This window comes from Dysidea avara, chromosome 10 (assembly GCF_963678975.1).
Source record: "Dysidea avara chromosome 10, odDysAvar1.4, whole genome shotgun sequence".
NCBI classification, from domain to species: Eukaryota; Metazoa; Porifera; class Demospongiae; order Dictyoceratida; family Dysideidae; genus Dysidea; species Dysidea avara.
The window spans coordinates 21,984,443-22,113,945 of NC_089281.1; the positions used below are offsets into that span (position 1 = coordinate 21,984,443).

Here is a 129,503-nt window from a genome sequence, read left to right on the forward strand (position 1 = left end):
TTAATTGTAGTGTGCAATCAAAATAACGTTTCAACTGTTTCCAAGTCATTCCATTTTTATCAGTATTCCCAGGGGTTGTACAAATATAACTGATTCACTATCACATTAATCATCCGTGAAATATAGCAATCTATTGAGTTTTTTAAAATTACAATATTGAAGGTCTCTCAGCGGATGGACGCTATGCCACCAGACCCCACTGCTTGCAGCTTAGTGTTGCTGTTAGAAACCCCCCTTGAAAAATCATGGCTATATACACCCCTATTAGTTTTGCAAATGATACATTTCATATGCCAGCAAACAAAATGTTACAGTTAACCATACTTGTACTGTATAAATTTCTCTATTAATATACAGTACAAGTATGGTCAACTGTTGCAACATTTTGCTTGCTGGCATATGTATGTTGGGATAAACATTACAAACACATCACCGCTCGTGCATACAAAACACTCAGACTAATTCGCCGTACTTCTGTCCCCACTCATTCACCTTCTACATTGGATAGACTGTATGTATCATTGGTAAGATCACAGTTACTCTACTGTACGTAAGTTTGGCATCCTCGCCTAATGAAAGACATCTTAAACCTTGAAAGAATTCAATGTGGTGCAACCAAACACATCTTGAACAATTACACTAGTTGTTACAAAAACCATTTGATAAATCCAAGGTTCCTTGTACAGATTTGAATTACAGAACATACTGTTTGCTATCAAATCCATCAAGTTACAAACTAATCAGTTCAACATCAATAAGTACATCACTTTTAACGCTACTAATACTAGATCAGGTGCTAGCAACAAACTCTTGTTTGTTACCTCAACATCTTAACAACATATTGTCACAACATTCTTACTTTCATCATTTACCATCCCTGTGGAATGCCATGCCAATTTTAGACTTAAACATGTCAGTTTGTTTGTTGAAATCTAAACTTAAATCATGTCTGTGGGATCATTTTCTGAGAAACTTTGATGAGAATAATAACTGCACTTTATGTCCATGTTCCAGATGTCATCAAACAAAACCTCCAATTACCAACTTCAAACACTTATAATTAACTATGTAATTTATAATTAACTTTGTAATTTAAGTAGTTAGTAATAACTGTAAGTTGTTATGGCCGTCAGTTGCTACCAACAGACCTTTGGTATTTTTCACACCATAAAGCCTAAATAAATAATATAAATAGCCAAAAGCTTCACCTTCATGCACGGAAAATTTCAAACAATTAAATGCAATGACAAAATGTTATGAAATTTCAAAAGTTTAAAAAATGGGTCAAACCCATTTTGCAACTCTGATTACATACATTGCTGTTCGCTGCTAGCTAGCTGTATGGCAATATTGTCCCTAAGAGTTGTGTCAATGAAATCAGGCAAATATTATACCCAGCCAGTATGATAACTTACTGCTATATGCAAGACAGCTGCATAATATCTTCCTAGCTTCATTACCATGTGTAACTCTTGCTCTGTTCTTTATACAGTAGATCCTCGATTATCCGACCCTCGTTTATCTGAAATTGGAAATGACTTCTATTAGAGTATTCTGAGTGTAGGTGCATGTTCTATTAGAGTATTTCAACAGAGCTCTGTATATAAATGTATGGGTTTCGGTTATCCGAACAATTCACTTATCTGAACACTTTTATCATTGCCTGAGAACAAAGGGGTTCAGATAACTGAGGGTTCACTGTATATATATGCGTGTGTGTGTGCTGTTAGCCCAGCTTTGCACTAATAACGTACTTCTACATACCTCCCACAGCTTCAACTGCATGTATATACAAAACAAGTACACAAAAAAATTTGGAATTTTCAACTAGAGTAGGGACCATAGCATATCAATAAAAAGTACTGAAACAAGTTGGAGTAGTCCATGATATTAAATCACCGTAAAACAATAAGAAGTGTTATATCCCTACTGTGCTCAAGATACCATAACGGAAATGCACAGTAGGGACATAACACTTCTTATTGTTTTACTGTGATTTAATATCATGGACTACTCCAACTTGTTTCAGTATTTTTTATCGATGTGCTATGGTCCCTACTCTAGTTGAAAATTCCAAATTTTTTGTGTGCTTGTTTGTTAACTTCTTCTGTAAATAATTATATTATGACTGTTGAACCCACGAATACTGCCCTGAAATGGTGCCGCGCGCCCCAGCCCCTTATCGTCTGAAACGTAAAGTATCTATTATGCTCCGTTGTCAGCTATGTTTAATCCATTGCAGGGCCGGAGCCCAGAGATTTTGAGTGGTCCGGCCATCCATGGACTGCAATGAAGGTCATAGTCATGCACACTACTCAGCTTTTATATGAACTGTAAACCAGAGATTATCTGCTTTGGTGTGTTACTTAACTGCATGTGCTATAAGCACACACAGCATGCTAAGCTAGAGGGTCAGGGAGCATGCTCCCCCAGGGAAATTTTTGAAAATAGATGCTCTGAAATGGAATCTGGAGGCTATTGTACATGCAAAGCCTCTTCTTTTTGTTAACATCAATGGTAATTTTGTGCTACATTACCAATTAATTGAGTTTTATGTCTAACTATTATAACTAGTAGTTAATTTTATTTTCATGATGTATACTAAAAATTCCAGCGTTAAAGTTTAGTTTTAAATTGTAACTGCATGCTAGTCCATGACATGCATGATCCAGTGGCGGATCCAGATGGGTTTCTGGGATTTCGACAGAAACCCCCTTTTAAATATAGCTTAGTGGCATTCTCATTACATAAACATTGTTGTATTGACAATTTGTCATAGCAAACAACTATATACCAGTAGCATGCATGCAGTTGCACTTAACTAACACTATTTGTAGCTATTAACTATCAGCAACACTTCACTTTTCATCTCCCACTGCATTAAAAACGATCGAGATACTCTAATAGAGCAGTCATGTAACTACTCTAATAGAGCAATCAAAGCTACAGCTTGTAGTCACCATATTTGCCCTATGGTTAGCTATAGTATTTAGTAACTATTTACAGTTTAAAGTATTGAATTTATTGCAATTGCTAACTAAAAATAGCCTAAAATCCGATCTCTGAGCTTCTAAAATCTCAAAATTTTCCGGAGAATTGTCATCAGATGCCTTATTTAGTTATGCCAATTTTCAGAAACCCCCTTTTAAAAATCCTCGAAAATCCTAGATCCGCTGTCACAGTGATATATGTTTCCCCGGGTAATGTGTTTCCCGCACACATATCCCTAGGGATCCGTGTTTCCCCGCACACATATCACTAGGGATCCGTGTTTCCCACCAAAAGCTGTCAGTGATATGTGTTTCCCGTAGCGATTTTATAAATATTTCACCGCACACACATATCCCTAGGGATTCGTGTTTCCCCGCACATATATCACCAGGGATCCGTGTTTCCAACTCAGATATAGCCGTTGTGCAGTAACTCCAAGGTCTATATGGCTAGTTGCAAACAGTACGCGATCCAACCATTCAGTAGATATATTGCTATCTAGCTAATAGACACCCATGCATATTGCATGTATTTAGCTATAGTTAGCTAACTAGCTAACTAGCTACTATATAAGCTAATACAATAATTATACTAGCTAGCTATACTAATAATCAGAACTATAGTCATTTAAAATAAACTTTGTTGCTCTTCTCTGGACCTGCTCAATAAGTGTGATGTCCTTGACAGGGGCGGATATAGGATTTATAAAAGGGGGGACTAACTCAAGGTACTAATCTCTTGGGTAGAGGTGTACAAAGCACACTTCCCAGCATGCAAAGCATGCTGGAACTAGGGAGTCTGGGGGCATGCTGGAACTAGGGAGTCTGGGGGCATGCCCCCCAGGAAATTTTGAAAAATAGATGCTAAAATACTGCAATTTGGAGACATTCCCACATAAAATTCATAATATTTTCTGCCTGTAGATTATATATACTGCCTTTAGATTATAGGTATGGCTCTCTGAAGTATTTTGCTAATGGAAAAGTTTGGGTAGGTACAGACAACCAAGTACATGATGCACCCCTCCCACAATTGCACAACACTGAATAGGTGCATGTTAGAATAATGTTGAAAGTGGAAAATTTTGAAATTTGAACAATACAAGATTGAATCTGCAGCATTTTCAATGGAAATTGTGTACCTGAATTAAGTATTGCCTCACATATTAACTACACAAGTGGATGAATGAAGCCCTTTAAACAGACCAATGCACTTCATTGTATGTATAGGTGCAGGCAGATTCAGAAAAATTTCATAACAGAACCAACTACATCTTTCCAGTGAATGTTCTATTAGAATAGTTAGCTGATTGCTCTATTAGAGTATCTCGATCTTGTACACCTCCAATGCTGATCCAGGTTCTTGTCGCATAAACTTTAGCATAAATCCACTGATAATACCTTGGAAAGATGTTTATAAGGTGGTTTTATGAGTATTTGTATTATTATAGTGATCATATAATTATGCTAAGACAAAATTTCATTATGATTTTCAGCATATTGATCAAGTAAAGCCTAAATATGAAGGGGAGCTTCAGCCCCCAAAGCCCTCCCCCCCCCCCCCCCCCCCCCGGATCCGCCCCTGCTTGATATGGTTAGGTTTCCAAATCACTGAACAGCATATAACTTGCGATCTCACTAAGGAAATATACAAAGTTCTCTTGGCTGTCACTGTTTGATGCTTGCTAAAGCTGCGATGGAGCAGTCCTAGCATTCTGTAGGTCTTAGGGATTATGTTTTTGTAGTGTTGATCCCAAGATAGGTCTGATGACATTATAATACCGAGATCTTTATGTGAACTATTTGTTAAAACCTGTGTGTCAGCTATTTTGTAATTATAGTGATGACTTTTGCATTAATATAGGTGGACACTCTTTTATGGATTAAAGAACATATTATTTCTCGTACTCCACAAAGTTGCTGAGTCTAAATCATTTTGAAACAGTGAAATATCTAACAGTATTATAAATCTTGGTGTCGTCAATGAATAGTAAAGTTTTACTGATGGTAACACAAGATGTAGAAAATTACCATATACTAATCATAAAGTAATTGATCTTAAACATAAGAAGGAAACATTATGGAAAAGGTTCCGTAGAACTGGCAATCATTTGGATCATCTTAGGTTTACTGAAGTAAGAAATTCGTTTAGACGCCTTACACGTGACTTGAGATCTAAGTTCGAGATGAGAATTGCTAAGGAAGTGAAGACCAACCCTAAAGCTTTTTGGCGATATGTAAATTCTAAGGTCAGAGTTAAACCCTCCATTCCTACCCTGGTTGATGAGTCACTTAATGATACTGAAGCAGCAACTGATGAAGGTAAAGCGGAAATGTTGAACAAGTTTTTTACCAGCACATTTACCAGAGAATCCATGGATAACATCCCAGAGTTTCAAGACCGTGACTTTGTAACTAGTCTCGATGGCATATCAATTGATGTAGGAATTGTAAAAGAAAAGTTGTGTGATTTAAATTCTAGCAAAGCTACTGGACCTGATGAGCTCCCCCCCAGAGTGTTGAAGGAAGCTGCTGCTGAAATAAGCATACCTCTGTCTATAATTTTTAAGAAGTCATTAAGCGAGGGTAGACTACCCCCAGACTGGAAAGTAGCAACTATTATCCCAATTTTTAAGAAAGGAAACAAATCTTCACCCTGTAATTACCGTCCTGTAAGTTTAACATCTGTTGTTTCCAAAGTTTTCGAATCTATTATTCGTGAGGGAATGTTAGAGCATTTGTTTAACAACAATTTGATGTCACCATGTCAACACGGATTCCTCCCTCGCAAGTCTTGTATGACACAGTTACTGTGTGCACTTGATGATTGGACAGAGACTTTGGACAGTGGTAATTCAGTAGATGTTTTGTACCTTGACTTTAAGAAGGCTTTTGACTCTGTTCCTCATGAAAGGTTGCTCAAGAAGATTTATGCATATGGTTTTAGAGGTGATCTGTTTAATTGGATACAAGACTTTTTGAAAGGACACAGACAAAGAGTTTCTGTGAATGGTTCAATGTCTGGTTGGAGTGATGTAATAAGTGGAATACCTCAAGGATCAGTCTTGGGTCCTCTCTTCTTTGCAATTTTCATCAATGATCTGCCATCATTATTAAGGAATAAAGTTCTTTTATTTGCAGATGACACAAAAATATATTCCAGCATTAGTCGTGCTAACCCAATATCCTCCCTGCAAGATGATATTAAAGCTTGCATTGAATGGTCAGTAATGTGGCAGTTGCCTTTCAACATTTCTAAATGTAAAATACTACATATAGGTCAGTTTAATCCAAGATATTGTTATAAGATGGATGGGATGGACATTGTTAAGGTAAATGAGGAAAAGGATTTGGGGGTGTTGATTGATGGCAATCTCAAGTTTCATAGTCAGTGTTCGGCAGTGGTTAATAAGGCTAATAGACTTCTTGGCCTTATTAAACAGACCTTTTCGGATATTTCTGTAGATTCATTTACATGTTTATACAAATCAATAGTACGTCCTATTTTAGAATATGGTAACTTGGTTTGGGGACCTTACTATAAAACAGACATCCAAAAATTAGAAAAAATCCAACGGAAAGCAACTAGAATGATCAAATCTATAAGAAATCTTGACTACGAGGAACGATTGAAAGTACTTAACTTGCCATCATTACATTATAGACGTTATAGAGGTGACATGATTGCTGTCTACAATATGCTACATGATAAGTATGATATAGACCATTCTGATTTTTTTACTTTTTCACCCATTACCCATACCAGAGGTCATACATTTAAGCTATTTAAATATTTTTCAAGAACAGATGCCAGGAAATATTTTTTTACAAGAAGAGTTGTTGAACCATGGAATAATTTACCCCAAGAAGTAGCATGTGCAGCATCAGTTGATGATTTTAAGAAATTGATTGACCAATATTCATCTAACACTATGTATAAATGTATGTAATTAGTCTACTTGTACTTTTTTTACCTGTTGATCAGGTGTAACAGGCTGTTTAGCCTTATAAATTACCTGTAATAAATAATAATAATAAAGATGGTAAATCATTCATGTAAATAATGAAGTGTATAGGGGTCCCAAAATACTCCCTTGGGGAACCCCAGATAGAACCGGCAAAGGGGTAGATAATGACTGACTGCATGCCAAAGCTGTAGCTACATTGATTAGTTATACATAGCTGCAACCACATGATTTACTCTATATAGCTAGAGATAGTATTTTATTGTATACATGTATTTGTAGCTACTGTTTTATTAAACTGATGCTATAGCTACATAGCCAAATCACAGCACAGTTTAGCAGTTATAGTTGAATACCAGTGAATGGCTTGATTTCCTCCATCAACATGTATACTTATAATATCTATCTAGTTGTATAGGTATGGCTAGCTATGATTATTAAAAGTGCATGCGCGCCTATGCTAACACTACGTACGTTGCACATGACTTTATAAAGGGGAAACATATTACCCGGGGAAACACATATCACTGTGACTTGTAGGTCGCTAGCGAGTTAGTGATATGTGTGCGGGGAAACACGGATCCCTAGGGATATGTGTGCGGGAAACACGTTACCCGGGGAAACATATATCACTGTGACACCGCCACTGTGATCAATTAGCTCAATGCAGTGTGCCATGCAGATGACTCACTGAGACAGTTAACAGAGATGTAATTAATGGCTTAGACTATAAGTCATATTCTATACTGAATGCTTTATTAGAGTATCACGATGACTGTTCTATAGAGTATATTTTGATGACTGCTCAATTAGAGTATCTCGATCTTTTCACTACAATCAAGTAGCTGAAAATGATCCGGCGAATGCCGGACCGTGGGCTCTGGCCCTGACCCATTGCACAGTATTTTGAAGTAAGCACTGTTCGTAAAGCACCTCTGCAATCCATAGTCTCGCGTAGCCAGACCCTATTTCTCCGCACGGCGCTTATCGATTGGAAATTATAAGCGCCTTACGGACAGTGCTTAATTCAAAATACTGTGCAATGGATATAGACCGCGTGAAGTGGAAAACGACTAGCTGTTTGGCTACTTAATTTCAGCAGGTAGCGGTCTAATTCTGAATAATCAGCGCCCGGATTTATTGTGATACAACTACGACGAAGAAATGTCAAGAGAATAACGTGAGACTCGGAACTGCAGACGATACCTTGTAGGACCACCGGGGGGTCCTTCACATACAAAATCCATCTAAGAAATATGGAAATTTGCCAACCCAAATTTCTAATTTCTGGATAAATTTCTACCAACTTTCCGAATTTCTGTCTTGGGTGCTACGAAGTTGTAGCTTGAGTTGTCAAGGGGTAGTCACTTCATTAGGGGTCCCCTTCATTACTGTCTGTTGAAACTGTTTTTCATAAAATCAATTCAAAATCCATCTGATCATTTCAACATCCAGACCTTCATCAAATTCTGTCATCATTCTACTAGGTCTTCTTCCAGTAACAAACTTGAACATGTTTTTACATCATCTAATCAACAAAAAAACTTCTACTTCAACAGACTTCCTCGAACCTTCAACAGCTTGCCAGTAATTGACCTAACTCAACCCTTTGTTACCATTAAATTTCAACTAACTAAAATCCTATGGCAGCATTTTACAAGAAACTTCGATCCAGACAACCAGCATAGTTTCCATTTTACATGTCCTTGTAGCATCTGCTCCAAACATCCCAAGCCACCTAACTTTAATGCATTCAGCAGCTAATTGTAATTATATAAGTAATGATAAGTACTTAATTTAAGTTATGGGATCTGGTACTTACCAGATTACCTTTAGTGCAATTGTATATAAACTCACTTTTATTGTTGTACAACCATGTACAGCTGTAACATTGCACTATAAAGCTAATAATTGAATTGAATTGAAACACTTACGACCGGGATCAAGAGTCAATCAAGCAATCAAGAGGCTTTGCACAGTGAATCAAGCGATCAAGACGTCCGCAAAAGTGACAATCAAGCACCTTTGAAAGCTAACCTTTAGCGCGACGCGAAGATTTACTAGGCTTTTATGATAGACGATCAAGAATCAAGGCTATTTTATAGATGAAATCAAGCGATCAAGGCAAAATTTCAACGATCAAAATTCTTGATCCCGGTCGCAAGTGTATCAACTGGCGGTACGGAAGTGACTACCCTTTGGTTGTAGTATATTCTGTGCCTTAGGCTACTGTATTTGGTTTCAGTATGGGTTCGAACCGAACGGTTCACTAGCGGTCTGGTAAGCCATTGTGACTCTATCATGGTTGGGGTGAGGTAGGAATCTGAATAAAACACTCACCAGTAATCCACGGACACACCAAAACGACTTACACTGTGGCCTTTACACTGTGGGAATCGAATCAGCTCGAAAGTATACAACAAATTTACGAAGCAGATTACGGACAAATGTTAGTGCGTATAATCTAGATGGCGCTATACGTCTTCTATTGATAGTGACCCCTCTTCCTTGCATCTGGCCTCGTGTATATACACATATAAATCCATGCAATATAACTTACACTAATGAAATAATCAAAATTCAATGCCAAACATTCTGTGGAATCACTTACCTTAAGCACATTTAAACAATGTATTAATTATAGCTAAGTACAATCACTACAATTTATTCTTAATTTAATCTGTTGTACTATATACTCCATATGGAGGTTTCTGTACAGTAAACAAATAATAATAATAATTATAAAAAATTTAATCATACGGATTTATGTATTTAAATTTTAATATTTCTGAATTCCCAACAAAATTTTCTACATTTCTAATAAAAATTGCCAAATTTCCATGGTCATCGACGACATTCTGGAAGTGAAGGACCACTCGAGGACCACTCAGCAGGGCGTGGTAGAATTGGCGGGTGGTTGCAGGGAATGGATTCCCCTAGTGAGTACGTAGATGAACTGGTGTCATGACGGTTTTGTGATCCGCACAGGTACGAGTCAGTGCAAGAAATCTATCGGTTCGGTAGTATTGTTCATTATGAGTTGGAAGTATCCTTTTGTGTGGCACGTGATGCTGCAGTCCCACAATCGATTACATGCATAGTATATATGCATACAGATAAGAATTAATAACTGTAGCTAGCCATGCCATGAACTTGAAAACAACAATTTGATGAATGCACATATGAACCCACACAGATTGTTCACTGGACTAGGTGTACAGGTAAATGGGCTTGCTCGGGCATCATGTTTCACCCCTGATTATACCTCCTGAGGAAAAAAGGCTATTTATATAATACCAGTTGGTAAAAGCTATAATCTGCTTACACTGTAGCTATATCCTATATAGGGTAGCTCAAGGCTAGTTTTATAAGTCACTACCACACAATGGGTTGCATGGGAAGGGTACAGAAAGTGGCATCAGAGTGCACCTTTCTCCACTTTTTCAATTAACAGACTTTCTGTAACAAGGCTGTAGGACCAAGAGTCCTACAGACCTTCAGCACTTGAGCTGTAAAGTCTTAATAAATAAATAAAATAAACAAATAAAGTTGTCCAAGTATCAATGTTTTTGGACAATGGCTTTCAAAAGTCACTTCAGCCACACAATATAACCAAATCCTTTCATATTGGAGGTTATAGTCATAGGTCCTCATAATAGTGTAATAGCTAGTTGTTGCTCTGCTAGGAAACTATATTGCATCCAAAATTTCATATATACATGATCCAGTGGCCAAAAATCAAGCCAAAATATACATGAGCTGCTCTACTGATATGTGAGACCACAAAAAAATACAATGATCAATATATGCCCTGTATATAGTAGTTTAGGCATTAGATTTGTTACTGAGCCAGTGTCATAGTGATAATCCAGTCAGGATCACAGCAGTGCATGTTAGCTAGCTAGTTTCTATTCAGAGAAACAAGGTATGCTAAACTCTCATATGCGGAATTAGTATTATTATTATTATTGTTTACTGTGCAAAACCTCTTACAAAGAGTATATACAAGCACAGATAATGAATCAACAAAATTAATTATGTGATTAATTGATGTTCAGCTAGCCTTGCTTTAAATTGGTCTAAACCTGAACAGGTGATGAGGTCGTTGGGTAAATTATTCCAGATCTTTATACTTAAAGGGAAGAATGAGTTAAGGTATGAGTTTACTCTTGTGTTTGGCTGTAACAGCCTCATTGAATGCCCTCGTAGAGAGTAGTTAGATGGAGCTGGTATGAGTATGGTATCAGTTGGTATATCTATTAATTGGTGCATGATCTTAAACATTGTGATCGCTTTCAGCTGGTTTCTGCAGTGAGCCAGAGGTGGCCAATTCAAATTTTGCAACATATTTGTGACACTTGCATATGAATAATAATTATTGTACACAAACCTCGCACACCGTCTTTGAACTGATTCAATAGCTAAGATGTCCTTTTGTATATAAGGGTCCCAGACAACACAGGCATACTCTAGGATTGGTTTAATAAGTGACTTGTAACAACTCACTTTGACCGAGATTGGGCAGCTATGAAGGTTACGTTGTAAAAATCCTTTGATACTGTTAGCTTTTTTAGTTGTTTGTCTAATGTGTTCAGACCAGGATAGCTTCGAGTCAATAGTAAGACCTAGGTACTTGGTGTGTGTCACCTCCTGCACAACAGTGTCATACAAAGTGTAATGGTAAAATATAGGCTTTTTCTTGTGTTATTCTGATGAATTCACATTTCTGAACATTAAATGTCATTTTCCATTTATTTGCCCATCTTTCCAAAATAGTTAGATCTTTCTGAAGTTGGTAACAGTCTTCTTTTGAGTTAATAGGGGAGTACAGAATGACGTCATCTGCATATAATCTTACTGTCGATAGTATGTTTTTTGGTAAATCATTTATGAAGCATAAGAACAATAACGGAGCAAGAACGGTTCCTTGTGGAACTCCTGATGTCACTTGAGTTACGTCACTTTGCTCACCATTAACTAATACCTGTTGTCGTCTTTCAGTAAGAAAATCTTTCAACCATTCCAAAGTGTTGCCCCAGATACCATAATGATGTAGAGTATGGTAGAGATGTTGGTATGATACCTTATCGAAGGCCTTAGAGAAATCTAAAAGAATTGCATCAGTTTGTCCATTGTTGTTTAAGGATTCGGCAAAGTCATTGATAGTAAGTAGAAGTTGTGTCTCACAAGATCGACCATGGCGAAAGCCATGTTGCTCATCACACAAGATGTTGTGTTGGGAAAGGTGGGAGAAAATGTGTGAATATATTATATGTTCTAAAATCTTGGAACATATGCATGTTAATGATACGGGTCTATAGTTGCTGCAGAGGGTATGGTCTCCCTTTTTGAATATTGGGACAATATTTGCTTGTTTCCAATCAGGTGGGACTCTGGATTGATGGATGGATGCTTGAAATATAAGTGTCAAAATGGGAGCTATTTCAGTGCTGCACAACTTCAGGAAATGGGCAGGAATTTTGTCAGGTCCAGGTGCTTTAGAGATATCTAACTCATTTAGTAAGTTGAGAACTCCGTTGGCATCTACAGAAATGGTGGCATGCAATATCAGGAAAGGGTGAGTCAGAGATAGTTGGAGGAGTTTCCGATGAAGTAGAGCGGCTAAGTTAAAAAATCATTCACTTTTTGGATAAAAGTACCAAACTTGGTACAATATTTACTCCAGTGATTCATACTTGGATATGGTGCCATTAAAATTACCAACTATATCATGCTCAAAGAACCTGAAAAGTAAAAGCAATAGAAAATGTATTGGGAAGCCATAAAGTGTTCAATTATAAATATACTGAAACTTGGCATCTGCACAGACAAGCAAGGAATGGTCATACCCAAAAGTTTATCTAGGGAAGTGTCCATCCAGGTCATTAGCATGCAATTTTAAGAAGCACGGATGGTCAAGGTATATGAAGCCATAGATGTGCAATATATTATTCCCAGGAGTTGGCAAGTTGTAGGTGGTTGGGGAGAGCAGATCCTCTTGTAATTTTAAGATCACTCCTTGGTAGGTTGATTTTTGTCGTTATGGCCTTTGCAGATGGTTGTGAAGTCTTAAAATCTGTTTTAAAGGTTATGAAAGTCTAATTAACACCAGCAATATGACTATTATTTTTAGAGGTGCTTAATACGTACGAAGGTACAGTACGCAAGGAAATTTTGACGTAAGAAAAATTTGACGTCAGCAGATTTGACGAATAAAATGTTGACGAAAATCAAGAAAACTTGTACTTTTAAGGGCGCTTATAAACATTTGACGACTGAATTAAACCGATTCGTCTAATTTTTTTGACGTTAAAATTTCCTTGCGTACGGTACTGGGTGACAGCTATTTTAACTATGGTTTTAGGTGAGTTTGCAATAAATGGAGGTATGATGCAGTTTTGATGAATTATAGCTATAAATTGATTTTGGTCTGACGAAGTGTATGATGTTTCTATCAAAAGAAGTAGTGCTCTTCCACAGAGGTGCGGGAAGGGGGGGACCATTGGCCCCAAATGCCCCATCCTGGATCCACCATTGATTTCTATTGGATTGAGCTTGTACTTTTTACACTGAAAATATTAATTTGCTCCATTAGAAGTGCTTAAAAACAGTTTATTGGTTCTTGCTATTTAAACAAAAACAAAGATTTAAATGCACTTGTATGGTTTCCTGACCAGCTAGAAATGGGCATTAAAAGCTTCCAAACATGCCCTAAAGCAATGATTTTGACGTGGCACCATATTTCAAATGCGAACACCTAGTTATAACCAACCACGAACAAGATCAGGAACTACCCCATTTGAGAAGTTACCTCAGCAAAATATTCAGTTAGGAGTTACAATCAACTAAAATCTTTTTTGGTCCAAACATATTGACATTATCACTTGTAGAGCAAATTCTATTCGAGCTTTCTCACAAAGAAACCTTAGCCATGCATGCAGTGTTCACTTCATGTCAAATCTTTAGCTTATTTTACATATATGTTAGACCGATCTTGGAGTATGATCTGTTGGTTGGTCACCATTCACACTGCAATCTAATATAGACAAGATTAAAATGGTACAATTTAAGGCTGATATTTTAACAATTATTACAGGTATTCTAACATGCTCAACCACTTAAAATGGGAATCCCAACACAGAAGAACAACTGAGTCCACTGTTATCATGTTCTACAAAACAACAATATTGTTTCAGCTGACTTTTCCAATCATCTTCATAGAAGCTTTACCACAACATGAGGTCATCAAATGAGATTTATGACTTTTCCTGCTAAAAGAAACATCTACTATCACTCCTTCTTATCCACAGCTATTCGACTATGGAACTCTCTGCCAGTGTACATTAGCATTATATATTTGAGTCTTGCATAACAAAAAATTAAAATTAATTAAAATTATCACAAATGATTAATATTTATGAATACTGTGAAAACTTCAAAACTAAAGATCATACACAGGTATAGCTAACTATGAAGTCCATATATAGTAATAGTTTCGTAGCGATAATTTGAAAGATTCTCAGCATGACTAGCAAGCTACGTCATTTGTCCATGCCATCATAATTATAGACATAGCCACCCATGATCCATGGTAAAATGGTAAAAACTACAGTATATGCTCTATAATAATGTCTAAAACATTGTTAGTCTCTGATAAAAGGCGCACGAAGCACAATAAGCCCGTGCGCCAAAAACTCGATCGCTAAGTACCACCAGATCGAGCAAAAGATCAGAAAAGATGCTTTCAATGGCGATTGGATGGTTGGTATACGTTATTTCGTGTCTACTCACCATTTGGATATGTTACAAGTTGTATCCTTCAGTCATCCTCTTCTGTAGACAGTGGTACTACCTTCGCTGTTTGATCTACATACCCACACACTGGCTGTGGGGTCACCTTCACGTCGTAAGTCACAATCGTTTGTTGATTGTACGATTGATATGCAGGAGTTGTCACACACACACCCAGCATGGCGCCATTAGAACCTGAAACTGAATGGTCAGGGGCCTCCATCTCCCATTCCAGCATTCGCAAGAGTGCACAACAATGGACCGCTATAAGTCACTAAGTCTAAGTCCTTGCAATTAGGTTAGGTAATCCTAAGGCTGCAGCACATGTTGCTGTCAGACCTTCAGTGCTGGTCACTGTAAAGCGCTATTAATAACAATAACAATCACGTATGCATAAAGAAGAAACAGGCCCCCTACTTAGATGGCCTCAAAAAAATTTTTCCTGTGCTTAGCTGGCCTCCCTGGTTTAACAACCGAGTGTGCATTGGTGCTTGTTCGGTATCTGTATGGCCTGCAGATCAAATCAAGTTGGATTTTTTCAAGCCTTCTACATAGGTATTTGTCCCTAGTAAAACAGTTAATTAATTAATGCTGTGCCTAGAGTCACGGCAATCATGTGAATAAAAAAAACTTGGACAAAAAACCTAAGAAGCGGAAATAAAGGGAGGTTCGAACCCACGACCTCCCAAACTCTAGCCCAGTGCTCTAGCCACTGTATCACTGCACTGCCAGCTACTGTATGCCCTTAGTTTATACATTATATATATATATATATATATATATATATATGTCATTTACAAAGAAGCCTATATATAACTAATACCAGTAAAGAAGAAACCAAACCTGAACCCTAACCATAACTCTAAAGTACAAGACGTGTCCCCTAAAGTCGAATGCTTGGGGCATATTATTAGATGCGTCCCCTAAAGTTGAATGCGGGGCTTATTACTAGGCGCATGCCCTAAAGTCGAATCCTTGTGGCATACTAGACACGTGCCAACCCTAGTTCGCCTCAAACTCAACAAAAACTTGCCTTCATATAACTAGTGTGTGAATTCTGCATGTTCTGGGTGACTGCACCGTGACTTTAGCAGCAGTCACGGTGCCATGACTCTAGACACAGCAATTAAATGTAATGTACAGAACTTGACAAACGAGTTTTGCTTAGGCTCCTTAGCTCGCGGTAAACTCTCTTCCTCCAGTGTTCACCTAACTAGTAAAGCAGATAAAATGTAATGGCTATCCGAGGGGGTGTCACTCCAATAGCCACTGTACTATGATTTGCAACTGCAGTTGAAGCAAAAGGTTAATGAACAAAGCCGATTTTACAACGGTCAAGCTGTTTTTCCAGTACTGCACGAGTATATAGTGCACAAAAAATATAGTGAAAATAAATGGAGAATGGACAAGATATATTTTCAGTGAAAGCACTAAGCAGTCAGATATATTTCAATAGGCTTCAATGGACAAGATATATTTTCAAAGCAGTCAGTAGGCTTCAATGGACAAGATATATTTTCAGTGAAAGCAGTCAAAATCGAAAATTGATTTTCACTGACTTTGACCACAGGCAGTGTTGGGAGTAACGTGTTACTTATATTATTACTTTTGTGGTAGCTAAGTAATATAACGAAATACGCTATAAAAACAGGTAATATAACTCCAGTTACTTTACTTACAAATGTAACGCGTTACCTAAGTAATATAGCTACTGTAACGAGTCTAATATTACATAATATTATTACTACAAATAACGAAGTTACTAATCTCATTAGTTATCCTCTGAGTAACGCCTAGCCACAACGAAGTAACAAAGCCTACTGAATGAAGCTTATTCACCAGCTTCTTACTTGTAACCAAGATTTGCACATTGTCCAACAACGCAATCATGTCACGTGATAAGATGGTAGTTTCACACGTGACAACACAAAAAGGCTGTGGACACAAAGTAATATAATATGTAATATTATTATAGTTACTTTATTTTATGAGTAATATGTAACCGTAACTAAATAGTTCGTAATATGTAACTAGTTACTTTTACAAAGTAACTTGCCCAACACTGTCCACAGGTATTGGAATGACACCCACACAGAGCCGGTACATACATAGTTATCTTGTATTAGGCCATAAATGTTTGAAAATTTGTTGCTTGGATTTTTTCTGAAAAAATTAAGAGGTTGTAGGTCAGAAAAAAAGGGGCAGTAGATTGTTAACATTTTTGCTGTACGTTTGGCTGTTATGAAAACAGAGCATGATGACTGTGTCTTTAAAAGACCAGAACATGGCAACCACGCCCTTGAACAATCAAAGCACAGTGACCATGCCCTTTAATTATCTAGTTGTAATCAGCTGCTATAGACATGGTAGCCACGCCCCTTCATCTATTGCTTAGTTGACACAGTGAAGTCGAGATATTCTAATAAAGCAGCCACTCTAATACTATACAACAGCCACATACGATATGTACTTTCTCCTACAAGTGCTTCAAATAGTTTTGTGGTATCTAAGTATGCTCCTCTAAGAAATGTCTCAATATCAAACAGTACAGTAGTACTGTTTTAAGTAGTGACCCCCAAAAATGACACATGCCGCCTAAAATGCTGCCTTCAGACATCTTACGCTATGAAAATCACTTTTATGGAATAATAGTAGTCCATCTAACATCAGAAAACACTAATAGGTGGCTGGATATAATTTTTTTTAATCATTAAAATTTGGATTTTAGTCTGACTGCTTGCCTGCCTGCCTGCCTGCCTGCCTGCCTGCCTGCCTGCCTGCCTGCCTGCCTGCCTGCCTGCCTGCCTGCCTGCCTGCCTGCCTGCCTGCCTGCCTGCCTGCCTGCCTGCCTGCCTGCCTGCCTGCCTGCCTGCCTGCCTGCCTGCCTGACCACAGTTGCAAGCCTAGAAGCCAAACAAAGTAGCGCATAGCCACCATTTTACGCTACAATTAGAAACTCACCAGTGGTATGTGCCTTTTGGGGTTCCGACGAGTTGGTGCCCTCTGCGCTGTCTTTCCTTTTATCTTCAATCAGGCTGATTGCTGATCATCATCTTTTTGTTGCAATGAATGCATTCATTTTCCGTATCAACACTTTCCTTGAGAAGCATATTTAGATGCTGCGCTTATGCTTAGTAAGACACCTGTAACTTCACGATAGGTTCAATGCCATTCCTCCTAAACGTGATCTCGGTTGATTAATAACGATCGAGCACCAAGACCACCATGCCTACCACAATGACACACCCCATTATTAGTTTGCTTAGCTGTATTCAAAAATAGTGACATACTCCCTGGTAGGTGAAAGGCTGACTCAAAATACTCTAATACAGCAGTCACCCTAATAGAACAGTTGCACACACGTATAGCTGTATGCATGCAGCTACAGGTACTGTGTCTAAAAGTTGAATATTGAACTTAAAACTGATTTTTGGTCTGCCTGCCTACCAGCAGGTTGATCAAGGTTAGAGGCTAAATGAAGCAGTGTACAGCCACCATTTCATTCTACAATAACACACTTATGTGTGGCATTTTCCTTTTCTAGTTCTGACAAGTATCTGTCCTTTGCCTTTCCTTAGTTATCTTCAATTACATGGTTGTCTTCTTCTTCATGCAAGGAGACAACCATTCCACTAGTATATTAAAAACATTAATTTAAAAACGAAGTAGGGACCCAAGTGATAAAAAGTAGTGAAACAAGAGATGAATGATGGCATTACAGCATAGCTCAGTGGGGCATGTTATAACAATCATTTTGTTCAAGGTCAAAGTAGGGATTTTTCCACCAAGCTATTCTGTAATACCATCAATCATCTCCTGTTTCACTACTTTTTTTATTGCCTGGATCCCTACTTCATTTTAAAATTAATATACTAGTTTTTTGTTGTTGTTTTTTGTTATAGCTTTACCACATTGGATTTTTGCACGTTTGTGAATTAAAAGTGAGATTTAAATTTTAGCGTTGCCATTCAATTACTAGCAGCACCAATAATGATTGAGCACCAGACAAACCCCATGATAATCTAGCCATACTTATTGTGATCATATTGACAGTCTGGCAGCACCTGCCCTTTGCATGCTACATGCAAAATAGCGGGCACTGCCAGGCTAAACTCATACTGGTAGCATGGTGAAAAGGAGGCATGGAAAGACCATGCCCCTTAAATATCGTGCATAGGCTAGTTGTCTGAGACCCACTTGAGATACTCTAATAAAGCGTCACCCTAATTAAACAGCCATGTTCAATTTTCTAATGGAACTGTCTCACATGTATGTCATAGCTATGTGCTCTAGTGTATTTACTGAAGTAGGGATCCAAGCGATAAATATCAGTGAAACAAATTTGAGTGATGGTATTACAACATAGCCTTGTGGGAAAATCCCTACTGTGACATTGAACAAAACAATTGTTATGACGTGCTAATTAGGGATTTTTCCCAAACTTTTTGGTAAGGAAACATACAAAGTCAAACCCTTCACATGTGTTTATAAAATGATCCATAATTCAATGGTGGTTGCTCCTATTATCAGGCTATATATGAATCATGTGATTAAATTCACAATTGCAATTAAACACGTGGTAAGAATTTTGTAACATAGAAATGTGAGTTGCTACTGTTCATTGCTTCGTAGTAAATAAGCCACTGTAGTTACAATGTTCATTAAACTTCTCCAAGTAACCTAGCAAACAGACTTTCAATCAGTATGTAGTTTTAGGCTATAGGAGTTGAGATACCCCACCTATTATGTCACCCTGCATTGTGTAAACATGCATTCCCGTTGCATATGATATGCTCATGATGGTTTTATTTTGGCCCTTTATTATGGAGTGGGGGACCTCTACTATGTAGTATTACCATACTGTATGATTAAGCTGAGTAGACCTTGAGTACTGTAACTGAACATCCTACCCAACAACGATGACTAGTACTGATAGTTTTTAATGTATTATTAATAATTTGGTATACAGCCTCTCTGCTATTTATTCATTTGCTATGTAGCTACTAGTGCTTAGTTTTGAATTCATGTAACTTCTGTTTCCATTTCTACAATAGTACAGTGCTTGCAGTTAGGGTTGAGCAATAGAACTGATAGTGCAAGATATCATGATAGTCAATCATGAAGACAACAGCAATAGCAGTACATTGCTATCATGATAAGCTCAGATTTGCACTTATAACATGATTATCAACTTTTTTACTGGTATATTATCAGTAATGTCATGCCAGTGCTTTCTTGGTCACTGTCCTAGACTACCATAGGTGGTGGAGATGGGCATCCCCCCCCCCACTTTTATGGGACGATGTTTGCAAGAAAAGATCGAGAAACTCTAACAGAACAGTCAATTGTAGACACTCTAATAGAGCAGTCACAATATTCGTAGAAGCAGTGTAGCAAACTACTTAGCTATGTATGTACAGTTATAAATAAAAAAGGAGATACAGTTGGTGGAGGGCACCTATTGTCAGCAGGTAGTTACCTTCTTTTTTTTTTTCTTTCTTTTTTTTTTTTTTGGTCTTTAGCTTACAGCCAGCCTGGCCCCTCACTCTTTGGCCTGCTTCACCTCCCCTGTAGACTACTGTAAGTATATGTGCAGAATTACTGCTGTATTAGTTACCCACAAAGTCTCTTGAAAAGCTGTTATAAAAGTGATAACTGGAATGGAATGTAGTTGCTATGACTGCCATCTTCACAACCATTGAAAAGCAGATTAGTCATGGCATTAACATTTTCATGGGTGCTTTATTGTGTGAGTTGTGTAATAGAGGTCGCACCATCAAGGTAGACAGGCATAGAAGTGCTTGTATGGGTGCAAACCATAGCTACACAATCAATATCCACTTGGTAAAATAACTCACAAAAGTACATGAGCAACTATCATAGTAAACTTTTTACTGTCGTTCATCAAGTAATAGCTTTGTACTAGTGCTTGCCTGCCGCACATACCAATTTTTACCATGTGTGACATAATTTACTTCTGCTATCTACCCATGCTTAAACCTAGACAAGTAATCCACAAATTTACAACTAGTTACAAGTGCAGTCAGGCATTTCAATTATATTAAATGCTCTAAAATTGATTGTTCTATTAGAGTAATTTTAAATAGTGTCAATAGATCAATGACTTGTAATTTTGTAAGCTATAAGTCTGAAATTATTTCAAATATGATCTGAAATTTTGAAAGGTAATAGTTGACGATTAAAATGTGTACTAGCAGAATTACCAATTTTTAAAAGATGAAATGAAATGTTTTTAAAGTTGAAATATAGGAAAATTTTAGGCCATCTTTAAAAGTTTGTAGACAATTATGACTCAATACGTACCCCTTGAAAGAGATTTTCTGATGATCACTGCAAATTTATTTTGATCCATGTCACCATGTGGATCTCGTACATAGATCGATGGATCAGAAAAAATGATGTTGCATTTTTTAAAATTATACACTACAACTGGGGTCAAGCTCATTGCAATTTGGTATGGACCTTTTATGGCAGCAGTTGGATGTTATCAACCAGAAACTATAAAGATTGTCCTGAAAGGTTAGAATCATCATGTAGTTTCTTTGTCACATCAAATTTGAAAAGCAAAAGCTATAACTATGGTGATATACGTAAGACCTGGTATTCCTGCTTACTGCATGCATAATAGTTTTGTTATAGCACACACTTCTATTGTACCGTTATTATATGTCTGTTTGTACTTTTTGCTTATGACTTTGGTTATTAGTTTTAATGTTGTACTTAGATTGATGGCTCTCAGGAATCTGTTTTATATTGTATCAACTATGGCATTAAGAATAATGTTAAACTAAGTGCTGCCTGGTTTGGATCGAGGCTACCTAGGTCCAGTCATGGATTTTTTCTCCTTTCTCCAACTTTTCAAACACACCTTATGTAGCTAAAGTCTTTGAGCAGGCTGTAGGACCAGGTGTCCTACAGACCTTCAGCACTTGTACTGTAAAGCATTAATAAAAATAAATAAATAAATAAATAGATCGTTTGTTGCTGCAGTTTGGTGATTCTATCCTGAAACTATTAAATCTGTGTTGAAAGGTAAATTAAAATTTCTTTTTGTCGACCTAATTATACCTTTGGTAAATTTATTTTAAGGTTTCATATTAAGTGCTGGACAAAGTGCACCTTACAGCATTTGCAGTCAAGAAAGTGTTGTAGTTATTTTGAGCTCTTGAGGTTTAAAACATCATGGATGTACACATGTAGTTGTTTATGTTTAATAGTGGATGTGCTGGTATCATCTACACACACTTGACCATGCCCATGCATTCAACTTGACATTTATAGATCATTAGTTACATGCATTAAACAACTGTCCATTAAATCGCAAACCAGCAGATGGTGCTTATAAGTCCAAGACCTTGAAAAACTGAAGCTTGAACAACGATAACAAGTGCTTTTGTGCAACCATTAAAAATTGAAAAGGCTAATTGGCAACTATGTATTATATATATATATTATCATTTCATATTTGTATTTTCAGATTTGAGGTTGATAGTGTGCATGCAGGCATTTGTATATAATTGCTTTACACTGTGTTTAATTTATTTACAGAAAGGAAAGCTCATCAACTTTATCGAATGATGATTCCCTGGATTGGAACTGGACTATTAGTAGCTAATGATGAGAAGTGGTTTCGTAGTAGGAGACTTCTAACACCAGCCTTCCATTTTGAAGTACTCAAACCATATGTTCAAGTGTACAATGAATGTGTACAGACCTTGATAGTAAGTGTATTTTGTATACATATATGTATAAATGGATGTATCAAGAGCAGGGGCGACTCCAGGGGGATTTATGAGGTTTCCGGAAACCGGTCACACCAGATCAAGATACTCTAATAGAGCAGTCAATCACTCTAATAAAGCAGTCACAGTATTCACAAGCTATGTAGCTATAAATAAGGATTTTATGTACTTTATCAGTGGTATTAATATATAGTTAGTAGAGGGCAGTTGTTCTCAGTAGGCAGTTAACTTTTTTTTTTGGTCTTCAAAAATCTAGCTATGTTCTTGATCAGAAACCAGTCACCAAAAATCCTGGAGCCACCTATGAAGAGACATGGTACTGTGCTGAGTGGCATAGGTACATGGCATTCATACAAACATGTTAGTAGCAGAAACAACCCTGTCGTGCATACTGTGCTCTCATCACTGAATAGGTTTCCTCCACCATCATTTTGGTTATGCATATAGAAAAGAAACTTAAGCCATTCAGAGTCCAGGAGAAGTATTTTATTGGTACACATTACAGTATGTATGTAATTGATTATCATGATAATGAGATGCCATTTCAATTAGTTTTTGGTTAGGTTCTGCCTGTTAGCTACACAGCCCTAGACACAAAAGAACAATGCAGTTTGAATGCATGAAGCTCACCTAGAATCAATCCACTTACTACTCGGACTACTTTGATTGATGAGTAATTTTGGACCATTCCCATATTATTCTTATGTGTGACATGTTACAACGAATTGACACCAAAAGAACAAAGGAAAGTCCGTGATGCTTGTAGTGTACCAACTGTGGTACTCCAAACGGCATGTGTCAGTTAGCCAAAATTGAGTTACGTTTGTCTGAAGGCATCAGTTAATTAACCCTTTAATCCAACCGTTTCAAAGTTATGAATACTAAAACAAAAGTTGTCAAAATCGTGAAGAGGAAAAGGACCACAGCTGTTTGGAGTGTTGAGGTCTCCTGGTGGAAGTGGTAGCCTTTGAAGAGAGCATGGAAATCAATTCTATAATGGGTCCTTGTGACCGAGGTAAGCCATTAAAGTGATACAGTAACAATGCATCAAAATGAATGTTTTGTAAAAATATTTCAGGGGCCAAATAATTAGTCAGTCAGTCAGTAGAAAGAATATACATATTATTTGATGCAACTTATCAGAGACATTTTGTGTTACACTGAAGAAAAGTTTGGATACCTGGTCAGTACTGTCAAGGTGGTATTGTCTGTTTGAAATTGATATTTTTACTGGGAAAGTACAAATCTTAATGATCCTTACTATATAGTACTACCATGCTGTATGATGTGCTAAAGCTTTTTTTTTAATAGGACAAATGGACTAAACTAGCTTCATCCAACAAATCAGTAGAGATTTGTGAGCCAGTTAGTCTACTAACCCTGGATGTAATTTTAAAATGTGCCTTCAGCTACAAAAGTGATTGTCAAGACTTGGGGTATTTAATCATAGATTATGTATTGGCTCCAGTCTCTGTACTCTGCAGGAAACAATCACCTTATGTGACATCTGTATACGCTTTGTCAAGAATACTGACACAAAGATTATTGTAAGATATTAGTTTGGCTTGGTAAAAGAGCATCACTGTTTATAGGTATATACCCCACCAATCTGATTTTCTGTTTTACCTGTCACCATCTGGGAGAGAGTTTAGAAGAGCATGCAAAGTTGTTCACGATCACTCAGACAAGGTGATGAGAGAATTGTGTTACTGCGTTCATACCGCCATGTGTCCACAGGTGATAAGAGATAGGAAAGCTGTTCTTGAGAAACAGATTAAGAAGGGTGAACCATTAAAACCAACTGGTAGTAGGAAGTATCTAGATTTTTTAGACATCTTGTTAACTAGCAAGGTTAGTAAGTGTAAATGCTGTCATACATATAGTAATTAAACTTTGGTGATTTAGTGGTGGCCATACATGAAGTCAAGCCCCACACAAATATGTTTATGCTGTAGACCAGCTCAGACCTACAGCTGTATGTGTGTTGAAGTATTCATCAGTGTTTTTTACTTTGAAAGTAGTGTTCCACCGATGATCGGATCAGTATCGAATCAGAATCGATATTGGGTGTTTTGGTATTGACCGGTATCGGTTATGTAGGTATCCTGATACCAAATAAAGCCAGGCAAAGTTGCTTGCTAGTTTCCCGTTTCAAATTTTTTGAAATATGATGCGAGCGGGAGTTCAATATTCATTATAAAACTGCACAAATGCAAACATAGTGACACATGCACGCACGCACACACACACACAGCCACACACACACACACGCACACACACACAAACACACACACACAAACACACGCATGCATGCATACATATACATACACGCACACACAACACACACATGTATACACACACACATACACATGCACACACGCGCACACACTCAAGCAGAAATATGCACACTCTTAAAGGTAACTGATGTTGTTATACAGGATGAAAATGGTGTTGGTTTAACTGATGAAGAGATCAGAGCTGAAGTAGATACATTTATGTTTGAGGGGCATGACACTACTGCTGCTGGTAATTTATAATCTAATCAAAAACAGCCAAGCTGTAAAAAAAGGAGTGCGGCCCTTGAAAAGGCTATGGTGAAAAAAGATGTGAAATCCAAGGTGGCGGCCAAGAAATGGCTGTGATGGTAGGTTAATGGTAAAAATTTTAATAACGACAATTCAGGTGAATTTGGTGCCGCTTGGTCAATTGGCACAAAATTCACCTGAATTGTCGTTATTAAAATTTTTTACCATTAACCTACCATCACAGCCATTTCTTGGCCGCCACCTTGGATTTCACATCTTTTTTCACCATAGCCTTTTCAAGGGCCGCACTCCTTTTTTTTACAGCTTGGCTGTTTTTGATTAGATTTCACTTCTTTTTGTATTTGTATACCCCAAAGCCGGCCTATGGCCAGCTTTGGGGCTTTTTAACCTATATATTTTTCTTTACCACAGGAAAAAGAAAAAGATGAAGCAGATTTTATAAATACTTTAACTCATTCTGATTTTATCAGTAAATGTACAAATTACATATATAATGCATATATCAAGAGTTCATAATATAAAAAGAGAGCATATATTTATTACATGTCAATTAATCCCCACAGGATAATTTGCAGCTGATCTCTCTACTGGGTGACTTGAAATGTAGCTGAACTCTCTACAGGGTGATCTGCTTGTATGTAGATGAACTCTTTACAGGATTCTCTCTACAGGGTGACTTGACTCTAGCTGAACTCTCTGCAGGGTTATCTGTTTGTAGTTGAATTCTCTACAGGGTGATTTGTTTGCAGCTGATGAACTCTCTACAAGGTAACTTCTTCTAGCTGATCTGTCTACAGGGTGACTTGTTTCTAGTTGGTCTCTCTATAGGGCGATTTGTTTGTAGCTGAATTCTCTACAGGGTGATGTGTTTGCAGCTGAACTCTCTACATGGTGGTTGCTTTGTAGCTGAACTCTCTAAAAAGTGACTTCTTCTAGCTGAACTCTCTACAGGGTGATCTTTTCATAGCTGAACTCTCTACAGGATGATTTGTTTGCAGCTGAACTCTCTACATGATGATTTCTTTGTAGCTGAACTCTCTACAGGGTGATTTGTTTGTAGCTGAAATCCCTACAAGGTAACTTCTTCTAGCTGATCTTTCTACAGGGTGATTTGTTTGTAGCTGAGTTCTCTACAGGGTGTTTGTTTGCAGCTGAATTCTCTACGTGGTGGTTTCTTTATAGCTGAACTCTCTACAAGGTGACTTCTTCTAGCTGATCTCTCTACAGGGTGATTTGTTTGTAGCTGAACTCTCTACAGGTGATTTGTTTGTAGCTGAACTCTCTACAAGGTGATACTTCTAGGTGATCTCTCTACAGGATGACTTGTTTCTAACTGAACTCTCAACAGGGTGATCTGTTCATAGCTGAACTTTCTACTGGGTGATTTGTTTGCAGCTGAACTCTCTACATGGTGGTTTCTTTGTAGCTGAACTCTCTACAAGGTAATTTCTTCTAGCTGAACTCTCTACAGGGTGACTTGTTTCTAGCTGATCTCTCTGCAGGGTGATCTGTTCATAGCTGAACTTTCTACAGGGTGATTTGTTTGCAGCTGAACTCTCTACATGGTAGTTTCTTTGTAGCTGAATTCTCTACAATGTGACTTCTTCTAGCTGAACTCTCTACAAGGTGACTTGTTTTCTAGCTGATCTCTCTACAGGGTGACTTGTTTCTAGCTGAACTCTCTACAGGTGATTTGTTTGTAGCTGAATTCTCTACATGATGGTTTTGTTGTAGCTGAACTCTCTACAAGGTAACTTCTTCTAGCTGATCTTTTTACAGGGCATATTTGTTTGTAGCTGAGTTCTCTACAGGGTGATTTGTTTGCAGCTGAACTCTCTACAATGTGACTTCTTCTAGCTGAACTCTGTACAGGGTGACTTGTTTCTAGCTGATCTCTCTACAGGGTGACTTGTTTCTAGCTGAACTCTCTACAGGTGATTTGTTTGCAGCTGAACTCTGGTTTCTTTGTAGCTGAACTCTCTACAAGGTAACTTCTTCTAGCTGATCTTTCTACAGGGTGATTTGTTTGTAGCTGAATTCTCTACAGGGTGATTTATTTGCAGCTGAACTCTCTACAAGGTGACTTTTTCTAGCTGAACTCTCTACAGAGTGTTTGATTTTTTTGTAGCTGAACTCTCTACATTGTGGTTTCTTTGTAACTGAACTCTCTACAGTGTGATTTGTTTGTAGCTGAACTCTCTACAGGGTGATCTGTTCGTAGCTGAACTGCCTACAAGGTAACTTCTTCTAGCTGATCTTTCTACAGAGCGATTTGTTTGCAGCTGAGTTCTCTACAGGGTGATTTGTTTGCAGCTGAACTCTCTACATGGTAGTTTCTTTGTAGCTGAACTCTCTACAATGTGACTTCTTCTAGCTGAACTCTCTACAGGGTGACTTGTTTCCAGCTGATCTCTCTACAGGGTGACTTGTTTCTAGCTGAACTCTCTACAGGGGATTTGTTTGCAGCTGAACTCTCTACAAGGTAACTTCTCCTACCTGATCTTTCTACAGGGTGATTTGTTTGTAGCTGAATTCTCTACAGGGTGACTTGTTTCTAGCTGATCTCTGTACAGGGTGACTTGTTCCTGCTGAACTCTCTACAAGTGATTTTTTTGCAGCTGAACTCTCTTACATGGTGGTTTCTTTGTAGCTGAACTCTCTACAAGGTTACTTAAGGTAACTTCTAGCTGATCTCTCTACAGGGCAATTTGTTTGAGCTGAATTCTCTACATGATGGTTTCTTTGTAGCTGAACTCTCTATTAGGTACCTTCTTCTGACTGATCTGACTACAGGGTGACTTGTTTGTAACTGAATTCCCTACAGAATAATTTGCAGTGTAATATAATTGAGTAAATTATAAATGCAGCTGAATGCTTTATTAGGGTGACTGTTCTATTAGAGTATCTCGATCTCGTATTTGCTACACGTAGTTGCCTTTCGAATCATAACTCAGTGGTTTGTAATCCGATTCTTCTGTACTACTGCAAGGACTTTCTATGATGATTATTCCAGCTACATACTGATTTTCAGCTCATTGCTCTAAGCGGTTTGCCTGATAGACACGAAAACTAATAGTTTTTTATTCATAAAAATCGATCGCGTAATTTTGACACAGGTCGGGTTTTGTGTCATATCTCCGTGGTCTTTATCCCGATTCCTTTCAAACCACAAAAAGGCACTCCTACGATGGTTGCTCCATCTACATAGCAATTTTCAACTGATTCCTCAAAGGAGTTTACCCTGTAAGCGTGACAGACCTTCGACCTTATTTTACGCAAATAATCGGTCATAACTCCGTGAATGTTCATCGGATTCCTACCAAAGTTGGTACACAGATCCGCCTTAATGAGCCCTTTAAGTGTGCCAAATTTCCGCCCGATCCGAACACGCATTCGTGTTTTATGGCGGATTTTGCGAAGTGTGCGAAATGAAGTAGAAGAAAAAAACAAAGAAATTAAAACGAAATTTTGTTCGCTCGTATCTCGGAAATGGCTGGAGCGATTTTCTTCAAATTTGGTGTGTAGACTCCCCTTACTGGCCGGCACCTCTCTAGCAAATTTGGTTCCAATCGGATAAGGGATCACAGAGCTACATAAGTGTGAAAATTGCGTTTTCTTTCTTCCTGTTAATATACTCACGGGTGGCACGCCGGCTTCTTGGGCCGCACGACACACTACCGTGTGTCTTGATGTTTTGCTCCACTATACATGTATTTTATCTTTACACTGTACTTACTCAAATTGTGACACACCCTCTATTGCTCTATGATTCTATAAACTTTTACATTTGTCTACACTTAACTTAGTAGTAGTGCACCCAAAAAGTTACATCTTTAATTTGGTCATAGAATAATAGTATCTATATTTATAAAGCTGAAAAGCCGTCTGTCCATCCACAATTCCGATGGCGTCCAACGATTTTCTCGCCAGCCGATGCACATATCGAAGCGTGTTTTGTGCCAAACGAAGCGCTCATCATCTAAGAATTACCTCGCTTTTAAATAAAGGTTCTAACCGCCATCGTTCGTCATTTACAGCACGATTAGTGCAAGGGTGCAGACAAAAATTTGCTCGAATTCTTTCTGTAAACCGCATGCAAACCACAAGTAAACACCTATTTCATTCAACTTAAGCATGCCTTTATAAACAACTTTTAAAGACTCCATAACCACAAGTGACATTTAGTCCATGTGGTAGAGTATTAGGCTGGAAACTGGTAGGATGGGAGTTCAAATCCCAGTTGTAGCACTTTTTTTTTTCTTTTTCCAAACCTTTTGGTTACAACTTTTCTTCAACAACCTTTTTTGCTACAACTTTTTTTTTCATTTTGGCAGCCTTTTTGGTAACAGGTTTTTCTCACTCTACAGTGAAGGCTGTGTATTAGGGACTGAGCAAAAGTGTCCTGATTATCAAGGTTTCCTGAATTTTCAGTTCAGTTACATGCTAAGGGATACTTTAGGAGCATTATCAAGTGTCCAGATTATGTAGGTGTCCTTATTTTCAAGTGTCCTGATTAACAGGTTCCACTGTATTGGTTGATAATAGTTTGTGGTAGCTAATTTTACTGCACAAAGGTGATGACAATAGGTGATAATAGTCAGTAGTAGCTTACTCATACAGTACTGTAAATGTAGGGATCATGGAGGTTAGAGATGATGACAATAGGTTGTAGTGTATAGTAAAGGGAGCAGGAGGGAATGTTGTAGTATTGTTAACATACAAAGCTCAGCCTGCACTGTAGGCATGTACTGCACCCTACATTATGTAGTTTCTTTTTGTTGTCAGTAAGTTAAATGTCATATGTATGGTATACATGACAGGTACTATACTAATATCACATAATATGTAGTTTGTGCCTGTGTGGTAGACATAATATTATAGGTATGGACAGGTAGTACAATGTATTTGCTTATGTAGCTACATACAGCTTTCCTGTTTAAAATTATCTGTATGCTCACATCATTCCAGTGTACTTGCAGGATGGCCTAATGGTATTTAATGGTCTTTAAAAGTGACATTCATTATACATGCAACATAGTTACATGAATTTTAATGCATGGCACAGGCGGATCTGAGGGGGGGCCAAGGGGTGCTGTGTCCCCCCTGGCCCTTCTCTTGCCCCCCTTGGACCTACAGTACTATTTTGATACCAAAAACTAGAATCATGCATTCACACAGATCACACTGTATTCAGAAGTATAGAAAGCCAATGGGCAAATAGAAGACAACAGTTATAAATGTACTTTACAGTTAGCTATAGCTAAACTGTATGTACACTAAAGAAAGTGAGGCAAATAAATTAGAATTTTTGTGCAAAGATCGAGATACTCTAATAGAGCAGTCACTACTCTAATAGAACAGTCGAATTTCTAATACATCAATTTACAATTTTTACAAATCATAACAAAACTAGCTACTCCTTAATTTGATTTAGTATACACTTTACCATCAAACAGGTTTATCTCAGATAGGCAACCTTTGTACGCATTGCAAAGCATACACTTTTTTAGCTACGTAAGTGCTATCAAAAATTCTCTCAAATTCAACCCTAGGAAGTCTAATTTTTAAACATTTCTCCAACTACAGTCTAAAAACTGAATGTCCATCATTCATCCCGCTATATGCTGAATAAAGTTATGCAAATGAATATAACTTGTGTACTAGAATTCCATTCTTATCTTCTTATTGGAATAAACACTGTTATGCACTAAAACTTCTTGCCCCCCTTGGCCCCCCCTGACAGTGTCTCCTAGATCCGCCTATGATGCATGGTTTCCATTACATGATGTGCATGCCCACAATATAATGCGCAATATGGCAACTTCTACATTATAGGATAGGTACCAATAAATAATGTCTTTTGTGGTCAATCTTTTATCAAATGATGCTACATGTAACTATAGCCGGCATAATAGGACAGGTACTACAAACCGTCCACATTGTTCACACCTATGTGTTATAAGCATACACATTACCACAGTAGTTTAGCTACTGCAATTCTGCAGGTTCAGGGGTACCTGCGTGCTTCCCATGATTTTGGCAAGATGTTGGTATTAAAAATGTTACCACCATGCATGCTGCAGGGCATGAATGGCACTGATGTTTAATGTTTGGTTGTTATTATAAAGTAATCCCTGCATGTAGGGCAGGTACCAAACGAAGTGCTCATCATCTAATAATTACCTCGCTTTTAAATGAAGCTTCTAACTGCCGTCGTTCATCATTTACAGCGTGATTAGTGCAAAGGTGCAGACAAAAATTCGCTCGAATTCTTTCTGTAAACCGCATGCAAACTGCAAGTAAACACCTATTCCATTCAACTTAAGCATGCCTTTATAAACAATTTATAGGCTCAAGCAAGCCACAGATCACATTTGGTCAAATCGGTAGAGCGTTCAACTTGCGAGTTCATTCCCTAGATCGAATCCCAGTAGTAGCACGGCCTCTTTTTTTTTTCTTTTTACCTGACCTTTTTGGTTACAACTTTTTTTTTGCTTCAACAACCTTTTTTAGTTACAAGTTGTTTTTTTTGTTTCAACAACCTTTTTGGTTACACCTTTTTTCTGATACATGTACTGCACATATATGCCATACCATACCATTATTCTCTCACTGGACACCTGCTTACCATCACGTTTTTTTTTCAAGTGTTTTTGTCCTTGCAATGAACGTAGTTTTTTACTTTACTGAGGAAGGTGTTAAGGTGATGACAAGATATTTATTACATTATATAGGCTAGCATTAATTGCTCTGTGCTTTGGGCCATTTTTGTTTTACTTTATTGTTAGCTAAGTTAAGTAATTGTAGTCTCAATATCCAGTTTGTTAGGCTAGGTAATGCAAAGGCTGCAGCGCATGTTGCTGTCATACCTTCAGTGCTGGCCACTAAAAGCTTTAATAAGACTTTAAGTATACAGGAATTAATAATGTAACTAATGGCATGTAAGGAATGCACAGGTATCAGTCACAACGATCTATCGCCTTACTTGAATGCATGGCATGTGAAACTGCTGCACCATACCAGTGTTGTAGGGCTACATGCTACATTATGTACAAATTCATTTCTTTTTTAGTCAGTAAGTCAAATGTCATGTAGAATCTGAAATGGTATCATTACCTGTATGGCCTGTATGACTGTTACTACTAACATTCTATTATTGTTTACACCTTTGCGATAAACATGATGGGATAATATAAGGCTTAGCTTAAAGCTACACCCAGCTCATGTTCTTTAAAAGTGACATTGATATCACCATACATGCTACATAGTTACATGAATGGCACTGGCGATGCTTTTTCTTTTTGGATATTTAGAGAAAATATTCAAAGTAAAGCAAAGTTATCAAACGGTACGATAGTACTGTATAGTAGGGACAGCAAAGGTGTGAGCATGGCCCGTGATATAATATAACCCAAAAACCTACCTCGATTTCTCCTCACAACACCATGACAGTATTGGTAGACTACAGTAGGGCTTCCATCTATGGGTGTACATTGCATCAAACTATTCGAATACATGTGGCATTGCACCAAACTATTTGAACACACGTGGCTCAGTTGTTTTTGCAGTTGGCAGTTGATACCGTATAGTAAAAAACTTTAACGGAAAAAAAAATTTGGCGAAAACCCACTATTGCAAAATTGGTAAAAAAACTTTGTTGAATGGCATTTCACCTGATCTATGATAGAACGTAGCTGTATATTGCTTAGTTAATGTGGAGATGGCTCTGCACATTTAGCACATAACACACAGAGTATGGAAAGTGCTGCACTGTAAAGCAGGTACTGTATGTACAAATTTATGTCTTTTGTTGTCAGCATCAGCATGCATAATAGGACAGGTACTACTACTAGCACCATTTGTACCTGTATGGTGAACACTACAGGTAAACACATACAGTTTGATTCCGAACATTATTGGTGCAACATTTTCTGAATGTGTGCCTTGAAGCATAAACTAAGTTAAAGTATATAAACTAAGTTAAAGTATATAAACTAAGTTAAAGTAGATGTTTTATACTTTGCTTTCCAATGCTGTGTTGGAATTTTTGTTACTAGATATAGCTACATGATTAAACTTAGTGTAAAGTGCATGACATTGTAAGCAGTCCTGCACCGTAGGGCAGGTACCAGTGCTAGTACTTTATATAGCACAATTAGACTAAATACAGTTTACATGTATATCAGTAGTATACCAATGTACCATCTAATAGACTTTATCACAATGTACACAGGCATTTTCTGGACCCTGTACTGTTTGGCCAAGTATCCTGACCATCAGGAGAAGTGCAGGGAAGAGATTAGAACAGTACTTGATGGTAGAGAGTCCTTTGAATGGTAGGTATATAGTGGACTGTGATAAATTCTTGCCTACTGGCTTACTAACCATATAATTTGCATGTGTATAATGCAATTACTAATATCCAATCAATCTGTAGTACACTACATATTTATAGCAACTATTTCTCATCTGTCTATGATGGTATTCCACTTTCTGTACTCTCCAGGGAAGACCTAAAGTCACTCTCCTACACTACAATGTGCATAAAGGAGGCAATGAGGTTGTACCCACCTGTACCTCACTACTTCAGAGATCTATCAGAGGACACTATCATTTGTGGTCATCTAGTACCAAAAGGTAATGATAAAAGTACATCAAAGTCCCATAAAAGGAGCTGTAAAGCTTGCCACTAATTCTACTACTTGTACCAAATGTGTGTAGGTACATTTGTGGTTATTGGTGCATTAGAGCTACATCGTCAACCTGATGTATGGGAGAATCCTGAAGTATGACAATACATGTTGTGTATAGTAACATAGTAACAAACTGTACGTTTACAGGTATATGATCCTTTGAGGTTTCTCCCTGAGAGAAGTGAGGGAAGGGATAATTTTGCATACATGCCATTTTCAGCTGGCCCAAGGTACATGAATATTAGTTTACTGTGATATGTGTCTGTGTCAAAACAACCAAGCTGTGACAAAGGGGTATGCCTTGAACAAAGTCAGTGCATTAAAAAGTTGTGAGAGTAAAGGTGGCAGCCAAAAGCTGATCAATTTTAATAATGACATAGCTACACTGTCATCATTAAAATTGATTGACATTAACATCACTACAGCCAGCTACACATTTAATCTAGGTATATACCATCATGTTTCTTGCTTTAAGTTGTTTTTTTTCTTTCTATGTACACACATAAATAAAATCATACATAATAACTGAACCTATTTGCAAAATAAATTCACACACATATTAAGGTTCTTAATAATTGTACAGCTGCAAATAACCTTATACCCTTCCATATTACTGATATCAAAATTTATTTAGGGTCTGGTTTTGTAATTTATTGCCTCAAGCAGATTTTGGTCATGCATGCTTTAGCAATTTGTCTGGTCATATCTGCTTCTTAAGTTCTTATCTATATTGCACAATTTGGTACAATTTTATTGTGTAAAACACAAATGGCCTTTATAGTTATACACTATTAAATGCGACAGTTACTATGTGTCTTACAGAAACTGTATTGGTCAAAACTTTGCTCTGAATGAGGAGAGGGTAGTGATTGGTAAAATACTGCACAAGTATGTTAGACTGCAATAACATGTTCCTAGAATTCGTATGGATGTTTTGTAGGTTCTCCTTACAACTTGATGAAGATCATGTAGTTGAAATGGTGCCTCAAGTTATTCTTCGGGCAAAATATGGAATTAAACTAAAATTTAATTCGTTAGCTGACAACTGTATACAGAGTGAATTCTTTCAACATTATATATAATTGTGTGATAATTAATGCAAATGATTTATCTAACAGCATTTTAAACGTCATATGTGACACAGTCTGGGAAACTGCTCTTATCGCCCATGTCAGCAGATTGGATTTTTCACCCACAACACAAATCTACATGAATAAACTACCTAATTTCACAATCAAAATGAGCTAGACTTGAGTGGTCTGGTTTTGCTGGCTGCTTTTCCCAAGCCCAGTAGCGATCTGTACATACGGTGTGGAGCCTTAATGGAGCCCTGGTCAGCCTGGGGGTGGCTGTACAGCTCTGTGGTGTTAAAAAATACCTCTGCTGTGAATTTCCTTTTATTTTAGCCAGTTTTGAGACCTGAATGGCCCATAACTTGGCCTAATTTATCCCTACGCCTTCCTTTTCAATTTTTTAAACAGTTTCTTTCCCTCCCGCCTCCCCTTTTGGAACTTGTCTGATACAGTCAGCCACAGTTTAAAAACTATCTAAAATGGTGGGAAACTTAATTGTTGGGTACTTACACAGTGGATGCTCTGAAAGTACGAAATTGGTGTAAAACATGTGAAAATTTAGTGCACATAGCTTCAGCCATTAACAAGCTACAACACACTAAATACTTAAAATCAGCGTTTCTCGATACTTTTAAGTAGGCAATAAGACTGGTTTTCCCATACTGGGTCACATATAAGTATATATTTTTCTTAATATGCAGTTTACCACTAGTCTTATGAAAATTAACCATGTATATGCATGAATTTATGCTTTTCAAGGGTAAAAGCATTCTGAAGTCACTAAACTTGCAAAAGTGCAGGAATAGCAGAGAACTGTTGATAGGTGATGATTGGTGGTGATAAGCTTTCTTCTATATAAGAGAAGCCTGAAGAGTTACTTACAGCAGTGCCTTTGTTGAATGTACTCCAGTTAGATACTCTCCCCATACAAATATTATGAACTCTTAGTTTAATGGTTGAACTCATTCTACTTGCATACATTATAATGAAAACCTAGTTAGTTATATCATCATAGCTACTAGCTAGTGTCCAAAAGGATACGTGGGGATGATAAGAACTTTTGTGCTGAACTGTATTATACGGTTATACCATAAGTCTGTAAAAGTTCATGTGAGCAAACTTCTGTGACTATAGACAGAATAAATTAAATCTACAGTAAAACCTCTATAATTCATTGTTTTTTGGTGCAGCTCAAACACTTTCAGGTTAGTGAAGATATTGACTATCAAGGTAGATAGAAAATGTCTTGTGGATCCAGCCACCGGTGTCAAATCATAGGACTATTCTGGACTATAGAGGCGTCAGATTAGAGAGAATTTCTATCTAGGAAACACAATGACACTTTCATGATTTTGTTGAACTCACTAAACGTGAAAGTTAATTTCATGCAAGCTAGTGTTTTAAATGCTAGTCATATGCAAACATTTGTAGCTGTCATGTGGTATATACATGCCTTCTTACTCTCTGGCTATTTTATTTCGGTATCTTCACAATCTTTGATATCTTTCCCATACATACACTAATCCAAGGAACAGAAACTACAGGTTTTGATCTGAGGTTTGATTTGATTGACATGATTTATGATTCCTCATGCCAATCTCTGTTATCAAATAAGCCAACAAACAAGGAAATACATAAGATGTATAGGAAAGATCTTACAGAATGATGGTTGATGTAATTCTAGATCCTATACAGTTGCAGATCCCCCTGCAGCAAAAAAAAAAATGCACCTAAGCTTTTTCTTGGAGTTTAATACAATCAGGCCAAATCTTGACCTTGTGTGGCTTTTCAGTTATGATGGCATTTGGAACACGTCAAACCAGAACTGTCTCATCACCATGAACTGCTAGCAACTACAGTATTTCAGGGCAGGTTTATTGTTGTACTAGCACTGGTACATACCTGCCCACTGTGTACCCAGGACTTATTTATTGCCCTAGTTACAGTATTTCAGAGAAATAATGTAGGTATAGACACAGACAGTATGGTATCCCACAGCAACATACCTTGGCAAGTACTTACGTAATCCTGTAGGCGGTAAACCTATGTGTAAGACCCCATTGCCCTAGTTACCACCTTAGCTCCATTATCAGGAGCCAAAGTTTTCTCAAAACTAGATGCAAACAGTGGCTTTTGGCAAATTCCACTTGACCCAGACTCCCGACTCCTGACCACATTCCTTACATCATTCAGGAGATTTTGCTTTAATAAATTACCTTTCAGGATCTCCAGTACACCTGAGCATTTCTAGAGTCGTTGTTGTTGTTATTATCTACTTTACCAGTTAGGCACTGGAGGGTGTACACAGAAGGCAGAGCCTGTTCGAGGTGTTTACCCATAGCCGTGTATGTAAAATCCTTGCTGGTCTACCTGGAATTTTTTGTCATATTGATGATGTCTTAGTTTTTAGCTGCAATCAGAAAGAACATGACAGCAGGCTCAAAGCAACTCTCCAAGCAATTCAACAAGCTGGACTAACTTTGAACAGTGAAAATGTGTGTTTAACCAAACATGTATATTTTTTTTAAAGTCATGATCATGTCATCAGCAGCAATGGAATTTCTCAGGATCCTCAGAAGACAAGAACTACTATTACCAACATGAGTCTGCCAACTAATGTTACACAGCTTCGACAATTCTTAGGAATGATAAACTAAATGAGCAATTTTCATCAAATTTAGCTGAACTATCTCAACCACTTCGAGAGCTACTTAGCCCAAGAGATGTGACAGCAGATACTAGCTAAGATCGGTGCTGATATCTCATCTTATGGACTAGGAGTGGTGTTACTACAGACACACGATGGGGAATGGAAGCCCATAGCTTTTGCTTCTCGCTCATTGACTGACACCGAGTGTAGATATGCACAGATTGAAAAGGAGGAACTTGCCGTAACCTGGGTTTGTGAGAAATTCGCCGAGTACATCCTTAGGAAACAGGTTCAACTGGAAACAGATCACAAACCTTTGGTGCCTTCACTGGGAAAGAAAAGTCTAGACTCTTTATTACCCCGAGTGTTACGTTTTTGTCTCTGTCTGATGAGATTTGAGTACACCATGAATCATGTTCCAGGGAATGAATTGTACACTCCTGATACACTTTCCAGAGCTCCTGTGAATGATCAACCAGATTCACTTGCTAAACTATCAGCTAAAGACGTTGAACTGTTTATTCACACTCTTACTGATCTATTACCAGATAGCAAAGATAGACTACAAGTTTACCAACAAGCTCAAGCTAGTGAGACTGTTTGTTCCAAGTTGATTGAGTACTGTAAATCAGATTGGCCAACCCACAAACCAAAAGGACCTTTGGGGAAATATTGACAGTTCTGTGGTGAGCTATCATTGTGTGATAATCTGTTGTTGTATGGCACTAGGATTGTTGTACCAGAGAAGATGAAACATGAGACACTACAGAAGATACACCAAGGACATCAATTAAGGTATCCAGAGATGTCGACTTCAAATTAACACTTCAGTTTGGTGGCCTGGCATATCTTACAACATGGAAGAATTTGCAAGATCCTGTCCAAAATGCCAACAGTCAGCAATATCACCTAGAGAACCATTGCTTCAATCTCCCCTCCCCAACCATCCATGGCTTCAGATTTGTTCAAACACAAGAAATCAACTTATTTGCTGGTGGTTGACTACTTTTCACAATTTGTTGAGATACAGAAATTATCCTCTACCACCTCATCAAGTGTGATTACTCACCTGAAAGCCATATTTTCAAGACATGGTATTCTGAATGCCATATTTTCACAACATGGTATTCCTGCTATTCTCATTACAGACAATGGACCTCAATATTCCTCAGAGGGAATAAACCAATTTTCATCAACCTATGGATTTCAACACATTACCAGTTCTCCTCATTATCACCAGACAAATGGACAAGCTGAAAGAGCAGTTAGGACTGTTAAGTCTCTATTGTCGAATTCCCCTGATCCTTATTTGGCTTTACTCAACTATAGAGCAGCTCCATTGCCATGGTGTGGAGTCAGCCCAGCAAAGCTTTTAATGGGACTTGATAGTTCCTTAGATGTCCCTGGTTTGAGTCCACACAAACAGTGTTGGGGGTAACGCATTACATAACACGTTACATAATAATTACTTTTGTGGTAACGAAGTAATATAATGAAATATGCTGTAAAAACAGGTAATATAACTCAAGTTACTTTACTTGCAAATGTAATACATTACCTAAGTAATGAAGTTACTGTAACGGGTCTAATATTATTACTTTAAGTAACGAAGTTACTAATCTCGTTAGTTATCCACTGAGTAACTATGAAGTAACAAAGCCTACTGAATGAAGCTTATTCACCATGCCAGCTTCTTGTTTATAACCAAGATTTGCACATTGTCCAACAACACAATCATGTCATGTGATAAAGTGGTAGTTTCACACGTGACAGCTTAAGGCTGTGGACACAAAGTAATATAATATGTAATATTATTATAGTTACTTTAATATGAGTAACTGTAACTAAATAGTTCAGTTGTAAATAATATGTAATATGTAACAAGTTACATCTGTCCCAAAACTGCACACAAATCACTTTTCAAGGTCTTTTGTGAGGGAATGCTATGAAGTTGATATACTAAAACCAAGCATATGCAACCAGCATTGAAATACTCCAATAGAACAGTCACCCAGAGTGAAAAAAATTTCCACATAAGGTTTGAGCTACAATGTTAGAATTTTTAACTTAAGCAGTTTAATTTATACCTGTAACTATCGTGAAAAAAATATTATCATTTGTGTCTTGGCAGTACATCATCCAATCTTAACAGGAAAATGCATTTATTTTGCTCTTTCTTTTAGACTCACAGTATATCTAAAGCATGTATGAGTTATAATGGCTTTTGTAAAGTGTGTGAAAAGAAAAATAAGAAGATAGCAATAAGGGTAAGAAATAATAGGTGAAGTTTGGAGGTGTGTAGCTTGAAAATGGCTTGATTTAAATCAACTTGAAATAGAAGATGTCTCACCCAAGGAATTATTCATTGCAAAAATTTCCATTCATACCAACCTATGAATTTATGAAAAATTCTTAGCTTTTATATAATGCACACTTGTCTGTCATGTGCGTGCCCATACCAGATACGACACAATATACACTATTTACTTTTCTATATATACCTGATAAATGAAATCAAGTATTTACTATGAAACTAATGCTAGTTATCCACACACACTAATAGGGATTCTTATTTGTATTACAGCTGCAAATAACCTTACTCATCTATATTACTGATCAAAAATTGTTTTATGATCACATTAACCAGCTTTTCAAATGATTATATCATCAAACAAGGTGTTTTGTCATATCTACTGTGTTTTATAATATTTTGGTTTGGGTCTTCAAACTTATAAGCACAAATGGGATGCAAAACCATACACTACAGAATCTACAGTATGTAACAATGACTATATACCTATCTTGCAGAAACTGTATTGGTCAAAACTTTGCTCTGAATGAGGAGAGGATAGTGATTGGTAAAACACTGCACAAGTATGTTACACTGCAGTAACATGTTCCTAGAATTTGTATGGATGTTTTGTAGGTTCTCTGTACAACTCGATGAAGATCATGTAGTTGAAATGGTGCCTCAAATTATTCTTCAGGCAAAATATGGAATTAAACTAAAATTTAATTTGCTCAATGACAACTGTACAGAATGAGTAATTCATAGAAGATTATTATCATTTTGTATAATTGTGTGATAATTAATGTAAACGATTTGTCTACCAACATATCAAAGGTCATTTATGTTCTGTGTTGCAATCTCCAGTTCACCACTATAGTCTTATGAAAATCAACCATGTATGGTATTTATGCTCATCAATGGTAAAAGCATTCTGCAGTTGCTAAACTTGTTGTAAATGTGCAGTGCATGCAGTACTTAATTATTCAAATAACTGATTGTTTATTATACTTTAGTGTTGCACCAATATGAGATTTTGCCGATATTCCGATAACCGATATTTTGATAATATTTTCAAGCCGATAAATGTAGCCGATCTGATATAACACAGTATGTCTATTTTGTAGCAATTTTTACTTGATTGTGATGGACCAATTTAGCTGGTTCATAGCGGCAGTATTGCTACAACAGCTGACAGTAAACTGAAGTAATAATAACAACATTGTAACATAACTCAATACATTTGTAAAAATCATATGAGCATGCACAGTAAAAACAACCTAGTGAACGTCACTAGAAAAGGTTAGTGAATGCTTGCCACAGTGGTCACTGGAAAATGGGTAGTGAAAATTGCTAGAGTTAATGAAGGTCACCAGATTTTCATCCCTTCACTACTTGCCACAGTGGTCACTGATTTTTGAGTAGTGATTTTGTTTTTTAGTGAAATTGTTTTAACCTTTAAACATTGTACAATCATGCATACAGATAAAAATTAGGTCACAGTTCTTCAGCAGGACATTCTATCTCATGTCTTTCTAAACAAATACATATATCTGCTGTTTTTTTTTCATTGTGGTGCCGATCTGATACCGATATACAAGAAACACAGCCGATATACGGTTTTTCCGATAACCGATCCGATTATCGGTGCAACACTACTAATGATGGGAATAGTTGTAAAACTTACAGAGGTGGTCAGAATTACAGTATAATTATAATTATACAAATAACTCAAAAGTTACAGGTCAGAATTACAGTATAATTATAATTATACAAATAACTCAAAAGTTACATTTTTACAAAGTAATCACATCAAAAAGTTTGATTGTTTTGCAACTTCCAAGTAAGTAAACATGTAAGTGACATTCAGCACAGCATAAAGCCCTTTACCTAATACTAAATGTCTCATCCCATCCACAAACCCCTAGTTGAACTCATTCAATAACTATACCTTATTCCCAAGTATGTTAGTTTGTTATAGTAGTCTATATACCTATATATCCAAAAAAGGATTTGTGGGATGATTTAAAAGGTTTTAGTGTTGAATCCAGAATACTTCTCATTTGCAAATGTAACAATTAACAAAATACACACTCACAAACACAGTAAAATCTCTATAATCCAATCCTCGTTGATGCTCAAACATTGTTTCAGGTTAGTAAGGATATCATTTATCGAGGTAGATAGAAAAGGTCTTATTGGTACAGCCAAAAATGTCAGATTATATATACAAATTATAGACGATAGTTGTTTATAAAGTTTGCAAAAAAACAATAAGAATAAAACATAATCAGAAGAAAACACCTAGCACCTGATGCTGGTTCACCGGGTAGGCATGACCATGCTAGCACAGTAGCCAAAGGCTTTTTTGTGTGTGTTGTGTGTGTGTGTGTGCGCTGGCATGCAACCACTGCCAGCCTCTTCATGGTAACACATCACTTGTGGGTGATGTAGATAATGGAAGCACCCTTGATTCTGCCATGTAGTGGAGGATCAGGACACATGTAGATCCTTGCACTGGCCTTGCAAGCCAACAAAAGGGGTTTTCTATCCACCTCTTGCAGACAATGCTGTTATATCGACACCTTGCATTGTCAGGGAAGACAAATGTGACACAAAGGAGAACAAAAGTAAGTCCATGATATGTGTAGCTTGAGGGTCCTCTCACCTGACCTAAATTTGGTTATTCAGTGTCCCCTGGCTAGGAGAGTCTCCCCTCTCCTAGCCTAAATTCAATGACTTGTTATTCAGTGTCCCCTGGATTGGTGAGTGTGTGCCTTCCATGGAGGTTTTGGAGGAGTGGTGAGATGATGATCTCCAGTGTGTGTACGCGGTCTAGGTATCCAGCTTAGACAAGTTGGTTTTCCCCCAATTTTTTTCCTGGGTTACCAGCACTCCTTGCTAACAGCTACCAGGTTTCTATTCAGAATATGGAAAGTGTCTCTTTTTGTTGTTTTTGGATAAAACAAACAATAATTGAATTGCATGGTTTTGGCACTTAATATCAATGTAGTTTTAACACCTGCAAATGCCTAAAAAGTGGTCATATGACCAAAAACATTGAATAGTATAATTGTTGTAGATTATAATCACTTTAGGGTGATCTATAAGACACAATTGTTACTGATATACATTAATAATGACTTCTACATCTTTTACAGTGCCAAATATCAGAGTGATTTAAATATAAAAAATGGTCATATGGCCAAAAGATCTCACAATACAATATACCTACTACATTGGATGTGCGTCACTGCATGGTGCATGCTATGGCACTACTGACAAGATGTAGAGGTCATTATTAAGGTATGAAATATAACATTTATAGCTAATTGTGTATTAGACCACCATCAACTTATAACAATCCATTGTAGTTATATACTTAGGCTCCTAGGCTATGGGTAAACACCTCGAACAGGCTCTGCCTTCTGTGTACACCCTCCAGTGCCTAACTGGTAAAGTAGATAATATTATGAGAATTCCGGTCACATGACCACTTTGTGAGTGCTGTTGAACTTTGAACCATGCTGAGATACCAAACACAATTAGTTGATAAATTAGCACTTGTTTGCCGGTTATAAAGGTCATTCTGTGTGAAAAATCCCCCCAAAAAACATATGGTTCTTCCTGGACTGAAACCTTAGTATATGTTTATTCTGTTGTACATTTGGGTCTTCTAATTGTAGCTGCCGGTACACAATTACCTATGTCTTCAGGTAAGGTTCAGGTAACAGAAACACGTGTACTACCAAGTCTCGTGCCCACTGGACAACTTCCGTTTCTTTTTGTGTGGAGGGAGGACTTTCCCCACACAAAAAGTAAAGTCCGCACACAAAAAGTAAAGTCCCCACACTACTGCTAATTCATGCAACGTCGCATCTCGTGACACATCTGTTTATAATCCCCAATCAAGTCAAGTCGATAACTTAAGTCTTGCTGAAATGGAGGTGTCAATACACTGCCCGTTAGATGAAGAATTCGGTTACAAAGAGAGGAGAGAGTTAGCCTTCTGTCTAGACCCTATTGCCCCAATGTTTAATGACTGGCGTTTATTGATGCATGAAATGGGCTTCCCGTACAAATTTAAACACTACTTAGAGTGTGAGAAATCGCCAACCATGGCGTTACTTGAAGCTTGGGCACGCAAGGAAGGTAGCAAAGCAACTGTCACACTATTAAGAGAGTACATCAGCAAATTGGACCCACCCAGAAGCGACGCCGTTTTCATTGTACAGGAGCATCTAAAACTACAGATGGGTAAGCTAATGTTTGTGTGCGGTCGTTTAGTTGTCACATGCGGTTAGCAAGCATCTAGTCAAACCACATATTAACCCCGATCTTGACTGGATGTTCTGCTGCATGCCCTTAATTAAGGCAGGTGGAGACACGATTCAGTCTACAGTCAAGTTCTTGTTCATGCATTTACCTAAAATTGTTAAATTTTATGCTGACCTTCCAGGCTATCCGGCTTGCTAGTGCCAGCCCTCCTAGCACTATCCCAATCAATAGAGCTTTTTCATCTCCTCGACAACCATAATATTTGCCATGTTTATTAACAACTGGCGTTTTATGTGTATTTGTATTGTACTTTTGGCTACTAAGCGAGCTTATAGACGGGTTGCCTTTTTAAGGCGTGGTCGTTTCACCGTAAATTTTCCACATACTTTCCAAGTTCACTAAGTCAAAAATGTATTACAGCTAATGGAGAAAATGAACGTTTCGGTTAACTTTAGCAAGCAGGAGTTAGCCAGCCTTCAGAACAGAAAGTATGTTATAGAGAAAGGTTCGAGCTATAACATATCCAGCGTATAAGGTGAAGGCTGAACGAGAAGATGATTTTCTCTCAATCTCGGGTTTTTGGAAAGCAATAAAACTCGCTGAAAACATTCTTTGTAAGACTTTGCTACTACTTAGAATGATAGACTGGATGATTTTAACTCACCTTATACCTTTGAAGAATCAAAAACGTTTGTCAAACTATTTTAAAAAATGGGTTTTTTCTTGACTTCTTGACCAACATTGTAATCATGCGTAAAACGGAAAGTCGCGTTTGCTCGCGTTACACAAGGGACACGCCCTAAATAGGCAACCCGTTTATAAGTGCTTAGTTACAAGCAGGATTATAATACCCGAAGTTGTAAAACTATTATAATACCTGAAGTTGTAAAACTGCTAAAAATCCACTCATTGACAAATTTGAAGACGTCTCAGCAATTCCTGGGTCAGTCCACATCCAGGGCAGTTCCCGAGGCCATGGACCGCTCTCACACCTCTCCATACTCGTACAAACTCCACAGTTAGTTTAGTAACACTCGTGCACTATCCATTCATGGCTATAACTTAGTTTGGTACTACTCTGGTCTGCTTTTCCTGACAAAGCTCGCATGTCTTAACACGCTCATACAAATCAAGCCAGAAAAAGCCAACCAAGCAATACTGGACTAAGTTATAGGAGTGCTACTAACTAACTGTGGAGTTTGTACAAACATGGAGAGGTGTGAGAGTAGTCCATGGCCTCGGGAACTGCCTGGATGTGAACTGACCCAATGTTTTCAGGAATTGCCGAGACATCTTCAAATTTGTCAATGAGTGGATTTTTAGCTGTTTTGCTACTTCAGGAATTAATCCTACTTATAACTAGGCACTTATATACAAGTTTGCTTAGTAGCCTAAAAGTATAAGACAAATACACGTTAACAGCCACTATCGCTGTGTTTGTTCATAAACATGCATGGCGGATATCAAGGAGATGAAAAAGCTCTATCTTCTTCCACTCTTAGCAGGCTTGACTTGGTATTCGTTTTTAATAATTCCATTTGTTTGTTTAAACTGACTATCCCCACTAATACCCAGCAACATCTGGCTGCTAGAGCTCAGAAGGAAGATCAATATGGTTCTTTACAACATGACCTTCAACTTTCTGAGTTAAATGTTGGTCTTATTTCCATCAAGATTGGTTGTTTAGATGCCAGACACAATTGTTCAAGTGGCTAATGCTTGCCAATTAAGTGACAAAGAAGACTACTGTTTGAGCAGGCTGCTTGCATTGCTGTATCCTGCTCATACAGAATATTTAATTCTAGAGCCTCCCCAGACTGGATCACCTAAGCTGAACTTTTTGTGTATGTTATAGTTATTATTTTTGTATTGTAATTCAATTAGTGTAAGTCTTGCTAGGGCTCCCGTATCAGTATGTGGTACCCCTGAGTCTAGTCCCTATACTTAATATGTCTTAATCAAATAAGACGTCTTTCATCATCATTGAGTACCCGATCACAATACACAGCTATACCATTCAACATACCAGTGCCCCACAACACTTGTAACTGCACAAAATGAGCCAATTTCTACTTTTTGCCATAGCCCAAAATCATTTGTTTTTGTTGTGCAAGATGTGCATCAGTATCCTCTATTCAGTGTTTGAAAGAAGTGAGAACTCAAATGATGAGAGTCAAAAAGCATGTAGGCATTTCTGTGCAATCTGAGTTCCACACATAAACGGTGCCCCTTTAAATTGGTATCTGTATTGGTAATTATTTTTGCTTTGGCTAAACTTTTGGTGTAAACTTTTCTTCTTATCCTTGGTACAGCATTTGTTTCTTCTGTTCATACATGCAACCTTTTTTTTTATTATTTAATGTACTGCTACTTTCAAGAAGGTGATAATATAATTATGGTGTAGAGGAAGTAGGCATAGCGTAGTTGATTATCCATTATCTGACAAGGGTAATTCAGATGTTTACTATTGCCATGTTTTGTGACCAGCCGAAATCAGCAGTTAGAATCATTTTCTTTATGGAGGTACTTTTAACAATTTATAAGAATTTTTTAAGTGAAACCTTTGAAATAACTGCTTGGTCATCTGCCACATGGTGATCATATTAGTGTCATAATGTTGGCAGTGCTGTATATATATAGAAATAGTAGAAATGAAATGTGAGGAACATGTGCATGCAGAGCAAATTATACACTTACATTATTATTATGTTTTGTGAAGCAGGATCAAAGTGTACTATTTTTTCCATCCAATGTACCAACATAACTGTATTGTTTCTGTCCATACAGTACAGTTATGTGGATGATTTGGTGGGCACAGTACTGACCTTTTCCAACTAGCCGTATAATACACTTGGGCAGATACAGTGCATGCAGATATGTAGAACTAATCCTACCAGTTTGTTTTACTACTCGAAATAGGTATGTGACGGGATCTGCTAAATCCCAACAAAAAATTAATAGTGCAGGCCTAAATTTTTCAGTATAATGTAGATTACTATGGGTTTAAATACTTTTTAGTACACTTTGTTCTTCATGAAGAAAGGATCTAATGGTAAAAACCTCACCTACTCAAGAGAAGTTCAAAAATCTTTGTTTCATTGCAGCAGACCAAAATGTAAATTATGGGTATGTCACATCTAAGAGATAGTTCGTGATTGATCTTTCTTCACTGATTTTGTCTTTTTCTAATTACAAGTGCTTACTAAAACGGTAGTAACTAGGGGAATACGTAGTCGGGTAAGTGTTTCCTTGTATCACCTTTCTTCACCACAGATTTATTTCCCCTATACTTTCTGCTATCTTTCTGTTGCTTCTTTATTGGGCTGTATCTCTTATAGTTATCAGCATAATGAGGCTGAAACTACACCAGAGCATACACTTGACAGAGTATAATTATTATAAATGAAAAGTGCCCTATTATGTCAGATGTTCACAGATTTAGTCACATGTGAACACTAACTGATGGTCTGATCACCAAAAATTGATTACTCGAGACAGATGCTCTGAGAAAGACAACCAGGAAGTACAGTATAACACTTAAAGCACTGTCTATGCTTGTGTGTACAAGAAATAAAGCAGGCTTTGCCTTCTTGACACACTGTGTTTTCCGTATACATACTTTAATATATTTCTTTCGCTGCTACTTATGCATTAGGAATAATTTTATCTTTTATGAGTGTTTGGGCTCCTGGTCCCAAGGGACAGGTCTCACTCTGATCTTGAAATCCGTTTGTTAACCAAATAAAAGCCAACACTGAAGAAGAGGCAGTTACCAAGACACTGTTTGGCAGTCTACCACGTACTTGTAAATGTCTGTTTGTTTTTATAGTTATGATATTATTTGTTATAGTTATGTTGGCATTTCACTTTACATGTGTATGAATACTGAAACTTGGTAAATAACAACAGTGCTCTTTGTGTTGGTATAGTAAGAGCCATTCCCAATATGACATTGGTAATAGACTACAGACCTACTACTACTTTGTTTACACTATATAATGGGTATACAGTATAAGGTATTAGCAACTGATATGTATATAAAGATGGTTTTATTCTTTGTTACACAGATAATCCCTCACCAAGGCTATCGCCTTATTCAGTGCTGTCCCATTCTTCACAATCAAGATCACCTCACATATCAATGAAGGGAGAATCTCTTAGTAAGTTATTGGCATGTAATTCAATTGCTGTTTCCCTTGGTTGGCTGTGCATTTACGTTTACAAGCATTGTGTCTCGTTTCCTCCTTACGGATTGCACATCCTGTTTCCTTTTTGAATTCTTATTAAAGACAACAGTATGAGGGATTCCTTAACCTTTACGTAGTCATTGTAATCTTGACACTTCAGCTGTATACCTGTATATGTAAGGGGGCATAGGAAAGAGGACCTATATAGATTTTCAGAAGTAAATTTCCATGTATTGGTACGTAAGTATAGTAAATTACATACATTAGGAAATTACAGCATATTTAAATTTTTAATTTTATGAAACAAATGAGTATTGACTTAACTGGAAAGTTGTGGAATTCTTTGATAAACATAACTCAAATTCCATGTCTAACTACTATAGGTCCCTGTCAACTTGCACATACTATACTACTAAATAACTTTTATAATGCGACTGTTCTATTAGGGTGTTGACTACTTTATTAGAGTATTTCAATCTAAACCTTTGATACCCTTTAAATCTTAATTACTATATTTGATCAGTTTCTGGAAACCTCAGAAACCCCCCTGGATCTGCCCCTGGTCCTAGAAAAGCACTATCTGCAAAGTACAAGAGTTGTGTGTTCAACATGTGTTTATATATGCGTAGATGACAATGAAATACAAAACTACGACATCTACTTATCTGCTTCACAAGATAAGGAAGACCAAGAATTTGCAGAAGAAATATACCAGAAACTACAGAAGGAAAAGTTCACTGTCTTCTTCTCAGGCCACCACAACATGATTGGGAGGCCATTTTCAGAGAGTGTGGTAAAAATGATCAGAGAAAAGTGTACAAAAACTCTAATCATTTTGTCGGAGAGTTACAACAAAAGTGAAAGTTGCACGTATGAAGCAAGAATGGCTCATATGAAATCACTGGGTAAGTTGACAGTACATCTGTAATCATGTAAGACTTGATTGTGTGTTGTTTCTTTGCAGATGCTCGTAATCATGTTTTGGTACCTGTGATGTACAAAAAATGCAAGGCACCAGATTTTATTTCACATCTTTTCTATCTTGACTTTGAGCGGTACAAAGATCGTCCACCAGAAGATTTTCAGGAATACTTTTGGAACAGGTTGTACCGATCACTGAGATACAATCCACAGAGTGAAAACAAGAAAAGGAAGGAAGCTTCCTCAAGCAGTAAAAAGTTCACGAAATCTGTGCTAAGTCATCAACCCAAATTTTTTTTATTTAAATTATTACCATTGTAGATTTAAATTTTCAACTTAAAAAAGCAGACACTCACTTAAGCACATGCACAGTAAATGCGGACCTGCCTATATTATATGAATAGTATTGTTTTTGTAGCTTGCCAAGTATTACGTTTGTCCATATATTTATTAATTCAGTGTTGCTTACATAAACCTTTCAAGAATACAATGCATTTGTTATCGAAGGTTGCTTTTAATTGTGCTTTGTAAGATAATTTAATAAAGAAATTGCAGAGGAAACACATTAGAAGGGTTAAGAAGAAAAGATCACAAATGTTGTCAGGGTACCAAGTGTTACATCACAAATAGTTTGCTACACTTACACTGATGTTTTCTGCTGTTATACTTCTACCACATTGCTGGGTCTACTTATGTGCCCATACAGGGTTATAGATCTGGTTTCCCTAGTCTGGCTTTGCTGGACTTGACTAAACTTGGAAAATTGGCTAGATGCTTCTGGGATTGTTGAAAGTGCTTTCAATCAATGTGAGAGCCTCCACTGACCTCAAATCTGATCCTGTCAGCTTTACTCATCTTTTCCCTCCATTTCATGCACCTATATTCTACTTGCAACTGTAATAGTGGATGCCTTTTAAAGGTACAATTTTTTTTTAATTCTACTCTAACAATACAATAGATATGGGCACAATATTATATATCCACTTGTAAGAGGGTGATCAATTGGATACTTCAAACTGCTATATCTATAATTATGTATTGTACAATGTGCGAAAAATAATTATGTATGTGATATGATTTACTCCATAACATAACACTAAAAAATCACATACAATTACTCGTAATGCTTATTTACATAGTCTAATGATCCTGTAAAGACAGATGACACAAGCTGTAGGTGGAATATTATTATTATTATGATATTGGTTTATGGTTAACAATTGAATCCATGATATATTTTGTTAATTTATTCCAATCTCAGAATGCTAATTTTTCCATGTAGACCCCTAAAAGCAAAACTGCTAGTTAGCTATACAGGTTTGACTTATTCATTATGCACTAAGTGAAGAAGTACTGTTTACTACATAATGGTGTCCACTTAGATTAGTAGTTAAATGTTAGCATATACCGATGTGAACAATACTACATGCATAATACATAATAAGCTTAATACCAATTTGATGTGCATAGGTTGATCTAGGAGACACTGTTAGGGAGGAGGGGGCATAGAAAGCCTGAGTAGGGGTAGGGAGAAATTTCATCATGACTGGGGTAGGTAAAGCTTAATGCATGGAACACAGATAGATTCTGACAGTCTATCTAGTTAGGTGTTTTTAAGCATGTGCCTTGATTATATACTTAGAAAACTTGTATCCTGAAACAGATCCTGTTTGATGATTGTGTGTGCTTATTGTCAAAGTAAAATCACTGAAATGAGGCAGTGAAGAGTATCATAAAATACGCAACAAAAAATCAGTTGAATGTTCTATTAGAGTATCTTTGATCATTGACACAAGCCAATGGCTTCATACTGCATGTGCTTCGTGCAATACAGCTATGAACCTTTGTATACTATGCTTCAATAAATTGTGAGTTTCATTCTGTTTAACCTATGGAAGCAAATTAAGAGAGGTCATGATCAGGGAAGTAACCCCTCCCCTCCCTGTTTATATGCCAATGTGTATATAGATAGATTCACTGTACACAATGCATTCAGAATTGATGGCAAAACTGGAATCATGTTGACAAATGAAACAAGGTATATGACTGATCCAGTGAAATGGTGTGATGATTTGATTTTATCACAAGTATAGAGATGCTATGAGTCCATGACATAGAAATATACATCACAAGCACTGGTTTACTGTTTTCGTCATGATATGTCACATGTGACTCCTTAGTATAAAATGATGCTTTTATAATGCTTATGAGAGTATAGCTAATGTGCTCAACCACATACTATAAATAATTACTAAAAAAATGATGAGCATTTTTAAAAATTTCCATGCAATACCCAATTTTATACCATGTTTGAGTAGTTTATATGTCTTTTCAAAAAGTCTGGATCTATTAATATAGATTAATTAGCACCTTTGATTACAAATGTTAAGGCAGCAAAGAGTGCCGTTAATAGTTTCCTCTACCAGAAAGACGATTTGCAATGAGAATTTTTGTAGAACTGAGCATGCACTGAATGCTCTAATAGAACAGTCAGTATCCATCAACAAAATATCAATGTCAATAGCTGTTTTATGATAGTATTTCTGCAAATCAAGGCTCAGTACATTTCCCTGAAGTATCACAATAAACAGCACTTCTTGTGTACTAAAGGAGTGATCATGTGCTGCTGAAGTTACGTACTACAGCAGTATGTACCCAGCATAATAATGAGGATGAAGTAGCCCTTAGTTGTAGACAGAATGCAAATAATATAATTATCAAAGAAGATAATATTATTTTATTATTTCCTATACCTACTAGTAGTTATGCTGGACTGCAATAGAGTTGTGTAAACCATCAAAATCTTGTAGTGTAATAGCATGGCTTCTTCTGCTTTGAATGCAATAACAGCATATAGTCAGGTCCACTATGTACTTTTGTTCAAATTTTATGGGGATTAGCAAACCTATATATTTTCAGAAAGCTTATAGCATGGAGAATCTGAAAATCATTGTTTACATTTTCACAGATTCCTGCAAGGTCAGCATTTTCAAATTTAAAAATGGCAGCCAATAAAGTAAGAAATTCTTGATATATCAATTTTAATTTGGCATAAAAGTTCATTAATGAACTCAACAAATTCTCTGGTGACATTTTTACATCTCTATTCATTAGAGGTGACATAGCTAATCATGAAAAATTAAAAGTTTTAACAAACGGAATAGAAGAGCATCCATTATGCTGCAATAACTCATGAATAAATTTTAGCGAAAAGAATTGAGGAATATTCCAGATTAATTGGATGAGATATATGTATAACTGGTGTAAAGTATTAGTTTGGTTTCCACAGAAACAGTTCAAGCCTAAAAACAACAGAAAAGATTGAGTTACTCTAATAGAGCAGTCACTTACTCTGATAAAGTAGTCAACTTTTGACTCCATATTTCCAATGTAGCAGTCCCTTTTGTGAAAGTCCTAGCTAGTGTGCTTATGTTGGGCATAAATTTCAGGAGATTAGCTAATTCTAGGTTTGAAAGAATGATTGGAATTTACATAAAATGTTCTCCCCTAAAAGGTAATTTTGTTAATTACAATTGGCAACTATGATTTCACCCTGACTGACACTTTTGTCAGTTGGTGGTATGCATTGATATAGTCAGGTTAAGTATATAATTATGTCAAAGATAACTTTGTTCAAAATTTATGGGCTTACATAAAGCTTGGAGCATGGAGAATGAATGCATGGAGATCAGTGAAAATCAATGCTTAAATTTACTGTATACAGATGCCTGCATGGTAGTCAATCAGCAGTTTGAAAATAGCAGTCTTTACAGTACTAATTTCTTCATATATCAGCCTCTTATTGAAAGTGAATTGCAACAAACACCATTTCTATGTTCTCACACCCATTATAGAATCCATTACTTAATGGCCTTTAAAGTGCTAAGAGACCTAAAAGCAATTTATTTGGCAGATAGTTATTGCATGAAACAAAGTGAATAAGTGAATTATTAACATTGAGAAGTAGGGTATAGTTACATATGAAGACATCATGGCTATGCATGTATGTACATATGCATAACAATCATCAGCAGTGTCACTGTTGTCATTTTCAATGTATCATACAGTATATACTGTATATTAGGGATCGTACAGAATTGAGCTTTTCCAGTTCAAATATCACCCTAAAGCCAGTCTCAATTTCCCTTTATGACAGCTTGGCAACATTAGTTAGACACAGCCAAGCCCCAAAATGTCAACTCCAAATTCTTCCAACAAGTTTCTACTGCATTTAAAACTTTTCTATTCAACAAAAATTTTATGCTGACTGACTGACTGACTGATTGACTGACTGACGTACTGACTGACGTACTGACTGACGTACTGACTGATGCTCCCTGCCAAGCATAACTTGACATACAGGCTTGATTTTGGCAACATATAATATATACATACATCATGGACTTGCCTTTGTCCTTCTGTTCTCTACACTGACAATGCAAGGTGTCAGTTCATGCTATATTATATCGTGATACAGCTTCTCTGTGGCTGTATTTTCCATAAGCAATATGATCGAGAGTATCCTCCCCATTATATACTCTTGATATGATTGATTGTTGAGATGCTTCTCATGCTGTTCTTTGTTTGCAATGTTGTGTAATGGGCAAAGCGTACTGTAGATGAAAATGAAGCATCATGGCTACCTCCCTTTTAGCTACATAACTGATATGGGCATGCGTCCAGACATATGGCTTGTCAGGTGCCTGTCCTCCTTTTGATGCAACATATGTGCGGGTCCACCAGTCATAATTATGTTACAAAAACAGTAAACAAATAAGTAGAAAGTTAGATTAAGGATAAAAAAAGTAAAGAAACAAGGGAATAGCTAAACAGTAGTGAAACAAGAGAGGTTGCCTATATACTGCAGATTAAATGTCAGTACATCTGCAGTATGTAGGCAACCTCTTTACAATTTTGTTTCACTACTGTTTACTCAATTGTTTCTTTACTCTTTGATCCTTTATGCTTAAAGCAGTTACTTGTGAGCCAGTCATTAAAAATGTCTTGGCTAGATGTGCCTAATGTCCTTTATTTATTTTTGGATAAGAATCAATTTGTCGACAATGGCAATCTTTGGATTATTTGAATATGTCTGATATACAATCTTTCTGTCACTGGAAAACAAATTTTCATTGGATTTACAGTGGATACTAATTTTCAAGATTGTGTATATATCGATTTTAACTCGTTGGTGCAAGTCTGTCTGGTGCAAAAAAATTGCTCTTGGTGATCAGCGTGAATTCATTCTTGCCAATTGTTATTTTAAAACTATTACGCAAATTCCAACTACTGTCTTTGAAAATGAAAATTCTTTCAAAATTTTTCTAGTAATAATTATGCTAAACATGCATAAACACATTAGCAAAAATAGGCTCAAAAGTTGACTGCTATACTAGATTATGTGACTGCTCTATTAGAGTATCTAAATTTTCAGGCTTGAACTGTTTTATTAGAAGTCAAATTACACATTGCACCAGTTACACTTTGCACCAGTTTTACTCCAGAATATTCGTTAACTTTTTTTCACTGTAAATTATTCCTGAATTATTGCAGCATATAATGGGCGTTCTTCTATTCCCTTTGCAAAAACTTTCAATTATTCATGGTTAACTGTCACTTCTAATGAATAGAGGTGTCAAAATGTCACCAGAGAATTTGTTGAGTCCATTTATCAAACTTTTATATCAACATTAAACTTGATGTATTAGAAATTTGTTATTTTTAGCTGCCACTTTGAAATTAAAAAATGCTGACCTTGCAGGATCTGAGCAAATGTAAACATTGATTTTCAGATTCCTCATGCTCTAAGCTTTCCAAAAATGTATAGGTTTGCTAATCTCCATAAACTTTGAACGAAAGTGTATTTTTGACATAGTGAACCTGACTAATATACTGACAAGTCATGAAGTGTGTGCATCATTATAAAGTTAACGAGGAGACATGAAGGATGGGTAGGGAACAAATCCTGGAAGAACAGAGCCTTGATCATCCATCTCCTGATTCATTTGGTCCCTGATCCATGCAGAGTAATCTATGCACTTGGTGTTCAAGCTGATTGCTACAACAGTCATCTTACTACTGTCTAGCTGGGTGGTCTACACTATCAAAACCATGCACAAGAAGTTTACACAAATCTCATAATATTATATTTGCTGCTAATCTACCGGGTGTCTGGTACAACAACTATTTCAATAGTTTACATGATTCCCAGTTGCTTCACCTAAAAAGTTCATAGCTATATAAATAATAGCAGCTGACAAGTTGCTCGGAAAGTTTAAAGGTTTCCTTTTACCCATCAGCAATTAAACTATGGAACAAGCTGCTACCACACGACATACCTAACCCACTCACATGCATATACACTGAGCTTTACAATGATTTAGATATTTACACCTTTCTATTATAACATTATAATCATACATGATTCCTACTACTGATATACACAGTACAAAATATAATACATTTACATAACCATGATGCTTGTTATCTTGTTTAAATTTACACTCAAGCTAAGATTTGATATGCTTACCCTTTTGCTACCAATAAGTAGCAAATGACAAGAATGATATGAGGAAATACCAGCACAGTTAGAATACCATATGCTTACAAGTGCACATCTCCAGCAGGTAGCAGTGCACAGTGGCTGCATGTTGATGCATTAGCTAAGTGACTGCTCTATTAGAGTGTTTAGGATCTACAGTGGAATTTCTGGATCTTGACAATAGAAAAACCTCCATAATAAGGATTGGTCCCAACAGGTGTGACTCCATACAATTTTACCGAAAAAGGAAAATCTCCATATACTGTAGCAAATAGCTTAGGCCTAAACTTGGGTCTCAAAGTGTCTGTTACAGAGGGTTCCACTCATATCCACTGTGTTCTGTCTAGAATAAATTATGGGTAACAAATAGCTAGCTATAGCTAGAATAGCTGTCTCAGAAAGATAGATGCTATAGTAATTTTCATAGCACAATGTTCTCGTAGTTTAATGATTTGGGGGACTACATCAGTCTGTTTAGGTAAGTGTTCCTATTATGGGACACTTAAGGATGATTGAATATTACTGCACACAGATAACTCATAGGGACTTAAATTTTGGACCATGCAAAGACTCATCAATTAGTCTATTAAATTCAGTCAAAAAATTAGTCATATAACATGCTGATGAGAACTTGTAAGCTAGGTGTCTCAATGTTGTTGGTGTACATAGTTATGAGACAGTGTACATACTGAGACAGAAAAATGTGTTCAACATCCTCTAACTTGCACGTAAAATGTTAAAATTTGGACCAGCTACACACCAATATGTTGCATATAGAATATTAAAATTTGATGGATATTGCTTACAAGAGAGCAGAATTTCTTTGTGTGGCTTCCTGACGTGTAAATATCGACGGTTCTCCTTTCAGACACTGACGGTTACAAATAGCTTCTAATTTATGTGAAGGTACACTAAAACATTTACTATAGTAAATGTACTTTGTTTTTATTAAAAGATGTATCTTTTAATAAAGACAAAGTATATCTCAACAGTCAGTGCAGTACAATTCCAATGCAGAGAAAGATATAACCACTGTATGTGTTTCCTTCACTTCAGGTATTACTGAAACATGCCGAAACTAAATCCTTAGCTGAGTGATTACCTTTTCTACTTTTTGGATAATAGATAATGTTTCAAACAACATGTTATGAAGATGAGATGCTACACACGATTGCATAACATCATCTTCAAAGTATTTACCAGCTTTTTACAGGGTTATCTTTAGACAGGCTTGGTTTTAAGCTATACCAACATCTTCAATAACTGTCTCATGATTTATGCACTATTTAGCTAAGGTACTTGTGAGAACTGGCATGTCAAAACACCTTTATAACATGCTACACAGTGAAGTAAGTGCCTGAAAGTAATTATAGCTCGAATTATCAATGTGTCCCGTAATACGTACTGTCTCATATTAGGCCATGCAAAGTTAATTATATGTTTCTGGTCCTATCAATTCCCCAAAATTGACCATCACCAGGCTAGATTTTTTGTTTTTTGCAACTTTTGATTATGGTTATGGTTGTAATAATTGGAAGGCAGCAAAATGCTAATTACATCCAATGGAGAAAAAAAGATGGATATAAAAATGGTTTGGGGATATTTACAGATAACTAGCTAGAGTGTGTGCATTTATTACAAAGTCTTTGTCATAGCATAAGGAGGGTAGATTGTTCCATTCTTTAATAGTTCTGTAAAAATAATTCATTTGGTATTTGGTGGTGTTGGCTGCTGCATGGCAGTGTGAGTCTGAGTGCCTGAGTGGGTGGTATTGTCTTGTGCTGGTGGATTGTGGCAGAAAGTAATTGGGTTTTTGTAATGCTGGCTCCTGGTGGTGAGTAATTCTGTGAAGTAAGGATAATCTAGATGCTTTACTCCTCTGTTCCAGTGTGGTCCAATTAAGATTGTCTAGCATTGTTGTTACACTCTTCTGAAAACTGTAATCTGACTGCACCCATCTTGCTGCTTGCCTCTGAACCATTCAGTTCAAGTTTGTAAATTAAGTTCTTTTGATGTGGATCCCAGATTTAGAGTGGCATATTCAAGAATTGGTCGCACAAGTGTAGTGTAAGCATCTGATTTTACCTTGCCGTTACATTTACTTTGATGTGGTACACTACATTTGACATAGCAGTACATGGAATTATAAAGTTGTGTCTTTTAGAAAAGTGTTTATAAGGCATGAAAACCTTTCAACATATATAAAACATTACATGGTAATTGCACAATTCATTCAGCAAAAAAAAAATTACCAGGAAGGGAACCAGGCAGGAACATATGATTAACTTTTCGTGGCCTTAGGGGGCATCTCCAAATTGATTTTGGTACGCTTAACGTCATAATGATGCTAACTTCAGACCCCCCCCTCTCCTTAACGTCACACTATGAAAACAATGCATTGGCAATAGAAGCACAAAACATTATATTCTTTACCTGAAAACATAGTCTACAAGCAGTATAGCTGCTTAATCACGTCAATTCCTCTATTCCTAGCTGTTTACACTATAACTGCTTTAATAAAAATTTATAACGTCATGGCCTGAACCCCCCTCCCCCCTTAACGTCATTATGACGTTAAGCGTACCAATATCAGTTTGGAGATGCCCCCTTAGGGTAGTCTCGCGTGGCCAGACCGCTTTTTTCCGTATATTGGGTGGGGAAAAAAGGGTCTGGTGCAACTCCAATAGCTGTTTACTTCTGAGCCGTCCCCACATTCCGGGGACGCTAATTGAATACCATTGGTCACAAAGGAGGTGCCATGACGTCAGTAAAACTATGAAGTATTCCTACACTCCTGCTCCGGTTGTGAGTCTTGTTACACGATGAGGATTAACTTTCAAGACGCTATAAAAGAGACATCGGAGCAAATTAAGATTCGTTTAAAGGATAAACAGATCTCTAGTTAACTTACTGACGTCATGGCACCTCCTTTGTGACCAATGTTATTCAATTAGCGTCCCCGGAATGTGGGGACGGCTCAGAAGTAAACAGCTATTGGAGTTGCACCAGACCCTTTTTTCCCCACCCGATATACGGAAAAAAGCGGTCTGGCCACGCGAGACTACCCTTAGGGACACTTACCTTAGGCTTAGCGGACTCTAATATTTTCGTCGAATTAGCAACTACTCTACAGAGGCTTTCGTGCTTCCATAAAATGTCACGTGGGTATTAAATATATCGACCAAGGGGCGGCAATGCACGTGATCTTGTTGGGTGATCTCCCTTATTGAGTTCCTATCTGAGTGGTCTGGCGGTTGGGGTGTAGTACAAGTAAAATGGCCCAACCGGATTACAAGTTTACAGGAAGCACTGAAGATTTTGAGTGTCCAATTTGTACATTAGTTGTCAGTTCACCTGTACAAACCAACTGTTGTGGTAGTGTATACTGCAAGAGCTGCATTGTTCAGTGGTGTGGAACATCTAGTGGTACCAGTGGATCTGGTGGAAATCAAAGACGGCTCCGAAGAAGATCAGTAAAATGCTGTCCTAATTGTAGGCACACTCCTCTACAGTATTATGATGACAAGAGAACAGAACGTATGGTCAAAGGTCTCACCGTCACTTGTTCTAATCACAAGTCAGGCTGTGCGTGGACTGGAGAGCTACGAAACCTTTCAGACCACCTGAACAGTTCAAATACTAGTGGTTGTCAATATCAAGTTGTATCATGTCCCAACAAATGTGGAGAAACTAGCATCCTGAGAAGCCACTTACAAGATCACATAAAGGAAGAGTGCACTCATAGGAAAGTACAGTGTATATACTGTCAACTGACTGGCCATTATAAGGTTATTGTTGGCAATCATTATGACGAGTGCCCAAGTGTGACTATTCACTGTCCAAACAATTGCTCTACATCCGACCTTTTGAGGTTGGAACTTGCAGAACACATTGAGAAATGTCCACTTCAAGTTGTATCCTGTGAGTATTCCCACGCTGGGTGTGATAAACACATGGCTAGGAAAGATATAGAGATTCATCAAGTGACAGGTATGGTGGAACACTTAACTCTTGTCAACAAGAAGTTGCTACAGCTTCAGGAGCAAATAGAGTGTAAGGATCATATAGTTCCCATTGTGTTCAAAATGTCTAATTTTAGCCAGCAACAGTCTTGGGCTAGTCCTTGTTTCTATTCACATTGTAATGGCTACAAGTTGCAGCTTATTGTAACCGTGAATCGTACTGCAAGTGGTTTGTTTGACATGTCAAGTACTACTGCACCTAATCTGTTAGCTAGTTGTACTACTAATGGTGCTATCAGTGTTGGCTCCACAATTGCTCCTCGTGCTACCAAATCAAGACCCACTAGTACTGCCAGCCCCTCAGGATCTGGATTATTTAGTACAAAGACCACTGCCATTGCCTCGCACACTGCTAATTCCACTGCCAGTTCCTTAGGTAGAATAAGCTTAGTGGCTACTAGCACAAATACTGCTACTTGTACTACTAAGCCCAGCACTACTGGTAGTTCCTTAGGGTTTGGTTTAATGACTACTAGTACAAATACTACAACTGCCAGTACCTCTTCCAGTGCCACTGCTAGTTCCTTGAATTCTGCTACTTTCAGCACTTCTGTTGGATCCTTTGGTCACTTTGGAATTAGTAGCTTTTATTCCAACACTGGTTCCTTGTCGATATCAATTGTCGTTAAAGAAGGTCCATTTGATGCACACTTACAATGGCCCGTGTGTGCTCGGGTGACTGTCAAGCTACTGAACCAACTACAAGATTCACAACACCATTCAGTAACACTGCAAATTGAAAAGCCGAGACCTGGAACTGCACATATGCCTGTGGAAAATGATTTTCTACACTTCATTTTCTGTAGAATGTTGGATGCCACATTGACTGGGTCACCAGTTCAATTTCTTAAGGATGATTCTCTATATTTTCAGGTGACTGTTGAACTCTTAGGGGCTCGTCAACCACAACCATGGCTTAATTGCACTTTAGTATTAACTTAAATTACATATTTGTCCTTAATTGCACTTGTGTATTATACCCGGAAATAGTTTGATAGATAGCTTGGGATATTAGTTTCGCTTATAAGGAATTAATGGAACGGAAACCGTTTAGCTGTACTGTGACGCGTTTAGATCCCACGTGATACATCTGTTTATAACCCCCAAGCCGCATATTGACTGTATCTTGTTGAGAATGGAGGTGCCATCATACTGCCCGTTAGATGAGCAATTTCGTTTCAAAGGGAGGAGAGAGTTAGCTTTGTGTCTAGATCCTATTGCTCCGATGGGTAACGACTGGCGCTTATTGATGGACGAAATGGGCTTCGCGTACAACTTCAAACATTACTTAGAGAATGAGAAATCACCAACCATGGCGTTACTTGAAGCGTGGACACGTAAGGAAGGTAGCAAAGCAACTATCGTGCTATTACTAGAGTACATCAGCAATTTGGACCCACCCAGAGCCGATGCCGTGGATATTGTACAGAAACACATAAAGCTACAACTAGGTATGTATGTCTGTACGTGCAGTCAATGGTGTGTACCAGTCTAGTGCATGTGTGGCAACAAGCAGGATCACAATATGTAACAATTAATATTATACTAAACTAGTATTGTGTGGGCAACTGTGGGGATTCACAATTTCAAATTCTGTTTATTTTGTAGCACAAACATAGTAATAGTAACTATATTAATCAGCAGATATGTGCGGGATAGTGGAAGGGCATTGCATACTGGTGTTATAAATCATCTCGTACTTTTTGTTAGACACTTTTTAATCCTCGTATAATTTCTATTCCAAATATCTTGTACTCTGAGTGCTAAACTGGGAAGTTGACTTTAAAAAATTTTTGTTAATTAATTGAGCCAAGCACCCCCAACTTATGTAGGCTTATTCATGAGAAGTAGTATGGCTTTTTTTGTCGCTAGCGTTAATCATTGCTCCATTTCAAAGTGACTGTTTGGATAATGTAGTATTTAGAGATAGGAGAGTAGCATAGCTACAGACACTACTGTTTGACATGCTACATATGATGGTTATGTAGGTTTTTAAATGTCTCTTTTTGAAGAAGAATATTATTAAATGGATATTATTAGTGATGGAGAGGAGTTTGTGTTATGAAGACTGTGTGGCTATAATGTAATGAAAGAAATTGTTTATGTTGTATAGCTTCTATTGTACTAATGGGACAGATTAAAATTTTAGCACTCTTGCAAGGATTCGTGTGCATATAATTTTAATAACAAATGTTCAGTATTTTGTTCCATAGATAGTTTTAAAACTCTTACATACTTTTTATCATTTAAGAGTCTATTGGTACTGAGCAAACAAAGGATGTCCTTTAATATTTATTCCTACTTTGTAATTGACATTACAAACTTTTGAAAATTAGAATAACATGCATGTAAAGTATAATCAATGCTGTTGTAATCATATTCAAATTACAGGAAATGCTATTATTATAATTAACATTATTATTAACTAATATTGAAGCCATCTTCATATATGATACCATCAGCTTATTAATACCTAGGTAGAAATAATATAGGGTAAGTCCCCAGCACATGCAGTTACCAAATATGATAGCCCATGATTTGACCTCTTGGTGGCAGCTTTCATTTATACTCGCTTACTATGGTCATTTGGATGCATCACACTTTGTTCTATTACTACCTCTAGTCCTTTATCAGCTTCTACTTATAGAAGTCTATTGTGCTATTTTTGTGTTATCTTTTCCTTGTACAATTAGCTTGATGTGTTCCTATTAGTATCTGCTATAGGAAATTAGTTGGTCAATGCATGTTACCAATCATGCAAACTGCCATCTTTGGTGGTTATCTGATTGTAACCACTGATGCTAGTTCCTGTTTACTATTGCATGTTTTATTGTTGGAATTAGTAGTGTAGAGATCCTTATATGAAGGTGATTGATAAAAATTTACAAGAATGTTTTTGGAACTATTTAACGAGGTGAAACCTTTACCAGTCAACTCGAAAGTTCCCACATATGTCATATGGTAACCACCTAATGCAACCACCTACTGCTTTGTAACATCAGATCTGCTTTATAGTGTTGAAACACAAGCATGCTTACAACACTGAAAATATATACTACTATTTCTTCTTGCTGGAACTTGGAGTAATATATTTAGTGGTTGCACTCCTTACCTTGACGATTGGTACCCTTATATTGAGTTGGGGTGGAAGGCCTCTGGAAGAATTACAGAGTAGCTTGTCATTGTTGCTCCAGCCAAAGGGGATGCCCTTTAGGGAGTAAATCCCAAGGACACAGGTCTTGAAATTCATTTTGTTAAACCAATTGAAATATGACCAAACAAACAAAAGTTTTGCCATATAATAGTGAACATTTGGTGGCCTATCACATATTTGTAAAGGTGTATTTTCTAACTAGTTTGATATGACATTTGTTATGGGTATGTATTGGTATATTTCACTTTATATGTGTACGAATACTGAAAGTTGGTAAAAATTATGTCATTAATAACAATACTGGTTTAGTAGTATGAGAGCATTCCAGATTGTATAAATAAATTGGGTTTTATAGAAATGATTTCATTGCCTGGTTATGTAGTTTAGTGATGTGTTTGTAAATATCTGAAATATAAATTTTATACGTACCTTATTTGTAATTACAAAATGTGATACCATATTTAGTCATAATTGATAAAATACTGTTGTTGGTATGGAGACTTTATTATTACAACCACAAAAAATTAGATTGAAAGATTTTATATAGAACACTTGTGTCCATTAAATGTCAAGTCCCCACACTATCGCCACCTTTTTAATATTGATACTTAGGTTCACTGATAATAGACTACAAACTAACAGTGTATACATATATTTGTTCTTTGTTACCAGAGAAACAGTCACGAAAGGCAAGTATTGACTCCAATGATGAACTGTTCAACTCAGTTGGTAGTAATTTCACAGCACAGTGTTCACTACGAACTATAAACTCACAAGTATACCATAGCAGTGTTTCAAGTGCTGCTTCTCTGGCTAGTTCACTGTCAAGTAATGCAGACGAAAACAGTCTCCCACGAACATTGAATTCACCAGTTAACCATTATACTCCACCCAGTGTGATATCTAATGGTTCTGTGATGACTACAAATGTATTGTCTGACTCTACCTACCAGGAACCATCAAGCTATGTTTATCCTTCTTCTTCTCCAAATTCTCTGGTCCAAATTCCTAATTCTTATGGCACTGATCCAATGAGTTTTCGAACATCAGATACTTTGCTACATGATCAACAATCTATACACACAAGCCCTGCACCTTCTATTGCTAGTGGAGAAACACTTCTTTTGACTAGTGTGGAAAATGGTTTTGAGCCTCTTGGAATTCAGACAAGTGGATCACCCATGTTGTCAAGTGTAAGAGCCAGTGAGTCGATGAATGCTTCACCTAGACTATCACCTCATCATTCACCACAGTCACGTTCACCGAGATCAAGATCACCACGTACTTCTTCTTCACCCCAAAATTCCAGACAGTTTTACCCGATAGAGGAATCCCTTAGTAAGTTGTTGGCATGCAATACAGTTGATATTTTTATGACCTGTGCAAATGTGTGAGATATGGCTTGGTTGGTTGTATGTGTGTGTGTCTGTGTGTACTATAAGTGTCAACAATGTGACTCATTTCCTCTTTATGGGTTACACATCGTGGGATACTTCCTGAGTTATTATTAGAAACAATAGTAAGGGATTTCTTTATATAGCCACTATAATCTTGACACTTCAGAATAACATTTCCTGGCTACACAATTGTATTCTACTAGATTTAAGCTCTTTTTGTAATTCTACAATATGTCATAGTATTTTTCATTTTTTAGCTCAACGTGATAGCAGTGAGGATGATAGTACCGTTCCATATGGTAAGTCAATGACTCATATGATGTTTGTGGTTTATGAGCTGTTGAGGTTTTACAATGTATATATCTTTGTACACTACTGGCTTCTGGTATGTTCCATTACCATATATGAAAAGATTTCATCATTTCTTGGAACAATAGCATGTGCTTGTCATTGTGGTTATGCTAACATTACCATGTTGCCAGATGTTACAGAGTTAGTTCTTACCAATAAAACATCAAGTGAACATAACTATCCATTGTGTGGTATGATATGCTATGATATGCTGCAAGCAGGCTAAAGTCGTGTCAGTGCTATGCATTTACAGTATTTTGTAAGGTATCCTATTGACTGCTTAATCATCATTGAATCATCTTGTGTTGTGCAAACCCATACAATGAGTATTAGTGCTGGTCACTGTAAAGTGTTAATAATAATAATAGTTTCCTGTTTAGAATGAAAAGTATGTCCTGTGTTAAGTTAATTAGAAATGAAACTTCAGCTGTGCTTTTAACATGTGTTTACACTGATTAGGTGAAGATGAGCTACAAAACTACGACATCTACTTATCTGCTTCACAAGATAAGGAAGACCAAGAATTTGCAGAAGAAATGTACCAGAAACTACGGAAGGAAAAGTTTACTGTCTTCTTCTCAGGCCATCACAACATGATTGGGAGGCCATTTTCAGAGAGTGTGGTACAAATGATCAGAGAAAAGTGTACAAAAACTCTAATCATTTTGTCGGAGAGTTACAACAAAAGTGAAAGTTGCACGTATGAAGCAAGAATGGCTCATATGAAATCACTGGGTAAGTTGACGGTATATCTGTAATCATGTTAAGACTTGATGGTGTGTTGTTTCTTTGCAGATGCTCGTAATCATGTTTTGGTACCTGTGATGTACAAAAAATGCAAGACACCAGATTTTATTTCACATCTTTTCTATCTTGAATTTGAACGTTACAAAGATCGTTCACCAGAAGATATTCAGGAATACTTTTGGAGCAGGTTGTACCGATCACTGAGATACAACCCACACAGCGAAAACAATAAACCGAAGGAAAATTCCACAAGCAATAAAAAAAAAGAACAGTCTACAAGCAATAAAAAGACGAAAACTGTACCAAGTCATCGACCTAGATTTCCTTTTTTTACTAGATAATAAATGTGTAAATGCTGTTATCTCTGTTTTATCAATTCTGTATTTTAACTACTCTATGAAAACAAGTATGAATGCAAGTGCACAATATATATAAATAATAAGAGAAGAGCCTGACATTTCTGTGGGGTGTATATAAGTTGTTTGATATTTTGGCTGTAATGTATTCGGTTACACGTATAGTAGCACATACTAGTGCATCTCTGCATTGTTGTGATGACAGAAGCGAATTCAATGTGAATATAACATTTTGCTTCTTTCTAGCTATATTATAACTGAAAGTATATGTATTTTTACTTTTAATTCAACGAAATTGTCATTTTTTGAGTGATTTGGGCCATTCCCTTGTAGAAATTGTTGAATTGTTGTCATAATAATTACCTTATTTGGCAAATTATTGTTTTACAAGATCTGTTTATATAGCAAACTGTGGTTAATAGTTTTCCAGGTCAGCATTTTTTTGTTTCATTGTAAAAGACAATAATATGTCACAAAAAGTGCATTGTCTACACTGTGATGCCGGCATACAGACGAACTATACATAGTAGCAATCCTTCCATATAGTATAGCTAACATACTCTTTACTGCTCTCAATTAATCTTTGCACTGCAATGCATGTCATTAATTAGACTGAGGAAGTTATCAGGCTGCTTCATCATTGGAATCTGGAAGTCATATAGCTAACATACTCTTTACTGCTCTCAATTAATCTTTGCACTGCAATGCATGTCATTAATTAGACTGAGGAAGTTATCAGGCTGAGGCATCATTGGAATCTGGCATGAACTGAAATCACTTGTAGGATTTAGCTAGTGACCTGTTTTGGAGAAATGGCATCACAAATGAAACCATACATGTTTAACTATAGATTAGCAGTCTTACATTTTATGATATATAGCAGCACAGATGATCATGAGTGAGGAAACATGGGAGTTGAAACACTGGCAAGGCTGGAACCTATAACACTTGAGATTATCATGCAGACCATACTGCACCATTTCAGGCAAAATTTAGCTAAGCTGTTGATGAGCTCAGTGTAGCTACATGAATGATGTCATTACAATGCCAGTCATATAATAATTCAGTATTTCCGTAGGGGAGGCCGGGAGGTTATTATTATTGGTATTACTGTGCAGACCTCTAAAAGAGTATAGTGCACAGATCACAACATACATACAAGTATACAAATTAAATAACTTGTTAAATAATTGCTAGTTTTTGTTTGAACTGATCTATATATGGTTAGAGTCAATCACATTTTGGGATAGATCATTCCAGATTTTGATTGCTGAAGGGAAAAAGGAGAATCAATCCGTCATTGGTTGCATAAATCTCATATTATGACCTCTGGTACTATGTACAGTGGGTAGCTATGGGTGTCAGAAACGGGTTTGCTGGGATACCAACAAGGTGGTTAATTATTTTAAACATCATTATGGCTTTCAGTTCATCTCTGCATTGTGCAAGTGTAGGCCAATTTAGGTCTGTTATGACACTAGCATAACGGGAGTACTTGTTGGTCACAAATCTAGCTGCTTGTCGTTGTGTTCTCTCAATCATATCAATACTGATCTCTCTTAGTATGAGGTTTCCTGAGCGTGTTCAGGCATAGCTACCTAGTCATGTGGTTTAGGTGTTCAACTTGACTTCTACATGGTCTCTCAAGAACTATGACTCCAGCTGTGGCTAACAAGTAACTAGTGAGTTATGACCTCTTGACAAAGGTCAAACCCCATGATCCACACGAGTCTGACCACAGGACATGCTGAACACGTGTGGTCTTTCAGTGGGAACACGTGAGCAGCGGTCATTCTCATTCTCTCGTAACAAGTGAGGTAGAAAGCGTTACCGCTACCATAATCGTGTGGAGATAACTACAATGGCGACTAATAAATCAAGTGGCGATACTTTCCTGTTCAGCTCAGAGAGTGTTGGAGAGGGTCACCCAGGTATGCGCTATGTAGCGAAGTATTAGCACGACATACCCATAGATCTATGTAGCGAAGTATTAGCACGACATACCCATAGATCCTTTACACTCATACCTGATAAACGTGCTATCCTATTGCTATAGTACGACTGGTAGGTTGTTGATTGGAAATAATATTTTACAAGGAAAGATGCAATCATTGTTTGTGACCTCTTGAGTTTCATTGACCTCTCAACAATCCGCAAAGTGGTTCTTCCTTGACCTCTTTGTTTAATAGAATTCATGGATGATCATGACCTTAAAATATAAATGTGTACTTACAGTCCAAGCAACAAGTTGCAATGCCGGCAAGGGTTATTCAGGTTTCATTGCAGCAATAAATTGTTATGATGAAGGTTACTGACTTGACAAGCTATTTACTTGAAGTTATGACATCTGGCTGTTAAGTTGATTTGTAACTAGCCGGTTTGTAGTACACAGCGAAATTTCTAAGTGGTTATAGTCATTGATGCAGAGGTGGTACGAATGAGTGTCAAATGAATGTGAGTTAGTGGTTGATCATGTGATACTGCATGGATTCTAACAGATCCTTATCACAACTGTGCATCAGTGACATTAAGTATCAACGGCTACTGCCATTTCATCTTGATTAGTTGTTTCACTGGCCTGACCAACCCACCTTTTTCACAAATTAAAGAACAATAAAATATCATAAGTAAATCGAAGCTAAGAAACTTTGAGCACAAACTTAAAATATGTTTCAGCCTTGTTCTCTTTCCTGATGGTCCATTTTGTACTAATTAGAGCTCTCTATCTCATGACTAAGTCTCCAGTATATCAAACCATTGGGGTTGATCACGCCACTGGATTTAGGCCTGCAATTGTTTAGTTATTTTTAAAATTACTTCTTGAAATAGGTTCTCTGTATAAACCCTATGGCTCATGTGAACATGTTGGCCCTTCTATCATCCCGTCAAATCATACAAAGAGTCAGCAGATCCAGTGTTGACCTTATTTTTGAATAACAAAGTTTTTTGCTGTTACATTTCAATGCTTCATGAACTGAATCCTTTGCAATGTTAAAATCCCCAGGCCTCAGTTTTACAACTTTGACAGCCTACTTTGAGCCTAGTAGCTAAGGGTCATGAAAAGTGGCACAAAGGTCTCACTGATACCCAGTAATGTATTATGTATTCTTGTCCACTATACAGACAAAGTTTGTGACCAGATTTCTGATGCTGTATTGGACGCATGTCTTCAACAAGACCCTAGCAGTAAAGTGGCATGTGGTAAGTACATCAATTTTTTTTTGTGTTAAGAGATGAAGGCCATGCAAAGGAATGAAGGCATTGTTTGTACTATCTTGGTGTTTTAGTGGTGCCTGGCAGGGTTAAGGCATGCAGAAATCCAGAGTTTAATTTTTTTTTTCTGTGGAAGAATTTTTGTGTTGAAAGAGGGTGGTGACAAACAATTGTGAAAATTTCCCATCCGTGAAAGTTTGATATACCTTTGAAGTAGGTGGGTGTAGTACTTTTGAAGTGCTAAAATGCATACAGCTCTTGAGTGGCCAGAAAGTAAACATGACACGAAACACTTGATAGGTGAGAGTGTAACGATAGAAACAATGCTCAAATCAATGAAACCTATACACCATCAGATTTGCCTGTTCATGGTGGGTAAGAAAATCTTTCATTTCGTGTTTGTACAGCATATAGCACATGAGTTATGGATGCTTATTTACAATGCAGTAGAAACAAAGTTTACCATCGTCATTTCTTTGTTTAAATGGCCTTCGTCTTTGTCCGCACATAGTAGTACAGGGAAACACTATACTTTGATCAATTTGCCAGTTCATGGTGAACAGACTGAGCCAAGCCCCATCGTCATAGTTTGCTTCAGGTGTGAGTAATAAGCATCTGTAATGTATTTGCTTGTATTGTTGCTGTACAAATCAAATTTATTGCAGTTGCAACTAACGCTGTAACTCCAAAACTATTCATCACAAAAGGCTAAAAAACTTTGGCTGTACACTCATAGATAACAGAGATGGAATTTGTAGAATGTTTGAAAATGACTAATTTTTGCTTAACCAGTTACATATGGACAATTTAATGCATGAAATTTGACCTGATTACTCTCCACATCTTAATGGTATCAAGTTGGCATGTACAGCAAGTTCTCTGGTATATCTTTTACACTCTGTTTTTTTTTCTTAATAGCTGGTTTCTAGAAGAGCTATAGTAGGTACCTTTATATGGCTTCTCATAGGCCAGTGTTTCGTAGTGAGCATTTGGTTCTAGGGAGTGTTTTGTGCCTTATGGTAAAATTTTCATATTAGTGGCCCAGTGCATTGTATTAGCATTGAGGACAAGGTACATATGCTGTCAGTTAGTTAAAAATGCTATTGAATGAGAATACTTCTATTGAATGTTTGGGGGCACAAACCATTCAAATTCAGGCTGGAACACTTCAGTGTATTTTAGGAAGGAAAACCTATGTGGCTTCTCTGTTCCTGAGTTGTATCCTATGAGGTATCCAAGCCACATTTTCACCTTCTGTGTTGATCCTTGTTGGTGAATTTTAGTACCATCTGTTGTTATTTTCTTAGAATGTGCAACTAAGTCTAATTTGGTGATGGTATTTGGGGAGATCACCTCAAAGGCCAAACTAGACTATGTCAAGATAGTAAAGGATACTTTACAGCAGATTGGGTATGACGATGAAGAACATGGTAAGTATATCATACAGTTACACATGTATCATCATCGTGTGTCATTTCCAGGCATTGATTATCGGACTTGTCAGGTTTTGGTTGCCATCCACCAACAATCTCCACACATTTCACAGAAGGTACATGAGGGCAAGGCTGATGAAGACATTGGAGCTGGAGATCAGGTAGGGCAGATTTTTAAACGAAAGTGGGCATTGTTTGTTTTGTTAGGGATTGATGTTTGGTTATGCTACTCGTGAGGATGAAGAATTGATGCCCCTGTCTTTGACACTTGCTCACAAGCTAAACAAAAAGATGTCTGACTGCCGAAGGGATGGTACCATGCCATGGCTCCGACCAGACACAAAGACACAGGTATACAATTAGCACATCCTTTGTTTATATACCTGTTTCTTTAATATAATCAAGGTTACAGTGGAGTACAGCAGGCAAGACAGGCTGTATATACCAAAGCGTATTCATACAGTTGTCATCTCCTGTATGCATGAGAAGGGTTTTCCCCTTGATCAACAAAGAAAGCAGCTGAAGGAGAAAATTGTTGATGTAAGTCAATAAAGCTTATCAATTTATGAAGTATGTATTGATTCAAATTGTAGACTGTGATTCCTGCAAATTTACTTGACGATAAGACAATATATCATCTCCAGCCAGGTGGAGAGTTTGTAATGGGTGGTCCTAAGGTAAGAAGTTCACCAATGCAGTTGTACATAGATTAATTCTCCAATTCTCTTAGGCTGATGCTGGTCTTACTGGACGTAAAATTATAGTGGACACTTATGGAGGTTGGGGAGCCCATGGAGGTGGAGCATTCTCAGGAAAAGATCCATCTAAGGTGGATCGCTCTGCATGTTACGCTGCTCGTTGGATTGCCAAGTCTCTAGTACATGCCAAATTGGCTAAACGACTCTTAGTTCAGGTACAGCTTTGACAATTGTGGAATAGCTACATTTTACTGGGTTTTGTTCTCACATATTTGCTCTAGGTGTCCTATGCCATAGCCCATGCCGAGCCACTTGCTATCTATGTTGACTCGTATGGTACTAGTGAGAAGACAGATGAAGAACTGATTGCCATTATCAGGAAGAATTTTGATCTTCGTCCAGGAGTGATAACCAAGTAATGTATAGTTGTTAAGCTCTGTGTGTGTATGTGTTATCTGTGCCTTTTTTTGAAGGGAGTTGCAGCTTCAGAAGCCTATTTATCAGAAGACTGCCTGCTATGGTCATTTTGGAAGGGACCCAGAGGTGTTTCCTTGGGAGAAACCAAAACCATTAGTCTTGTAAACCTGACTTCAATTGTAGATAGTTTGGTCTATTTATAATATTTATTTATAAATATGTTTGTTAAAATTTACATTTTATTTTCCTTTTTTCTTATTCTTCTTGCTCTTGCTAGTAGAACTTGTTGTGATTCCAAGCTCCTGTTTGATCTTAAGCAACTTCTGTACTGCTGCTTCTATTTCTTCCTTTGAAGCTGTCCCAGATGATTTCAAGTTCCGAACCAACTCAGCCTATTATTTTTAAATGAATAAGATAACCACAGCTAGTCAGTTGTTCATGTCAATGTTAATGTTACATCTTTTTGTCAGTTGTGTGTACATTACTGAAGTGGTGTTGGACTCACAGCTTCATTGCTAGGTAAAGCAAGATATGTGCGGGGTATTAATAATACGTTTTAACCTTTTTATATATAAAGCATGTGTGTTGGAATTTGTATAAAAATTCCAACTGATTATGAATTAAGTATGTTGGAAATAAAATAAATTTGGCTTATAATGCATAATTATGGCTTTCTGCATAATCATTAAATTTTATTTTGATATGCCCCTGAATACTCCAAATGTGTCGACATTACCCATAGATTACATGTGCATGTTAACAGATATGCAGTTTTACTACCCACACTAAAAGCCGATGTGATTTCATATGCAGAAACTATTCAAGTTCAGCTGTACTTGTATGTTATTGCGTTTCACTTCTTTTCTGTTTTTTGTTCTGGGGACATGGTCAATAGCAAGGGACAGCTTTCTGCATAATCATTAAATTTTATTTTGATATGCCCCTGAATACTCCTAATGTGTCGACATTACCCATAGATTACATGTGCATGTTAACAGATATGCAGTTTTACTACCCACACTAAAAGCCGATGTGATTTCATATGCAGAAACTATTCAAGTTCAGCTGTACTTGTATGTTATTGCGTTTCACTTCTTTTCTGTTTTTTGTTCTGGGGACATGGTCAATAGCAAGGGACAGTGACCCTCTCACTACTGTAATTACAAATGTTTTAAAATAAACTCATATGTTTTGTCCCACCATTTCCACTGACATGTACACATCACTTCCTCTAAATCGCTAACGTAGGAAATTGCCACATCTAACCCACACTGATGCAATTTTTCTCTGTGATCTAATCTATACACATTTCTCTAAGGTTATTCATTTTACACTACAGGCAAGTTATAAGTGCAGTATATTTGTAGCTTGTAGCTTTTAAACTTTGCTGTGTTTGTGATTTTATGTAAAAAAATTCATTCAATTATCCTCTAAACTAGGGCTGACTATTTCTGTAATGAATCCTAACCTTTAACAACTGCTTTTACTTATGCATAACAATTTGTTTCTTTTAAGTTCTGATCACAAATATTTCACAAATTCAAACCTGCTTAGTTAGTTGTTCTTCACTAACAGTGGCTGTAGCAGCAGCAGCAGAAGAAGATTTTACCTAGTAATTCATTACCCAACCAATTTACATATGACTATACTAACTTGTTTTCCTTGGAAACGCTCTTTTAGTTGCTGTGCCATATCAGCCTCTATCTTGTTGAACAATGGGGTGGGCTACAAACATAGCAACACAGTCACATTACTACCAGATTATGATACTGATCACATGATGTTCATCTATGGGTTTATTTATTTGACACTTTCATGACATTTGTTTAGATCTAAATTATTTCTCTTCTATTTAGTAATACTGAGTTGTATACATTCAGCCCCTATCCACTCAACTTTGTTTATGTAAACTGATATGTTGTTGAGAAGTTTACATAACTAAATGCAATATCTCTCACACAATCACTACGCATCTTGACATTCATTTCATGTGTGTGCATGCATACGTGTGTGTGTGTGTGTGTGTGTGTGTGTGTGTGTGTGTGTGTGTGTGTGTGTGTGTGTGTGTGTGTGTGTGTGTGTGTGTGTGTGTGTGTGTGTGTGTGTGTGTGTGTGTGTGTGTGTGTGTGTGTGTGTGTGTGTGTGTGTGTGTGTGTGTGTGTGTGTGTGTGTGTGTGCAAGCATACAAACACATACTCCCTTGATGAGTATTACCTCCACGCGAGCAATGTTGTCTGACAGCTAAAGTACTCTCACAAGTTTGGTGGTTGTGTGTTAAGCCCAGGGCACCATTTGATGGTGTCGCTTGACATTCGCCGTTTTTGTGGGTGTTGCATACTTGACAGGGTGATTTCCATCAGAAATTTGCACACAGTGAGAACAGCCAGAGGAGGTCGGAAGTGTAATAAGCGCTACGAAAATTTTTTCGAGTTAATTGCATTTTTGAGATTGCAAGGCAGGGTATAGCGTGAAGGAGGGCAGCAGCATTGAATGTTGGCTGTGAGAATCTCATTTCCAGCCTTCTTTGTGGTGGCCAGTTGATGCTATCGTTCGTCTGGAGGCTTTCTTTATCTTTCTAGTCTTGTGTGATCCCGACTAGGGCGCACGCCACTAGTGTATTAGTGAAGTACACTACATAGGATGACTTCTTGGGTGTTTATTCATACTGTTTTCTCGAGTGGGATTCCTATCTCTATCTTTCTAGCTCGTCAACAAAGACATTTAAAGCATCGTGGCCTGGCGCAAGACCTCACGTGATTTATACGTAGCCCAAGTTTTTAAAAAACTATCTTATTCAGTGGGGTTTAACGGGGCTTATTGTGCCAATGCCATGTACCTGTCGTATTTCATCAAACGGGAGGTATTTCAGTACCCAAAAACGTCCAGTATGCTTTTCAATACAAAGCCATTGGGCTCACGTGCACGCTTCCAACCTCCTCTGGAGAACAGCTATGGAATGTGCATTCCATGGTGGATACAAAGAGCTCTATTGATATTGCTAGAAATGGCCATAAGAGGTGAAGATTAAAAGACTGAACTAAAGGTCTGTGGGGGCTATACAGGAGATGGAGGTGGCTACATATAATGCATCCACTAGAACTGGAGGATACTTTTTTTACCAGCTAAATGCATCTATGACATCAATACCAACATGAGAGCAATACGATGCTCATGTTGGTTCCAGGAGTAAATACTGATGATGATAATGTTGACGATGAATACTTCCCAACATCATACCCCTTCACTTGATGGCTTCCTCTTCTAAAACATTACAATGATGTGACTTCCCAAAACCTTAGCACACATCTGCATGTCTTTCTTCACGGTGATACATCATGTGGCTTGATGTCACGATAGAAGGAAAAGCAGTTCCTTCCCAGTGTCATTAGCTGTTCCATGCCCACTTGTGAACAGTCACATCCATGCAGCCACTGGTTCATAACAATAAATTCAATGTAGTACCCTTGGGATGTAGAACTGATAAGATCATCCAACTAATACCATTAAAGTAAATCCAATCAAAAGTTTACTGCAACATAAAGATCTTGGTGTAACTTTCTCACCTGATTTTAATTGGTTGACACATTATAATATCATCTCCACAAAAGCTTATCAAACACTAACACTCATCAGACACTTTTAAACTAATCCTATTAATGCTAAGAAACTACTATACATTACACTAAGTCTAATCTCAACTCCTGTACTGCTCACGACTATGAAGACCACAACTAATAAGATATCAAATACAATGTAGAGCCACTAAAAACATCTTAAATAACTACTAATCCAGACTGGAACAACTGAATCTACTTCCACTCATGTATATCTATGAACTTCATGACCTAACTTTTTTATAAAATCTTTAAAATCACCAACAGGCACGTAACTTCAACATCAATCATCACATCACTGTACCACTACGTCTGAAACCCACAAAAGTTAATTCACCCAAGGACATCAACAGCTACTCAACATCATTTTTACTTCAACAGAATCACAAGACTTTATAACTACTAACCAGTCTTAGACTTATCATTATCTACTGACACAATCAAGCATCACTTAAAAACTTCTGGACTCATTTTACTGACAACTGTAATTCTGGGAGAGCCTGTACATACCACTTCCTATATCCATGTTATTGCTGTTCAATCCCCACCAACCTTAATCATGCGATTGTTAACTTGTAGTATTATAACTGTAGTGGTAACAATGTATAAGTATTGTAATAACTATTGTAATTAGCAATTTGTATGTATGCGTGTTTCCCATAGGCCATTAATGCAGGCTTCATAACCTACATTTAAAATCTGTTCGCTATATCTGGATACTGTAGTTCAGGATTCAATGATTCATGGTCAGAGGATGGAACATTAGAAGATAAGTGGCAAGTTTTTTTAACTTCTGCAGCCCATGATGTGTTGGGATTTTCATTGCCAACCAGTGACTCTCCGGAATATCTGCAACCATTGCTTGCTCGTCAAAGTACAGCTTACTCCAGGACAGGTAAGCCTGAAAATCTTATTACATTCACAAAGGCTATAGAGGGGAGGCAAAGCAAGCAGTTAGAGAAGCAAAGAATAGATCACTTAAAGTTTGGAGGCATGGTATAAGAGGTTGGGTACTATCTAGAATTCTAACTATATACGTGATGAGAAAATTGTTCTATGTGTCAGTACAGCATCTCAACACGACCAATGGCAAACAAGTGGTGACTGGGTCATTGCTCTGTTAGATGTAGTTGGCAAATTAGTTAGTAGCATTGTGCAAAACTGTTTACAGAAGCTTGCAGAACAAGAGTTTTACCGGAGCCCCAGTATGACTTTCAGAGGGGACAAAGTTGTATGGACATGATCTTTTTGTTCAGACAGCTGGTGATGGAGCATAATTCTAAGCAGTACTTTGTCTTTGTGGACATACATAAGGCATATGATTGCAAGCAGCACTGTGGGTGGTACTGGAGAAGCTGGGAGTGCCTGATGATGTGGTTGGTCTGGTCAAGTCATTGCATGAGTACACGAAGGCTGAAGTTAGGGTGAGTTAGGGGAAATTTAAGCTTTGAATGGTTTGAGACTAGGATACACAATGGACCCACAATGCTTAATGATATGTACAACTGTATGATTTGTTTTTTGATAAAATATAATATGCTGAGTAAAAAACGGTGTTCTAAAATGGGATTATTTGCACTGTGTCGGCTTCTTCCGGGTTGCGGTAAAAATGTGTTCTTACGTTACAAGTTGAACACAGCTGTGTAGTTATATTGATAAGAGTGCCAACATGCGAGCATAGTTGAGGTGAATACACAGCATATTTCATACACAAATACTGACTGTATTTATTCCGTCTATGTTTTGTTGTTGGAACCAATAGTCCACAAATTCTACCTCGGTTCAAACAAAAATAGACCACAGCACTCAATAGTGAATAACATTAGAGTCATTTGTAGATTTGAGGTTCGTTTTGTCTCGTTATAGGGAGTTTTTTAAAATAGTTGTTCCAATACTGAATAAAGACGAGGTTAGAATATGTAGTATTGGAACACTATTTTTGCTGTGATAGTTAAAATGGTTAAGCGCTGTGTGGCTATGAATTGTTCTAAGACTCACCAGGATGGTGTAAGCTTGCATGGTTTTCTGACAGACTCTTCGCTATGATTAGAATGGACCAGGCAAGTCCAGAGAACTCATAGTAACTGGCCAGGACCTAGTCAACACTCAGTTATTTGCAGCAATCATTTCATGAGTGACTGCTTTGAAGAGGGCACCGCTATAGCAACACAATTCGGGATTGAAAAAAGAGTGCATCTAAAGCCAAATGCTGTGCCAACTGTGTTTCCTCGTGCCCAGTCCAGCTCCACCTCGAGCTCCACACAATCACCATCTGTCACAGTACTTGTCACCAACATGGGACAGCAATGTTCAAGCTGTAAGAGACCTGGTGAGGAAGTGTCCGTCCCAGTAGAAAAGAAAAGAACTGCATATGAGAAAATAGATCTAGGGTAATATAACTAGCTACTAAACCGCCAATTATTAAGTTTATATATTAATAGATTGTACAAGAAATGATGGATGCACAGTCAGAGCAGCAAGATACTTCTGTTGGTTCTAGCCAATTGCAATCTGTGGATGAGGCTGCACAACCTCAGTACACAAGCTTTGGGGTCCAGACTATCCCAAATGTTCTTGATGCTCGTACTCAGGCTGCAATTGTCCCTAAGGTCACTCATTTCGGTAGGAATCAATTAATGTTGCCTGCTATTGTAATATGAACATGCATGGTTATAGGTGTCCAGGCAGCACCACTGATGTGTGATGTAGGAGTACAGTGTAATCTCTTACATCTTCCGATGACATTGACTCCTAAAAAAGGAGTGATAGCACCAGTGGTTGAGGATGAAGACACTTTTGAATTTACGGAAGAAGAAGAGAGTGAAACAGAGCCAACAGAATCCACCATGAATTGGGAGTCCACTACATCAGAAGATGAAGAACAGATTCTAGTAGAAAAGCAACTGACTTTTCTGGCATTTGAGTCTGCCCTCATGTTGCTGTTTGCCACCTGTGTAGCATGTGGCAGTACCTTTATTTCCATCAAACAACATGTGATTGGATCTTTCCTCAGCATCAAGCAAGCATGCAGCCAGTGTAATAATACATTTGTTTGGGAAAGCCAGCCATATATACGTAACATTCCAGCTGGGAATCTTCTGACATCTGCTGCTATTCTGTTTACTGGCTCCTTACCAGCTAAGGCACTCAGAGTATTTAAGACCCTTCACTGTGATACAATGAGTAGAAAAACGTTTTTTAGACATCAGAAAAAATACCTTCACCCTGCCATTCGTGTTATTTAGGAGAAGAACCAATTTCAACTCCTTAGCAAACTGAAAGAGAAACAGCAAGGCTTGGTTATTGGTGATGATGGAAGATCTGATAGCCCTGGACGCAGTGCCAAGTATGGATCATATTCCATGTTTGAATTGAATCTTAATAAAACAGTGAATACACAGCTTGTTCAGGTACAGCATATGGTGAAGTATGTGGTGTATACTAACTGTAAATTAAATTATTTACAACAGAGCAATGAAGTTAAGGGAAGCTACCATATGGAGAAGGAGGGCCTTCATCACTGCATGGACTTTCTTCAAGGCCATAACCTTGCAATTGATGTACTTGTCACAGACAGGCATAGGCAGATCAACAAATGGATACATGAAGCACACCCACACATCAAACACTATTTCGATACATGGCATGTAGCAAAAGGTGCAGTACCTGTTGCAATAATCAGAACTGGTAAATATATCTAGGTTTTTGCAAAAAAAAACTAGAGAAATTGGGCAAACAAAAGGATTGTGAATTGGTTAGTGAATGACAGAAGAGCATCATCAACTATCTCTATTGGTGTGTGTCCAGAACACCTGATGATGACAGTGAACTTGTGCAAGCCAAATGGTTGTCACTGGACAACCATGTGCATGATGTTCACAGGAGGCACAGTACAAAATTTCAAGTGCTCTCATGGTAGATTAAGACGTCGAGATAGGAAGAAAAAGTGGTTTAAAGACATAAGTAGGACCAAGAGTTTATAATATACAATATTAAGGAAGAGTGTCAAACTGTCAATATAGCCTGTACAAACACACTGAGTAAAATTAGACTTTTGAAAGTTTTGATCCAATTGACACATTTGCTGGTGGAAGGCAAGTGTTGATATGTGTTGAGATGGTGAAACCTTTGTACAAACCAAGGTGTTGATATTCTATCTTACTCAGTGTATTTGCTGGAATGTACTCCTGTTGGACACTCTCTCTTACTACTTTATATTATGAACTCTTGGTAGGACATATCCAGTGTATATATAGTGATATGGTTGAGCATGTACATTATTAAATAGACATAAAAGCAAGTGAGAAGCTAACATCTCTTCTGACCAATTCAACACACTTGAAGGACATGACCCGCCTTTCTGGTGCTCAGCAGACATCTAGCTCGGAGTCATTCCACAATGTTGTGATTAACTTGGCAGTTGCTTTTTCTTACAAGGGAGTGAAAAGCAGGTAATGTATTAGTCACTTCATTCTATTCATTCAATTTAGTGTTAATGTAATGATTGGTGTGTTAATTTCTCTATTGTGAGCTAACTATTTGCACCTTTAATCATTAATTGTGTGACCTAACCTGCAGGCATAAAGTTGCTTTTACATAATTATCATTGCAGGTTAAAGCCAGCAGCATTGCATTTTAATGAAAACAGTAACCATCCTCAAGCAGTCACAAAGCAAGGTGTGGAACGGTATGATGTCATACAACCTAAGTATAAGAGTGGTGGTTATCTTGTATGCAAAGTTCATGTGAAAGCTACATATGGTAAGAGAAATAAGGTTTATTTGATTTAGATCATATGGTTGATGATATGCATGTAGGTTATGTTGAACAGCTACTACAAGAAACCATCAAACAATGCAACACAAGAGGAAGCGATCTGCAAGAAGAAGATCCTAAACCAGTATGGCCTGCTTTTGAGCGACCAGACAAAGCAACTGCAATACAACAGCACAAAAGTCGATTTAGCACTACTTAAGTATAGTATATTTGGATATCATTATTTTGCCCATAACAGTATAATTCACTTTAGCATTATACATGAATTTTACATGATATACATATAATAATTATTGTTATTATATATACAGTAATATTACAATTTAGGGTACTTAAAGCCTGCATATGTCTCTGAAGGAAAGGTGTGCCTTATTTTATCCACAGCACAACTTGGTAGTACTATTCTTACAGACTTTCCCAGCCAACCCCAGTACCGAGTCAGCTGACGGTAACTTGTGAATCGGTACTGCCTGCACATTAAATTAAAAGGTTCAAAGGGAATGTGCCATATCAGTGTAACGTACTCATGAATGAATTCTTTATACTTGCCATACTATTGTCTGTATTGATAATATGCAGTCTGCAGGACCCACTGGTTTAAACAAACTGCACTGAATCCTTCACTTTCAGTGATACATGAAGCACCAATTTCTTCCATCTTGTCTACCACTTCACCAATGGAGCAGCAGCATATACATTCTCTTCTAGTGGGCATCATCTTACAATTGCCACAGTGACACCTGTGGGAATTGTATTATTAGCTGACAAGTAGTGGTAGAATGGTCATACCAGTTCATATCATTGGGCAATTTCCCAAGTAGCTCTTCATCAGACGATGATTCATCCTCAGTCAGTTGGTCTGTATCGCTAGCATTAGCATCTATTGGCTCGAATTGGTAAGGTTCAAGAGAGGTTCCGGTTATCTCCTCGGTGTCTTCATGATCGTCTGTGTCTTCACTGAAAATGCTCATTTTGTCGCTAGAGACTAAACTGGAAACATCGCTATATTCATCGGAAATATCTTGGGAATCAATCGAAGATTTCAAGCCAGGAGTAGTACAGCAGGAATCCATTGACGACTTGGAAGTATCAATAACAAAGTCTTTCTATACCTATTACTTTTCTAATACATGACTGAAATATTAATAAGATCTGATTCTTCCATGGAATGTAAACTTCATTCATGCAGCGTTCCCCCTTTGACGTCAGCAACTTATGACGCGTTAAAACATAAGATTACCCCGGAAGTATTTTTGATCATGTATTTCATTAACAAATCATACAGTAAATTAAATTTCAAATGTACAACCATACATAAGGGTATTAAATCAATACAGTAATGAAATAAAAAAGAATTTTAAAATTCCATGTCTCCCTCCCTTTAAGCAGATAAGACAAAGGTGGTGGGTTTACAATAGGCTAAATGGTTTGGTAATGAAGTTTACAACTTCAGAAATGCCATGGTGTTAACATCTGGAAGAGTGAGACATTCCAATGAAGATAATTTAAGGAATAGCTGTTGTACTTCTTGACTGGACTGTGGATGCATGAAAAGCGGCAGGTAGTCAGTGGAAGGCTTACATTGAAGTTTGGTGATGCAAGACTACATTAGTGCTTGGCGGTATTGAAATTTGAATACACGGTATTAGTAACAGGAAAATATCGCGGTATATCGATATATAGTTAGCTTGTTATTGTAACTATTGCATCATTTCTTGGGCCTAGTATGAAGTGGTATGCATCCCAAAAACCAAAAAATATATTCAGTACAAGTGGGCATGTGTTGTAATGTGACAACCTCAAGTTATGTTTAGGGTGTGTGCTAAACCATCAACAAATTGGGTAATTAAACACCAAAGGCTAGCTGGGTTAAAAGCAATCCTATACTGGTATTCATCGATATACCAGTATTTTGATATATTGGTTATTAAAGGATGTCACGATATGATAATCGGTTATGATCATTTATCACGATAAACAGTATTACCAGTATATCGCAGAGCACTAGACTACATGTTATCTCTTGTTGTGCTCCTACAAGAGCTGCAAGCAGAGAGAAGACAAAGTTTTATGACAAAATCAGTTCCATCCTGAATGGGTTTCCAACTAATGATACTTACATTTTACTGGGGGACTTTACTGCACGTGTTGGGTGTAGAGAACAGAATGATGATCAGTGGAGTAGTGTGAGAGGACCACATGATTATGGTGAAGTGAATAACGCAGAAAGAGAATTGTTATCATTTTTAGTACTAACACATGAAAAAAACATTCATAAAGCAACTTGGCAACATCCAAAGTCAAAACAATAGCACCGTATAGATGTGAAGGAAGGTGCAGAGTGCAATACTGACCATCACTTTCTGAGTGCAACTTTGAGGAGGGGATGGAAAATTCCAAAACCTAGGCAAGCAATATATTAGATATGATCGTCGAAGTTATTGATAAGTTGTGAAGAGGCTGGAGATCAATGTGTAAAGGAGAGGTACTTCACATGTGATGTGGACTAGGCAGGTGACAGATGGCTAGTGGATGGTTCAGTCGAGGATAAATGGCTAGCATTACGTTCTGCTCTCATGGAGTCTGCTGATGAGATGTTAGGGTCTTGTAAAGGAAAACAGCCTGATTATGTTTTTCGGAATCTGCAGATGTTTACAACTTTTGTTTGAAAGATAGGAATGATGCAACCAACTTTAGACAGAAGAAGACACATCCAAGATGTGGACCAAAGAGAAAATGGAGAGATGTTGTAAAGAAAGACCAGATTGCAGCAAACATCACTTGGTATGATACTGTACTTAGTTATAAATTATATACCGAAGGAATTATTAATTATCAATCTGCCTACCACGAAAAGCAAACAACTTTAGAACTGAGGAAAGTTAGGTGTGATGAGTGTAGAAAAACATTTAGAAGAGAAGCAGATAAAGTTCAACACAAATATTTAGTAGAGCGGCAGAAGCTTGTGCAAGACCAACAGGGTGCAGCATAGTGTGGTGTATGTGAGAGATGGTTTAGAAGTAAAAGGTGGCTTAGCAGTGCACAGATGTAAGGGACCAACAAAAACTTGTCAACAAGATACAGAACCAACCGCCAGTCTTGCTTCCTTCAATTTGGAGGACCACATGACCTGAGAGGCAGTGGACAGACAAGACAAAACATGACAAGTGTGTGTGTGTGTGTAGTGTTACTCATGTACTATGTAGTGTGTGTATGAGTCTTGATGTAGATTACTTAGTATCATTACAACCACTGGAGTACAATATTCCCGCAAAAGGTCAACCATTTAGTATTCTGGTTGTAACACTGTTGTGATATCATATAAGCAAACTTCACGATCACACACTGCATAGCCAGCAAATTTATGCTAAAGCCCTTTCTTTGTTTACAACAGCCTAGGTCAAGAATTGTACTTTGGACAGTGAAAAAAATAGTTGATCACCAAGCAAAGCCGGAGGAAGGAAAATTGAGTTGGTCAGGCCATTGAAATTGTTACCAATATGTATGGTGTTGCCTGAGAGAAGAGTTGCTGCACAATGTGTGAGGCACACTCTGTGAAGTATGAGCATTCTGGGGGGCTCTGGGGGCATGCCCCCCACCCCCCCCCCCAAGGAAATTTTTCAAAATTTATATACTCAGATATGCAATTTTAACTGCTAGCTAGCTATATAAATATGCTAAAATCACCTAGCTAATAATACCTTGTTGTTCTTCAGACTTTCTATACTATAATAGGTAGGCAATTGTAGACCTGGCTGTATAGCTAGTAATTAGAAGTTCAATAGAATAGCCTATGATTTTATGATTGGACAGCTATCTATACAGTGAAGCTACAATAAAAAGCCTATACTACACAGCTACAAAAATGCAGTATTCTATACTGGTTTGTCTAGAAGAGTATAGTCTGTGATGAAATAATACTGGTGGACAATCACAAGATCAATCACTATTCGAAAATGGCACAATGTGGAGTATCTCGACTGAACGATTGGGTAATTGAAGAGTGATTTTTACTCAAAATCTCATCCAGATGGCCGCCATGTGATGTATGGGTGTACAGCTTCCTGTCGTGGAATATGAAGCACCTAGATCAGTTGTCAATGCCAGCCCTTCATCCAGTAAAAGAAACCAAGAGTGACAAGCCAAGAAATTCTAACGATTATTTTATAAAGATTGAATTGTGATTTAAGTGTGCTGGTTTAGGAAGCACCTACCATCCACGTGATAATTCCTAAAATAACCCACAATCATTACTCACTGTACAAAACAATGTGAACGCTATGCTGTGCTGTAAGGTAATTGTATTAAAGTACTGTACATGTAGTTATGAGCTTTAGTACGTTGAGAAATTATAGGTAACTACTCATGCCATGCATTTCAACAACATCTATAAAATTTACGTGTAGATAGGATTGTCCATGGACAGCACACAATTGCATGGAAGCAATACAGATTGAGCTGGTCAACTAGTTAGCCCAGCTCCAGGTTATTTGTCTGGCTTGGGCCTGTCCAACTGAACCGTCTCCTCCGGCCTTGCTAAGGCATGCAAAAGATGATATTTTCAGGGAGAAAAATATATGGCTTAAACGTTTTGTGGTTTGACAGGAATCACAGCAATAACTACAGAGTTATAAGACAAAAAACCATAAAAACAATCGCTTAGAATTGAATGGTGGAGACATTATTGTTTCTAAGCTTGTATAAAATTAAGTTGTAGCAATGAAAAAAGTTCTAGTGGAAGGTTGTTTGCAAAATTGAGTGCACATAGCAACTGTTATAATTGGACAAGATAGGGTCTCAAAACAAACAAAAAACAGTCAGGGGGATCAAACTTAGGACCCCTAAACATCAGACTAGTACTTTTGGTCTTACAAATATATACAAGATGTGATATCACACCAAATTAATGTTAAATGGCCAAGCTGTGGAAAAGGTGGAGTGTTTTTAAAAGCCACAGTTAAAGTATAATTTTTTTGGTCACCACTGTTTTTTCAAATGATTTGTCCAATGATAACTTGGCAACACCATGAAAAGAAGTTAACTGTTCTATTAGCATATAGCTACCATTGTAGCTACAGTAGATGCTCAGTTATCCAACCCTCGCTCCTTGTTTATCCAAAATCGGAAATGATTGTTCTATTAGAGTATTTTGAGTATTAGTGTATGTTTTATTAGAGTATTTAACAGTGCTCTGTATATGTATTGGCTTTAGTTATCCAAACAATTTACTTTGACTTTTTACCGGAACATTAGGGTTCGGGTAACCAAGGGTCAATTGTATATACTCTAATAGGACAGTCAACTTCTTTGGATTTCTTCAGTCAAAACTTGTATCTCAATCCAAAATGTTTGAAGACGTTACCCCCCTAATTCCAGCTAACCAAATATTTGCTGTTGGTGAGCTCAATTCTTTTGTCAGTTAGCTTATTAGTTTGTTGTCGTGGGTAGTCACATTAGAGCTCTCACACATGTGAGCACCATTCAACTAGGTCTGATATAATTTCACCTCTCATGGTAATGGTGTACAGTTAATTATTAGAAGACCGATATTCAAGTTATTTTACTCAGTACGCATGACAAAAATTTTTGTTCTCCGAGAGGTCGCCATACACATGCAACTATAACGTCAATAGTATTGAAGTAGGAATATACGTCCACTAGTACAGCTGCAGGTGTAGATGACTTCCTCTGCCTTTTACTTTATTATCCCTACTCAAATGTACAATTCCATATTTTCCTTATACATTTCAATCTTAGTACAGTGCATAAAGCATCAAAGGGCACCAGACATACATTAAATTAATTTTAAGTTCTAAATGTGTTCCCTGACTATCAATTATTGAAAAAGCTACATAGCCATTTCCCTTCATTTTCAGCATTAGAAATGAAGAACTGTATGAGAAGGCTCTCTGCAATCAAATTCAGCTACAAACAATTCCTGTTATAAATGTGAAGCCACTGCTGTGGTACCACGAATCAACACCTATGCTATAGCGGAGAAAAACATGGAACACAAAGGAGGACAAAGGTAAGTCCATGATGTACTGCTGCAAGAGGTCTCAGGCTACAGAGTAAATCATAGTCGAGTTTAGTCTGGCACAGTCAACCCTTTTTTAGGCACCTATAAGCACCCCGAAAAGGTTCCAGTCTATTTAACATTAAGGATTCATACCACTGTTACCGAAAACTGGTGCATCCAATCAAATTGCAGCATTGCCAATTAAGTACATTGTTGCCGCACGTCAGTAGGACTACAGGGTTGAAATGTAGGCTGTGCGAATTCTTTATGTACCAGTTGGATAAACAAGGGTCGATTTTCCATTGAACATCCCTCTGTAATAGATGCCTTCCCCCTGGAAAATATCATATCCACAGCCTAAACTCGAGCCTAAACACAGAAAGTAAGCTGGTGAAATTACCATAGCATCACTGTCGTAATAATTTTCTTCAGTATTTGGTATCTTATTGTGATTAACGTGAGCCACAGTATAATTACACATTCCTAGGCAAAAATCCTGAATGCTAGACTTTTTTTCCCCAGGGCACTCATAGATGCCTAAAAAAGGGTCAGCTGTGTTAGACTGCCTAAAAAAGAGTCAGCTGTGTTAGACTAAGTCGACTGAAGACATTATTTCAAGGTGTACTGTACCAAGCCAGTACAGCTACACTGTAAGTTGTCTTGCAAGAAAAGTGAGGCTAGCACAAACCCTACTATACAGTACCATACTGCATGATTACAATGTAGCAATGGTACAGTATGTCAATGCAGTTAGAAAAAAACAACCCATTGAAGCAGGCACACATGCAATTTACAAACTCATTATACATGTATACTCACAAAAAAATATGGCATTCTAAACACATACATTGCAAGTTTAACCGTAGGTTAAACAGGGTTAACTAGCAGGACAGACTTGGTGCTACCTGTAAGGGCACCCAAACCGGTTAGACAACCCCCAGTGGGTGCATTCCTACCATTCAGGCGCTCACTTCAAAGTAGGCCCCACAGAGCGCAGACACATTTGTGTAAACACGCTGCCGAAGTTGTTGTTCGTGTTCTGCTCTTCTTGTCGACCACCGCCATGAGCAACCATGACGGAAATGATGTCCCCGGTGCACCTTCGTCCGCGTCAGACGACACCGCACCAACCTCTACTCCTCCAGCAGTTGCGACCGCTCCACCGCCGGCATTACCATCACTCTCGGCCACTACGGTCCAGCAACTAGTTACCGCTGTGGCGGATTTGATACAATCTCATGGCGGAACGGGAGCAAGCGCCAACCCACTGACGGCACCAGATCCGGCTTCCAACCTGGCGTCTTCGTCACCCGCTTCAGGTAAGTCACGCAGCTATACCTCATGATTGCACGCATTTCTTTAGCTTGGCTGACAGCGAGTGGGCGGCTGGGCACCCATAAACTGCCCGGCACGATGTGCAACCCCTCGTCACGCGACTACCTCGTGCGACGTGGGGTGGCACTCGGCATCATTCACCTGACGCACACGCCACGAAGCCTCTCCACAGCGATGTCTAGACTTCGTAGTCGCCTTCGCGCAAGCTGGTGGACGTAGAGTCCCGGTAGAGCTGGTAGACGCTAGTCCCAGTCTTGCTGGTAGACACTCAGTCCCGGCTGCGCAGAGCGGTACCTAAGTCGTCTCGCCAGTGGCTTGGTATCAGCCGTCCAGCTCGCTGAGCCTCCAGCCGTCTTTTAATAACAAGACAGTCAACAATTACCTGTCATTCACAGATGCTTCTGGAGGAGCTATAGGATTCCACCTACTTGTCGATCCTCTCCTTGCAACCGGACCTGCCCTGCCCCCTCTGGGCTTGCCCTCTGAAGAGGATCCTCCATCCGTTTCAACAGGAGTCAGCACAGTAATTGCAGAGGGCCTACCTCCACTTCCTACAAAATTCATCGAAAGGATAAGACGTTGGAAGTATGTGGATTTAGCCTTTTTGCTTGATGATCATCGCCAGCCAGAGAGTTTTACCTTCCAACCTTCGGGATGTGGTCAAATCCTCGTCATTGATCAAGAACAAGCACAGCATCGTCGAAGACAAATCACCGACATACTTTCATGGCTTAAAGCATTCTCACGCTACATGGCTGTGCTAACCTCGGCTGATTCAACCACACCAACACAAGCTACCGGCCTGATAGCCCATCTCCATCTCATCTTACAACTCTCTCAGGAATTAGGTCCCCAATGGATGAAATACGATGTCGACTTTCGGCAGTGGGCAGCAGCAAGAAACGTCCGCCAATGGGGTGAGTTAAATTTCACCATCTATGGCCACTGTCTGTCGGCGCAGCAGCGCTTGGCATCGTCGTCATCACACACCCGGCCTACTCAACAGTCTAGTGGAAGTAGAAAATCATCCAACCCAAGTTCAAAAGAGGCTTGCTTCCGTTGGAATTTTAAGGGCCGCTGTGACAGAATGAACTGTCCTTACTCTCACTCGTGTTGGCTGTGTGGTGGTCCACATCCTGCTTCATCCTGCACTACAGCCCCAAAGCAGTCAAAGTAGACAGTGCCAGTAGTGACAACGGACTTCAATTATCTTTGATTTTTATGATTTAGATTAGGCTGAACTGTTTGCGGGCACGATCTTGCAGGTTCAAGGCGGCCCAGTTTTTGTTGTATTGTAATCATTACATGATGCAATCCCTTTTCTTAATAACATACTTCAGCATTAGAAATTTGTAGCTTGTGTTGCTCAACGTTCTTCACAGTATATATCACCTGGGTCTTCTTGACAACTATTCATACACTCACACAGTAGGTTCCCTGCAAAATACATACAGGTATTTATTTCAATATATATAAAAAATTAGGCTTTACAAACCAATAAAATAAAATATATTTTATATGGAAGACCCAGCTGATTACATAACCCTCTTTTCCACCTCTAAAGGTGTGATCCTACCTGAGGGTTCTTATTTTTCCGTAGACCTGGACCTCCATACCAGGGGTATGCTACGGAACAACTCCTATATGTACATTGAAGATTTGTTGACATTGGACTCGTGTAGACCACTCAGTGAGACCCATGGGTGCCAACTCGGTGGCAGGGCATGTTCCCCACTGATCCAGTCCCAGTGGTCAGCCCTTCTCACAGATCATCCAGATCGTCGGTTCGCGGAGTACATTGTTAGCGGAATTCAGCAAGGGTTCCGAATTGGTTTTAATAGACAGCAACAATTGGGCACCTCCCCTGGTAACAGGCCATCATCAGTCCCTAACATCATTTCCGAATACCTTCACAGAGAAGTTCTACTGGGTCGTATGGCCAAGCTTCCTCCATACTTCTGGCCCAAGAATGTTCACTCCAGCCCAATTGGGATAATCCCAAAGAAAGGGAAGCCTGGGAAATGGCGCCTGATAGTCAACCTTTCATCCCCAGAATCCTTCAGTGTCAATGATGGTATTTCTCGATCACTGTCTTCATTGACCTACTGCTCTGTAGACCACCTTTCGGCCTTGGTCCTCAACAATGGTAGAGGTGCTTTGCTAGTAAAAGCCGATGTTAAAGAGGCCTACAGGATGATCAAAGTTCACCCTGATGACTGCCACCTCTTGGGAGTACAGTGGGAAAATTCAGTCTACATAGATCAGACCCTACCTTTCGGGTTGCGATCTGCTCCAAAAATTTTTTCAGCTGCGGCAGATGCAATTCAGTGGATCCTTCTAAACCAAGGGATCCACAACCTACTTCACTATCTAGACGACTTTATCCTAGTAGCAAAAGACTATGCAGAGGCCACAGCCCAGAAAAACATTCTGATAAAGGTATGGGAGAAACTAGGGGTACCTATGGAACATTCTAAATTGGAGGGGCCTTCTCAGTCTCTCAAATTCTTGGGGATTGAGGTAGATACTGTTAACTTACAGTTACGCCTACCAGAAGATAAGCTCTCACAGTTAAAGAGGGAGCTAGTTGCGCTCGTACTAGAAAGATCAGTGTCGAAGGGGGATCTAGAGAGCTTAGTGGGCTTGTTGCAGTTTGCAACTAAGGTTATTCGCCCTGGCCGCCCCTTTCTGAGACGCTTGTATACAGCCCAGAATGTTGGTACCCTGCCCACCCATCATGTGCGTCTGAATGTTCCCACCCAGGTGGATATCCTATGGTGGCACCTTTTCATATCCACATGGAACGGTATATCGATGTTGTGGGACTTGGGAAGGCAAACAGCAGACATCACACTGACCTCAGATGCATCAGGATCTTGGGGGTGCGGGGCTTTCTACGACAGTAAGTGGTTCCATTTCCAGTGGAACTCCCGGCTGACGCATCTTCCTATTGCCACTAAAGAAATGATCCCAATCGTCATCTCCGCAGCCATCTTTGGTGGTCACTGGTCTGGAAAAATCGTTCACTTCCACACCGACAATATGGCAGTGGTGCATGTGGTGAATGCTTTATTTTGTAAAGACAGCCACTTGATGCATTTAGTACGACTCCTGGTTTTCTTTGCTTCATATCACAACTTCTGGTTCTTTGCCTCTCATATAGCAGGAAAGAATAACATTGCTGCTGATTCTCTATCGCGTAATAACTTAAGCATCTTCTTCACACAGGTTCCACTGGCTTCCCGCATCCCAACAAGGATTCCTCAGTCATTACTGACCATCATCTCCCAAAACATCACATGGACGTCCATGTCCTGGACAAAGCTGTTCATCGCTACTTTACATCAGCTCTAGCGACCTCCTCGCACAAAACCTACAAGGTAGCAGAACGTCGTTACAGTCAATTTTGCCATGATTTTGGCCTCACCCCTTTTCCTACTTCAGAGAGTATCCTCTGCTACTTTGCCACTTGCCTAGCGGAGCAGGGATTGGCTCACAGCACAGTAAAGACTTATTTGTCAGGAGTTCGTCAAGTCCAAGTGGCAATGGGTTTCGGTGACCCCAACATGGCCCAGATGCCTCGGCTCAGACAGATACTCCGAGGCATATCGGTAGAGGCCGGTAAACGTGGAAAAGCCCCTAGAGCTCGACTTCCAATTACCCCCATGATCCTACGGAAAATGAAGACTGTTTGGTTTGCTAAGAAGGATGAAGCTTTCAAATCCACTTTGCTCTGGGCAGCTGCCACCACTAACTTCTTCTCCTTCTGCAGGTCGGGTGAAATTACAGTGTCACGAGAGAAGGAGTTTGATCCAAACACTCACCTGTCGTTTGAAGACCTACGTGCTGACCACGAGTATCAACCTAGTTCAATTTCCTTGACGATCAAGCATTCAAAAACAGATCAAGCCAGGAAGGGGGTAACGGTGGTCATGGGTAAGACAGGTGATGACCTTTGTCCTGTGTCAGCTCTCCTGAGATACCTGGCTCGAAGAGGAAATAAGCCTGGTCCCTTGTTCCAGTGGGAAGATGGTTCCCCATTGTCAAAGCCAAAATTCGTGAAGGAAGTTAGGACAGCACTTACAGCCGCTAACCTACCAGCTCACAACTTTGCTGGCCACAGTTTTCGAAGAGGCGCAGCAACGACTGCGGCAATGGTGGGTATCCAAGATTCTACTATCCAAACTCTCGGCCGATGGAAAAGTTCGGCATATCTTCTTTACATCAAGATACACCCACAAAAGTTGGCCCAGGTCTCTCCAGTTCTCTCCAAATGTTCAGTCTGATCCTCCGAGCAACTGGGAACACTATTAATTTTTCACTATTACTTGACATTCTGTAGTATAATGATTGGTTTACGTATGTCACTCGTTTTAATCTGTAATGGTTACTCACTCTCAGTTAACTGCAAATATCTCTATTTGCTTATGTGGGTATTGGGCTTATAGCGGTGGTGCTTGTACTACATTTGGGGCTAAAACTGATGTTCCGCTTTAAGGCTGGTACATCTTATGTGGCTGGGTTAGACCCAAATGTCTCTTGAAGTATGTCAGGCTAGTTTTCTAGGAACAATTTGAGCCTGAAACTTATGCTAACAGTACATGCCGGTCACGGTTTAAGACCGTCATTATAAGATCAGCCAGGCATGTCTCACAGGCTCTTCTGATTCCATTTAAAGCCTGTCAGTTGAGCACCACAATACGCCCATAATCCCACTACCAGATCGACCCATCGCTGACATATGTCCTGATTCTAGTTAATGCAAGTTTAACCGTAGGTTAAACAGGGTTAACTAGCAGGACAGACTTGGTGCTACCTGTAAGGGCACCCAAGCCGGTTAGACAACCCCCAGTGGGTGCATTCCTTCCATTCAGGCGCTCACTTCAAAGTAGGCCCCACACAGTGCAGACACATTTGCGTAAACACGCTGCCGAAGTTGTTGTTCGTGTTCTGCTCTTCTCCCATCCCTCCCTCCCACTTAATTCTTTCCATTAGCCAAGGGTACATTGGTTAATGTGACATGGGCAGTGCTCATTACTTTGTTGGCTGGGTTAGACCCAAATGTCTCTTGAAGTATGTCAGGCTAGTTTTCTAGGAACAATTTGAGCCTGAAACTTATGCTAACAGTACATGCCGGTCACGGTTTAAGACCGTCATTATAAAATCAGCCAGGCATGTCTCACAGGCTCTTCTGATTCCATTTAAAGCCTGTCGGTTGAGCACCACAATACGCCCATAATCCCACTACCAGATTGACTCATCGCTGACATATGTCCTGATTCTAGTTAAACAAACAGTGTAGTAAGATCATACCTTGCCTATTTTGTGTCCTGGCACAAGAAACTGCACAAAATGGTCCAACAAAACATTACACCTCTTAGGGGCCTACAAAAAAAACCAACAACTAATTAAATTGGCTGTAAGCAATGGTTGTTAATACTCAATACATCACCATATAATATACACACATACTCCACCTGTAGTTGTCGTTGAATTTCATCACTGACAGCTGGCATGTATGGCTGCAGCATGATAGACAGGTAGCAAGTGATGTTGGCACATAATCCTATCAAACTACCAGCTCTGCTCCTGTTGAGAGTAATCAACACTAACTGTATGCTCTATTAGAGTCTTTGGGGGCTGGTATGACATGTCCTTAATTCTCATCCATGTTTGTTGCTTGCATTTTACCAAAAATTTTTCTTAAAGGCTGCATGGACCAGATCATGTACTAGTATTAGTATTATGTAATGGACAAAAATTTACAAATCAACAATTGTAAATTAGTAGGCCTTTGGCCTTTCACTAACTTGCATGAGCTAATCCTGCACAGCTACAGAAATATGTAGTGTCGAAACAATACTTAAGTATTTTGTGGTACCGTATACGCACAAATCTTTGAGGTACATAATTTTTGCGGATCGACAACTCTCAGGATTTTTGCGGTTTTATTTTGGAGGATCACTCGTTTTTCACTGATGTTACCTATTACAGAGCTAACCCTAATAGTCGTTAATTTTTTAGGATGAAAATTTCATGGACAGCCAAACAACTATGAAATCTGCAAACATTACAATCCCTCAAAAATTTGTACATATATGGTATTTGGCTAGGTACTCAAGTACTCATTAAGATAATGTGATCCATTTTGCTAGCGTTGTATTTGTCAACACCATGAAGGCTGAAGAGTTTGAGAAAACTTTGTACTTTGTTTGTCAGGGACATTTGCACACGTAGTATTGAGTAACGTATAGCAGGTATTTTTCGAGGGGGAAATTTTTACAATTGGCAGCTATCCACCCCTCAAAATTTGCAGCTTGATCAAAATGACATTGTTCGAGTATTATAAATGCATAAAGGATCCTGAAGAAGCAAAAATTCCTCCCCACCCTTGAAATTTTGGATGGCAGCAATCCATGAAAAATTTCCCCATCAAAAGAATCCTGCTATACGGTGCTTTAATACAGTGTGTTGTATCACTGCTGTTACTTGAAAGTCATAAATACTTGATCATTAACATTAAATACATTCACAATGCTGAACTAACTCACTGCAAGACATATCACTGTACAAATTTTTGAGGTATGTAATTTTCATAGATCAACAAATCTCAGGATTTTCATGGTTTTGTTTTTGAGGATCACTCGTTGTTTCACTGAGGTTAAAGCATACAACCCTGATAATCGGACAGCCAAGCAACCATGAAAATTATGTCCCTCAAAAATTTGTACGTATACGGTAGAATAAACTGCAGTGTACATTGTTCGAGCATTACTGGGCCCAGAATGGGAGGCTCAAGCTAGGAGATGCTGTGAATACATTCCAGGCCACTCATTGCTAGGACAGTGTGAAAGGGATGTAAAAACCCAGCCCTAACAGACAATGAGCCACATAGCATGACATGACAACCATGGATTATTTGATGAATAATAAAAGATAACATGGTAAGTGGCCCAGGCTTCTATGGCGTGTGTATATCATACATTACTCAGCTAGTCAACAAAAACCAGATATTTCCTGTAAATTTACTTTTCAGCAGGTGATCCCTTGACTAACTTCCATGGTTGATTTGCTTGTATGTGGGCATTACCAAGACGAGAAATGTTGAGGATGTACCGTATTCCATCACGAATCCTGTACACAGTTCACAAGGAACACATACAGAAATGACACAACAATTTAGTACAAAGTACCTCAGTGACTCTAAACTGCTGATGTAGGCCTTTATCTCCCGAGTAACCAGAGCAATTAATGTGAGGTCATCTACAGATAAGTCCATCTGAGGAATAATACTGTCAAAATTACTCTTCAAGAACATCAGACTCCTGCAAAATATAACACCCGGTTTGCCACCTGCAAACATAATTCACCGTAGCAACCTATTAATAAAATTCCCCAAGTTGTTCAACAGTTCTGAATTGTTCTTCATAACTAGGTCTGCCCAACTAAATGCTGAGTCCTAGAGTAAGATATTATAATAGTATTGTAACACATATACAACTGGTCAGACCTGAGATTCTGGTCTAATGTAAAGGAGATAGAAACGGTAGATATCAGCCGGGATGTCAGTCTCATTTGCATTATTACCGAACACACCAACACCTCTGCTCTTAGAAAACTTCCCATCTTCATAATTTAAATACTCTGAAAAGAAGAAATGGTCAAACACCAGGCTTGTCTTGATTCGACACTACACACAAACTCAACCACCACATGTTATTAGATGTAACACAAACTGGATTGCCATTAAACACACAAGACCTGTGTCTACAAATCTGAAACTAAAACTAACAGTTAAGACAGGGTAGTGTTTTGTTGATGGGAACACATTGATAAAGATGTGTTATTAGAGACCTCTGTATCCAAAACATCACAATCATTTGAAACTTCCAATTCCTTCAGTTTCATGAGTTCCCATGCAGGCTTTTTGGCTGCCTTCTATTTGCACACTTTGGGCTATATATATATATATATATACTGAAATATCACCTATACAAAGCCACTACACTTAAACTTGCTGGACAACATCTGAAGGTACTAACATAATGTAACTGTACCAGTTGCACTAATGTTGTTTAGCAGAACATAGTTGTCGTTGGCTCCTATTAGAGAACAAGGAAACACTACAGTATGAAATGGTACATTGTCCTTGGCCATAAACTGATACAATTGAACCTGTAATGTGAGACCAGATATCAGAGGAGTTGTTTTGAAAGACAAGTGTTACCTGATCTGGATTCTTCCACCATTTTTCCCACTCCTTAGTGTAACAAGCTGTAATAGACAAATAACTGCAAAAAAAATTTTAAAACTTTTGGAAAAAAAGATACTCCGTACCCAATGGGAGCATCGAACCACACATAAAATACTTTGTCCTTATAGCCATCCAGTGGCACTGGGGTACCCCAGTGGAGATCTCGGGTAATACAACGTGGTTTAAGACCATCTCTTAACCATGATGTGGTAATCAACTTTGCATTGTGGGACCATATTCCTGAACAAAACAAATAGGACACACATACACACAGATTTCCAAATCTTCGCATTCATCACATGAAGTTTAATGAGTCACATTGGTAAAAGGCGGGAAGTAATGTACTGGATCGTATTTTTTGTTTTGCAAACAGACATGTTGCAAAGAGTTGGAAATCCCCAGTGTGCATACAAAGCACAATAAAACCACAAGATCTCTATTGTCTTGTACATAAGTACAGCAACTCTTAACAACATAAACACAGTACATTCAACATAACCACAACTAAGTTATGCTCTACTATGTTGAACTATGAATTCAACAAGTCTGGGTTATTGGACTATATTCAATATCGTACATTCTGTACATTTATGGTATAGAAGTACAGTACTGTACCTTCAGTGTAGGACTTCTTAGACCAGTCAGTTACACCTTGTTGTAGCTGTAAGTGATGTGACAATATCACAATGAACATGTTATAAGGTGATCATTACATTTGTCAAGTCTAGGAAAATATGATCTGAAGAATTCACTTTAGGTTCGCTAGAGCACAGCTTGCAACGAGGGTTCTAACCAAACAAAGAAAACACATGAATTAGGGTTTGTGCATCTGTCATGTGTACATACATGCACACACACAAATACTACACGACACACTACATACACGTCCATACACGTCCATACATGTACACACGCACGCACGCACACACACACACAAACACTACTGTATAACTATGTACAAATCTTTAAAGGGATAAAGTTTTGCAGAATTTGCAATTGCTTGGCTCAATTTTCAGCCTCAAAAAAGTACAATTATCAGGATTAGCTTTATGTTATATATAATCAACAATCCTCAAAAATAAAACCAAGAAAATCCTGAAATTTATTCATCTATAAAAATTATGTACCACGAAAATTATGTAGCTCGAAAATTTGTAGGTATACGGTACCTTCAAGTCGACAGCATTAATCAACTTGCCACACTTATCACACTGGTCCCCACGAGCATCATCATATTGACAATGAGGACAACCACCCTCCACAAACCGATCGGCAAGAAATCGATCACACGACTCACACTTTAATTGCTCAACTTTATCCGTACTGATGTACCCATAGTGATGTAACTTCCAGAATATGTCTTGAGCAATTCTACAAATCACAATTACATTTTATTGGTCACCTTTGTAATATAAATTGCTGCACATTGTACTCTTGATAAAATATAATACCAGACATACATTACCTAGACTATTACATCAGGCGAATAACAGCAGATGGTTAAAATCTTTAACAGAAGTTCCACTTGCCCATAAACAGCACATGCTGGTATGAACCACACACTAATATGTAACACTTTGTGGGCACCAGCTGTCCTTTGATCTTGTAAGCTATATGGCACATCCCACAGGTGAGGTTCCAAGTGTTTTTCCCCACTGCAAACACACACTATGCAATACATTGTACATAGACCATACATGGATACAGGCAGTGGAACCTCAACATGTTGAAATGTGTCGATTCTACACTAAATCAGGAACAAGCGTCCCAATTAGGTGTCCTTGCAAGTGGGGTAACCTGGCTTCAGAGATATCTAACATGGACAAGTGTCTTGATTATCAAGGCGTCCAAACTTCAAGTGTGATTCTAGAAAGGTTCCGCTAATAATTTTTCACTAACTCAGTTTGTTGCGGAGTAGTAGTTCTGCCAAAGTAGTCAAAGTCAATATTGAACCAGTCGTAGATGTTCTTGTGTAGTGCATGATACTTGTCACAGATCTGCTGCGGTGTCAGCCCCTCCTCTATAGCCTGCAACCAGCCACACCCACCAAAATTATTGCATAAACCTCATACAGTAACAGTAAAACCTGTCTACAATGGTCACTGTGTGCTATTGGTCACAATATTAAGGTCATGTATTGGTCACTAAGAGATAAAGTCACCTCTTGGACTGTATGAGATAAGGTCATGTGTAAACCCACAAAAGTAACAAAGTGGCCTCTGTCACCTGTTTGATAAGACCATAATAATCAGGTGACACCATCAGACAGGCTTCACTGTAGACATAGTGACCAATTAGTGTGTAGGCTCACCTTTGTCTCTGTGGCTGTCCCATATTCATCAGTGCCACAAATATACAGTACATTGTAGCCACGAAGACGACAATACCTGAACAATATATGTACAGTAGAATATTAATATTACACACACATACACGCTACAATACACACCACACCAGTACACACCTTGAAAACACATCTGCACTTAGAACGCAGCCAATAATATTTCCTAAATGAGGCACATTGTTGACATATGGTAAAGCACTGGTGATCAAAATATTCTTCTTTCCAGCAGCTGGTAGACTATATGACAATACAGTAACACAATTAGTATAATATACACAATGACAGTACACTGATACAACACAATACAGTTACTATCAACAATGTCCTACAACACAATATTCACTCATACATTGGATGAATTCTTTCAATTGGTTGAGGAATATCGTCTAGTGAAGTCGTCCACGATTGTTTGCACATCTCCATCTCTTCAGTAGTAACCTTGGACCTTTCATCTTCACCTGACTATAGAAAAAATGTACAGTATAAGATACACCTTACTCTGTGTGTGTAGTGTGTGTATGTGTGTATATGTGTCTGTGATGTAGCATATGACATAGTGTACGTGTGTAGCACATGTGTCAGTCAGACATGCAAGTCCTGCCATCACAGACTGGGTTGGGCTGTTACACCACCATATCCCCTACCTTATACTGGTGTTAACTTGGGGAAACATATGCCAACTGTCCATGTCTTACATAGTCAAGTGGGACTTCAGGTGCCCATACCTTTACTTGTGAGCCATGTAACCCTCCTGTACGATTCTAGCCCTGCCTCAGGATATTACCAGCACCTGGATGAGTCTGTTCTTGACAAAAGCATGACCTCCCCAGTTCAGACTCAGTGCATAGTTCAGTGTGTTTGTGTGTGTGTGTGTGTGTGTGTGTGTGTGTGTGTGTGTGTGTGTGTGTGTGTGTGTGTGTGTGTGTGTGTGTGTGTGTGTGTGTGTGTGTGTGTGCATGCGTGCGTGCATGCATGTGTGTGTGTGTGTGCGCATGCGGGTATGTGTGTGCGCGCGTGTGTGTGGGAGGGACATATACTGAAGATGGAAAAGTTTCATGGAGCGGAAGCTGCCACAATTTGCCAGAGAAACTTTCGTGGTTTTTAATTTTCTGTTTTAAAATCCACAAGCTCAGGTTTTGTGGTTCACTGACAATCTGTGAAATCTGCAAAACTTTTCCACCTTGAACCATTTGCAATATATGGTGTATGTAGTACATGTTCGTGTAGTGTGTGCGTGCGTATGCGTGCATATGCACATGCGTGTACATGTCAACGAATGACTAACCAGTTCAGGTACTCCATGAGGGACAACAAGAATTGACTTTACATTACTGGAACCAGGAGTGGCAGTATCAAATGTTTTATAATATTCCTGGAAGCAAACTAATACACAAGACACAGTGACAAGTACCAAACAATCATACCAAGAATCCTTGAATTCCTCTCTTGTTGGTCGCTTGTTGTACAGCATTATCTGAGTTGTCCAGTAACTTAGTAAACCATCCAATGAGATGTTTGTAATCTGAGGAACTGCCACCTGTAAAAACACACACAACTCTGACAAACAACCCTAGTGCTAGGGACAGCCCAAACAAGTGGGAAGATATCCTTAATGTAAGGTAACACTGCACTTAGAGTTTACACAATCCACTCCTTTAAACATAACATTATTCATGTCCATTCCTGTGTGCATCTTAAAATAAAATTTGCTGAGAAAGGACTACTTAAATGGGTCTCACACTCTGACCTTTGCTTAGGGGTGACTGGTCTATGAACACAGGGTAGAGTGTAGAAAACAATACCACATCAGCCAGACTACAGTTAACCTGTAAATAACCTTACTAAAACACAATACATACATGAATAATGGATTACCCCTGTGATGTACTTGTGCTTGAATTGTGAGTCGAGCAAAATAAGAAGTGCCTTTAGACTATCGGTGATGGCACCTTTCTTAAGTGAGTCGTGGACAGCAGGCTAAGTGGGAAAAACATTGTCAAGTCAAAAAAAAAAAAAAATTAAACAAAAACAGATTTCATTTACCATATTCATGGCCTAAAAAGGTGTTTACAGGTTACAGGTTGTTGGTAAGCTGACACTAAATACACAAACAGGTGGTCTTACATACACAGTGGTTCTTTGAAGGACCACAGGCAGTTAATGGTCACAAAGAAAAGGTGGTGCTTGGTTGGCTTCACTGATTACATAAGATACAACCCAACACCAAATATGGCAAATGGTCTACATACCTACACAAAGTGACAACATCTTTTCATTCATTTGGGAAGTTTTACTGTAGAAGTTGTTTGATTTATGGCTGCCAACAGAAAGAGAAAGAAATTATCCATTGAAGAAAAAATCACTGTGATTGAAACAGTAGGGAGTGGACAGAGTCAGAGAAGTGTTGCTAAACTGTTTGATGTGTCAAAGACCCAGGTACAGCACATTATAGCTACCAAGGATGAGCTCCTATTAGAATACCAGGAGACATTGAATAATAGCCAGTCAAGGCCTAAGAGACATAGAAAGACTAATAATGAAGAAATTAATGAGGCTACACTAAAATGGTACCATGAAAGGAGGTCCCAAAACCTGCCAGTGTCTGGTAGCATGCTGCAGGAGAAGGCCCTGGAGTTATCTAGGCAGGCCAACAATGAGACTTTTAAAGCATCCAATGGTTGGTTACATGCATTTATAAAAAGGAATGGGATTGTGTTAAAAGAATGTAACTCTATTATGAGTGCAGTGACTGAGGCTACAGCCAAAGGTCACGGTGATTTGGCTGTTCCTAGTTCTAGCACAACTCCAGCCGCCAGTCAAGAGCAACCTTCAACTAGCAGTGACTTTGTTACCGATACTTACCAAGTTCAGGACATTTTTAACTTCATTGAAACAACCATTCTGTACAGAGCTGTCCCTGATGAAAACCTAGCTTCTCTGGTGGAAGAGTCAAAGAAAGGTATTATGGCAACTGAAAGAATCACTGTTGGATTGTGCTGTAACTTAACTGGAAACGAAAAAGAGATGCCACTTGTCATCGGTGCCCCTGCTTCTAAGGAAGATTTTCGAGGCTTACATACCGACAACCTTCCAGTGACATGGGAGACACAGAATGGAGCTTGGATGACAACTGAACTGTTTGATAAATGGTTAACAAATTTTGATGCCAAAATGAAAATGCAAGGCAGAAAAACGTTACTCTGGGTAGAGAACTCACCTAGTCACCAAGTAAACAATCCAGACATCACCAGTGTCCGTATCATGTACTACCCACAGCCCCAGTTACAGCCACTTTGTCGGGGAATCATTGACACTGTTAAAAGTTCGTATCGACAATTCTTACTACAAGAAATACTAGCTAGAAGGTACCAGCATAAAAGTATGGATCAGATGGTGAAATCTGTGAACGTTATAGATGCTTGTTACTGGTTGAATTACTCATGGGAAAAGATCACTTGTGAACAAATAATATATTGCTGGCAGCAGGCTGGATTTCCTGTAGTGTGCGCCACAACACCAGCCCAACGAGACCACAACTTGGACAGGATTGCTCAAACAATTTTAGACATTTTGAAATTTGAGGGTGTCTCACTTGAGGACTTTTACAATTGTGATTTAGACTTGCCAACATACTCTGTGATAGAGAACCACCACAGTTCACCACCTCAGCAGTGTTTATCAGCATCTAACTCACCACCAGACAAACCAACTATTAACAGTTACGAAGAAGCATCTGAGCTGGTACAAAAACTAAAGCAGTTTGCAGCAGAAAAGAACAATACAAGCATTCTCAATGCAGCCATGAGTATAAACAAAGAAATTAACTGGCAAGTAGCCATTGAAAATGATTAAAATCCAGTTTCTTTTTTTAAACAAATTTTTAAATTTTGTTTTGTACCTGTTTGGTATAACCATTTCACAGGTATGACATATAGAAAATATTTTTATTCTATAATATTAAAATTGTGTATTGAATGGCAATTATGAGAATCAATACACAAGCAGAGACGAGCAGCTGCCTGCTTTAAAATAGTTTGAATAGTGTACATAATATTGGTCAAATCATATGACTCAGCACTATACAATTACACAGAACATTTCACTGCTGGTATTGTGTGTAGAGGCCATCAAGATTTTATCATGCCACTTTGCTCCCCATAATAATACTATTTTTAACACTACCAAATATGGTAACGTTAACACTGACAAATATTTAGTATGTCTGCATAGAAAATTGGTCGCATATTTGTATGAGAAAAACACTTTAGTGGTTCTGATGTACTCTAACTTCAAATAGAAACTAAACAATTTATCAAGAAGTGCTCTAGGGCAATGGACTAAGTCTGGAGGTCAAATGTGTTTATTACCCAAACTCAACTTGTTAGACAGTGGGTCTGTCTTAGAAGTGTTATTTTTACCTCAAATTCTCCCTGCCACATACACAATGTACTTGCACATGTAGGACCTGCCACAGACATAACAAACCAGAGGAGGTAGGTCACACTTTCTTCTGAACTGATGCTTAATCTGGATACCTTGAATACAATTCCCAGTGCTATTCTCTTCCATTGTTACTGTTTGCCCTCCATTTAAGCTCTTCATCATGTGATGACATCCCCACTCGTCCTGTATATTAATATCAAACCACTAGGATTCACCGCACCATTAAATTATGCATAAGAAAAGCTTTCGATTGGCACCAAGCTTTCAATGAAATCCTCCTAAAGTTGCTTTTTAATTGTTCTACAAATCCTATGAGCTCACATGATTGTGTCCAGAGTGTCATACCTCCTCCGTTAGCATACAACACACACTAATATTATATCTCTGACACTTGTTCAAAATTCTTTCACTCTCAAGGAAATAATTATATACACCCACATTGTTGGGGTTAAGCCATACTGGGAAAGTATGTATTCTGGGCCATTTTAAACTATGAATGTGTTAAGATGAATTAAAATTTCATTCAAAATATAGAGGTCAGTCTAAAGTGGTTCACTTCCCACACACTAACTATATCAGCTGAGTGAACAGGCTAATACATAGGGTAATTTCTTTATAATTTCTCATAATTTAGTTTAGAATTGCTACAGACAAAATTTTCAAGGAATAAGTGTCAATGCTAAACACTGAGAAACAATAATTGTTGAAACAGTAATGAATGCAGTCACTTCACCTATTAACAATACACCAGTCTTTTCCCCGTAAACAAAAAACGATTCGGCCAGAACTCACGTTATCAATAGGCAATCCGTAACATGGCCTTAATGGGAAGACCCGAGGATGATGCCAGTCAAGCAAAATACAGTGTATTAACAGGTGCTATATGACATGTGCTTATTGTATAGTGACATGGAATTACAGTGTGTCCTGTCGTAAATACAGTACACTTAGTGCACACAAGTATAAGGGAAACACTAAATACATAGAGTATTCTATGATGTATAGTAGTATGAAGCCTCAAGAAGCTTCACCGTCATGCCTCAAGAAGCTTCACTGTTATGCCTCAATCCAACACTGTACATCAGAAATGACCCTTATGGTTTTAGTGAATCACCAGTCAATATAACAACACTATAGTTTTATTCAGCCAGCTGCTTCTACAAAAGGTTATATTCTTATGGCAGTGCTCTTGTTTACATATGGCTTAATTTTGACACTAATGTATATGGTCTGAAAATGAGGTACCATTTAGGCATTTACATCACCACACGTTATAAGTGCATGTCCCACTCAGTGCAACGCAATATCTCTCCATTAAAGTACATAACGTACATTGATATCTTTATTATAGGTCTATCAAAATATGGCCTCAATAATGAGGTAGTCTTATTAATGAGGTCATGAACATGGTCATTATAATGAGGTGGTCTTGTTAATGAGGTTATAAAGTATACTTTAGCTATGTTTGGGGCCTACTTGACATGGTCATTATACTGAGGTGGTCTATTAAAGGTTGGTTTCCATATAGCCACAAACCCGTTGCGCATTGGCTGTGACTATTGCTAGGGTCTTGACGGGAGCACTTTAAAGAATATGGAAACATACCTCGCCGGTATCGTAACAACTGTGCCACAGCCACCGTAAAAGTTAGGAGACGTTCAACCTTCCCAGCTCTTTCGGCATCATAGGCAGAACTATTTGTTAATGGAAACAAATACCGCAGGCAAATGCCAGCAATGTTCAACATGAAGAAGCTAAGCATGATGCCTACAAGTATACCACGCTTCATACAGTCACTAAAACACCTATAATGTACCATCAAGAGTTAATAATAATAAGAGAGGAGAGTGTTTAATGCCGTATAGTCCTGTAACAGATGATTGCGCAGAAGTTAAACGCCTCCTTTTCCACGTAACATACAGACTGGCTAGTATATTTTCGCATTTAACCACAAAGGCTATCCCAGACACAAGGGCGTGCGTTCAACTCGATGTTCAAGTTCACCACGAAGAGCATCGCTCTGTTGCATAAAGAAATGTGGCTGTTAACCTCGAAGATAACTCTGGGGGAGAGCGTCTGAGAAACCAATAAACACTAAACCAAAGGCGGAGTATCGCTTCAAATTTTCACTGCATCGCCATGTTACCCTACCTTTGAGCATTCTTCAATTGAAGGAGCACTGTTCCCTGTACATACAGCTCAGTCTTTAGTTCAGTCTTCGAATATTCTCGAGGATTCATCACGGTGCGGCTAAACTAATTGCGGTAAGGAAACGAACAAACACTAGAAGCCTATATGTTACACGGAAAGGAAGCCATTTAACTTCTGCGTAATCATCTATTACAGGCCTATACAGCGTTAGACACTCTCCTCTCTTATTATTAACTCTTGGTACCATGTTGTAACAAATTAAGGCACACTTTTGCTGCCAGGTTTGTTTCCAAGGTTTGCTAAACATAAAATATAGAGAACTACAGACATGTGTAGCAAACTGTGCTCCAGTTACAGGCCAACCGCAGCAAATCGCAGACACTCTGACTCAGGCAATATCGCAGGCAGTTTGCGGCTATATGTAAACCAACCTTAGCAAGGTCATGAAGTACACCTTAGCTGTGCTTGGAACTACCTGACATACACATGGTCACTGCTATGAGGTGGTCTTAATACTGTCACAAAGACACATTTCCTATGTGTGGGATCATTCACCTCACATAATCACTAACAGCAAAGTTTCAGTGTACAATAAAAATGGAAATAGAAAGAAGACTATGTCACTCTTCTAAGGTTCTAATAGTTCTTGTGCAACAATAAGGGGAAGTCATGTGCTGGTAATCTAAGTTCAAAAAAGAAGTGATTAGATCGGTCAAAATCTTATGCACATGACTTCTGCGTGCTTTTTGTTGTCAAACAAGAACTATGTACAGTCAATTTGTGAAATGCAAATAAACAGTTCACACATGTGAATTGTGAACATGATCATGTGAACATTACTCGCAACGTTTAAATGTGCTGAATGACTAGCTCAGTATGCCCCTGTAACAATCTAAGGTGGCAAGCAATTTAGTTGCGTTATTACAAGGAGCTTGGGTTGTAAAGAAATAGCTTACATGTATGAAAATCACGTGTTAAGATTGCTCAATCGCATTAGCAAGCAATCTAAAATCAACTCAGAACATCTGTACAGACAAATAATATCAATCACATCAACCATCATCACCTAGTGGGTATGCCAGTAGAGGACTATCTATATAGCACAACTGCTGGCATTCTTAAATGATTATTAGAGGTTAGCATCACTAAATGCCACACCACTACGAAGCAAATATACAATCAGACAACAGTATAATTATCAAGTGTCACGAACCATGTCAGATATTAACTGCGATCCACTGAAAGAATGTTATATGAGTTTTATGTTTCATGACCAAAAGCTTGTAACAACCTTTATACAATGCATGGTATGCCATAAATATGATTTACTGTTATTCACCTCGGTTTCTAAACCTCACTTAGCAGTCACAATCTTAAATAAGACCACCTGTTAGCTAGGTAACAAATGCAACTATGGTGCACTTTTTCCACTATATTATCAAGATCCATACTAAGGTATATGCCAAGTAACTGGTTTATTTACAAACTTAATAGTAGGACCACATACATAGCATGTTCTCTATTTCCATAAGCAACAACTCTACATTGGTAGCACAAAATAAATCACCTTTAGTCGAGAAAACTCCCACTGTAGCCAATCAAATGATTCAGATTCTTGTTTAACTCCAGCTTGACATTCATACAGACACCTAACAGAAAACAATACCCACATGTACATTAGCTGGGCTAGTGCTACAAATACTCTAATACAATATACACTATAGTCTTTGATACCTGCATATTTCATTGGCTGAGTACAAGATCAACCCTTCTGCATCTAAGATGAGGCTCTGTAAAGAAATCAACACACTCAAAAGCATTCTCAGCAACTTACGTGAATTGCACAAACCTTAGTGACCTTACACTAATTTCAAGTAACATACATTGGCAATTAGAGTACACTATATAGTGGTTGATGTTTCTATTACTCAAAGCTCACTCATGAAGGATAAATATCAGAAAGTTAAGTTTGCTTTATCAACATAACAAAACTGACTATAAACCATACAATTTCTACATGTATTATATGTTGCCAAGAGTTCATAATAAAAATTAACTCTTAATGTTGCACGCCATAAAAAAAAACAAAATAAAAAAAACGTGTCAATTTACAGATGCTGGCCAACCTTGATTAATGGGCAGAAATTAAGTCATGCAAAACATAGCTTCTCATGTAAGGCACTCTGCTATGTCACAAAGTGTAACAGCACAATTATTACCATTGTAATCGGATACTTATTTTGGGAGAATCATTGGACTCCCGGGCTAGACAACACAACAGCTTGAGCTATGTTTCTAAGCACTAGAAATCACTCCATATTATAGGTGTGTGGCTTAACGTGTCAATAAAGTGTGCAGCATAATATGTCATTGGCAACTTTCAGTTAATTTTTATTAAACAAGCAAAGCAGCAGTTGTTGGAATATTACACTGGACACACTGATCACAAGTATGTGAATTACATCACTACTTACACATCATACATGTACAGCAACATTATAAGTTGAGGTGTGTGACTTTCAGTCCCTTTGTTGTTATTGTCTTTGGTCCAAAATTAAGGTAGCTTGTATTTCCTCTTATCAAGGAACCATATATGCTACCTCTGCATACGTACGTTACACATCCAGATCTCCTGATGTGCATGCACAGCATAATTATTTCCATAAAATGTTGAATCTGAAATATTAGCTAAATCTCTTTTATGTTGGTAATAGCTTATAGAGGCAGGGTAACCCTAATTTGAGAACTAAACTAAGTGGGTTATAGATGTCCTCATGTACACCTGTACTCTCGCCTGTACTGGTCATTTGGGTATGCATTATGTACAGAAAACATACATAGACACTTACACTGTTGTCTTTTAGTGAAGGAACTGGTCCCTGTGGCTTCCCTGTGCAATATCTATTATATACGTGATTTTATTTAATGCCCACTAACCATGAACGAGGGTAAACGAGCTAGTGGGAACCTTTAACCACTCCACTAATAGACAAACTTTCAGATAATCCAAGTCTCCATAATTGTAGTAGAGTTTGTACGACATGCTGTCTGTCTAGTTGGTTAAACTTCCGTATATTTTGGATATCCGGACCACTACAGGACTCTTTCAATATCCGAAAATAAAGCACGTTTGATTCTTTGTTTGAACCATTCGTACTCCTTCCAAAGATCGCCACGGCAATTCCGTTCACTTATGGATGACACCGACGATCAGGAGGAAGACGCAAGCATGGAGAAAATGGCTGACAGCCTTAGCAATGCTGCCACGCTGCATGGTAGTACTAAAGACGTAGACGAGGATAGCAAATCAGGTGATGACTTTTCTAAGGAGACAAGCGCAGCAGATTCTGATACACGCCACAGTTTTTCACTAAATATCCCGAGAGATATTCAGTACGTGTGTTCCTTCGTATTTGTATTATATTATATTTTGTGGGCGTGGCTCTCACACACAGTTATCCAGGAGGCAGCGAACGACTTCGAATGAGAAGTTTACCATTCTTCTACGTCCCGGATGGGAAGTATAAAAGGTAATAGGTCCAAGTATAGGTCAGATAGCTAAGCTAATCCCTCACTTTGTATGACACTTACAAAAATGCTATATTTCTTTCTCTGCAGAAAGATCTCTCAAGCTCAGTCCAAAGTTGGTTCACTTGATAACATATTGTTAGTTATCAGAGCAAGTCACTATTTTGATATATGCTGCTATGGTCTGCCATGTAGGCATTCTCCTGGAGGAGGGAAAAAGAAAATCTTCAGTCAGAAAGTTGACGTCAGCTCAGCTAAATCAAATATTGTTGTTAAAAGACAAAGTTTACCAGGTGAGTACTGAAATGATTACTCATTGTATACATCATCAGTCGTTTTAAAGAAATGAGAGCTGTTAGACACCTGAGGAAGGAGGTACTTGTATATAAACTATTTTCATAGCTATATAGCTATATTTGTTTTACAGGAAGATAACACAACCTCTAAGTCAGGTATTGAATATGTTATGTAAAGCAAATTTTATGTGCAAAATATTCACACGTGCGCAGTTCCATGGTCCCACCTTCATTGTTACTTATAGCTACACATCAACACATATACCATAAATTGCTCCAGCCATTTTTTCTTAAGATGTCCACAAGACCTATAGATTAAATTCAACCTTTTACTTGGTTGTCTTGACATTTGGCTATATATGCACAATATACTTTGTATGAAGGTGAGCTCAGGTACCAAGTTTGAAGATTTATGGACAGTTCTTAACACAAAACAATGTTGCGGTTACAGAATAAAATGCTTAAAAGAATAACTTGAAAACATTATTGATGTGTACATATAGATTAACTGTTGTAGAGTAAACCTTTGGAATGACAGCTATACAGAGTTATAAAACAAAACCAAACAAGCATAGGATTGCAGGCCCAAGTACTCTATTAGAGCAGTCACCAACTAGAAGTGCAGAAAAATGTTTCCAGGATTCAGACCACAGACCTCCACACCTAGCTAGCTTCCAAACTCTTAACCACTGAATCACTATATCTACCTTATAAACAAACTCAAAAGTAGCTAGCAAGTTTGTAATTTTATATTTTCATGATCTACCAAAAAATATACTTTGTATTGTTATTTTAGACGTCTTAAATTCTATCAAAATAGTCAAATAAAAATGCATTACAGTACAATTTTAACTTAATTATTATGAATTTTGCAATAATAAAGCAATTTATGGTAGTCTTAACTCCTGTGTGTGTATTGTATTATAGCCACAGAAATTCATTCCAAGGTTGGTTCCCTTGATAATATTAGCCGCAAGCCACAGGGTGGCAATAAAAAGGTATGCAAGTAGTTTCCTGAATATCATGTCATATTTGGACTTTCTTAGATACTGACTTATCCCATTCCTAATTACAAGTGCAAAGTATCATCAAAAGTAGATAGTTCTGATCCAACATCAAGGATGCATCAACTTGGGGATGCTGATCTATTTTTCTGCAGTGAAGTTTCACAGTTACACCCAAGATTCAGAGACGATAGGCCACACAGTGCTCCAGGCCCACAACGCATATCAAATGAAAGATCTACACATACATTACCCTGCTCTAGTCCAAGCAAGTCATTTGATCCAAACCACACTAGCAGATCTTAGTATATTCATCAGCTGTGTAACATAGCAGATGCAGCTATAATTATAATTGAAAAGTCATAGACTTGTTACAGATTAATATTCTTTAATTATTTGGATACTTTGATCTCAACTCCATGTGCAGTAGGTTCCGATGTTTCGTATAACATCGTTTATGTAATAGTGCTCGTTACTAAGACGATAATGTGAAACCACGCCCACTTTTTGCTCGATCTTGGCGGTGAAAGAACTAGTGACAAGGAAGTGCGATGGCTACTGCAGTGTCTCGCAAAGATCAAGTGGAGAGGCTGCAAGCTAGAATGAAATATATCGCCCTTTCTCCGACGTGTAGAAGTTCACAAGTTCTGACACCCCGTGACTTGACAAGAATCACCATAGACGACCGACAGTGAGTGGCTTTAATTTCTTTACTATAAAGAATACACACAAGTGTGTAGTAAGTATGCATAGAGGATATACCTCATATAGTTGAAGTCGGTAGCGACTTCGCGCTCTGGATGCTGCAAATTTGCAAGATTCCAGAGAGCTCAAGCACTGGTTGCTAAGCAGTATAGCTGTACACATTAGCTAATAAAGTGTTATGTCATTTGTCTGATAATATTCACTGAGCCATTACCTGTTGTAGCTCATGGTTTTCAGTGTATGGTGTAAATTAACTCATACGACTGCAGGTAATTGGTTGATGTGGAGGGTGTTTCTTGTGACTTTAGTAGCCATAGCAAAGTAAGAGAAGTTATTAGATCAGGGCATGCCAAGTGATAAAAAGGATTTGGTGATAATTTCTAAGCGTTAAAGATATCTTGGCACATTTATAGGTTTTCTTTAATCAATAAGTGTTACAATTGTGTGATAGCTAGATAGCTAGATCCTTAAAAATGTATGTATTTCAAATTAAAGTTTTGTGCTAGGGTGTATGCATGTTGTGTGCAAGGCCTGGCAGCCATGTTTGTGTCTGGATGTCTAGGAATTCAATGTGAACTAAACTACTCAATTATAACACACAGGCGTGACAAGTAATAGCACTGTATCTGTGTGTAATTAATTTTTATTATGTCACTAGGAGTCAGTTATGTTTAGATCATGGCCTACAAATATAGACTCCTGTTGTAGACAGGAGTGCCAACTTATTCTGCACTCCTATTTTACCCAATGACTTCAATATACTTCCCACTATGATTGCCTTATGGGTAGTTAGATAGTTTCTTTGGTATTTCAATTGATAATTTTGGAGAGATGGCTACAACTAGCTGGAAGTTAAAAGATTCCTTGATAGGTGTCCTTTTTATTAAATTTGGACTTTCGTTTTGGCAAACACAACTTGTGTGCGCAGTGGATCAGTGATAGATAAAGAAGTGAGATGGGAAACTGCAAGGCCATATTTTTGTCCGTAACTCCTGCTGACTATTCTGTATATAGCAAACAAGATCTTTCAAGTGTCACTATTCAGCTCAAAAGGTGAAATTTTTGGCTATCTTTGCTTCTATGTATATGTAACAATTGTTAAGTCAGTCTTATTTCTTGTTATATTGTCACTGCATGCCAAGCAATGGGCATCTGGTGACTTGAAAGGCTTTATTTATAACTACTATAAAATGTACAGTATAACAAAGTGACCTAATTGTGCACTAGCAAGTCCACAAAAAAAAGCATTCTTTTGATACAAGGCTGAATGATTATGGAAAGTCTAAACACAAACAACAGAAACAACCAATGGATAATGGAACTGCTATACTAAATGTTCCAGATCAATACACTAGAGAGTACATATGTACTTTTATAATACCTTTAGATGTTTATATAGTATAGTTATCTACGTTTGTATCTCAGTGGAAACCAGGGGTGGATCCAGACTTTTTAAATGGGGGGTTCCACTCTGGAACTGCAACTTCAGCCTAGCTGTAGGTCGAAAACAAAAAAAAAGGCATCACCTGCTGACAATAGCTGCCCCTCACCATAGATTCCCTCACCGACTTATTTATAACTACATACATAGCTTGCTACACTGCTCCTCTTAAGAATACTGTGACTGCTCTATTAGAGTATCTTGAGTAAGAGAGGCTCTTTCAAAAGGGGGGTTCCATGGAACCCTTTGAACCCCCCTGGATCCGCCCCTGGAAAATCACTGTGTTGTGCAGGTTTACCACTTGGATGAGTGGCTGTCTACCAGTAATCTTTCTTTTCTCTCTGCTGTGTAACATCAAGACACTGCCGTGCTAATAAGGAAGCCATGTGCATATCAACAGGAAGAAAGAAAACATGACTTTCACGCATGCATAGCTCCATGGCTCCCACACCATTTTTTGCATCATAGCTGTCTGCCAAGTAGAACAAGACATACAGCAAATTTAATTAAATTTGTTCCAGCTATTTATGGATGTTCAAAAACTTTCCTTTGTTTTTCTTAAGCCTAAAGGGGTCTAAGGGAGCTTAGATTTCTTTTTGCACAGTTAGCAAAAAATGCTATAAAATACAAATGTGTACCTTGATTGCCTTAAGCTTTGGCATGAATAAAGAGCACATAAAAGTGTTCATTGATAAATATATTTGTACACAGTGTTATGAACATTTATTCGTGTAAAAAATCAAACTTTTATCATGGCTACATAAACTGTAGAAGGGAATAACTAGAAATTTGGTGTGTAGATAAGCTGATCATTGTAGAGTAACAGCTACAGAGTCATAAAGCAAAAATCAAATGAGCGTAAAATCACTTGGTCAAGATACTCTAATACAGCAGTCACTGCGCAGGATAAAAATGTAAATAACAAATCTAAATAGAGTTTGGTTTGAACCAGGGACCTCCACACCTAACTCTTTGACTTGTACATATCTTTGCTGTTCACCTCACTTATTATCTACTTTAAAATCTTGTTTAAATCTGCCTTGTTAGGTATAATCAAATGTACTTTCAGTCGTAGAGATGTAAATACTGCTTTATACCACCCTCATCCATCCAATTCTTGACTACTGTTCTACCCCACCTTAAAAAGAAAATGTGCAAGCTATCATCAGAGAAGAGCTACCAAACTTATACCCTCTCTGTGTGATCTACTACCATATACCAAAAGACTTCAGAGACTCAATTTGCCAAGTTTACTGTGTCATAAAAGTAGACATGACTTATAAATTAATGGACCTGTAGATATGGACATGCAAGAGTTATTTATTTTTGAGAAGGTAAAATGTGATAAATGATTGGAACAGTTTACCCTATGATGTTGTATCTGCCCCTAATTTAAAACTAAATTAGATATATGTAACCGCCCGTTTCAATTTTGATTATGTATAGGTTATAAGTATGAGTTTGGTTTTATAAGACATTTGTCTTTCGTACCACCAATTAATAAATATTTGTTTATAATTTCATAGATCTACTTAGGATAGAATATTCTATTTGTGTTCTGTTAGAAGTCCTAAAGGCAACCAAGAAATGGTTGCAAAAACTTGCAATGATATCAATGCTAATAAGTATTAACATCATTGCAGCCACTTCTTGGTCACCATCTTACACAACTTTATATCACCCAGGCTTTCAAGGGTTCTGTTTGAAGGAAGAATACTCTTGGTATAAAACCATAAGGATGTATAGCAGACCTCCCTATGGATGCAAATAGGGGCTTTGGACTATAATAACCAGATCTCTTTGAAGTTGAGCAATGTCAAATAATAAACTGTGTTGTAAATATAACTTTTTAAAATGTTGACTTAACTTCAAACTAAAAACAACAAATATTGATGAGCAAACTGGTTAACCATTTCTTGCTTACAATTTGATGCACTGTGAATTAACAATCTCAACTATGTAACAACATTCATTCCTGACATGCCTGCAGTCTTCTAAAAGCATTGGACAATGCAAACTGTGTTCGGCCACCAAAGAGCCAAACTAGCAGAGCTAGCTAGTAGTAGTACACAAATGACTAACAATGATGATGGCTTTTCAAAGTACATGATCATTGATGATACAAGATGGTTCAACTGTGTTTGTTAGTAAGGGGATCACCAGCAGTATCAAATATTGCAGTGTTTGCACTGTATTAGGCTAATGGGTTTAGTGCATATAATCATGTGGCTGTATAGAATGACAAAATGAAGTACTGGCAAAATAATTATCTTCATCGCTCTTATATATAATGCGCATGGCCTAGTCATTTTTGGAGTCATCTATAACTGTTTGATTTCCACTCTACCAGCTTCCCTTCCATTCAGCATCAGTAAAAATTACACTATACCGGTGTTTCAATATAGTGTTGGTCAAGGAACAGGGTTTGGCAGGAAATAATACTAGTATTACCAATAATACTGTAACATTCTGCAATTCTCAATGCAATGCATGCATACAACTAGGTGTTTCTACAGCTGAATGTTAATTTACCAACCAAAAACACATTGTGAAATATCAGTTGCTTCTATAATCTGTGTTATGCCAATAAACTGACCTTCCCTTTATTACTGGTTGCCAGAAATGATGTAATTGTTAGTACTTGTGCATTAGTACTGATTACAACCATGTCATGTGCTAGGGAATACAGGCAGACAGATTTTTGCTTTAAAAACGTTATGGGTGACATGATATTTGATGCAAAGAAATAATTACAATTGTGTTTTAAATTCAAATCTAAATGGTTCATGACTACTATTGATTGCGCTGTTCAAATTATACATGTACTATTATACACATATTCACTAATGCTAATCAATGCATTACTAGTATGTGACACTCAACTTTGGTTGGTAAATCTATAACAATGTGTATAATTATTCTTACTATTCCTACAGTTATGGTCAATATCAACAAAGCTTAAGGGAAAACACCCCTCGTCACTTGTATAGTATACCTGGAGGTAAAATCCCACCATATGGCGATAGAGTGGCATTTTCCAGTCAAAGGTACATAAGTGTGTCAAAATAATAATCCTGTGTATACTTAGTATACATTTACAGAGACTTGCCAGTGAAACAATTCTATACCAATACATCATTACATAGAAGCAGAGTTCGACAGACTGATGAACTGTAGGCATGAATGTGTACATTGTATAAATTACATATACACACGTTGTAGGACCCCAAAGCCATTTTCTTCCCATGGAGTAATGTAAGTTACTTTCTATCTCTACCTTGTGATAGCTACAAATATCCCACATCCACCTGTAGTGATAAGGAAGTGAATCTACCCTTCCCAGCCGAACATCCATTCACCTCTCATATCCCACACTTTGCAGTAATTCCAAACACTTCGACACAAGACGAAACTGAGCCTACAGCCAAGAACATTAGCACAGACACATCATATCCAGTGTTTGTGAAAGAGAAGGCTTCAGATAACTGGTCACGAAGAGAAGAGGTGAATGTAAGCTCTAGAGTTCATCAGGGTACAATTCCAGTTTGGGATTATCCTCGTTCCAAAAGACATCAGGTATTTAAATGTGTTATAACTTTTCAAATAGCTCACTTCACATGATAATAACACACTGATAATGTCTAGATACAGTTATGCATGATGATGCAAACACCACACAGAATAGAGCCTATATGCATGACTATGTTCTATCAATATACCCAAAACATTTTTTATGTGTGTATCAACATGATTAGTAAACAACATTATTTTAAAGTATTTTATTAACCAAAACAATATGTATTACATTACCAAATATGATGTGTGGGTTTGTTACAACATCAGGGTGTAAATAATTGGTACACTACCATGTATTGTTTATATAGAGAGTAATTGTCTTCCCATATTTTTATATAGCGTTGCTATACTTACCCGGCACCCAAGCAGTTATATTTGTTCGAGTCTCAACGACAAACTGGAAGATTTTCTGTGAGGCCATACACTACCCAAGGTCACTTCATCCTATTTACACGCTATATAGTACATTCATTGGTTCCTTTAATATGTAGGCCTGGACCGTATCAATAGATTAACATACCATGCAACTTCTTACCAAAGCCACTTTCCAGGCTACTGGTTTCAACCAGATGATATAGCCAATGATGGGGTGCAGAACGTGTTGATATTAGATGATCAAGTGAACCCTGACAATGTATGTCTATAGTGTTAATTAATGTGATACAAGCAACAATTATATAGTACTAATTAATGTAATATAAGCAACAATTAAATAATATTAAGTGTAGATGCAATATTTTGTCTTTGTCTCCATATTTGTAAATTGTGTTGTATACAGGTTGATGAGACAGACGAGTTTGATTTTGACACACAGAACAATGTCAATAACTGTGACAAGCAAGTTGGTGGTGAAGAACAACTAACTGGTGGAGAAGAAGCTACTAAAATAGACAAAGAAGAGAGCACAGAACCTCCACTTGAGTTAGAAGTTGAAGGGGATGAAAGTGACTCTATACCAAGTGCACCACACCTAGATACTATGGATCAAGATTTGCAAGACATGTACCATTTAGCAAGAAATGCTAAAATATCTCCCACCAAACCATACATGTCTATTGACAGCCAACATAGACTTTACCGTGTCACCTTAGTACCAGACAGTCAACTTCCTGGTAGCAGTAGACGAAAGCAACCAGCATCCTCAAGTAATGCTGCTGCAGATAAACCGGCTTTTAACCCAACCCCATTTTCTCCAAGAACAGCCATTGCCAGTAGAAGACTGATGAGTGCCTATGAATTTGACAGAAGTGCAGTCAAACGAAAATTCCGTGAACAGTATCCAGAAAATGCTCCTGACTTGAGGGAAAATTCGACACAAGGAAAACGGCATCTAATTCATGGACGCCATGCATATTTCTTTCACTGATTTATTTATTTTTTTGAAATACAAATCCTAATGTGTAAAAGCAGTTGTATTTTATTTTTCCACACTCAATGCAATTGCTGTAGTAAACATGCTGATGCAATATTGAAAACTTCAAACAACACTACCAGTATAATTATAAAACTTAAAGTCTGGCCAAAATTACAACATCCCTTTTGAAGTGGTTGAATGTATAGTACGGTACTTCTCACACACAACAATTATAGTTCAACCGTACTATGTTATGGGTTGCAAATAGTACAAATTGGTGCCATGGTTAAATTGTTTTAATGCAGGTGTGGTCTAGTTATGATTTGCACCTTGAGTAGTTTTCCAAAATAAAGATACTTGTTATATATGCTTAAGCAATGTAAAGACAATACAAAAGCATATAGTTTGTAATTTTTGTGCTAATTCAATATGATTGTATATCTGGTTAGACACACCTTTGTACCTAACAAAGTTACACCTACAATGTTGAAACACAGTAATTTAAAAACAAACAACATGTTCAGTGTATATAAAGCACATCAACTGTACTAACAGGTAAGTTATATTCACAGTGAAGTACAAGTGTTAAAACTTTAGCAACAAGAACTTATCAAGCAAAAGAGAAACAGCAGCAAAATGAAGAAGCTTATTTTGATTGGAACCTTTCTAGTTGTCATCCTTGCTGTAAGTAATATATATACGCAACTGTTTAATGTATTATGTATATAATATTATATAGTATATGCAATAATGTGCTCTTTTTGTGTTCACAGATTGCACAAGCTGCACCTACAGGAGACGATGACGATGACGATGATGGATATGATGATGATGATTACCGTGGAGGATACCGTGGAGGATACTACCGTGGTGGATACCGAGGCAAAGGATACGGTGGCTATGGACGAGGATATGGTGGCTATGGACGAGGATATGGTGGATATGGAGGACGAGGATATGGAGGACGAGGATATGGCGGTTATGGCTATGGTGGATATAAAGGCTACGGTGGTTATGGAGGCTATGGTGGTTATGGTGGCAAGAGATACTGAGCTAACTCCATATTGGAAGTGTTTGTACAAAAACTGTGGAATTAAATACAGAATGTGCATATTCAATACTATGTATTAACAAAAATCTATTTACATCAGTGCAGTAGCATGCTCTATAGTAGCGATCATTACATGCATAGATGTTTGGCTTGTGTACATTAGTCACAGTATGTAGAACCTTAGTATTATCACCACTTCAAATGTGACCTCTAGGTAATGTAGGAAGATTTAGAATTTTTCAGCCATGCACGCTGCACAATTACATCAGAAAGTAGCATTCATCTGTATAATGCCACCACGCAGCAGTGAATAATCCAGCTGCAGACTGATGGTAAAACATAAACTTTCTTGTAGTGTGAAATTATAATTCACTAGTATTATATGGTTTATGAAGTACTAACAAATTAAGTAGATACTAAAATTATTTACTACGATTCATTTTGATAGTCACAGTCTTGAAGTGAATATGCTGAACAAACTGTTTGCTGTTTCTTAGTAAATACTTCACTAAAGGGCAATTATATTACTTGTAATGTCTATTAGAGTTTAACACTTCACACACACACACATGCACACACACTACACACACACACACACACACATACACACACACACACACACCACCCACACCCACACACCAATACACACACACCACCCACACATGCACACACACCACCCACCCACCAATACACACCACACACACACACACATACACACCACCCACACATATACACACAGAACACAATACATACCGTCGGCAACACAACACACATTGCATAGTACGTATTTTGGACATTCACTTGCTCACAGCTATATATGTCAAAAAGGTGTAGCTATCCATTCACTGGACTGGGCTACTGCATGGACTCAAGTTTTTTTTGTTATTTTCTTGCTCTTTATCACCAGATTTAATCACATAAGGTGTTTTAGAAATTGATACCATTCACTGACATAAAACATGTACCGTATAGTAAAAAACTTTGGCGGTAAAAAACTTTGATGAATTTGGCGAATAGCGTTCAATTCGCCAAAGTATTTTTCACCAATTATTTTAGATGATCACACGAGCACATTGAGTCTCGCATTGACTAACTAGAACTCGAGATGAAAGTCAGCTCGTACCAGGGGCGGAGGAAGTAGTTGATATGAGGGGGGGCTGGGCTGACCCAAACTTATGGTAATGAAGTACAACATTGTCTCTGGTTTTGGTAAGGTGAGACCATAGATAATATACCCCTATGGTGAGACCTAAAAATATATATTTAAAAAAAGTCACAACCAGCTGACAATAGCTGTCCACCTCACCAGCTCCGCATTTATAGCTAATAAACTACATACAAATCCTTCCTACACACTGCTCTAATACTGTGACTGTTTGAGTGACTGCTCTATTAGAGTATCTCGATCTTTATCGCGGTTTTCAGCCCCACTCCAAGAACGATAATTTCGGGCCGATATCATTCTGAGGGGGACTAAACTCCCTTCAGCAGACCGAGGGGGGGCTTCAGCCCCCTAGCCCCCCCCCCTTTCCGCCGCCTATGGCTCGTAAGTTACCACCGCGCAATAAAGATCGAGCTGACTTCGGAGATATATTATTTTAATCGCCAAAATTTTTCGCCAATTTTTTCAACAGAGAGGTTTCGTCTCACTTTTTTACCGCCAAAGTTTTTTACTATACGGTATTAAAACTTGTACTTTGATCACAAAAGTTGCACTAAAACCTAAGTGCAGTTCGTTATCAACAATAATTTGCCTACTGCTAGCAATGTTTCAAGTTTCAAGCATGCATTTGTGCACTGTTAACACTAACGTATCTGTCTGTCTTCTCTATAGCCTTCTTGTAAAATAGCACACAACAATATTTTTACACCATGCAATTATGTTATGTAACATAGAAATCGTCTATAGCCTTTCAGTAGTCTGCGCATTCACTCTAGCTTTGCCGGCTCTTTGGTTTATAATGTTTGTAAATAGCAACAAGTGGGCAGTGTTACATTTTAGAAAGAATTGCTTCTCATTGTGCACACTTTCAAACAGGAAGGTATAAGGTTACACATATTTGCAATAAATACGGTAACTGTAACAATAGTTCAAACCAAAGTTATACCATTAAATAAACCACCAAAACTAGCACCTTTTTCAAACACACATCTTTAAACAGGCTGTAGGACCAGATGTCCTACAGATCTTCAACACTTATGCTTAAATAAATTTAAAATAATAGACTACAGTTAGCTGTACGCATATGCCTATAATATTTAAGACAAGACATGGAGTGTGGTATACTACTCTATGTAATCACTTTTAATGGTAGAAAAAGGTATTTGTGGTTGATGTGTTTGAGCAAATTTTATGTGAGTCCAGTAGTCCAGTCCAGTAATCCAGTGTCCAGTGAATGGATACACCCTATGTCAAAATTATGATGACAGACCACAGATGTTCATATATAACTTAACCATGTTAACACTAGAAAATGTATAACTTTATGATTATTAGCACAATACATCTTGAAAGATGTTATAAATTGTCTATGTACTATGAAAAGAATCCCCAATGATGACACTTGTGTCACATTTGTAGAGAGCTCAAGGCAATAAGTAACTGCCACTTTGCTATACCTTCCTCTGTATTCTATATAGCCTGAGGTCAATGGGTACCTGTTTTTTTTTCCAAAAACTTATTTTCTAATACATGTTCTATAATTATAATAGAACAACTGGTTCATCAGTCTATCATAGTCATCATAATTATTATATAGATATTCAACAGTTAGTCTTGATGTGATGGGCCATTATGAGCATTTGAACATACCTGCCAGGTATTTGAACGTAAAACTAGCTGTACTGCCTATAGCTAGTTAAGTTGTAATATAACTTTAGAGAAACAGAACTTTAGGAGCTAACCATAGGCGATTCTAAGGGGAGGCTGGGGGGCTGCTGAAAAATAAGTTTTTAAAAATCTTGGGGAAATTTGCAGTATAGATTGGCATTGTCATTTTTAGCATTTTCCATGTTTTAGCATAAAATTTAGGCTGTTTTCAAGCCTTCAAATTGCAAAAATCCCTCAGCTTCTGGGGGTTGCATCCATATCTTTGCCATATGCGTAGTTATAGTTTTTTAGTAATGAGAATGACTAGCAAAGATGCAATCAGGATTATGGAAATTTGCTTCAATTGTTTGCAGTGAAGAAGTGTGCAGTAAGAAATATATTGATTATGGTGCAAATAAAACTATATGGAGTTTTAAAAAGAGGGAAATAATTTGCATGTACTTGTGTAGTAAAATCGCAGATAGCAAGCATGGGAGAGTATATAAAGCCTATGTACCATATATAGAGGACACTTGCATCACAGTGCTAGAGATAGTATAGAACAGTAGGTATTAATTGGAAAGCCTTATGAATACATGCACAGGAAATACCATTTAGCCTGGCTTGTATCAACCATGTAGCTGGTGGAATAAAGTCAGTCCTCCCCAAAGTTTAGGACTGGGAGACTACAATGAAAATAAATATTAACAAACCAATTACATTAATGTTATAAGTATGATAATAAAAAAAAGATATTGTATGGGATTATTCTGTCAGGGCAGGGACTGATCGGGGGGAGGGGGTGGATGGGGTGGCTAGCTACCCACCATGATTAACTGGTGTGTAACAGTTTGTTTTATAATTATCACTCAAAATTCAAAAGCTATTCCAGATTCAATCTCAGGAGGACAAATTTTAAAAGTTTTCTGGGGATACATGCCCTATGCACACTAAGCAAGCTTGAACAATTAAACTTTGCCAAATCCCTACTTCATATTTAAATTTTGCTACTGTGGTATGGCTTGTAATATATGAAAGACCAAACCTAAGCCAGTCAGCCACCCCCCATGATATATTTCTGGATCAATTCCTGCAAGGGAGGAAATGCAAAGGCATTGAAGGGAGTCTTGTGTGGTAGACTCAAGACCAATTCCAGGAGTAGCTCTTCCATCAGGGATTGCTAAGATGCCCTTAAAAAATCCCTGTGGCTTCAAAATTGAAAACCCCCAGGTATTTCACCCCCAAGCATCATACAATCAGGGTAGCCACAATTTGTGGTTGATCATACAGTATCACTGATCCTATTACATAATTGTATAGCTAGGAGAACTATGGAACCCTGCACACCTACCAAAACAACCATCATTGTTAGATGGCAGTTGACAAGTGAACAAGATAAGGTTGAGACAAATGACTGATTATGGTTCTATTATTTAATGACCAACATTAAACAGTCACTAATAAAGTGCAAGCAGTGTAATCACTGAGATTATGACTACCTCATATCCCCACACAGCAAAAACAAACTAGTGAAGGTTACACACTAATATCTGCCACAATACTCACTATTTTTTTGTAGTGACATTCACTAATAATTTTGTAGTTACCATTACTATCATGTGGTGACATTCACTAATAGAGCTCTATTCACTACTATGTAGTGAGGGTCACTACAAAGGAGTAGTGAAGGTCACTACTAAAGTAGTGAGCATCACTACACAAAAATAGTGAGCATATTGCAACAGAAATTAGTAGTGAAATTCACTGCCAATGTACAGTGAAGTTAAAAAGTTTCAAGGGCAGGGGTTTGACTATTGCAAAGATTGAGATACCTAACAGAACAGTCACTGTAGTAGAGCATTTACCCTAATACAACAGTCAAGTATTTATTAGTATTTGATACATGGTGTGATGCACCAGCTCCTTGGACTGCATGATGCACTGCCATATGGATTCCTTAAATGTTGTTATCTGGAGATCAAAACACCACATCTAAGATTTTTATGCATTCAACAAAATGTGATGTTAAGATTGTGACTACAAGATTCTCACAGAGGGCTAAGCTGTGTTCAAAGTTATATTTTATGAATAAGGATTAAATTTAAAGCAGTTGAAATATACTCCAATAAAATAATCACCTACTTTAATGAACATCCAAAAGTAGTTAGAGGTGTTGCTAATAATAAGACTGGTGCACTGTTGTCTCACTATTATATGTCATAAAATTAAAATTCTCTGTTATTTCATGAACTGATCTATAAAAAGATAGCAATTCATTCCGATGCATTACAAAAAAAACTTCTTGTGAGGAAAAATTAGGAACTTTACAATAAAAATGCTTAGTAGACAGTAACAGCATTTTTTTGGTCTAGTTGCTATAGTCTACAGCAATAATTTGAGTACTACATTAAAGTTGTGAGTTTTGCTTATACTGTAGATATCATGTCTCCGCATCCTCTCAACTCAGATTTGCTGCAAGGTACTATATATTAATGTATCAGAAATATAATGTGACTGGAATTAATAAGTCTAAGAGGATCTGGCTGTACCTACTAAACGCTATATTTTAAAATGTGCTGCAGTATCACATGTAAATAAAACGCTTTCTGTGTGACTATACTTCCATACCTGCATAGCCTATCATCCATAGTCATATCTATTGCCATAATGTCTAATCAATTTCTGCAGTATCTAGCCATACTTGTTGTCATGACTCCTGATATCTTTACATAAATGATTAAATATTGAGATCATCAACTGAAGTGTAAATTCTGTAGCCATGCTGCTGATTGTTTGCACTAAAGTGATAATTAAATTTGTACTCAGGTCCTCCTTGTTTACCAGCCATGCATTACCAATACACAAAATGAATGTCCTACTCCATATTAAGTTACGAATGAAACATTAAAGTTACTGAATGATCCACCAAATGATCTCTTATTTGGTGTCTTGCTATCTAATGCTTTTATTTCAACATAGTATATATATATTGTCAAAGTAACTTGCATATAGTATTTCATTTAAAGATTTAGCATGAACTTAATTCATTACTCATTATTAGTATTTCACTTAAAGCTTAATATGCAAACCCATTTGTTGGCTCTCTGTAGTTAAAATTGTATTTTGTGTTATTTGTGAATTGAAAAAATGTTGTAACTAATGCACCACCATAATTATATACATAGCCAACATTGCTACTGCAACTTTAGTCATGTATAAAATGTGTATATACATAAGTAATAACTGTTATAGATGTTCAGAATTTTTGCACAATAATATATACAATGTAAATAAATGTTCCAAAGTTACTGAAGTTAGTGATTATAGCTATAGCCTCCATAACTTCTGTATCCACCATGTCCAACATAGCCTCCATATCCATCTCCTCCATCACCTCCTTGTCCTCCATAGCCATCTCCCCCATCACCACCATCACCTCCTTGTCCTCCATAGCCATCTCCCCCATCACCGACATCACCTCCTTGTCCTCCATAGCCATCTCCTCCATCACTGCCATCACCTCCTTGTCATCCATAATCATCTCCCCCATCACCGCCATCACCTCCTTGTCCTCCATAGCCATCTCCCCCATCACCGCCATCACCTCCTTGTCCTCCATAGCCATCTCCTCCATCACCGCCATCACCTCCTTGTCCTCCATAGCCGTCTCCCCCATCACCTCCTTGTCCTCCATAGCCATCTCCTCCATCACTGCCATCACCTCCTTGTCATCCATAATCATCTCCCCCATCACCACCATCACCTCCTTGTCCTCCATAGCCAACTCCTCCATCACCACCATCCCCTCCTTGTCCTCCATAGCCATAGCCTTCATAGCCATAGCCATAGCCTCCGTACTCCATCACCACCATCACCTCCTTGTCCTCTATAGCCATCTCCTCCATCACCGCCATCACCTCCTTGTCCCCCAAAGCTTCCTTGTATTCCATAGCCTCCATAGCCTTGTCCTCCATCTTCACCATCACCTCCTCGTCCACCATAGCCTCCATAGCCATAGCCATCTCTTCCATCAGCGTCATCAGGTCCTCATCCTAAATAGCTTAGTCTTTGTCCTAAATATTCATATCTGTATCCTCCATAGTCACCACCAAATGGTGCAGCTAGTGTAATCTAAGTATACAAGGAAAACAAATGCATTGAAATATTACCATGCAGCTATTGTAATAACTGCATGCAATTGCATATGTCGTACATTTGGAGATAATCATGTTACTTACACTATGACTGACAACTAGAATGGTTGCAATCAAAATAAGCTTCTTCATATTGCTTGATGAATTCTTCTTATACATGTTGCTTAAAATTTCTTGCACTTGTTCTTCACTGATGAGTTATTGTGACACTTGTCACTATTTGCACTTGCACTGTGAGTACTGCGTACTTCTCACCAAGTTGCTGAGCTTTTATATGCACTGGGAGTATACTTGTTATGTAACTACTGTATTCCAGCATCGCAGGTGTAGGTACAAGGTGTGTCTAACCATTGTACTCATATGAAGTTAGTGCAAACAATTGAATGGCTTTAGTCTGATACTTATTGTGATAGCTAATGGCTTATTGCCTATCACTGAACAGAAGGTTGCATGTGTATAGCCAACTAGAGGAGAAGTAACTATATGTTACATTTCAGTACATGAGAGTAAATGCCGTACCCTAGTTATCATCAATGTAGTACACTGATAAAAAAGGATGTCAAACTCTTATAGCCCCCTGCAAATTGCATAATAGCTAACTGCAAAAACTTATACTGTATGCTTTGATTTCAGGTTTCATCAATTCAAGGTTGTCAAGAATGGTATTCTATTGCAAGGAGGAAGGAAAGTAGCTACTATCCCACACAAAACAGCTTAGCTGTAAAAAAGGGTACATTCAAGTAAGGTAGAATAATTATTGGTGTACTTGTGACAAAAAGTACTGATACCAAAGTGCAGCCATGGGTGAGGTGAGGTATGCTTGTTGTAAAGTAAATTAGACACTGTATTCAAATATAATGTACTTATAAATGATAATCTCAGCAATAGGCAATGGAACAAAAGGGATGGGTGGCTGCATGGCTGAAAGATTATTCTCTACTCCACCTTTTCACTGGTTAACAGCTGTAAAACAAGATTGAGGCACTCTAATATAGTGATCAACTACCGTAATACAACGGTCACACTTTATAGTTACAAACAGCTACAACACTGTACGTACATAATGTACCTGTAACAAGTGAATATAGTCCAAAGTATAATCTTGAATTTTCCTGGAGACATACCCTATACCTGCAGAATGGTATATATATATATATATATATATATATATATACAAGTCTGTTGTATGCCACTGTGTAACTTTAAGAGTTGTCCACCCTCCACCCTTTGGCCTGTTCCACTGCCCTTGAAAATCAGTAAATTGCAAGTAAGATATGCAGTGCTCTTCTTATGCGTTTAGTCAACACATGTATAATTAGCTGTAGCATCTTTTCACAGCTAAGTTTAATAACATTATGGAATTAGTGTAGTATGCTATAGGTTGTGCATTATGTTTAGTTTGGTGACCTATTCACTGATGCTATACATTATCACTGCTCAATACTTACTTTCATGGCAACAGAAGTCATTCAGTTACTTACTTGTTATATAACTGTCTACTGTAACATGTGTCTTTGACTTCATTGTTTATAAATGTTACCAGGAGATTGTCTCTCCTGCTCTATTTAATCACTCAACTAGAGTAGACTACTCAACTCATCAACTTCAAACTAATTAGAAGCTAAGAACATGCAGTGTGACTGTATCATGAAAACACTAAGCATTTTTGGTGCCATAGCATGTAGGAATACTGCTTGTATGAATATGCACACAAGCAAGACCTTTAAAGAATCATTTTTATCTTCATATCCCTTTTGGTTAACTGCATGTCGTATGAATATAAGTGAAATCATCATTAGATTGAAATTAATTATTTTTTAATTTTATTTACTGTAATAGCACAAATGCTGAAAGTCTGTAGGACTCCTGGTCCTAAAGCCTGTTTAATTAATTATGTTTGAAAAGGTTTGGCAGCCTCAAACCTGCAGCTATCTGGTTTGCTTACAGGAGTTTGCAGAAGATATACACAATATGTATAACTACACCATAGCCTTCCTTTCTATGTCGTTTTCTATGTCCATGACCTATAGTGAATACTGAAATCCTTAAGCTGTTATTCTTCTTGTAGGTTCAGTTTTTGATCTGAATAGTGAAACCATAATAATACGCTACAATAAAAAAAAAACATAGTGTTAATAATTATCCAATCGATTCTGCTCATTTAGAAACCTTATACCTATATTTTTAACCACATATTGAGTTCATTCCAGAGCAGAAGTGTCACAGAGATTGTTGCATGCTGTTGCCTGCTTGACTTAGTGTGATCTATGGTGTGGTCATTCATACACATATCTCTGACCCCTTTATAAAATGCACTGTCTATAGTAGATAGATCAAAGCTGTAAACAAAGTAGTTTAATTGCAAAGAGTGAACACACTCAGCCTGGTGTTTGATAGATTTGGTTTGAATGAATAATGGTGATGCCAGCTGATTACCGAATAGTTTTCACATAAGGTGATGTGTAAAATATATGTACATTCTCTCACCCATAAATGAATCAAAAGGTACACATGGAGGATAGAAAAAACAACTAAAGAATTAAGAGTCAACAACTCAGCATGTTAAACTGGTCTAGAAATACAATGCATATGCATGTCAATACCTAACAAATGAAATTGTCACACATTCAGTGGATATGGTAAAATACACCTACCACTGCCTATTTGACTGTGTTCAATTGCAAAGACAGAATACACTTGGTAACTTTGGTTTTTGACCAAGTAATGCTGATGACAATAGCTGCCAGTAAGCTACATGTAACTTGATGATTGACTTGCTATGCATGCATGTTTAGCACCACCTGCACTTTTGTTTTGTAGTCATCATGTTATACACAATTTCTCATGCATATCTATCCATGTAAATGGATTTATAAAAGCACACAAACTAGTGTAGAAATAACTTAATCATGAATTAAGAGTCAAACAAGTCAGCAAGCTAAACCATTCTAGTACTACAATGGAGATTGTCAAACCCCTTAAAGACACTTGAAATTGTCACACACCAATTGGACTTAATGGATATGATAAAGACTACAAAAGTATAGCTCCCAAATTTTAAGTCTTTGAAAATTTATTTTAATATTAACACCAGTCGACAGCCTCTTCTGAACTCTTAAATGCAGTTTTAGTTATCCTCCATTAACACAGTAATTTATCAATGTACCATTACAATAGCTAAATAATGTAACCCAATACTAGACCAAGCAATTCTCCCCTACATACAAAACATCCTCAATTTGTTTACTAAGTGGTAATTAGCAGACCAAGCCATCATCTCCTATATACGAAACATCCTCTATCTATTTTCTGAGACGGTATGTAGCAGTTGACTACACAAGAAGCCATCACACATACAGTGTAGTCATCAAAACACTATAACTGATAATTGTTGTTTAACAGGTGTCTCTAATATTTTCTGTAGGAAGGTACAAACCTTTATGATACAACACTACCATACAAACCTTTATGATACTACCATGCTGTATGATAATATGGTTGTATAGTAACAGCAATAATGTGACAGTATGATTACAAAACTACAATAAAACCAACATAGAAGTAAAAACAATGTTACAGTTTTGAAGAATTTAGAAAACACACAGAGACACACACACACATGTATATATACAGGTTATTTCATGAGTCATTTTTATGAGATAGAAAAATAGGGGGTAGCTAGCAGCGGTAACAAATAATTGACCATGTGTGATTAGCTTTTTGTAATAGCACTCACTAAATCACAGAGTAGATTATATTTAATTAAAATAATTATCAAAACCCAAACACTAATATGACAGTGTATTACAAAATGGAGTGTGCAAATAGTGCAATATGTAGAGCGCATGCATGTTAAACTAGTGCTGAGCAATATACCAAGTATTTGGTTAAACCATGATATCTGTTTTTGATACCATCTAATGTTTTAACACCGTGGATTTTTTAAAAAAACGGTCTTTTTAAGCTTTATGAAAAGTAAGGATATGGATTGGTGTAGAATAATATACTGCAATGAGCTTGCCAACACGGAGTAAAAATGCTTAGAAACTGTACTTTTGTATCTGGATCTAATTACAGAGGCCTAAAATGGCATATAGCTAAGGTGTACCGATATTAACAATTATACCTTAATATCAAGTAACAATATCATACCATCCATGAAATATCATAACTGCTCAGCACTATCAGCTAAACTTGGTATTAACCACTCGATATTCTTTCAACATCATGGGTGTACAAATTCTAACAAAAATGTTTTGAAATCTCAAACCAAGTACAGCAAATTAATTGGTTACTTGTTACAAAAAGTGGCAATACCAGAGTGCGAGGTACGCATGATATAATATAAATTGGATATTCAATTGGTAAAGTATTTGTATGTTTATGGTTAAGTGATACTGCGAGTTTTTGTATCCTTCTTTGTGCATGTTCAAATAACTAGGCGGTATACTTGAGTATTACTATATATTGATTAACACAGTGAGCCTGCACACAGTCCACCCACCATGGCTCACTCCCAATGGGAGGCCCAACCATACGGCATGGACCACACTGGGAAGGTGCTAAGTTGTTTATTGGATGAAAAAGTAGCTATTTTAATTCCTTCCTCTTTCCTTGTATTTCCAAGGAACGTCATTGTTGACAAACCTGAGTTCATAGAAACCTTAGCTGTTACTATAAAGTATAGGTTATTGTGGTTATTGACATCATTGTGATGTAAGACAACTCACAGGGCTTGACATCAACACAATGTTTGCTTAAGAGGTTAATATGTACATGTTGTCAGGGTGGCCGTGTTAACTAATTTTGAGACAAAGGTAGTCTACTAAAATTTACACAATAATCAAGTATTCCCTTATGTTTAGGTTCACAGAATTTCCCTTGGTTGAACACACTGTGGATTAATTAGCAACTGCATGTATCCATTACTCAAATCAGTTGTATCAACTTAGAAAACCAACACACACCTTAAACCTACTGGATATAAATTGGTGATGCAAGGAGTAGAGTTAAAGTTGTTTCGCATTGTTATGGTTGTTGGTGAATAGATTTTGCACCACCTAGAAATCATTCAACCCTGCAAAGAAGTATAGTCAAATGAGTTGCTGTTCTTTGGTGAATACAAAACTTACTGTGCCAAGATAGACAATTTTGATATTTCACAACATGTACATGA

The 129,503-nt window shown here is 37.8% G+C and overlaps 13 protein-coding genes across 17 annotated transcripts; 10 read left to right on the top strand and 3 right to left on the bottom strand.

Annotated features, from left to right (window-relative positions):
- The first annotated feature begins 14,642 nt into the window (after window positions 1-14,642).
- On the top strand, window positions 14,643-40,529 carry LOC136267874 (cytochrome P450 4B1-like). Of its 3 annotated transcripts, none has more exons than XM_066063045.1 (14): window positions 14,643-14,861; window positions 21,145-21,286; window positions 22,316-22,488; window positions 23,821-23,945; window positions 23,994-24,056; window positions 24,102-24,198; window positions 24,247-24,360; window positions 24,948-25,035; window positions 33,289-33,391; window positions 33,562-33,692; window positions 33,777-33,841; window positions 33,896-33,978; window positions 40,280-40,345; window positions 40,398-40,529. In XM_066063045.1, the coding sequence occupies exons 1-14, from the start codon at window positions 14,694-14,696 to the stop codon at window positions 40,513-40,515; spliced, it is 1,536 nt and encodes a 511-aa protein (XP_065919117.1). In that variant the 5' UTR covers window positions 14,643-14,693; the 3' UTR covers window positions 40,516-40,529. The 3 variants fall into 3 exon arrangements, with proteins under 3 accessions (XP_065919117.1, XP_065919116.1, XP_065919118.1); XM_066063044.1 differs by lacking the exons at window positions 40,280-40,345; window positions 40,398-40,529 and adding exons at window positions 34,571-34,636; window positions 34,689-34,859; XM_066063046.1 differs by lacking the exons at window positions 21,145-21,286; window positions 40,280-40,345; window positions 40,398-40,529 and adding exons at window positions 34,571-34,636; window positions 34,689-34,859.
- Window positions 40,530-43,636: 3,107 nt separating this feature from the next.
- Window positions 43,637-49,588, top strand: LOC136236441 (myeloid differentiation primary response protein MyD88-like). Its single transcript, XM_066026595.1, has 4 exons — window positions 43,637-44,015; window positions 48,104-48,196; window positions 48,853-49,128; window positions 49,188-49,588. Exons 1-4 carry the CDS (start codon window positions 43,700-43,702, stop codon window positions 49,463-49,465), a joined length of 963 nt encoding a protein of 320 aa, XP_065882667.1. The 5' UTR covers window positions 43,637-43,699; the 3' UTR covers window positions 49,466-49,588.
- Window positions 49,589-58,384: 8,796 nt separating this feature from the next.
- On the top strand, window positions 58,385-60,694 carry LOC136268325 (TNF receptor-associated factor 4-like). Its single transcript, XM_066063628.1, has one exon. It carries the CDS (start codon window positions 58,961-58,963, stop codon window positions 60,647-60,649), a length of 1,689 nt encoding a protein of 562 aa, XP_065919700.1. The 5' UTR covers window positions 58,385-58,960; the 3' UTR covers window positions 60,650-60,694.
- A 38-nt stretch (window positions 60,695-60,732) lies between these two features.
- Window positions 60,733-65,769, top strand: LOC136268327 (uncharacterized). The gene is made up of 5 exons (XM_066063629.1): window positions 60,733-61,158; window positions 63,534-64,199; window positions 64,516-64,557; window positions 65,069-65,344; window positions 65,405-65,769. Exons 1-5 carry the CDS (start codon window positions 60,843-60,845, stop codon window positions 65,695-65,697), a joined length of 1,593 nt encoding a protein of 530 aa, XP_065919701.1. The 5' UTR covers window positions 60,733-60,842; the 3' UTR covers window positions 65,698-65,769.
- Window positions 65,770-67,456: 1,687 nt separating this feature from the next.
- Window positions 67,457-71,731, top strand: LOC136236736 (uncharacterized). Its single transcript, XM_066026978.1, has 10 exons — window positions 67,457-67,643; window positions 68,836-68,913; window positions 70,233-70,355; window positions 70,407-70,519; window positions 70,566-70,709; window positions 70,764-70,898; window positions 70,952-71,035; window positions 71,089-71,271; window positions 71,338-71,471; window positions 71,530-71,731. The coding sequence occupies exons 1-10, from the start codon at window positions 67,574-67,576 to the stop codon at window positions 71,636-71,638; spliced, it is 1,173 nt and encodes a 390-aa protein (XP_065883050.1). The 5' UTR covers window positions 67,457-67,573; the 3' UTR covers window positions 71,639-71,731.
- LOC136236732 (methionine--tRNA ligase, cytoplasmic-like) lies at window positions 71,646-107,518 on the bottom strand. 2 transcript variants are annotated; one of them, XM_066026974.1, is made up of 27 exons: window positions 107,347-107,517; window positions 107,259-107,299; window positions 106,144-106,199; window positions 105,977-106,058; window positions 99,691-99,792; window positions 99,563-99,641; window positions 99,240-99,352; window positions 99,101-99,187; window positions 98,165-98,277; window positions 97,936-98,052; window positions 97,783-97,858; window positions 97,371-97,498; window positions 96,641-96,842; window positions 96,185-96,259; window positions 96,087-96,132; window positions 95,555-95,711; window positions 95,445-95,508; window positions 95,275-95,392; window positions 94,728-94,861; window positions 94,597-94,676; window positions 94,411-94,542; window positions 94,247-94,351; window positions 92,695-92,806; window positions 92,531-92,602; window positions 73,127-73,198; window positions 73,020-73,082; window positions 71,646-71,865 (listed from the first exon to the last, which is right to left on the bottom strand). In XM_066026974.1, exons 1-27 carry the CDS (start codon window positions 107,450-107,452, stop codon window positions 71,713-71,715), a joined length of 2,685 nt encoding a protein of 894 aa, XP_065883046.1. In that variant the 5' UTR covers window positions 107,453-107,517; the 3' UTR covers window positions 71,646-71,712. The 2 variants fall into 2 exon arrangements, with proteins under 2 accessions (XP_065883046.1, XP_065883047.1); XM_066026975.1 differs by having other exon boundaries at window positions 71,850-71,988; window positions 107,347-107,518.
- On the bottom strand, window positions 73,205-92,123 carry LOC136236738 (uncharacterized). 2 transcript variants are annotated; one of them, XM_066026982.1, is made up of 3 exons: window positions 80,653-92,123; window positions 80,388-80,603; window positions 73,205-80,333 (listed from the first exon to the last, which is right to left on the bottom strand). In XM_066026982.1, the coding sequence occupies exons 1-2, from the start codon at window positions 80,934-80,936 to the stop codon at window positions 80,417-80,419; spliced, it is 471 nt and encodes a 156-aa protein (XP_065883054.1). In that variant the 5' UTR covers window positions 80,937-92,123; the 3' UTR covers window positions 73,205-80,333; window positions 80,388-80,416. The 2 variants fall into 2 exon arrangements, with proteins under 2 accessions (XP_065883054.1, XP_065883053.1); XM_066026981.1 differs by having other exon boundaries at window positions 73,205-80,603.
- LOC136236739 (uncharacterized) lies at window positions 78,818-80,140 on the top strand. The gene is made up of 3 exons (XM_066026983.1): window positions 78,818-79,538; window positions 79,700-79,848; window positions 79,905-80,140. The coding sequence occupies exons 1-3, from the start codon at window positions 79,435-79,437 to the stop codon at window positions 80,060-80,062; spliced, it is 411 nt and encodes a 136-aa protein (XP_065883055.1). The 5' UTR covers window positions 78,818-79,434; the 3' UTR covers window positions 80,063-80,140.
- Window positions 100,076-101,781, top strand: LOC136236733 (tigger transposable element-derived protein 4-like). The gene has a single exon (XM_066026976.1). The coding sequence runs from the start codon at window positions 100,129-100,131 to the stop codon at window positions 101,665-101,667; it is 1,539 nt and encodes a 512-aa protein (XP_065883048.1). The 5' UTR covers window positions 100,076-100,128; the 3' UTR covers window positions 101,668-101,781.
- LOC136236737 (microtubule-associated protein tau-like) lies at window positions 107,508-109,652 on the top strand. Its single transcript, XM_066026979.1, has 8 exons — window positions 107,508-107,802; window positions 107,865-107,939; window positions 108,028-108,075; window positions 108,133-108,230; window positions 108,281-108,312; window positions 108,365-108,389; window positions 109,161-109,231; window positions 109,280-109,652. Exons 1-8 carry the CDS (start codon window positions 107,603-107,605, stop codon window positions 109,541-109,543), a joined length of 813 nt encoding a protein of 270 aa, XP_065883051.1. The 5' UTR covers window positions 107,508-107,602; the 3' UTR covers window positions 109,544-109,652.
- Window positions 109,653-109,675: 23 nt separating this feature from the next.
- Window positions 109,676-116,421, top strand: LOC136236735 (uncharacterized). The gene is made up of 8 exons (XM_066026977.1): window positions 109,676-109,928; window positions 114,320-114,430; window positions 114,485-114,556; window positions 114,606-114,638; window positions 114,698-114,959; window positions 115,299-115,392; window positions 115,451-115,593; window positions 115,738-116,421. The coding sequence occupies exons 1-8, from the start codon at window positions 109,789-109,791 to the stop codon at window positions 116,323-116,325; spliced, it is 1,443 nt and encodes a 480-aa protein (XP_065883049.1). The 5' UTR covers window positions 109,676-109,788; the 3' UTR covers window positions 116,326-116,421.
- A 416-nt stretch (window positions 116,422-116,837) lies between these two features.
- Window positions 116,838-117,458, top strand: LOC136236740 (keratin-associated protein 19-3-like). Its single transcript, XM_066026984.1, has 2 exons — window positions 116,838-116,997; window positions 117,087-117,458. The coding sequence occupies exons 1-2, from the start codon at window positions 116,950-116,952 to the stop codon at window positions 117,363-117,365; spliced, it is 327 nt and encodes a 108-aa protein (XP_065883056.1). The 5' UTR covers window positions 116,838-116,949; the 3' UTR covers window positions 117,366-117,458.
- Window positions 117,459-123,401: 5,943 nt separating this feature from the next.
- Window positions 123,402-124,553, bottom strand: LOC136236982 (uncharacterized). The gene is made up of 2 exons (XM_066027216.1): window positions 124,412-124,553; window positions 123,402-124,304 (listed from the first exon to the last, which is right to left on the bottom strand). The coding sequence occupies exon 2, from the start codon at window positions 124,018-124,020 to the stop codon at window positions 123,430-123,432; it is 591 nt and encodes a 196-aa protein (XP_065883288.1). The 5' UTR covers window positions 124,021-124,304; window positions 124,412-124,553; the 3' UTR covers window positions 123,402-123,429.
- Between the last annotated feature and the right edge of the window lie 4,950 nt (window positions 124,554-129,503).

Bases quoted from the DNA above. Each gene is read 5' to 3' on its own strand.
- LOC136236737 (XM_066026979.1), top strand. From the start codon at position 107,603: ATGGATGACACCGACGATCAGGAGGAAGACGCAAGCATGGAGAAAATG. The intron at 108,231-108,280 runs GTGAGTACTGAA...GTCGTTTTAAAG, and splicing joins TAAAAGACAAAGTTTACCAG to AAATGAGAGCTGTTAGACAC. The intron at 108,390-109,160 runs GTATTGAATATG...ATTGTATTATAG, and splicing joins TAACACAACCTCTAAGTCAG to CCACAGAAATTCATTCCAAG.
- LOC136236982 (XM_066027216.1), bottom strand. From the start codon at position 124,020: ATGGCTATGGCTATGAAGGCTATGGCTATGGAGGACAAGGAGGGGATG.
- LOC136236740 (XM_066026984.1), top strand. From the start codon at position 116,950: ATGAAGAAGCTTATTTTGATTGGAACCTTTCTAGTTGTCATCCTTGCT. The intron at 116,998-117,086 runs GTAAGTAATATA...TTGTGTTCACAG, and splicing joins TTCTAGTTGTCATCCTTGCT to ATTGCACAAGCTGCACCTAC.
- LOC136268325 (XM_066063628.1), top strand. From the start codon at position 58,961: ATGGCCCAACCGGATTACAAGTTTACAGGAAGCACTGAAGATTTTGAG.
- LOC136236441 (XM_066026595.1), top strand. From the start codon at position 43,700: ATGGAGGTGTCAATACACTGCCCGTTAGATGAAGAATTCGGTTACAAA. The intron at 48,197-48,852 runs GTAAGTTATTGG...ATATATGCGTAG, and splicing joins AATGAAGGGAGAATCTCTTA to ATGACAATGAAATACAAAAC. The intron at 49,129-49,187 runs GTAAGTTGACAG...GTTTCTTTGCAG, and splicing joins GGCTCATATGAAATCACTGG to ATGCTCGTAATCATGTTTTG.
- LOC136236736 (XM_066026978.1), top strand. From the start codon at position 67,574: ATGGCGACTAATAAATCAAGTGGCGATACTTTCCTGTTCAGCTCAGAG. The intron at 70,520-70,565 runs GTAGGGCAGATT...TTGTTTTGTTAG, and splicing joins ACATTGGAGCTGGAGATCAG to GGATTGATGTTTGGTTATGC. The intron at 71,472-71,529 runs GTAATGTATAGT...CTTTTTTTGAAG, and splicing joins CGTCCAGGAGTGATAACCAA to GGAGTTGCAGCTTCAGAAGC.
- LOC136268327 (XM_066063629.1), top strand. From the start codon at position 60,843: ATGGAGGTGCCATCATACTGCCCGTTAGATGAGCAATTTCGTTTCAAA. The intron at 61,159-63,533 runs GTATGTATGTCT...CTTTGTTACCAG, and splicing joins ACACATAAAGCTACAACTAG to AGAAACAGTCACGAAAGGCA. The intron at 64,200-64,515 runs GTAAGTTGTTGG...TTCATTTTTTAG, and splicing joins CCCGATAGAGGAATCCCTTA to CTCAACGTGATAGCAGTGAG.
- LOC136236738 (XM_066026982.1), bottom strand. From the start codon at position 80,936: ATGGATTCCTGCTGTACTACTCCTGGCTTGAAATCTTCGATTGATTCC. The intron at 80,604-80,652 runs GTATGACCATTC...CAATTCCCACAG, and splicing joins TTGCCCAATGATATGAACTG to GTGTCACTGTGGCAATTGTA.
- LOC136236739 (XM_066026983.1), top strand. From the start codon at position 79,435: ATGACCCGCCTTTCTGGTGCTCAGCAGACATCTAGCTCGGAGTCATTC. The intron at 79,539-79,699 runs GTAATGTATTAG...TTATCATTGCAG, and splicing joins TACAAGGGAGTGAAAAGCAG to GTTAAAGCCAGCAGCATTGC. The intron at 79,849-79,904 runs GTAAGAGAAATA...ATATGCATGTAG, and splicing joins TCATGTGAAAGCTACATATG to GTTATGTTGAACAGCTACTA.
- LOC136236733 (XM_066026976.1), top strand. From the start codon at position 100,129: ATGGCTGCCAACAGAAAGAGAAAGAAATTATCCATTGAAGAAAAAATC.
- LOC136236735 (XM_066026977.1), top strand. From the start codon at position 109,789: ATGGCTACTGCAGTGTCTCGCAAAGATCAAGTGGAGAGGCTGCAAGCT. The intron at 109,929-114,319 runs GTGAGTGGCTTT...CTATTCCTACAG, and splicing joins ATCACCATAGACGACCGACA to TTATGGTCAATATCAACAAA. The intron at 114,557-114,605 runs GTAGGCATGAAT...CACACGTTGTAG, and splicing joins GTTCGACAGACTGATGAACT to GACCCCAAAGCCATTTTCTT.
- LOC136267874 (XM_066063044.1), top strand. From the start codon at position 14,694: ATGCTTTCAATGGCGATTGGATGGTTGGTATACGTTATTTCGTGTCTA. The intron at 21,287-22,315 runs GTTAGAATCATC...ATTTATTTACAG, and splicing joins TATAAAGATTGTCCTGAAAG to AAAGGAAAGCTCATCAACTT. The intron at 33,842-33,895 runs GTATGACAATAC...GTACGTTTACAG, and splicing joins ATGTATGGGAGAATCCTGAA to GTATATGATCCTTTGAGGTT.
- LOC136236732 (XM_066026974.1), bottom strand. From the start codon at position 107,452: ATGTCGTACAAACTCTACTACAATTATGGAGACTTGGATTATCTGAAA. The intron at 97,499-97,782 runs GTGAGCCTACAC...GGCTGGTTGCAG, and splicing joins GGACAGCCACAGAGACAAAG to GCTATAGAGGAGGGGCTGAC. The intron at 92,603-92,694 runs GTGGAGTATGTG...TTTTTTTTGTAG, and splicing joins AAATTCAACGACAACTACAG to GCCCCTAAGAGGTGTAATGT.